Here is a 125,939-nt window from a genome sequence, read left to right on the forward strand (position 1 = left end):
TCCACAATTTTGGCCACTACTGTATATTGTTAGGTCCCAGGAGATGTGCTTTCTCTGCTGCCTGAGGTGCCTACTCTATGGAACCTTCTTCCTCCTGGAATTAGATTAAGCCATCCCTTTGGTTTTTCTGAAAGGGCCTCAAGATCTGGTTATGCTACCAGGCCTGGGGCTCCCAGGAAGCCAAAGATTTATCTCGCTATCTCCATTGCTAAGGAGGTCATTTTTATCTTCCCTTCTCCTACAATTAGTATTTTATGGTATGCATTACTGTGGCTGTTTAGATTTTTATCTGTTTTATCTGTTGGCTGTTTTATCTATTGTTGTGCACCACTCACCTTTGATGAGATGGGGAGCTAGATACATTGGATTAAAAGTAAATAAAAACGGAAATAAAAAAGTTGAAAACCATCTTATGAAAGCACACATCTTTTGTTGGACAACTTCATAAATCTTTGTATGTCGACATTTGTTCTTAGATCAGATTCAACATCTTCTAATGGATGTTGCAATAGAGCAAAATTATGAGAGTTTCCCAGAGATTTTGCTAGGCTGCTCCCTTAATAAAGAATATATCTGTCTGATTTGAGCCAACCCAAGCATCTGCTAACAAGAAGAAAAAAAAATTAATTCTGTATATTAGGTAGTATATAGTGAGCAACTCAACAAAATATGCACAATTGTCTGACCTTCAACCTCCCTGCATAAACTTTGGCATTTTTCAAGGGTAGCGTCTCAAATCTCACTATACTCTTAGAATGTGGAACAGAGAGAAAGTTGTAATAATATTTGGGGATGGTAGAAGAGACATTACAAAGGTCACTATAGTGGTGATATTTTTAAAAAAATAGAATTGGTATTTTGTAATTTGGAATCCAGAATTTTCTGTTTGAAGTCAGTCAAGATAAAATCTGTTAGGCCTTCCAGCTGTAACTGGAGACTTGTCAGCTGTGAACAACCAGATCCACACACGAAGAGCCTCATTAGCTCATGCCCGTTTCCCACGGAAAACAAAACACCGGGCTCTCTCATCTCTCTCTCTCTTTCTTTTTCTTTCTCTCTCTCTCATCTCTCCCTTTCTCTCTCATCTCTCTCTCTCATCTCTCTCTCTCATTCTGATTCTCTGGCATGACTGAGGTGCGCGCAGCACCAATAGGGGCCGGAAGAAACGCCCGTGAGACCCAGCAAGAGATGAAGCTTCACTCCCGCTCTGGAATATGGAGTGAATCTCCATCCCCCACCCTTCCCTTCTCAGGCCAGGCAAGGAGTGACTGGGAGGGCAAGGGGCGGGCCAGCCAGTGGTGGGATCATCCAATAAGAAGCCACAGCAGGGGCACGAAAGAGCCAAGGGTTGCCGTCACCCGTTGCTTTGGCCCGCCTGCGCCAGTACCCTCCTTTGCCGCAACAGCACCATTACTTCGTTCCGGCCGGTGAGGGCTGCACTACTCCTTGCACGTTCACCAGCTGAAAAGCTGCAAAGTTGCAAGTTGCAGGTATCTCCCTCTATGGAGCAGATTTCCAGCCCCACCACGAGCTGCCTGGCTGGGCCCATATTCTAGAGCTCTAGTCACAGGACTGGCCCATTGATCATCCCGGAGCAGCTCCTCCACCTAGGTGTGCTGTGGACCACCAACATTTTCTCGTGGACCCACCAGCAGTCTGCAAACCACCGGTTAGTGACCTCTGCTCTAGGGCAGAGTGCTCATCACCATTTCTTGACTAAGGGAGCCAGCATTGTCCAAAAACCCTTCTGTGGTCAGCATGGCTATATGCCAAAGGCATACAAAACACCGCTACCTTCCCAGCGAAGTGGTACCTATTAATGTACTTGCATTTGCATGCTTCATGGAACCTGGGTCTCGAACCCGGGCTGTCAGCTCTCCAGCTGACAAGCTCAGCGTCTTTAACCACTGAAATCTAAAGAACCCATTCTACAGTTGCTACTCTCTGGCCGATAAATACAGACTTTAACTTTGTCTTTATAGGAATTCCCTAACATTATTTGGCACTGCACAGGTTAAAGAAAAATGGTCTGAGAAAAATAAATAGCAGACAAGAAAAGCCCATAGTGTTTCTCTTGCTTTAAACTCATCAGCCCCACACTTCTTAAAACAGTAAACTTTGGATGGACCTAAAATTATTTATTTTGAAGGTGAGACATTTAATCACAACACTGAACTAGACACCTGGCAAATGTATAACAACTAGGAGGCCAAACTGTGAGATTTTGCAGAGATAAGGACCTGTGAACTGAAAAAAATCCAGGAACAAGTTAAATATTTAAAACTAAAAATCTCCATTGTTTAACTAAGGCATTGTGTCCATAAACAGAAAACATCTGTTTAATTTTAAGTCATTACATAGTGATAGGGATTCATTTGCTATTATGAATTATGAATTTAAGAATATCCTCCCCCACATTCAAGACATAACTTTTTTTAAAACACAGGCAAAAATTCTATGCAATGACCATTTTCTAACTTTTCAGTCTAAAATTGCCAATCCTAGCTAAACCCAGCCAAATTCACATGGAACAGCCTTGGAAATTTCTTTCTCCTAATAAAAATATACCTGTGTATCTATTGGAATTAAAACAACAGTTTTAACTGTCTGTAAAATATTGTACCCATTTTAAAGAAATTAATTAAATTCCCGTGCCTCACTCTGTACTACACGAGCCACTCTTGCAACAATTGAGAAGTATTTTTATATAGGCATTTCTTCTAGCAGATGTCAAAGTGAAGTCAAAGTCCTCACTTCTTAAAGTTGTTATGTTGACAAACACTGGTTTAAGAGACATTGGTGGCAGGGTAGAGAGGAATGGCTCAATGCCATTTTTTTTAAAAAAAATTGAACCTATCCCATACCCTCTTGTGTTGACTTGCAGGCACATCAGCAAGACAGCAAGAGTTGCACATTTAGTCAAATCAATATAGTTGTGTTATTGACAGTTGTGTTAGTCCAGGTTGGCATAAAATCGGAAGAAGGACTCTGTAGCAGCTTTTTTTAACCAACCCATTTTATTAAAAGGCTGAAGTTTTCTTGAGCCACAGCAAGAGAAGTTAAGCTCTGCCCTCTGCTGGTATGATGTTTCTATTACATACAGAACAAAATGTATATCTAAATAATATTATTAGTACTGTGTTTAAAATATATTGACCCAGACAATACACTGTTCACCAAGCATTTATGGATATTAAAGAAAAAACCATTAAAAAAAACTATTAAAAAATCTCAATAAAACATGAATCCCCTGATTCCTTCTTAATTTGTAAGAATATGTGTTATTTTTTTTTATTTCTGAACTACATCAAAAGGACAAAGAAGAAAAATAATTTTTCAGACCAAAACAAAAGAAACTTTATTTTTATGCATTCATTTGCTATTTGTTTTTTTAAAAACCATTTATGCCATCCACTCCTATTTCTGGCTGTTAGTTGCTTGCTAATTTTCATGCAACGAATATTTTAAACCTGTTTAAAATTAATTTATACCCAACCCACTTAAGCATCTTGAACTGGACCAAGAAAATAACTGGTAACCAGTACAGCTGATTCAGAACCACGGTATGTAATGTGACACTTCCTTCAAAGACAGTTACTCGGTTGGGACCATCTTCAAGGCCCACCCCTCCAACAGCACATTGCAGTAATCCACTTTGGTGGTGTGATCCAGTGGTGGGATTCTACCAGTTCTACCCGGTTCGGGCAAACCGGTAGCGGTGGCAGCAGGAGGCTCCACCCAGCCACCCAGACATCATTACAGACGCTCTCCGCATGTGCAGAGGTGATGCACACTCACAGTTCCAAACCAGTAGCGAAGGTAAGTGAATACCACTACTGGTGTGATCCCCCTATATTGAAAAGCCCATTTCCTGAGCATGCATGTAGAGATTATTGTCAAAGAGAAAAGCTTTAACAAAATAGGGGATCCATGGATTCCATCTGGAGTATCACGTATTGATATCCCAGCTGATATTGTAGAAGAGGACAATGCAAGAAAGAGAGAGTCGCCTTGACAAGAGTTCTTAGCTGTATAGAATGCCCCTGATTACATGAGAAGTTCTCCTATATAACCCATTCATTTTTAATTTATTAGATAATTTATGCCCTAGATAATAGCAGTTTTCTTCCGCTCACTAATTGTATTTCCTGGGCAGCTTATCAAGTTACCGTTGTCTCTACAGGCAGAAGACTCTGGAGAGAGAAGATAGAGTTAGCTCCTATTGCCTGCACACAGAGATATTGTGAAAAGGACCTGAAGAGCTGGTGTGAGAGAAAGAAGGAATGTCCTTGAAGAACAGAAGGAAAAACCACCATTAGGACAACCGTCAGATAAATTGGCCTGAGCTAAGGCCAAGACAGTAATGTGTGTAAATTTGACAAGCTCTTACTTACTTCATATGGAGATAAAGGAATGAAGAGGAAACATTCAATTTTGGAAAATTATGTTATAATAGCTCTACAGTAAAACTACTACTGTCCTACATGGTTTCCTAGCCTAATCTATCTTGAAAGGCTAACCATGTTTTGCAGTGTTTTGGTGAAATTGAAATGGGTTCTAATTTTTCTTTTTTCATTGAGGCTTCCCATTTTTTTTTCTTTCAAAACTTTGGAGAATTTTCTGGATTCAATATAATGCAGGAGGTGATACCCAGAAGAAAGGAACATCTGGAGTTAAAAATCCTCTCTCTTCATCAATAGAGTTTTGGAGCCAATTCTCTGAAAAGCAAAATAAAATGCCCTTTTCCTTTTTTTGGCAGACTTGCATATATTTCAGACTCAAGTAGGCGTGCACCATCCAGATCGTTTCTAAAATTGTAGAGTACTGGGGGTTTTGTTTTTTGTTTTTTGTTTTTGTTTTGTTTTTGTTTTTTGCTTCACAAACAATATTTAACAATAAGGTAAAAGGTAAAGGTTCCCCTCGCACATATGTGCTAGTTGTTCCCGACTCTAGGGGGCAGTGCTCATCTCCATTTCAAAGCCGAAGAGCCAGCGCTGTCCTAAGATGTCTCTGTGGTCATGTGGCCAGCATGACTAAATGCCAAAGGTGCACAGAACACTGTTACCTTCTCACCAAAGGTTGTCCCTAGTTTTCTACCTGTATTTTTTACTTGCTTTCAAACTGCTAGGTTGGCAAAAGCTGGGACAAGTAACAGGAGCTTACCCCATTATGCAGCACTAGGGATTCGAACCGCTGAACTGCCGATCTTTCGACTGACAAGCTCTGAACGAACGACAAGCCGAGACTCAGCATCTTAGCCACAGAGCCACTGTGTCCCTGGCAGGGAACTACTATATCAATGATAAACTCCATTCTTGAGATCATTGGAAGAGAACTGAAAACAGAACTATTCAGAAACTATTGTCCTTATGCAAATCTGTGGAGAGGCAACATTAGGGAATGTCTCCTTCTGTTCACTGCACATGAAGAGACAAATCATCGATCTGGAAAATGTGCAAAAAGGGAACAACAAAAAGAATATAGGGTTTTTCTATGAATACATTTACAATGAAGAGGGGAAAGGGACACACAATAGAGCAGGATAAAACTAGACATGGCATAGATATAGTGACATACATAATAGTATTTTGCTTCCCACGTTGAAACTCAAAGATCTCTGGAAGCCAAATGTAAGGAAACTCCAGTCCAACTGGAGTATCGTTGGAGCTGCAGTGGCGCAGTAGTTAATTGCAGTACTGGAGGCTACTTCTGCTGACTGCCGGCTGACTGCAATTTGGTAGATCGAATCTCACCAGGCTCAAGATTGACTCAGCCTTTCATCCTTCCAAGGTGGGTAAAATGAGGATCCAGATTGTTGGGGGCAATAGGCTGACTCTATAAACCACTTAGAGAGGGCTGTAAAAGCACTGTGAAGTAGTATATAAGTCTAAGTGCTATTGCTATTGTATTCCCAATATGCATTTGGTCCCCATTCTGGTTGGGGACTTCTAGGAGTGGAAGTCCATCTTACAGTTGCCACATCTGAAAAACAATTGCTTAAATACCAGTTGCTGAGAAGCAGCAATAGGTGGACATTATTGTTCTCCAAAACAGGCTTGGGAGCTTCCCAAATGCATCCAGATTGTTTTCTCGAAAAGCTGGACTGGATCTCTGGCTTGATCCAGCGGGTTTCTTCTGATACATTCTACGACGCTTCATTTAGCAATCTTAGCTGTGTCACCTCGGATATTCCTTCTGGTTCTTCCTGATGGCTCTTTCTGGATAATTACTCTTGAGTAAGAGTAATTATTTTTGAATTGCAGCATTGCCTACATTGAAACATATTGCTGGACAGTTTTTCTTATTGGTAATTTTGAGGTGGTCCTGGCATCCTTGGCTGAAAAGTACCACCAGGTGGAATTCCAGAATGTCCATTCATGCCTTTGCCTCGAGGTTCTGGTGCTCGTGTCACTGCTATGTGGGGAGGAGGTGTGGGGCCACCCTCTCTTCCTTTGCAGGGAGGAGAAAGGTTTCCATTGGCCACACCAGATCTTTCTTGCTGCTCTTGAGGTGGCTTCTTCTTAGACTCCTTCTCTCCTTTGTTTTTATCTGAAATGGTTTTGGGAAGAGAATTGTTGCTTTTTAAAACCCAGTATACAAATGTGAATTCCTACCCGAAGCCCTTCCTAAATTCTCTTGTGGTTCCTTGTGGCATAAATTCATGAGAATCCACCATCAGCCTAAACCACAAGTGCAGAATCTGTTTTGCCCTTTTAGTGTCATGTCTGTGATAAATAATAGACACTGTAAGATCAGAATGAAAAGTAAACATAATTAAAATGAAATTAATTAAATATATTAAACACAATTGCCCATCTCATGTGTACTATATAATAAATTTGTGCACTGTATAAAAATATATGTGCTACCTGTAGTCGGAGAGATGGGAGGCATTTAAATAAAGAATGGAATGGAATGGAATGGAATGGAATGGAATGGAATGGAATGGAATAGAATAGAATAGAATAGAATAGAATAGAATAGAATAGAATAGAATAGAATAGAATAGAATAGAATAGAATAGTGTTTTAAAGATGGAGAATTGAAATGTAAAGTTGAATAAAACTGAAATGTTAGTAAATGATGTAAGTAAGAATGAAATGAAATATAAGTAAGAAGTAAAATAGAAGAAATATATAGTTAAAAGTAAAATAGATTAAGGATTGGAAGGCTAACTTAACAAAGGTTTTAAGGTAAAAATGGAATAAGCTGAAATACATTGTTAATAATGAAAAAGATGAGGGGAATTTTGAGAAATATATTTAATAAATGGAGGAAAAGTCGGGGTTGCCTGGACACCATAGTGGAAAATAGTAAATTGAAAATGAATACAGCAATAGAGAGAGACGAAAGAAGGAGAGAGAGGAATGGAAGAAACGGAAGAGGGCAGGGAGGGAGGGGAAATAAGAATAGGAGAGAAGATTAGATAGGGAGAAAGAGAGAAGGAGGGGGGAAAGGAAGGGGAAGGAGAGAAGGAGAAGGAGAGGAGGAAAGAAGATAAGTAGGAAGGATAAAAAAAGGGAGGGAGACGGAAGAGAATGAGAAGAAAGATTGCTGTACAATAAAAAAGATGAAATGGAAGAAAGGCAACCCCGAACATGTGTAAATGTATTAGGATGAAGAATGAATTATTAAAAAATAAAAGAGAATAAATATGAGTAAAAATAGAGAATTTAGAACTTGAGGGCGAATGAAGATGTTGTTTATATAAGTAACCATAGAAATATTAAGATATGTTCAAAAAACATGGAAAAAGAAGATTTTGGCAGAAATTGTAACTAAGTAAAATGTATTTGGATATGATAAGTTGTATAAGATATGATATGGCCAATACTCTGTTCATAAAATATGTGGGGGAATGTGGGGGAGAAAAAAATCAATAAAACTTGATTCAAAAAAATAAAATAGAATAGATCAATTGGTTGTGAGATTTGGCAGGGCTCCAGAAGCCAAGATTTGGGGAGAGGTAGAGTTTGGGTATCCATGCTCTAAATGAATCAGGAAAAAAAATGCAATCAAGAAAATAATTAACTCTCCTATTTACTTTTGTATTTTGTATCTTATTTTGTCTTATAACTCAATAAAAACGTTAAACCAAGAAGAAAATAATTAACTCTTCCCCCAAATCTGAGGCAGATTAAAAGAAATTGGACCTCAATATCCAAATGTCAAGGACAAAGTAGGAACCCATGATGCATCGATCACATGCAGCCACCAATAGCATTCATTTACATACAAGATAACAAAGGATTACTGTGTTTGAACAGTTCAAAAGATCTACTGTGGTTCCAAATTCCACAGATGCAAAGAAGGCAGGCATTCAACAGGATCTTTCCTCATCAGGTGTTGAACTGTAGATGCAGAAAGGTCAGGGCTGGCCCTGCAACTAGATAAAGTGATCCCATCACTTTATGAGAGATGAGATCACTTTATGATGAGAAGAGGATAGGCAGCAGTAAAATGTAGGAGTGGAAGTTACATGCTACACGGGTTGCTCTGGATTTCCTAAGCCAGTCTGAGGTATAGTAGAGGATGTGGTCATATTTTCAATGTCCAAAGATTCAGCTGCCAATTCACTCAGTTTTTCTCTAAGGAATTGAAAGGTGGCACCATCTTGACAAAGTTTTTGTCTAGAACAGGGGTGTCAAACTCAAGGCCTGCGGGCCAGAACCAGCCTGCGGGTTGCTTAGATCTGGCCCGCGGAGCTGCCGTACAAACAGCAAAGGACCGGCCCACAGTGTCTCTGCCAGCGGCCCTCTCAAGCTCCATTTTCACTGGCAGAGGGCTAGCAAAACAAACTAAAAGCAAAACGAAAGAAAAGGAGAAATGTTTCCCCTTTTGCATTTGAGCATGCAAGAAGGGACAGGAAAGGAGAAAGGGAAAGAGGAAAGACAAAGAAAAATAAAGAAAGAGGGGAAGAGAGAAGGAAGGAAAAATAAAGAGGGGAAGGAAGAAGAAGAAAGGAGAATGAAGAGGAAAGGGAAAAGAGAAGGAAAGAAGGAAGTAAGGAAGGAGGAAGGAAGGAAGAAAGAAAGGAAGGAAGGAAGGAAGGAAGGAAGGAAGGAAGGAAGGAAGGAAGGAGGGAGGGAGGGAGGGGGGGAGGGAGGGAAGGAGATTATAATGAGAGGGAGGGAGGGTCTGAGGGAAGTCCTGCCTTAGCACTTGGCCACCACAGGTGCCCCAGACACAAGTGATGTCGAGCTGGCATGCCCACCCTGGCCATGCCCACCCCAGCCCCCACAAGGTCAAACACAACTCTGATGCAGCCCTCAATGAAAGAGTTTGACCCTTCTGGTCTAGAATGATGATGCTACCCTTACATGCTTCTGGATGATGCTTCTGGAGTTTCTGCTTTAGGACGAGATGGACCAATGGGAAATAACGTTAAGGAAGGAATCATTCTACAGAAAAGTACTCAGAATAAGGGCAGGGGCTCTGGAATAAAACAGATTTCAAAGTGTTCCTCACCTTGGGCTCCCTTGGGATTGTTCTGAGTCTCAACAGAGACTTCTTCGTTGTCCTGTGGTTGCTGAGCTTTTTGCTTGTTCCTCCTTTTGTTTTCTTCAGCTAGCTGGGAGAGAAGAATAAAAAGAAAAATCTCATAGTTAAATCATAGATAGAATCGCTGTCTAATGAGCAAAAAGAAAACCAGCCTTGTGTTTTCAGCGTTCTTACATTTTGCAATTTCTTCTTGAGCTCCAAATTCATAGCCTGATATCCTTTGGATGTAGCATTGAGATAGTAGATGCTCAGCCTAAAGTGGGGAAAGCATATATTTTATTGATCTGTCCCCGTCCCCACACACACACACACACAGCCAGCCGAGGGTTAAGGAAACACTTTGGAACGCACCCAGTTCTTATCTCCGACTTGGCAGCGATAGACACACCGTCTGCCAAGGGTCTTTATTTGCACAAACAGACAGATAAAATACGAACGTTCAATAAAGTCCAAACAGAAATAATATTCCTCCCAGCAGTTCCGGACGAGGCTTTAGTGACTCCAAGGTTTTGCTTTGTTCGTCACAAAAGATCCTTGACCACCACTCTCTATTATATAGTCTCTGGGGTGTGGTCTCTGGGGTGTGGTCCAGTGACTCAGTGCTAATCCCTAGCACGCCTCCTAAACTGCTGCAAACGTTTATCACGCCTTCGGAGGCGTGCGTCCAGGAATGATGTCTCATTATCACTTTGACTGGAATCAGCTGTCTCCTCTCCCTCGACCGGCACTTGAGACAATGCCAGAGGGGAGGGGCCTGGAGAGGGAGGCCTGGCTGACTCCTCTTCCTCATGCTCGGAGCTTTCTTCCTCCGATGGGACAGGCTCAGAGGGCGGGGCCACAACATTTTATGGCAGTCAATGACGATGACAATGACACTGATATAACAACCATCTTCAAAGTTGAAAATATAAAGTTTAATGGCTTATAAAAGTAAGGGAGAGAAAAGCAGGCTGTGTGGAATGGAATGGATTTACAAACTTCAGATTGTTCCCACCGAGATTACAATCCTTTCTGTTTCTCTCTATCTCTAAAATGACCCACTTTACAGGGCTATTGTGCAGATAAATAGGAAAGGAAAGCTCACTGAGCTTTTTGTGGGGAAAGGGGGGACATTCTGACAGGAGAAAAAGAAAGTAGTTGTACATACACCATCAGAAGAATGAAAGGTAGGATCACACCAGGGTTGGAGACCAGACTGAAAACCTTCTGAAACCAGGAAGGGAAATCATGCTCCAGAGTTTCTCCGATGACTTCAAACATTCTGGTTTTACCACTATTAACAGAAATAATACAGAGAGATGTAAAGAAAAACCAGATGAAAACTATTTGACTTCAAATTATTAATCTATATATATATGACTCTGTATGTGTGTGTGTGTGAGAGAGAGAGAGAGTGTTTGTGTTCCAACATAACTCTGGAACACCTCGAGTAATTTCAACCAAACTTAGTACACAGATTACTTACTCTCTGGAAAAAAAAATACTGTGGGGGTAAGACATCCCTAACACCCCTTGGGGTGTGTGTGCCTGTGCCTGTGCCTGTGGGTGTGTGAGATGCCTCGGTCACTAAAATGAAAAGGAAAGGAATGTAGTGTATCTATAGCCCCAGTACTTTTAACAGTGATAGTGTGCATTTTGGATTCAAGTGCTATTAAGATACAGCCTGTTGTGCCTTAAAATGGCTTCTACTGTACAGCACAGTGGAGTTGCCATGGTAACAGCTTTACAGTACTCCACAAGGGAGCTCCCTCTGGTAATACACAGCCTCCCTGTCTAATACAGGGTTGGGATAAATAAATACCTGGGCAACATTGGGTTATCAGCTAGTACCAAATAAAAAGAAATGGCATTTATAATAATATCAGTAATATTATTACATCAGTCTGGATGGTTGTTGGATGCCAGAGTGTGTTAAGGAAGAATCCTGTCATGAAGACTTTCTTCTTATATAGAAATTTGTTGAAAAGGATCATCGTTTTAGCACAAATTTGGCATAAAACAGCATTTTAGCAGTTACTAGTTTGTATGAATCTTAGATTCCAAATTTCAAAGGAATTTGGGGAAACTGTAGTTTTTGTTTGAAAGACTTCCAGTTATGGAAACCCTATAATTTTAGGAAGCAAAGTATTCCATTATTTAATAGTTCTTATGGTCAAAATAATTGCTTCTTATAATATAGATGAAAAGTGCGACAGCACAGTGGTTAGAATGCAAAATTGCAGGCAAATTCTGCCCACAGTCGGAGTTTGATCCTGACAGGGCTCATAGTTGACTCTGTCTCCCAGCCTTCCAAGGTCACTAAAACGAGGACCCACACTATTGGGGGCAATATGCTGACACCAGGGGTGGGTTCTACTTACCTTTACTACCGGTTCGCAACGGGGCCGTGCGCACTCTTCTGCGCATGCGCTGAAGCATTTTTATGATGTCAGGGTCAGTGGGCGGAGCCTCCCACCAGTTTTACTACCGGTTCTATAGAACCGGTGACAATCCACCACTGGCTGACATTGTAAACCACTCAGAGGGTATTGTAAAGCACTATGAAGCAGTATACAAGTCTAAGTGCTACTGCTATTATTTTCAGTTTGGATTTCTCTCTGTAAAGCTCCCATCTGTTGATCACTGTCTCCTAGAGCTAGGAAACAGGCAGTGGCAAATCACTTCTAAAATCTTGCCAAAGAAGGCCCTTTAAGGGTTTATCCAGACAGTTGTCAGGAATCAATACTGACTCAAAGATGTGTGCCCATAAACACACTTTCACACACATGGCTATGAAAAGTGCATGGAACATTTCTGCAGATCACCAGTGATAACAGAGCTCAGAAGAATATTACAAATTCTTACAGCTAGGACCACCTAACCTTCAAATGTTGTCAAAATCCTTAAATAGAGCGAATCTGCCCTTTTGAAGAGGTTCATATTTCTAAAGGCAGGGACCTCTAACTCTCTGACACTGAGCAATGATATCAACAAGATTTCTTTTCTCCTATCAATTCTAAGATAGATACTATAATCTGTTTTCTCAAGCTAAATCTTTTCTATGTCTTCTAAAACTGAGGGGAAAGCTTATGAGTCTGTTTTGTGCAATCACATATCACACTGAAAATTGTACATAAGAAAAAGCCACAATGACCTCTGGGTCAGCTTGACAAATCTTTCCCCTCCTGTAATGATTTTTTTCTATAACTTGTTAAAACTAATTGTACAAAGTATTATTAATAATTTTTTTAAAAGGTTATATTAGCAAGTTAACAAATACTGCAGTCTGAATACAACTGGTATGTAACTGAGACTCTTTTAAATGTGTTTGGAAATCCTTCAATTGCCCTTGTGATCAACAGCCAGTAACCCTCTGCTTTTTTTAGACTAGTTGTAATTTTAAGAATATTATATGCACTCATAAAAACTATGAAATATGGACATAGATACTCACAAACACCCTGAAGGCAAATTTAGCAAAAATCTCATAACTATAATATGCTCTCTACTACATCTGATTTTTGTTTGTTGGCTTGTAGGTGTCCTTTCCAACAAATAAATGGGTTTTATATTGTAAGCATGTTGATAGCCCCTTGAGACTGGTAACCATCAAGAGAAGTTTTGCTGAGCATGTAGGCCCCCATAAATTTCCTGTTGAAAATCAAAGGTAACATGGTAACTTAGACATGTATGTTACAAAGTTCAATGCACTTTACTCCTGGATTCTAATAATGTCACAAGAACTATTCATCTTGAAGGAATCTACCCAATATTATTAGTATTCTATTCATTGGTGCCATATCAGTTAATGAAGAAAAGGATACTCAAAGCAATAGACCTGAATGGACCACAGTCAAATGATGGTGGGATGGATACGATGGTATAGACAACGGGCAGGGTCGACAGGAATAGAATGAACAACAGCATTGCCATGTAGAAGTTGTTGGATCTTGAAGCTTTGAAGACCCTTTCATGGGGAACATTGCAGCACATCACAGCCCAACACTGAAGGTACATCGATGTATGGAGGCGGAGAACATTGATAGCAGGAAGACATGGTGCATAAAAAGAACCCATCCTAGAAACACAAATAAGGGGAACCAAAAGATTACATGCTGGTCACAAGTGAGCTTTTATGACCCTTGAGCCCTTTCTCTGCTTACTGGCTTGGTTACAAAACTTACAAGTGTGATTCTTTTTTTCTGGATCACATGTACTTGATCCACCAAAGCAGGGAGGCAGAGAATGCTACACATTCCCTCTCCTAAGAAAGTACACCTAAGAGGACCAAGAAGAAGGGCCTTCTCTGTGGTGGCTCTCTCCCTATGGAACATCATCTCTGCAGAGAAAAGATTGATATCCCCCCTCCCCCAATTCGGACACTCTATTGCAAGGCCCTGAAGATCTGGTTTTGCCAACAACCCAGAGTGAGGTGGATCAAGTGGCTTATTTGATTGAGTAATTGTTGTTGGGGGAAGGGATTATTGCTTTTTATTGTTTTTTAATATTGGGCATTTTAAAAATATTTATAAGCTGCTCAGAATCACTGAAAATGAGTTGGGGATCCATAGAAATTTTCTTAATAAAAAAAAATCTTTAATATAGTCTACTAATCTACATTATTCTATTTGCCCTGGGATTCTTTGCGCAGATGCTGTTTCCAGTGTTGTGATATAAGGTGGTTGATTAATACACTCTATACACTTATTATCTCACATGTAAGATCATATTTTTATTCTAAGTTCAGTTGACTAAGATGGAACAAGATGACGTCCTTTTATTATTTTCTAAGATATTTTAGATTTTGTGATTGAAATAAATGAAAGGAAGGTTCAAGCAAATAATTAAAAAACTGTGTTGACAAAACTAGCCATACCAGCTTTTTGTTAAACAAAGACATTTTTAAACTGCTTTCACAGATTTCCTGCACATGGAGATTTCCAGGTATCAATAGGGTGGACAAATTAATAGAAGTTGTTCAGTGGTGGAATTCAATTTTTTTTACTACCGGTTCTGTGGGCGTAGCTTGGTGGGCATGGCAGGGGAAGGATACTGCAAAAATCCCCATTCCCTCCCCACTCCTGGGGGAAGGATATTGCAAAATCTCCATTCCCACCCCACTCTGGGGCCGGCCACTGGTGGTATTTGCTGGTTCTCCGAATTACTCAAAATTTCCGCTACCAGTTCTCCAGAACCTGTCAGAACCTGCTGAATAGCACCCCTGAAGTTGTTCATTTTTAGAAGGGGTAAAGCAAAGACCTGAAGCTTCATTTCAAAATATCTTGGAATTGTTTCTCTTGACAACCCACTAAGTCAAAAGAAAGAGAATAGGGGAGGAAAATAAAGGAAAGGAAGATGAAAGGAAGGTGAAGAAGAGGGGAGAGAGGTAAATTTAAAAAAAAAACTGAGCAAAGAAAATAAGAAAAAGAGTTCATGTGCCACAGTCACTTTCAGCTCTGACTGGTTTTCTGCATAGGAGAAGAAAATAAAAATAAAAACTTAGGGTTTCAATCCAATGACTGTGACTGCCATCTGGACCACCAGTAGTAGCCTTTGAGAATAGCCCCTCCTCTCTCATTAAGTACCATTATGTACCACCTGGCTGAAATTAGGAATGAATATGGTCTCTGATGAAAATATAAAGGTGTAACAAGAGCAATACATTCCACTTTGATTTATGGCAGCTGATAACAGAGAACCAGCAATGTTCCTTGAGAAGGCATATATTTCAGTCAATCACTATAGGTAGCACATTGATATTTGTAACATGGTTTGATTAAACTAGCAATAGCACTTAGACTTTTATACTGCTTCATAGTGCTTTACAGCCCTCTCTAAGTGGTTTACAGAGTCAGCATATTGCCCCCAACAATCTGGGTCCTCATTTTACCCACCTCGGAAGGATGGAAGGCTGAATCAACCTTGAGCCGGTGAGATTTGAACTGCCGAGCTACAGCTAGCACTCAGCTGAAGTAGCCTGCAGTACTGCACTCTAACCACTGTGCCACCTAAGCTAAGGGGTGTTTGCTCCTTTTCTTTCCTGTGTGGTAATAAAATTGCGCAAAGCAGACTGAGATCTGACAGAGCTGAAATATCATTCCTCCGCAAAAGAGGTGAGGGTGAGGAAGGACACTATATACTAGATTTTGACATAATTTTTGAGGGGGTCCTTGGTGCTCTTTGAACTTGGTTCTATCTGACCTTGGCCCTGATGATGTTAGTTTGGTAATGAAACATCTGCAAGAAAACAACCAAGCTCAGAGATCACCAAGCACCCCTCATTTCAACCCTGAGCTACAAATATTCTCCTGTATGACTAATTTTTTGCTAGACATTTAGTGAAATTCAAGAAAATAATCACCTTTCAATGTTTAATGCCTAATTTTGGAAAACAGATATAAATTTTCTCATCATGAATAAGTAGCCTCACAAGACACAATAAGCTTGATGTCAGAATATTGAGGTCCTTTATAATGATGATGATGTTTGTCCATTGTGTTCAAAGAGGACCTTGACATCTAACAGGTTGTGGGCTGTCCACAATGTGTCCACAGGTGGCTGGTAAGGCCTATATGGGCACGAAACGTTCTGCCACATGTTGGGCAGACATGTGTGGGCACCATTGTTGCAGTATTTGTAGCAGTGGTGGGTTGCCCCTGGTTCGGACCGGTTCACAAGAACCGGTAGTAAAACCAATGCGAGGCTCCGCCCACTGCCCACTGCCCTGGATGTTGTCATCGGCGATCTACGCATGCAATCCCGTTGCAAACCAGTAGTAAAGGTAAGTAGAACCCACCCCTGATTTGCAACTCTGGCTTTGTGGAGTGCTCGCTTCTCTTGCGCTATGGTTGTTCTTCTGTCCTCAGATCTCTGGCAACCTTGGTGGATCAGCGTGTGCTACAGCTACTAGGAGCCACAGCTGAGGGCTGAGTGACAGGTGGGGACTAAAGGTGGATGAACTGCCCTAAAAGCTGCCCTAAAATGAGCTTCCCTAAAAGGACACAACATGCCCCTACATCAGAGGTGCTACCCCTCCCTGATATAGGGGATATACACCCCTATATCAATATGTTGAGTGCCAAAAGGGGAGACAATAATATACCTCACTATTTTTTTCTAAACGCATTACCTGAACAGCATAGGTAAAGTATCTCAATGGATTCACAACAGCATCGATGTTCATTACAATATAAGAAGGTCTGTGCTGAATTGGTCTAGAAGTGATTGATGGGATTGCTAATTCTGGATGACCTATTACAATATTAGCATATAATTGTTCAGTTGCTCAGGGAATTTAGTAGTTCACCATCCAGCTTCTATGGGGGATATGAACGTTCTGAGTTTAAGTGAGGTTAAAGCAAGCAAAGGCATCCTTAGTCCTAAGGCACGTACTGCCCTTTGTTTAACTTCATAGAGGATGGTTTTGGAAGATGTTTGGATGTGAGCAATTCAGGCCTCTAACATTACTGGCTGCATGAGGAGAAAGGAATGAGGATGTCAGCATGTGAGAAAAAGGGGTGGCCAGAAAAATGGAAGGATCAGGAAAAAAGGTAATTGTATTTATAGGTAGTCCTTGACTTAGAACTATTCATTTAGTAACTATTCAAAGTTACAACCGCATTGTAAAAAGTGACTTAACTGTATGTCAGTTTTTCAAACATATGACCATTACAACATCTCCGTGGTCATGTGATCAAAAGGCAGACACTTGTTTTTATGATGGTTGCAGTATCCTGGGGTCATGTGATCACCTTTTGCGACCTTTTGACAAGCAAAGTCAATGCAGAAGCCAGTTCACTTAACAACCATGTTATTAACAGCTGCAGTGATTCACTTAACAACTGAAGCAAAAAAAATTGTAAAATGGAACAAAACTCACTTAACAACTACCTTGCTTAATGTTGGGCTCAATTGTGGCTGTATGTTGAGGACCACCTATAATCTATTTGCTGCTTGTTTTAGACCTGCTTACCATTAGCATGCCCTCAATAAATCAGCCTGGCAGAAAAAATATTACCCAGAAGGCATGTGGACTAATAGCTGCCATCCAATCAATAGGCCAAAGTATCAGCCCTACCCAGTCCTGTGAAAGCTCTCCTGGGCAAGTCTACCTGCCAGACAGGAGAATAGGGATGAAAATCTAAGCTCATTTTACTTTCTTATGTCTTTTGCCAATCTTTGCACAACTTGGTGAGTGACATCCTTCAGAGAAAATGGTCCACTTTTCTTTGAGGTTATCCCTGAAATTACAGAGTCTATCAGTAGTGGGTTGCCCCCGGTTCGGACCGGTTCTATAGAACGGGTAGTAAAACCGGTGGGAGGCTCCGCCCACCGACCCCGACATCATCAAGACGCTTCTGCGCATGAGCAGTAGCGCGCGGTCCTGTTGCGAACTGGTAGTAAAGGTAAGTAGAACCCACCCCTGGAATCTACTAATATTCTAGTGAAGTCTGTCTTGACAAAAGAGACTTTGTGTTATAGCCAATCCCTTTTCCTGTGTAAAGGAGCAAAGGGAGAGGCGATCTGCCAACAGAAGAGAATATTTGTAGTTCAGAATTGAACTGTAGGTTCCTTGGTGCTCTCTGGGTTTGGTGGTTTACTTGCAGACATTTCATGACCCAAATAGGGCACATAATCAGTGCTAGAAGGGAGTGGTGTTTGCTCTCTTTTTATATACTAGTGGCTTGCCCTGTAAGTGTGTGCAGGGGGGGAGTGATCTGGAGATTCTTGACATATACTCCTTGATAAACAACAGCCTAATCAAAGAACCACCCATAGTGGTTCTACCCATAGCGACAGGACAAGCCACTAGTAAATAATAAAAGAGCAAATCCACTTTCTTCTAGTACTGATGATGTTTGGTTTGGTAATGGAATTCTGGGGGGGAAAACCCAGCCAAGCTCAGAGAGAACCAGGGACCTGACAGAGCAGGCTTGTTCTACTGATTCCCATTTCCAATCTACTGAAACAAAAGGAAAAGAATCGAGGGGTGAAATGACCCTGTAAATTATAAAGCAAAGAATGGGTAGAGTAACCACAACAGGACCCTGACAGTCTGGAAGAGTTTGGGAAACATCAGAGTTCTTGTCATCTGTCAGGCCTCAAAATTGTTGTCATTGGGCTCCTTTCAGGGGTGAAATGCTCCCGGTTCGGACCGGCTCGGGCAAGTAGGTAACGATGGCGGCGGGCAGTTCGGAGAACCGGTAGCAAAAATCCCTGCCCCCGCCCCCCATGCCCAGCTGAGCCACGCGATCATCAGAGGCTTTTTTTTCTTTTAAATGGCTGTGACGATCCAAGCTCTGACGATCCCAGCTGAGTTGCCTGATCAGCAGAGGGTTTTTTAAAAACCCTCTGACAATCAGGCAACTCAGCTGGGATCGTCAGAGCCTTTTGAAAGCATTTTTTTTACATGGTTTTACATGTAAAAAATGGTTTTAAAAGTAAAAAAAAAATTGGCCATGCCCACCCAGTCACATTACCCCCCACCACCAAGCCACACCCACAGAACCGGTAGTAACAAATTTTAGATTTCACCACTGGCTCCTTCCCATAGTGCTTGCTATGGTGGACTTTGAAGTCTGGGAACCATCTTGAGAAATGAAAACAACACATGCAATGATATCACATCATTGTATCTACGGAGTTCTTAAGGTTTCACCCTCAAGGCCAAGCAAATGTCAGCCACAGCACTGATGATAAACAATTAATAATTGCCATGAACATGTTGCTTCTGTTTTTCAAACAGTAGCTTTGCCAGTCACGTTCATAAGGCAATGGAAGCACAGAAAAATAAATCACAGAAGGAAGAAAGTGCATTTCTAGAGAAATGCTGTGACCTCTGTGTGAGATCTTTGGAACAGAATTAATGGTCCAATTTTCTAACTTCAAGTGGTTAATGAATAAAAACAGTGGTATTAAATTACTTGGGAGGGGGGGATGGTTTTTGTTTGAAAGATGCCAACCAATATCTTTCTAACTTCAGAGGCAGAACCAGATCTTGTGCCCAGTTTATACTAGGTTATTTCATCACAGTCAGCAGGGAATTTCACCAAAGTCAGATTGGCATCGTGAAATGGAGACTCCAAAACCAGATTACAACTGTGATTGCGTGCCCAGAACTGGAGATTGAACAAACAATTCACTCTCATGTTACAATTCTGTTCCCATGTTGTATCCTCTACAAAATCTTTTTTTGGGGGGTCTTTTGCATTTCCCAAGTTGCACTGACCAGATCATGCCTTGATTGAAGATCAGACCAAGCACATTTCCACTAATGTCAAATTCTGAATACGAAGGCTAAGAAGAAAGAACAGAAGATTTTTCTTAGATTTGTACAGTAACACCACTTAGGATGGTGTGAAAAGCAAAATTATTCCACTGCAATTGTTTCGCATTAGGGTTTCCTGGTGCCAACAAATATTATTGAAAAATACTTTGTCACCTGAAGGTAGATTTTTTCAAAGCCGAATTTTGCATTGTGTTGATAGAGCTGTTTAAGTATACAGACTGTTTTAAGGTTCTAGTTTTAAAAAACTATAGACACGCTATAAATATATTATTTATGGTTTATACAGAGACTGTCAAACAAGTCAATCAATTATTACAATTCCAAAACAGTCTTGACCAGGATTGCTTGAAGGATTTGAAGTGGGGGGGAAAGGAAAATGGCAGCCACAATAGTACAATGGAGACTGTTTTTGTGGGCATGGTAGTGTTTCAATAATGCTGTTGTGGCCATTATCTTTATGATACATTATGGGCATCTCTATTATTAAATGATAGGTGGGGACATTCTCCCCACATCTACCAAGTAACAATGTACAAAATTGAAGGCCGATGCATCTCTCCTCAGTGCATTGTTTTTCCTGAATTTCTCTAAAAACTAGTAATGACTTCCCCTTTAACCTGTTTTAAGATCAATCCATAAGAAGGACTTATTATGTTCTATGAAATGAGGACAGAACCCATCTAGCATTTCAGGTTTTATTAAAAAATGGGTTTTGGCAGATAAGAAAAATGTGTAAATAATCCTGACTAGTTATCATTTTTTATCTTTCACAGATGCATGATGAAGAAAAAATAAATAGAAAGAAATAATGGTTAAGGGACCATGTTAGAAACTGGGAGATGGTGACATCTAATCCCACCTTAGACATGAAAGTTGCTGGGTAACTTTGTAACAGTCACCTGTCTTACCTCAACTCACCTCACAGCTTTGTTGTTGTGGGGAAAGTAGGAGGAAGAAGGGATATTAGACATGTTTGCCACCCAAGTTATTTATAAAAATAATAAAGGCAGGATATAAAAAAAAAATTTTTTTAAATCCACAAATGGAGATTTTTGTCAGCCTACAATTGAAGTGTTGGAGATTTTTAAAAAATCTTTCCACCTGCTATATCTGCTTGTCACCCAGCTTTTAAAAACACAGAATGCAAACAAAAATATATCATTGTTTCTCAACCTCGGCAAGTTTAAAATGTATGGACTTTAAACTTCCAGAATTCTGCATTCTGGTTGGGGAATTTTGGGAGCTGACATCCTTGTATCTTAAATTTACCAAGGTTGACAAACATCTGCCTATATTAAACATAAAATTTTTGCCTAAACTGAAATGTTTTATGTTGGTAGATCAGAAAAGTGCATGCTAATCCCTTAAATGCTCTGCCAAAAACTGAGCAAAATGTACTGATGTTACATCTCAAGTAAGGAATTAAGCTGATTATCCTTGATTCATTTGGCATCATGAAAGAGGAAAAGCGGCAATAGTTTTATGCAATATGTATTTCAAAGAAGAGTGAAACGAACAGAGCGCCTAACATCTGAAATACAGATTTCAATTTCCGGAAATGGAAGATCACTGCTGTTTGCTAATAACTCAGTGATCTAGGAGCCCTTAGGAGTATCCTAGGCAGAACCTAAAATTATGATAAAATCCTGTATTTTCCCCTCACATTAGTTTGCAAGCTTGTAATTAAATATACATTCCACCACATAAATGTCAACCATTTTCCCCTCTCTTCTTCCTCTTTCTTTTATTCACATTTTAACTATCTTGCAGGATAAAGCGTTCTGCATTGGGGTGTTTGAAAACGAACGCATAAAGAGAAGAGTTACCTCACTATGCTACTCTGAAAGTTTCCAAAGAGATCCTACAGGTAAGCTCTATGTCCAGTTACTATTCCTACAGGTATATCATCTATTTTTTCTTTATTTACTTAATTGCTCACATGGAAGGTCATTTTTTCCAGAAATACTGTCCAGAGCCAGTTTGGTCTAGTGGTTAAGGCACTAAGCTAGAAACCAGGAGATTGTGAGTTCTAGTCCTTCCTTAGGCATGAAAGCCAATTGGGTTACCTTGGGCCGGTCACTCTCTCTCAGCACAATCCAACCTCACAGGGTTGTTGTTGTAAGGAAAATAGGAGTAGGAAGGTATGTTTGATATGTTCGCCATCTTGAGTTATTTGTAAAATAATAAAGGTGGGCTATAAATAAATAAATAAAAATATTGACATGAGTTTTATATTTCCATATGCAATCTGAGCTTAAATCCTTTTCTAGTAAAAATGTAAGATGGGGGGGAGGGGAGCTTCAACTGATATTAATACAAATGTTTTGCTTTCTCACATCCTTTCCACCAAAGGAAGGCAATTTAGTTGGACTTGTTGAGCGTAGGAATGAAACTGGCACTTTTAAGTCAATGGTACAATATAAAACTCTTATCTCAGCCTGTAAGGCAGAGGTCTGCAAACTTGACAGCTTTAAGACTTGTGGACTTCAGCTCCCAGAATTCTCCAACCAGTTATGCTATGCTAGCTATGCTGGCTGGAGAATTCTGGGAGTTGAAGTCCACAAGTCTTAAAGCTGCCAAGTTTGAAGATCTCTGCTGTAAGGTATAATAACATTTTTCCTAATGTTCTCATAATAACACTTTCAGAAGGATTCGTCCTTTTCAGTCCCAGCAAAATTTGTTTTCAGCCACCCAGTCACTTGCTTGCAAGATGAACAGCTATGCAAATTAAATAAATAAAATAAAGCCAAGGTGTCAGTACTTACAAAGCCATATTCCAAGTCCCAACACCAGCAGTGATTGAATACCCTGACAAAAACGGCTTTTAGGAAATCCCCAATTAAAATTGTAATGTAGGTTGTCACAGTGTCAGAGACTGTTAATCGCACAAATTCCTGCAAGGAAAAAAAAATTATCTTTAAATTTTTAAATTATCTTTGTCTTTATTTAGGAAAAGAAGTGTGCATTACTTTTTTTACTGTACTGATTTGCTTCTGTCCCCACCCCCCATTTTCTATTTAAGACAGGGCAACTTTAAGATTTGTGGATTTCAACTCCCAAAATTCACCAGCCAAGCATGTTGCCAAGGTTGGACATCCTTGATTTAAGTAAAGTGGTTAGCTTGAATCTTACACATGTGGGTTTGGTTGTTGGTGCCTACAATTTATTTCTTATTTATCAAATTTATTGTCAACTCACAAAGCATCCCTGGTGTGCTCTCGAGTTGCCATAGGCAAGGGGGATGGGAAAATGAACTTTGCAGCCGCAGCGAGGCAGCACGTCAGTCAAAACAAAAGCACATTCCAGCCATATCTCTGTCAAGGCTGTCTCCGCAGTTACCCACAGTAGCTGGAGGGGAGTGATCTCTACAACCCACAAAATTGCTTCATTGGAGAATGTGACTGATGACACACCTTGGAGGGAGGGGGGAAACAGGGTCAGAGCCAGAACGTAAATTAAGTGGGATCAGAGTTGGCTTCACTTGGAATGTGCCAACATGAAGCTCCTAATAAATAACTGGATTTCTTTTGAAGCTTGGCTTGAGGCTCATGATTTAATTAGGGAATCGATTGGAACCCTGACATTTATTTCCTGAGTTTCCTCTGAAATTTATATACAGTCATGCAGCACTGCAAAATCAAATTGAATTAATTAAATACAAAATAAATAAATAATGCTAAAATTATTCTATGGCTTGGACTAAGCAGACTCATTTGGAAAAGTTCAGGGATACAGTGTCCTTATGACTCCCAAAAAATGGATTCATTTAGATTGATTTTCCTAGGTACATTAATACGTTGATATGCTCCCCAATTGTATTTTCCTTCTCTTGCTATTCAGCACCCCCTAAAGTGATTCCACCAGGGATATTATGAAGAGTTGTGATAAGAATTTACAACAGCAGAAGCAACTAATGGTAAGCAAACAAACATGATTTCAGTATAAGACCTGCTTTACCTGACCAACCATGGTTTCCCAACAAGGACCTCTGGGAACATCTGCAGGGTTGACCTGAACAGGGGGAGTTGTGATGTTTTCTGGCAGGGTTCCATTGTACAAACTAGCTAGCCAGATTGTCATGTTCTGTTTTACAATCTTCTCTTCATCCAGCTAAAAAAAGAAGACTCATTTTTCCCCTGGATCACAAATCATATTAATGAATATTATTCAGAGGCAGTGTGAAAAAAAACTGACTATAACTTAAAAAGGAGAGGCAGTTTGGTGTGATGCATCAGGCTAGAAACCAGAAGACTGTGGGTTTTAATCTCGCCTTGGACATGAAGCCAGCTGAGTGACCTTGGAATGGTCACTTTCTCACAGCCTTAGGAAGGAAGCAATGGCAAACCATTTCTGAAAAACCTTGCCAAGGAAACTGTGGGGACTATACCAGGTAGTCTCCCAGAATCAGACAGGACTGAACAAAAGAAAAACGTAAAAGATTCATTTTCAGATTATTTCAGTAAAAAAACTCAATAGAGGCCCACCTCTCAGTTTGTTATTTATCACTTGGTAATAATAATAGCAAACTGAGAGTCAGGTTGTTTATATTGGTTAAGGAACCAAATTCTCCAAGGACCTGCACCAACTGAGAATGGACCTGAGTGATTTTATTCACTAGCTGAGCTGAAAATTCTTCAGGGAAGGCCTGAAGGTAAACCTCTGAACCCCTCTTACCCAGGAGGGTCCAGGTAACTCTAAACAGGGCCACTGGAAGATTCTCTGCAGATGCAATAAGAGCAGAGAAACGTTGATGTTTCACTGCTGTAAATGCCACAAGATAGGCCTTAATAGTGGCTCTAATTCTTGATTCATCCCTTGTCTTCCTCCAGTAGCATTCTAGATCTCTCTTGACTGTTTTCAGCTCACTCAACTGCTTCATAGACTACAAGGAATGCAGAGAGCGATGGGCCAAGAGAAGTCATACAGGCATGAGAAGTCATACAGGCATGATTCCAGAGGTGGGCTGCTGGGGGTTCACAGGGGTTCGGGAGAACCTCTAGCTAAGATTCTGTGCAGTTCAGAGAACCCCCAAATCCCACTCCTGGCTGGCCCCACCCACCCCGCCACACCCAACCCATGAGTCCCCACACAGCCCGTTTTGGATGCAGGTAAGTGCAGGGCGCACATGGAGGCTTGGGGAAGATGCAAAATGGGCCTACTGGAAGTTCGGGAAGGCCGGAAACAGGTTCAGAAAAGGGCCTGTGGAGCCTGGGGAGGCTCTTTTTGCCCTCCCGGAGGCTTGAAGAAAGCCTCCGGAACCCAGGGAGGGCAAAAACACACACCCCGTGCCATGGTGCAGGAGGCCGACTAGGCCACGCCCACCATGGCCATGCCCACCAGCAACTGGGCAGAGAACCCCTTGCTAAAATTTTTGAAGCCCACCCCTGCATGATTCTATCCAACGCCTCAGCAGGACTGTGCAGCAGAACTTCAGATAAAATTTCCAGTTTCCTTTGGAATCCTATGAGTCCATCAGTCACCAGTCAAATTGGTCCTACCTCCCTGGAGATAACGTGAGAGAATCTCAAGTCACCAGGATGTGATTTGAACATGACAGAAAACCAAAATAGTTCCCCTCCTGAGATGATATTGTGATTGCTCTGACAAGAAAACTAAGTCTGGTGTTTGACCAGTGTTTTGAGTTAAGCGAGATATAGATATATTGTTTGGTGGAAATATGGGAACTATAAGCAGTGAAATTTAGGGAAAATGAAATGCAAAATTACATTTCACCTACATTCAGGAAATCCTGCATATATTACACTGTAGCTGAGAATAACATTTCACAAACACAGTTCGGTTCCAGAAAGCACAGGATAAGGCATCAGAAGACTGCTATTTTTGCTATGATTAAGATCAGCAGTCTAGAAATATAATGTAGGTTTAAACTACTTCTACAAATATTTGAATTTAAAAGCAGATATATGCCAATCCGACAATAAGAATTATTTCCTCTTTAGCAACTCAAAATCCAAGATGTGATATTTGTATTCCAGCTCAATTTGGCCTGAATGAGTTGCAATTAAAGCAAATAAGCCTTAACTAACATTCCATTAGTCTCGATGTGACATTAATAAATACAGTATTTTTCTATATTCTGAAAATCAAAACATCAGACTGGAACCTCTTTCTAGAAAGCTGAAAATATAGAAAGCAAAATACTTGCCTTGAGATTGATTTCATCCATGAGAGCAATAATGAAGGTGTACAAGTTGCCCAGAAAAAGAGCGAAGATGCGTCCCAGCTGCCACCGTAAAGCGATTCGGGGATGATAATTTTCAAGGTTGCTGATGACATCAAATAAAGTTGGACAGAACATTCCTAGAAGTGACATGACCATATTCACCTGAGGAAGGGAGAGTAAAAGTTAAAACATTTAATATAATATTCACATCCTACTTGTGCAGCAATAAATATTAACTTTTTAAAGAATAAGATGTAACAAAAATAGTGACTGTATTTATCAGTATTGTTGTTTACCTTATTGTTATTTACCCTATTGTCTTCTACCTTCTCTTTTCTTCACATTGAAAGGTGAAGTTTGACAGAGAATAATAAGATTCTATTGTAGTTTGTAATCAAAGTAAAGCATTAAGAGGTCTACCAGTACAGATGCTAAAAAAAGGTGTTTTTTTTTACTATAGAAAGGACGGTAAGACAGTGATGGATCCTTAACTCTTCAGATGAAATAACTTTGGAAAAAAGTACATATCTGATCTCATCGGATAATCAACTGAATCACTCAGTCAAATATCTTATAGCGATCAGAAAACATCAGGCAGGTAATGGACTATCTACTCATAAACTATAACTGTGAGGCCATTACCTTCCAAAAAATAGTATTAAGAAACAGGAGAATAAGTCACCAAATTCTCCTACCTTTGAGTCTATTTGTTTGGATATTCATATTATGAAAAACACACATATATGAGAAATTCACAATGTTCCCACCTGGTTTCTTTTAATTTACAGGTTTTATACACTGGGGAAGTCATTTCCACACCTGTAATTTATGACACCTTCATAGCATTACCCACCTGTCTTTAAAGCCTGTCTGTAGCATTGCATAATTGTTTATGAAAGCTTGTCTTAAAGCATGGATTGCATTTTGTCATGTTTTGATCAAGTATGAATTTGTTTATTTAATTGAATTATTTATTTGGGGGGAAATATATATATTTTTTATCAACTATTTTTCTTAGAAAAAGAAAAGCCCAGTGCAATAAACTATCCTTTTAAAAATAGGTAAAAGTAACATTAAAAATTTTAGCTATGAAGTTTAAGACAGATCACCAATATTGAATTGTTTTCTTTTGGGGATTATTCCAAAATAAATATCTACATTTTTATTTTTAGAAATACACTAGTAAACACATCCCAGTAATCAATGGATCTAAGTATTACTGGCAGTAAGATAACAATTGTAAGTAGATTTTCTGTTCTTTACAGCTGATAGTATTTTGTCCTGCTGAAGAAGTCAAACAAACTGGAATAGGTTCAGAAAAGGTTGATGATCAGGCATCTAGAAATTAAGTTTGATGAAGAGAGATCAAAGGACTATTAGAAGAGATCAAAGCATTCTTTAAATACTTAAAAAGATGGCAATTCAAGGCTGGTTGTTTATCATTCTAAATTAATTGTCATGACTAACATGAAGGAAGATCTTAATAGAAAAAAACTTCCTAACAGAAAGATCAGAAACAATTTCCAGAAAGGGTGGACTTCCTTCCCTTGAAGTTTGACAATTCCAGTTGGGGATTTTTAATTTGGATTCCCATAGTTAGTAAAGGATTAATTTAATGGCCTACATGGCCCTTTCCAATGCTTTGATTTTATAAATTTAATCCTTCTTCAAACCTAAAGCTTGAACAATGCAGGTAATCCTTGACTTACAACTACAACTAGGACCAGATTTCCTCTTGCTAAGCAAAGCAGTTGTAAGTGAGTCGTGCCCAATTTTATGACCTTTCATGTCATGGTTATTAAGAGAACCACTGCAGTTGTTAAGTGAATCACAGGGTTGCTAAGCAAATTCCATTTTCCCTCTTGACTTTGCTTGTTGGAAGCCAGCTGGGAAGGTTGTTAATAGCAATAGCATTAGCACTTAGACTTATATACTGCTTCACAGTGCTTTACAGCCCACTTTAAGCAGTTTACAAAGTCAGTCTATTGCCCCCAACAATCTGGGTCCTCATTTTACCCACCTCAGAAGGATGGAAGGCTGAGTCAACCTTGAGCCTGGTGAGATTTGATCTGCCAAATTGCAGTCAGCCGGCAGTTAGCCTAATTTCTACTCTTAGAGTACTGCACTCTAACCACTGCGCCACTGTGGCTCCTTAGCTCATATGAATGGCAATCATATGATGCTTCAACCGATGTAAATAGATGCCAATTGCCAAATACTCAAATTTTGATCATGTGACTATGAGGATGCTACGACCATTGTAAGTGTGAAGACCATTTGTATGTTTTCAGTGCTGTAGTAATTTCAGTGGCTAAATAAATAGATGCAAGTTGAGTGATCCTGAGATTCTGCACTTCTAAGTATCATTATGAATTTATATGCAAGGCTGAGATTACAGCTGCATTCTAGCATTCTCCAATATTCCAGTTCCATAAAAACATTTAATTTTGTGTGGTTGCCATTATAATGTACCTTAATTAAGAATTAACAGCTGTATATTATAAATCATGCATTCAAACTCATACTGTGTGCAGTAATAAAAATCTTCTCAGATATCCCAGCTGCAACAGAGACTAATAAAAAAATCCCTACCTTTTTGAGTAAACATATTTTGTTTCTGCATAATTAGTGTAATAATTTAGAGTTATGTGTTTATTGTAGTTATACAGTTGCAGGAAAATTTAATATAAGGAATGGCAGGATAATTCAAGTTTTCCACTCACACATTTGCTAGTCTATTACTCCTTTCTATGCCACTAATTCAATTTGGTTTCTATGTTTTTCCCTTTAAAAAATCCAGCCTAAATATGACAATTTATATCTGATGGATATAAAAAGTTTTTTAAAAATCTAACAATGACAAACAGGGAATGAAATTGAAAATAAAAGAGAAAACAAGATGATACCTGAAACTTGTCTATTTAAAAATTTGCCTCGGACAACCTAAGCAGTTCAATACCAATTGGAAATATCCAGTCAAAAACAATTCTTTGTTTTAGGCGAGAATACAACACTTAACTGGCATACTTATTTCTCAGTTGTCATGAATCAAGGCAATCTGATGAGCATTTAATCCTGGTCAAGATGAAAAGATTTATCTTGGTGAACCAGAAAGCATTATTTTGTTATTTTTCTTTTTTACACACTGTTTTTCCGTTACATTCTATTTAAAACCCTTTCTTGCTTTCAGGTATAGGGAGTGCTAAATAAGCAAGACCATTTTAAAATATCCTACAAAAACTTGATTTTTAACTTCTAACCATTCTTTTAAATTCCTGATGTGCCGCATTCTCTTCAATAAGGATCACTTTACATATAACATTTTGGAGGTATACACAAAACACATATATCTTACAAAAGCAATTTCTGTCTGCTTATAACTTACAAGTAATGTGCCTCAGTTACAGCCTTAAGAGGGATATGTGGATTAGTGATCTGTATAATGTGCATTAGTATTAGTTCATTCTTACGTTAACAATGTTATATAAAATGTAATGTAAGTTTTATATAATGTTATATAAAACTTTTCTTAGCACATTCTTTTAGCAAACGTTTCCCTAATATCCTTTTTTCCAGAGCACCTTTGCCAAATTTTTGTACTCAAATTTCCCCATATTTTAATTTTGGAGTCAATTTTTTGTCTACATTATTTTTATAGTCCTGTATAATTCTAATCATTGAATCCCCACATCAACATTTCATTTTTTCCCCTGTCTATAGAAACATCTTATGGAACTTTGCTTTTATGAATGATAGCAGCGGTGAGACTTTAATACTTCAGATTCAATTTTTGAGCTAATAAATATCTTGAGAAACAGATGCTAGTAGAATTCATTATTTATGTGTTTCTACATGGGATGACAAATGATATTCTGCTGGCTAAACCACTTCACTTGAAAGTAATCCCTAATGCTATGCAAATGTTCAGTATTTGTATTAAAACCCATTTTGCCAAGATTTTGAAATCAAGTGACTGTACACTGAACAAGTCTAATGAAGCAGGATTATAAACCATGTTTGCAGACAGATTTGGAAGGGCCACTAAAATCAAGTAGTTTTACAATATGAAATATGTTTAATTCAGATAGGAAGCACGGACTCAAGTGTCACATGTAAAAGGAAAGAAACATGTAAATTGTCTTTATTTGTGATCCTCCAAACCATGTTTAGAGAATCATTTGAATGAAACCAGGGTATAAAGTTATGATGAGTGATACAGGTCTTTATTTTTATTTTTATTTTTTTAATTTGATTTATATGCCGCCCTTCTCCGGAGACTCAGGGCGGCTTACAATGCGTTAAGCAATAGCATTCATACTTTTGTATATTTATACAAAGTCAGCTTATTGCCCCCACAATCCGGGTCCTCATTTTACCTACCTTAGAAAGGATGGAAGGCTGAGTCAACCTTGAGCCTGGTGAGATTCGATCTTACTTTAATTGCAGACAGCTGGTGTTAAATTACAGAGCTCTGTCTGTTGAGCTATTCAGGCTCCTGAAGGCTCCCTTTATAGTCTTATCCATGAGTTTGCATATCATAGAACATAGAATCATACAACTGGAAGAGACCATAGAGGACATCCATCCCAAGCTTTGCAGCTTGGCGGCCTGGCTGGGGAGAAAAGGGGAATGGGGCTGTACAAGCAGTGGGCTGGCATGTATGTGCACACGCAGCCCTTGCAAAAGCAGCAGGCCAGCACGAATGATGTGTCGGTGCGCATGTACACAACTTGACTTGTATGAGTGGTGGTCTGGCACACATGGGCTGGCACACATGTGGCTGCTTGTGCAAATTGAGCTGCATGCATGCTCCGGCCAACCACTCACATGGCCCAGTTCTGAATAGACCATGGCCCAGTAGTGGGCCATGGCCCGGAGGTTGAGGACCCCTGTTCTAGTCCTATTCCCCTGCTCAGGGCAGGAGACCTTATATCGTCCTGGTCAAAGGGTTGTCCAGTCCATTCTTGAAAATCTCCAGTGATAGAGCATCCACATCTGTGAGAGGCCAACTGTTCCATTGATTAATTGTTCTCACAGTCAGAAAATTTCTCCTTACTATAGATTGGATGTCTCTTTAACAAGCTTCCACCCATTACTTTTTTTCCTGCCCTCTGGTGCTTTGGAGAAAAAGTCAATCCTCTCTTCTCTGTCACAGCCCCTCAAGTACTGAAAGAGAGTTATCATGTTCCCCCACTCCTTCTTCATGCTTTATACTTCATTTCCAGAGGTGGTATTCAGCAGGTTCTGACCAGTTCTGGAGAACCGGTAGTGGAAATTTTGAGTAGTTCGGAGAACCAGTAAATACCACCTCTGACTGGCCCTGCCCCCATCTATTCTCTGCCTCCCGAGTCCCAGCTGATCAGGAGGAAATGGGGATTTTTCAGTAACCTTCCCCTGGAGTGGAGAGGGATGGAGATTTTACAGTATCCTTCCCCTGCCATGCCCACCAAGCCATGCCCACAGAACCGGTAGTAAAAAAATTTGAATCCCACCACTGTAAATCATATCCATACTTCATGTCTAAGTTCACCAACTATGGTAAACTTATGGATTTTCATAGTCAGGGCTTGAATTTGTTCTGACCTTATGCTGATTTTACTCACTCATAAAAGTACCAATCAAACTACCTCATTTTCTCAGCAGTCTCTTCCTGATTTTCCTCTCAGCCAGCCCAGCTCAACAACGGATCTTCACAGTACTTCTTTCCCTCCTTCCAATCAGCCCATATACTGTATTCCTGCAATATACCACTGTTCATTGCAGAGAATTCTTGGCCATTTTCTGGGACTCTGAAACCAGCTTGCTCAATTCCCACAGATTCAAGATCTTATTATCAATGATTTCACAATTCTGCAGTTGTAAGCTAGAACGGAACTCTTTCCCAAATAAGATGAGCCAACTCTAGTTTTGCATTGAAGCAAGACCATCTATTTTACATATTCTGGATTCAGAATCTAGATTAGCAGTGGACAATCTAGTAAAGGAGAATCTTTGTAGCTCAGGATTGAAATGATGGTTCCTTGGTGCTCTCTGATCTTGGCTGTTTTCTTGCAGATGTTTCATTTCATTACCCAAACTAGCTAACATCATCAGTGGCGGCACTAGTTCGGACTAGCACTGATGATGTTACCTGGTTTGGATAATGAAAGAAAGGTTGCACGTTGTTTTCTGCAAGAAAACAACCAAGATCAAAGAGCACCAAGGAACCCTCAGACAATCTATTATTATAACATTGAGTTACTCTGAATATTAGAGTTTTATTGTGCAACTCTTCCTAGATTCTGAAAAGCATTTCATAGTCCTAATAATATCATAGTATATATAGATTGTGAAAATCTGGTGCTGTAATCATCAAATATTGCATTCCAAATCTGACAAGAACATGTGCTCATCACCTGTAGCAGCAGATCTGTAATACGGCTGGATTTCACATTTGACTGAAATGTTGTCTGAAAGCCCAACAAATTTTGCAATTGCATTACTTCAGCACAACTGATGTGACAGCGTTACATAGAACAGTGAGTATTTAAATGCAATTTTCACCAAGCTATTCACCAAGATGATAGAGTCCATCCATCCTAATTTAAGTCATACATAATTCTCACTGAAATTTATGGGATCTTCATAGTCCTGAATTATTTTGTTCATTTCTGTGAAAATTAAATGTGAGAGTACCGTAGATGCAATCCAAAATATTTTATGAAAAAAATGATTTCAATAACATTACAATTCTTTTATGTCCATTCTGAAAATGAAAAACTTCAGTGACAATTTCTGGCCTTCGGAGGGCCTCTGGAGCCCAGGGGAGGCCGTTTTCACCCTCCCAGAAGCTTGAGGAAAGCCTCTGGAGCCTGGGGAGAGTGAAAATTCCCCCCCATGGTGCAGGAGGCCGAGGAGGCCACGCCCACCATGGCCACGCCCACCCAGCAACCAGGCAGAGAACTAGTTGCTAAAATTTTTGAATCCCACCCCTGGTCGTAAATCACTTCCTTCAGTGCCATTATTACTTTGAACAGTCACTAAATGAACTGTTCTAAGTCAAGGACTGCCTGCGTTTATTTTTTCCTGCATAATTCTAGCTCTTCTAATCACATTTGTTTTACAAAACAAAGCGTGCTGGAACGCACTTCGTTCCTCTCCCACCATCCATAGTTTTCAATGCCTGCTAGAGCAAACTTCTGGGATCGTCTCACGACGAAGTAAATAAGATAGCCGCTCCCAGCCAGGGTGCACAAAGCAAAGAAATTCGCGAGAACCCTTAGGAATCGAGTCAGGTGGATGTTCTCTTCTTTCCGGCTCTCTTGTTCCTCCACAATGGCTTCCTGTGCTTATTTGACACATTAAAACAAAAATAGTACAAGTAAGCAAACTGAGAAGAATCAGGATACCAGCCAAAAAAATCTATAACCAGAATATCCTTTTTGCTCTTCATTACAGCCTCTGTACATTAATCTTTATTAAGGCCCTGCATCAGGGGTGAAATTCAGCAGGTTCTGACAGGTTCTGGAGAACCAGTAGCAGACATTTTGAGCACTTCGGAGAACCGGCAAATACCATCTCTGGCTCGTCCCAGAGTGGGGTGGGAATGGAGATTTTGCAGTATCCTTCCCCCAGGAGTGGGGTGGGAATGGAGATTTTGCAGTATCCTTCCCCTGCCACGCCCACCAAGCCACTCCCACAGAATCGGCAGCAAAAAAATTGAATTCCACCACTGCCCTGCATGTTGCACAATTATTAAAAGATGCTACCAAGTACAAATTAAAAAGCAAGGACATTTTCAAACATCCATGAAAGTAAATATTCACTATAATACCATGAATGAAGATAATAATATACAAGGGAATCCAAATATTAACATTAATTGACAGGACTATATAACTACTTTGTGAATGAATAACCAGAAGGCTTATGCACTAATTACTAATCTGCTGACCATGTATTTATGTAAATATAAACTACAACTACAACTCTACACCTTATCATTTTATCTGAGGGGTTTGGCTGTCTGAAATTTAGGTCAGAGATCCTTCAAGTTGGGCCAAAGGTGTAAAACTCATTTCCACAGTAACATTAAGCAAGTAATATTACAAACAAGGAATGCTAGATGTGTCTACTAGAAATAGTCAAAATTACCACTTCCTTTGTCTGTGAAATCCAGAAAAATCCAAGCCAGCTCCCTTGTTGCCATTGCATGCTATTATGGATTGAATTTGGGTCAGTTTGGATTTAGGACAATATTGAATGGCAATAAAGTTAGTTGTTTGGTTTTTTTCTGAATTTCATAGACAAGAAAGTGGGGAATCTGAATGTTTCTGGTAGATCCATGTAGCATTCTTTGTTTGTAAAATTACATGCTTAATGTTACTGTGGAAATGAATTTTACATTTCAGATAAAGTAATAAAATGATAAGGTGCAAAGGTTTACATTTGCATATATGTGTTTCCATATATGCTCAGCAGTTAGTAATTACTGCATAAGCCTTCTAGTTATTCATTCACGAAGTAGTTATATGGTTCTGAGGAGGGGAAGTAACAATAAACAGGATGATCTCTATATTGTGCCTACTGAATTCTACATGTTGTCAGTAACACAATTACCTGCATTATAAGATGGCCTTGCTACTGACTGATTCAGGTATTGATTTCACAGTAATATATATAGTAATATATACAATAATAGGACAATATCACTCTTGTGAGTAAAATTCCATTATTCTCACTTGATTACTCTGAACAAACTGTGAGCAAAGATTACCTTAAAGCTAGTAGTTATTGATGCAAATTTATTATCTGCTGTTTCAGGATTGCCAATCAAATAATCCCAGCTGGTGAACATTTTCCAGCTAAAGTTAAAACTTGTATCATCTCCCCCACCATCATTATGTGCATTCTTTGCCATTCTGAAAAGATCAAAAATAGAAGTGTGGCTTAAATGATTTTTTTTTTTCAAGAAAAAAATGGTCTAAACATCTCTTTCCAACCCTGTGATTCCATGATAAATTATTTCCACTGTAGAGAGATTTAGGTAGGTGTCACCTCAGCTCCGCTCGTGACTATCCTTTGTTTTCTGATCTGCTCGTGCAAAAATAGAAAAATAAGCAAACACGAAACACACAAATCTTTTCATTGTTTTACTGTCTTTCATGAATTTATCAACAAGCTGAAGAATGTAAGGCGATTTACTCTCAAGTTTCTGTAAATATAGATCAAGATTACCTTGTGGTCAGATGGAAAGTTAGCATGTACAGACTACATGTCAGGGGTATTTCTTATTGTTATTGTTAGAGATTGTGCTGTAAGGTTTTCTTTCTTAATAAAAATTACTAAGTAGCAGCTACCTAGCAATCCTTTCCTGTGAGGAATTTATAGGAGGGAAAAAACTTTTCAGGCACACAAAGAAATGTGGTTAATGTTTATAACAGGTTTTTTTTTTTTAAGTATGATTTGTATGTGAAATTGCTTTTTATATTTTAATCAAGTAAGCAATGGATATGGAATAGAATGAGGTACAAAACCCTAAAACTTGGCACTGGGAGATTCAATTTTTCTCTGAATCCTAAGGCTCTAGGCTGAAATACTTTATGATCCTATACAAAAAAAATCAGCAGGCAGGGCACTAGTGATGGGTTGCTACCGGTTTGCCCTGGTTTGGGCAAACCGGTAGTAGCAGTGGTGGGAGGCTCCACCCACCCGCCCGGACGTCATCAAATATGCTCTGCGCATGTGCACATGAGCAAACTGGTAGCAAAGGTAAGTGAAACCCACCACTGGTTTGAATTCAAGGTTTAGAGTGCCCTGCAGTGGTGGGTTTCACTTACTTTTGCTACCGGTTGGCTCGCTCGCGCACCTGCGTTCGCTTCACTCACATGCGCAGATGTGATGATGTCCAGGCAGATGGGCGGAGCCTCCTGCCACTGCTACTACCAGTTTGCCCGAACCGGGGCAAACCAGTAGCAACCCACCACTGATTCAAACATTCAGTCTTAAGTCAATATTCAGCAAACCAGTGATCATTACAAACAGATTTTCACAGATTACCTTAACAGGGACTAGAGGTCCCTGTTAAGGGACTAGAGGGGAAAGAAATTTAGATAACATTGAGTTGGAACAAAACCATAGAAAGACACTGCAAGTTAGATAAGGAATACTTTTGATGACTTATCTGACTTTATGACTTTGAAAATAGCCATGTCTCCATCTACCTAGCTTCCGAGAATTGTTATGAAGCCACAACAGAATGAGATAAAAAAAGTGTTTGCTGCCTGGGAGCCAAAAACAGGATATAAATGTAACATATAATAATCTGGTTAATCATTAATTACCTCTTTTTAATCCTTTTGAAATACTAGAAACTTACGTGCGAATGACCACCATGAAACTATAAGCGATGGTCCCAACGCCAACCAAAAAATATGAAAGAGGCATTCGGAATTTCAGCCACCCAATTGTTCTCTGGTTATTGTAATAGCCGTAGAAAAGCACAGAATATTGTGCAAAGCCCTGAAAAATTAATAGCAAGAGTTCAGAAAAGTATATTTCATCAGACATGGGACAGACTTTAGCCTAGCATGATTTAATTTGTTTTAAATCACCACATTTCAATCTGGCACCATCCAGAAGTATCAGGACTACAATTTCCAAGGCTTCGAAGTTTTGGAATACTTTGGGAGATGCAGTTCTAAAAGAACCTGAAGGCAGGACAAGAAGCAATGGATGGAAACTAATCAAGGAGAGAACCAACCTAGAAATGAGGAGACATTTCCTGACAGTGAACAATTAATTAGTGAAACAACTTGCCTTCAGAAGTTGTAGGTGCTCCATCACTGGAAGGTTTTTAAGAAGAGACTGGACAACCATTTTTTTTAAAAAAAAATTTTTGATTTATATGCCGCCCTTCTCCGGAGACTTAACTTAATGCGTTAAGCAATAGCCTTTATACTTTTGTATATTTATACAAAGTCAGCTTATTGCCCCCACAAACTGGGTCCTCAATTTACCTACCTTAGAAAGGATGGAAGGCTGAGTCAACCTTGAGCCTGGTGAGATTCAGTCTTACTTTAATTGCAGACAGCTGGTGTTAAATTACAGAGCTCTGTCTGTTAAGCTATCCAGGCTCCTTGATATTTGTCTGGAATGGTGTAGGACAGGGGTGTCAAACTGGCGACCCAGAGGCCAGATGCATCACACGCAGGCCACACCCACCCCAGTTCTGCAAAGGAGAAAAACATCACAATACGTCACATGATAGCAACGTAATGCTGCGAGTTTGACACCCATGGTGTAGGGTTTCCTGCTTGAACAGGGATGGGACTAGATGACCTCAAAGGTCCCTTTCAACTCTGTTACTCTGTTTCAATACACAGTCTGAGCCATGTGCAAAGTAATAGCTGTAGAGCTGGATCCAAATATTTATTGCATGTCATGATTCACCTTCTGGAGTTAGTTCTGGTGGTAATGTAGAATGTGAACCTTTAAAAAACCTTTGTAGCCATCCTGGTCCATTAACTCTCTTCTGCCTACAGATGACTTCTTTTCTAAATGAACATTATGCTATATATAAGAAACTGAAAAATATCCTCTTGGGCCCATTATATCATACAGTCACACAATAGACTCCCTTCAGCTGAGAGTACTTTTGATTGGGTTTAAATGTTATGAGAAAGGAGAAAGGAAGCAGCAAAGTATTTTGAGACCAGGGATTCTATAAATCAAACCCGGCATTTTGGAAGGCACTAGGAAAGCAATTAAAACTTAGATATATTAAAGCAAAGTCATCATGGAAATAAGGAAATAACTCTGCAGTGAGACTGAAGATGTTTTGTAAAATAAAAGGGTAAGTGTCCAATCAAGGGTTACAATCCTTTACATATTAGACCAGGGTTGGGGATTTTCTGCCAAATGTTTTCATTACATCTTATATTGGTGGCAGTGTGTGATCATTCTTGGATAAAAGTCAAACTGCCACAGAGCTTGGATGTAGCCCTAATAAATAGAACAGAAGCTGCTTCTGTCTAGGATAGGGATGTCCAACCTCGGCAACTTTAAGACCTCTGGACTTCAACTCCCAGAATTCCCCAGCCATGCTAAGAATTAAAGTTGCCAAGGTTGGATACCCCAGTCTAGGACTTCACTGGGATGTAGTAATAAAGAGAGGATCAATGACTTTGCAAGCGCTCTCCATCAATGCTCTTTTCTTGTCCTTTATTATTTCTTCTCCTATTACTTCTTTTAAAAAAATAGTAGGTTAACCTGTCAAAATCCTTCACTTTCATTTAGTTAACTATGCATTTGAAAAATTGAAGCTGCTGGGCTACTTAAGGCGAGTCATGTCCTGAACCTGTTAAGCCTCATTTGCAATAATTTCCATGATAAAAATGAAATATTAATACACATCATGTACATATTGATTTTTAGTGGGGTTTATCAACCTCTTTTACCAAATGCAGAGACAGAAGCATTGCTTTCATTGGTGAATTACAGCACCAAAAGATGACCATTATCACTTTTGGTAGTCAAAAGTTGGCAGTATGAGAATTCCCATGTGATCAAATATGCCATACATATTTTGCACAGGTTCTCTCGGTTATTACTTTCTAGATGTTCTGTTTTCAAAAAGAAAACCAAGTGGTGCTTATTAGTTTCTGTCCTTAAATTCTCATGACTAAGATGCAGGAAGTGAATAAAACAAAATAAAAATGAAGCTAAAAGTGTGTTTCCGTGAAGCATGCAGAATGTTTAAAAATGCAAATACCAGCAACTATTCAAATAGTGGATAACTGGCAGAAAGGAAGAATTAACCTTCTTCTATTGCTTGGCATTGAGGAAGATCATCAGTGTTCAGTATCTTATGACACAATTAATCAACTGGGTTTTTTTTAACAGTTATATTTTTTAACCCAGGGCCAATCAAGTGAGGCCATCAAGGTTCTGTCCCAATGCCAGGAGATGGGGTGGGATGGGAAAGAACCATCTCCAACTCAATTCTACCAAGACCAAGTGGATGTAGGCTTTTGATTGTGTTGATGCTTAGAGGCTTGTAGGAGATCTGAGGATACTTTGTCTTTGACCTTGGATGGGGTTGCACTTCGTCTTTCAAGGTTGTCTTCCTGTGCCTGTTCCTAGATCAGGGGGTTCTTTAGACAATCGCTCATGCCCTGCTTATCTTGCAGCTTGAATAGTATAACCCATTCTACATGGGATAGCTTTTGAAGACCACCTGGAAGCTTCAACTGGTCCAGGACACAGTGGTATAGGGAGTGATAGGCATACCTCAGCATGTCCATGTAACACTTCTGATTGTCAGTTTCTTTCCAGGTGCAGTTCAGTTCAATTTAAAGGCCATTAAAACTACATGACATGGAGAACTTCCAGCCAATTCAATCTTGGAGGTTTAACTTGTTCCAGGTTCCTTTAATTAAGGATGAGCCCAGATGGCACAGTGGTCAGAATGCAGTATTCTGACCACTGCCAACAGTTTGATTCTGACCGGCTCAAGGTTGACTCAACCTTCCATCCTTCTGAGGACCCAAATTGCTGGGGGCAATGTGTTGACTCTGTAAACCTCTTAGAGAGGGCTGTAAAGCACTGTGAAGTGGTATATAAGTTAAATGCTATTGTTATTTCTAATTAAACAATGTCATTTATCAGGACTCTGAAAGCATGCCTTCTCTATAGCATGTATATCCTCTGGAATGAAGTTCCCCTGGAGATCAGGATGGGCCCAATCATTATTTGAAAGAGCTGTTCCACCAGGCATTGATAAGGTCAAGTGAGATCCCTTTTTTTTTTTTTTTTGTTTCCATACAAGTTTGATAAATGAATGAATGAAATATGTCATCGGATCTTTGTGTCTCTTACTTTTTGAAGGTGTCTAAAGAACATTGAACTGTGTTTCTGGCAACAGCATCTTCTGTTCCTTATTGAAAGGCATTTAAATGACTTCCACGTACTGTTTTCATATCTACATAGTTTCCTACTTCCATATATTTTTCCAGTGTGAAACAATCCTGATTGCACCATTTGACAGAGTGTTTTTAATTCCTACTGATATTGAGAAGCAATACATGGCAATAACCATGTATGTGGCAGCAATTGCTGATGCAACAATATAGATAAAAGAACATATGCAAAGAGCTTCTCGTTCTGCTTCTGCAGATCAGAGCTTCTATTTTAAGCCATGATTCCATGACAATAACACTGCTGGTGTTTGCCTCTAATTAATCTCTGCTCATTATGAAATTAGGAGCTAATTTTGATGCAAATCTTTTCCTCCTCAGGGAAAAGATGTGGCAGAGCTGCAATGGACTGTGGGTTTTACATGAAAAAATATATAAACAAATTACAATATTGCTGACAGCTCCTCTCTGCAATATTCCAGTGCTCTTTTTTGGCTGCATAGATAAAACCGAGCTTTCGGGAGAAGACTGGGACTGATGGGAAAAAAGAGGTCAACCAACCAGAAGGTGGAGGAACTTGGCTGCATTGTTGATGGATGCACCATTGCAAGAAAGGTCAGGCTGGGGACAGATAATCATGGGGAAAAAAATACCCATATTGTTGTTAAGAGCCAACACCAACATGAAGACATCATCAATTAATCAGTGACAGACTTGCCTGAAGAACATGGTATCTTCTTGAGTATTACATGGGCTCTGCATTTTTATGCATTAAGAAATGTTTCTGTTCCGCTACTTCACTCTGCTCTGCTGCCCTCTTCTTCTAGTTCCCAGATGAACTAAAAATGTTGCATTGTCATTCCAGAGTTTCTCTATTTTGCCTCTCCTTTTCGTTCATCTCTATGTTATTGAAGCACATCTAGTGCACACCAATAAAATGCATCTGAGATTATAAACAATAATACAATACCATCAGTCTCCTTTTCCTGGAGAAAGGGAGACTGATGCTATTGCAAAAACTGCTTTTTCCCCAGTTTGAACAAATTTGTTAGTAAATTTGAAGATGGGAAGTCCTGACAAATAAGAATGATCAAAAAGCATTGTTAATCTGTGCATGTACTGTGTTTTAAAATATTAAACATAAACAAAATACATTAGTTCCATTAGGCTGCAGTAAAATATAAATGTAATGCGACTATAAATCTTTCTTGTGTGTTTATTTTACTGTATGTCACTCAGAGTTGTTGCACAGTTGGGCAGCCTAATGAACTAACTAATTAACATTGATAAACTATGGCTCGATTGTTCTAAAACTATCATGTAGACGTATGGTTTGGCTTAGAATAATGTGTAAACCCCAGCCGCCATTGTTTATAGGCAACGATTCTGACTCAACAATGGAGATGAATACAATTTCCTTGTGGATTTTTCAACAGGCAGCACAATTTTGTTCTGCTGTCTCTCTGATTCCCTACGTGATTTTTTTTTTCCAAACTGTTTGAGGGACAGGAGAAAAGCAGAAATATATGACACTGGGTGGCAGCAACCACCAACATTTCCTCTCTTCCGTCTGTGTCTGGCTGACGAGCCTCACAATATTTTAGCAGGTAGGTTACGATTAGTAGATGTTGTTGCAAAACATCAGACAAACTCTAAGAGCTCTCTAGCAGCCAGAGATGTTTTTGTAGTCCAGATATGGTACCCCTAACCTATTCCCTTAAAAAGTCAAATCATTGTGAGCTCATCTAAGTACTCGTTCTGTCTTGGCCAGGAACATAAAATAGAGCATTCAAGGGTACACAAATTACCTACAGCCATGGTTCGCTCAATGTGATGTTTACATAGCATGCTGTACATGAGTTATAAATCAGATTATCAGAATGCGATGGACTCCTCACACAGCATGATGAAACAGTGGCAGATTTGTCCTAGTAACCTGAACCACTAAATAATCTGATTGCAGTCTGATGTAGCATATTGTATAAATGCAACAATAGTATCATGCAGTGATGGATTTCAAAAAATTTTACTACCAGTTCTATGGGTGTGGCTTGGTGGGTGTGGCTTGGTGGGCATGGCTTGGTGGGCATGGCAGGGGAAGGATACTATAAAATCTCCATTCCCTCCCCAATCCAGGGGAAGGTTACTGCAAAATCCCCATTTCCTCCTGATCAGCTGGGACTTGGGAGACAGAGAATAGATGGGGGCAGGGCCAGTCAGAATTTTTACTACAGGTTCTCCAAACTACTCAAAATTTCCGCTACCGGTTCTCCAGAACTGGTCAGAACCCGCTGAAACCCACCTCTGGTGTCATGGATATATTTTACAGTAAGGATCAAATCTCTGCACCTTCCCCATCATATGTGGCCTACAAAACCCCAAATGACAAGGTGGCAGCAAAGAGAGAGAAAACTCTGTCGTTACTATATTTATTGTTCATCCGAATTGTTTCAGCCCAGACATAATAGCCTTACCGCTTTTTTCTGATATATACTTTATTATTTTTATTAGTTTTTTATCCCAAAATGTTAACATATTTTCGTCAACTCAATGTGGTAAATATGTGCGATATCCCTTCCTCCTCTTATTTTTCCCTCACAACAACAACCTGGGTGAGGCTGAGAGGGAGAATAATTGGCTCAAAATCAGCCGGCTTTTATGCCTGAGGCAGGATTAGAACTCACAGTCTCCTGGTTTCTAGGCCAGCACTTTTACCACTACACTAACTGGCTCTCACAACTTCACAACTTCCTTGCAATACTACATACATTTAATGTAAAGTTCCTATGGCTATTTCATTCTTGTGAGAAGCTCTTTCTGATTATACTTTTTTTTCACTCCATCAATTTTCTAATAACTTTATTAAATTCCAACATCAAACATTAAAATATAAACTAATATAAAAGGAAAAGGAAATCAAAAAAACAAATTAAAAGTGACAAAAAATTATACACCAAACAAATTTATAATATCTTTCCAGTGCCTTTCTACTCGATTCATGAATCAGCATTTTTAAAAAGATGCTTTTTTTTTTTTTGGTGAAAACTTTGTATGGTTGTTGGATGAGTATTTCCCTCTGAAGGTTAACACCGGGATTTCTGAATTTCGCCTGGAGGAATCCCTCGAGCTCTACATTGTAATATGCAACTTTCAAACTTATTGAAACCGGTATCTCAGTTTTGCAGAAATCAATGTATTAGTAATGGTGTGAATAGTATGTGAGACTGATTCTCCTGGGATTGTGCTGTTATTTAGTGTATTTAGTGGCCACTAAAGCATTTGGAGAAGACCTGCCACGAGAAAGACCAGTCCTGATTCATTTTGGTCACAGAAAAGACAGAAATACCATCTCTCTATATATATCACAGTAGGGAGATAATAATTGCTCAGGGTGAGGAGTTTTATACCTCCTGGCTTGCAGATATGACTTGTGGATCCTCCTATGCAGGTCTACAAACTCCTTCTTCAGTCTCTGAGGTGACAGAAAACCTTGCCAATCTATTTTGCACAAGGTTGTGTCATGAATATAAGAAATTATGAAAGGGAGGGAGGGAGGGAGGGAGGGAGGGAAGGAAGGAAGGAAGGAAGGAAGGAAGGAAGGAAGGAAGGAAGGAAGGAAGGAAGGAAGGAAGGAAGGAAACCCTATGAGAAAATAGAAACTGCCTAAATTTGAGAATCTCTATAAATTATAATCCAGACTTTCCTATCAGCTGGACCTTTTATCTTCTCCTGTAGCCTGGATGCTTATTAGGGAGCATAAAGGAAGGTCCTGCTCTTGATAACATGTGGGTGAAAAAATAATGTTGGAATCGAATGTGGAAAGCTGCTGTTTCCTAAATTGGGAGAGGGGGAAAGGGGAGGGCAGGCAACTTAATTCTCTGGGCCTAACTACATCTGTTTTCACTCCTACAACTGATAGGGAAGCAGTGGCACGCATGGACCGATCACCCTTGTTGCATCCAATTGCTTACCCTCGTGCCCTTGATCGTGCATCCTAGCAGTGTCAGAAAGAATCATAGTTAACTGAGGAAGATGAAGCCCAGAAACACAAGTAACATAAGCAAAGCAAAGCTCGGAAGACCCCGATGCCTAATCATCCAAACAATCCCTCAGAAAGACGAATGTGGAGCATCCCATCTGAGTTGGTGGGGTCACTTCCAAGCCTTCATTGTTTGGAAGGTGCTGCAATTTTTAATTCTGATGGCAAAATACAGAGTCAGAGGCTACTGAGCACATGCTGGTTTTTCAAAAAGGACAGGCTGTAGCAAATATTTGCTACAGAATGTACAAGAATTGTACATCTCCCGCACGCAATTGCTTCCTCCAGCCCTGTTGCATCACAGTAATTTGGACACTCTAATAAGTAGCTTACTGTTAATCCCAAGGAGTTACTTGCTAAAAGTGAAAAGACAGGAGTGCAATACGTGATTAGAAGCTGAGCCTTTTTTTCCCCCTCTCCTCGCTTTCTTTCCTTGTGACTGTCACTCTGCAGACTTACAGGCAGAAAGGGCCAAATGAATCTAACAGAGTCATTCTGTTCCTGAAGCAAATCTCCCTAAAGAATTTTTGAACATCATGGATTTGTCCTGGAGCAATTCATGAAGAAATCCCCAGAATCTGTTTTACAGCACATCAACTTAATAAATAAATGACATTTATTAATTATAAAATGAAGTGAGAGATCTTCCATCTTCATTATTCACATAAGAAAACTGTGACAAATCAGTCCTGGGTTTGTTTGTTTGTTTCTTTTCTTTTCTTTTGGATTATGGAAAAGTTCCACTGAATCCCATTGGTCACCATTTTTATTCTTGTTCCCAAAATGATTTTGAATGTTTTTGCTAAATTCAATGAAACATCATATATGGAATTAACAACCCTTAGAAATTTGCCAGTGTTTCAGTTTTACATTTTCCATAAGGCAATAAAACTGCCTAGTCTTTCCCAGTCAAATATTCTCCCAAAGTTGCAACACAATTCCCAAATTACTAGTCAGCTTGCCAATAGGCCGGAAGAGCATACTGAGTGTCGTCCCACATAATGAGAACCCTAATTTGGACATGATTGCCGTAATGTAGCACATGATTGTAAAATTGTCTACTTACACTGAAATCCCACAACGTGGCAAAGTTCATAGCACTTGCTTCCTCTGCTCTTGGCACAGTTTTTCTAGGCAAAGACCCATATGCCTTTCCCATCAATGCCTGCATGTAAAAACAGGGAGAATGGTTTCCAGTGTATTCACATCAATAATCCAAGAGCAATTGAGGTTAATTTTTTATTGTTCCAATATGTTGGAAATTGAACATTACATGTTGGAAATCAGTGATGGATTTCAAAAAATTTTACTACCAGTTCTGTGGGTGTGGCTTGGTGGGCGTGGCTTGGTGGGCATGGCTTGGTGGGCGTGGCAGGGGAAGGATACTATAAAATCTCCATTCCCTCCCCAATCCAGGGGAAGGTTACTGCAAAATCCCCATTTCCTCCCGATCAGCTGGGACTTGGGAGGCAGAGAATAGATGAGGGCGGGGCCAGTCAGAATATTTACTACTGGTTCTCTGAACTACTCAAAATTTCTGCTACCGGTTCGCCAGAACTGGTCAGAACTTGCTGAAACCCACCTCTGTTGGAAATGTAATATGAAATTCAACATGCAAAATCATTCACCTATAGTAGTGATGGCGAACCTTTTCGGCTCTAAGTGTCCAAACCGGAACACGTGCACACGTGCGCCAGAGCACCGGAAACCCAAAGACCAGCTGGCCGGTGCGCATTCATGCTGGAAACCAGAAAAGCAGTTGGCGACAGCAAGTGTGCCCAGAGAGAGGGCTCTGCGTGCCACCTCTGGCACACGTGCCATAGGTTCGCCATCACAGACTTATAACATCAATATGATCTCAAATATTCAAGAACCTTAGAACTGTTGGTTTTGTATTGGGGAAGGAAAAGATTGCTATCATCACCTTTTCTTTTTTTTTAGCCAAGGAGTTTTAGGAGACAGGAGATCTGAGCCTTAAAGGAACACAGGTCTACCAAGAACTCAAGTCTTGATCATCTCACTGTTGGATTATTGGAATACACTCTACATGGGACTACCCTTTACAAGTATTAGGAAGATGCAGTTGGTGCAGGCACAGGATAGTTCTTGGGGCCACTAGGGTGGCCCATAATACACCACTGTTAAGCAAACTGCACTAGTTGCCAGTTTGCTTCCAGGTCCAGTTTAAGGTGTTGATTCTTATCTTGAAAGCCCTTCATGGCATAAGTCCAGGTTTCTGAGAAACCATCTCACCCCAATCGGATTGGCCCATTCCCCTCCCCCCCAATATGCTGCAGACCCTGTCAATCAAGGAATTCTGGTTGGTGGGATCCAGGAGAAGAGCCTTTTCTACCATGGCTCCTGCCCTCTGGAATCATGTCCCCTTATCCCAGGCTAGATCTGCACCTACCCTTTTTGGCCTTCCAAAAGGGCTTGAAGTTTCTGCCAACTGCCCTGGGCCCCCAAGGGGGGGGGCGGGTGTCATCCTGGAGGTGGTTAATTGGCTAAAATAAGATCTCACCTCTTCCCTGTGTGCAACTTGCTCCCTTCCTCCATATCTTTGTCAATTTTAAACCAAACTCAGTGTTACTATTTATTGTTTTAATGTTTCACCTTGGTGTTTTATTAACAGTAAACTGCCTAGAGGTGGGTGGCATATAGGTTCAATAAATACATAAATAATACATAAATAAATTGAAGTTGTTAAAGCATGGCCTACAAAAAAAACACATGGAGAAATCTATAAAGTTTATTCATAGGAGATGCATATCAGAAAACCTTACCCTCTTTCCCTGAAAATAAGACCTCCCTGGATAATAAGCCCAATCGGGCTTTTGAGCACATGGACTAAAATAAGCCCTCCCTGAAAATAAGCCCTCCCCAAAAATGTTTAAACGCATGCACAGCTGGTCCCCGCCATTTCCTCTGGTTAGGGAGACAGAGCTGGAAATCAGGTAAAATGTCAAGAGGAGCCCCATCTTGCTCCACGCACCCAAAATAATAAGACCTCCCCGAAAATAAGGCCAAGCGCTTATTTCGGGGTTCAAAAAAATATAAGACAGGGTGTTATATTTCGGAAAAACACAGGTAGTTAACTAGGAATTGTTTTAGCACTGTTATATGTGCAAAAAGAAAAAAAAGGAGAGAACTTTTCATTTTATACCTGGTGTGCTCTCTAAATGTGACATCAGTCTCAGTCAATTTAGCCAAAGACCAGGGATTTATAGAAATTGTAGGTCAAAGTTTTCTAGATGACTATAAGGTCCACATGTTGATTTTTCTTGGCATTTTGTCTGGCTTAATTGCAAGATCCACTTGCACTGTATTTACCCAATTCTCACAGTGAGGCATTATCCATACATGACGTGATGAGAGGCTTTGTTTTCCAGCCAGTTTATTGTATAACAGATGCTGATTTGGGCTAAGAGGGAATGACTGGGCCCAAGGTCACCAAGAAAGGTCCATGCCTAAGGGAGAATAAGAGTTTGGGTTTTCCCCTCCTGGTCCAGCTCTTTATCTACTGCGCCTCACTGGTTCATAGGCGCCTCACTGTTAAAACTGCAGTAAAAATCCTTACTGTGCTAAAATTAAACAAAAACAGCAGAGAGTCTTTAACATAACTTAAATCAGAAAACCAGGTGCACATGGAAATGAAATTGTGCTCTCACCTCAGGCACCATGACAAGACCAAAGGTCAGCCCAAACAGAACTATATTTATTCCATACATCCATCGCAAAAATATGAAGTAAGATGCAACTGAGGAGCCAAAATGACCTGTGAAATATTCAGATAAAGACAGATAAAATGACAAACTTCCCTTGTCATTTAAAAGAGAAAAACCTGATAAAATGTTTAAATAGATTTAACAAATTAGTATATCAGCAAATAACATTTTTCCACGAACATAACTATTTGATATGTCAAAACCCACAGAAGGGTACAAAGATAGGCTTATATGATAAAAATTGGGCTGAATTTGGAAAAAAATAGTTTTCAGCATCCTGTATAGGAAGGCATATTTTTAAATCAAACTGTGGAATTTTAAACAACAGAATGTAAACTTTAGAACTAAAACTAACAGGTTAGGCAACTAAGATTAACAAGGTAAGAATAAAATTATGAATCTACAAGCGCACAAAACAATTCATCTATAGCTATAGTAATGAAATGACAAATTTACTGACCCTGTATTTATGTTTAATGGAGTTTTCACATACACCTCATCCTTTTCTTTAAACTTTTAAGCCTTGTTCCTTTCCTTAATTCTATAAAATCCCAGAGTCTAGCTCTTTGAGAAGGAACCTGCACAAAATTATTTCAAAAGGATAATTTCTGTACAAGAATAAGGCCAAAATGTCATAGCTTGCATTAGCTTTGGTGCAATTTGTTCTTCTTGAGGGGTTGATTTGATATATTTGATATATTTGGTATATGGTTAAGGCACCAATCTAGAAACCAGGAGACTGTGAGTTCTAGTCCCATTTTAGAGACAAAGCCAGCTGGGTGGCCTTGGACCAGCCACTCTCTCTCAGTCCTAGAAAGCAGGCAATAGCAAACCACTTTTGAAATCCTGTCAAGAAAACTGCCGGGACTTATCCATATTTTTATGAGTACAGACAATTAGCCCAAGCAATAGTTGATTTTTACAGGACATCTCCTTAAATATTGATGGAAGAGAATATACTTTCAGGAAAACTTAATTTTTATTTCATGATGCCCAGCAATATGCCACTTATTTGTACCAAATGGGTGAGGAGAGGAAGGGCATCAATCACTTACTTTCAATTTCTTTTATTTTCATTTCCCATGGTATGCAGGCGGTTTTAAAATTATCAAAATCACGCTGAAATTTCATCCATTTCTGAAAGAAAGATCACATAGTACTGTAGCCCATTTGGATAACAATGGAAAGCAAAAGAAATGAGAGGAGCAATGATAATGCTCGAGCTGCACTGGCTCCCGGTGGTCTTCTGGGTGCGCTTCAAGGTTCTGGTTACCACCTTTAAAGTGCTCCATGGCTTAGGACCCGGGTACTTGCGGGACCGCCTACTACCACCAATAGCCTCCCACCGGCTGGTATGCTCCCATAGAGAGGGGCTCCTCCGGGTGCCGTCAGCCAAACAATGCTGACTGGCGGCCCCCAGGGGGAGAGCCTTCTCTGTGGGGGCACCTACTATCTGGAACGAGCTCCCCCCAGAGATACGGAGGATCCCAGATCTGCGCACCTTCTGCCGCGCCTTAAAGACCTTACTATTTCACCAGGCCGGCCTGGCCTAATTTTCCCCCTCTTTTATAAAAGATTTTTAAAATTTTAAATATCTTTTAGTATTTTATATATTCAATTTTAAATTGGTTTTAAAAGTTTGGGGTTTTAAATTTGTCGGGGCCAAAATTATTTAATTTGATTTTATTCTATTTTTTAAATTTTGTATTGTATGTGTTTTTAATGTTTGGCTGTGCACCGCCCTGAGTCCTTCGGGAGTAGGGCGGTATAGAAATCTAATAAAATGAAAATGAAATGAAATGAATAAGTATACGCCTCTCTTCCTATCTCTATAAAGCATACACAATCCATTTGTCGGAATAGCTTTGGCAACGATGTCTCTAATATTTCTGCACATTTCTGTTTCTTTCAGAATGAAACCTGGATGCCTCACCAAAGCAAGCTGCCATATTAATTAGAAATATTATATAAATAGTTTTGACCTCTCTGTGTACAGAAAGTCCTCAACTTATGACCACAATTGAGCCCATAATTTCTATTGTTAAGCGAGACATTTGTTAAGTGAGTTTTGCCCCATTTTACGAACTTTCTTGCCACAGTTGTGAAGTGAATCACTGCAGCTGATAAATTAATAACCCAATTGTTAAGTGAATCTGGCTTCCCCATTGACTTTGGGTGTGAGAAGGTCACAAAAGTTGATCACATGACCTAGGGACACAGCAATAGTCACAAACCAGCTGCCAAGCATCTGAATTTTGATCACATGATCATGGGAATGCTGCAAAGGTCGTGCCTGTGAAAAACGGTTATAAGTCACATTTTTCAGTACCGTTGTAACTTTGAACAGTCACTAAATGAACAATTGTAAATTGAGGACTACTCACTATCTAAAAGTTCTATTTCTCAACTATTATGAAAGACATCTAAAGCAGAAAGTTTCTGGGCCCTTTCAGTACCAATACCAATACAGCTTTGCTCTCTATTCCAGGGATCTCCAACCTTGGCAACTTTAAGCCTGGAGGACTTCAAGTCCCAGAATTCCCCAGCCAAGCAAAGCTGGCTGGGGAATTCTGGGAGTTGAAGTCCTCCAGGCTTAAAGTTGCCAAGGTTGGAGACCCCTGCCCTATGCCATTCGTCTGGTAAACTTGCAAGATTTGTTTCTCTCGCCATGCACGTGTATACATCCGAACTAGACTGTGTTGTTTTCTCTGTGTCATATAATATATGTAGGTATATGCATAATTTTGTATTTATTTATTTTGTCATGTTTATGTTTATATTAGACGTGGAGTCTCTTTGAGAGCTGTATGCAACATAATTTCATTTTAATGTATGCCGATTAGTGTACATTCAAAGTGACAATAAAGTATCCTAATAATAATACCTTTCATCACCTGAAGCCAGGTAGAGTTGTGCCTCTATCAAAACATTTGAACTGGCCTATGAAGCTTAATCCACTTTATTCTGTAAAGATTTCTTTTCTTATTCCTAGCTAATTTACTCTGGATGAATGTACTTAAAACTGCAGTTCTAAATACATATTGAAGTACCTAATGTTAGTGATCTTCATAAATACTTTGCACACTTCTTCATTGGACTGTTTGCAGTGTGATTTTACTCAAACAGCATCAGAATTTAATATGCTAATATTTAAGCCCTACCATCTGCAAGACGCACTTGCTGATCTATTTTATTTTATTTTACTTTATTTTATTTACTTTATTAAAAATATCTTCTTATTTTTATTTTACTTTATTCCTTCTTTTTCATCAATATTATAGATTGAGAACACCTATGTCTTCAAAGTTGAATGGTGGATGGTGTTTTGCAGTATTTGCTCTTTTAAAACAAAAAACAAAAAAAGAAGGCTAAATGCAATCTACGTGAAAATGGAGCTATTTAGTCTAGAAGAGGCATCTAGGGAGATGGGAGTAATAAGCTATTTCCATTGAGCTACTTCACAGAATTTGAATAAGGAGAAATTAGGCTTACTTTCATCATCATCACTTTATATGCGTAAAACTTCTTTCCTTTGCCTTTCCCGAGAGCCCCTTCAAATTTTTCCACAAAACGCTGGGCATCTCTAAACAAGTTTTAAAAGAAACAGATACATTGATATATCAGAAATAAAAACATGGTTCTATTTGTTAAAACGCTGAAACCAGTAGAAATCAAGGCAAGCTACTGTATATAAAGAAGGAGCAAACCCCACACTCACTCGCATTGATGAAGTTACCTGGTTGGGTAATGAGATGTCTGCAAGCAAATAAGCAAGCTCAGAGAGCACCAAGGATTCCACAGTTAAACCTGCCTTACACAGAGTTCCTGACAGGCATGTTATGACTTACAGCTGTAGCCATATAAAGCTCCCTGAGTACCTTGTAACATTTGAAATTGAAGTTCTGTGAACAACCCATCGAACCAAAATGTTAAATAATGCCAAGTATCACTTCAGCCACTTGCAAAAGCATTTAAGAAAAGGGGAAAAAAAGAACCAGGCAACCTTAGACAGAAATGAGGTAGTGTCAAAAACACAGGAAATATGGACGTGGGTTTTCCATAAACAAGCATTCAGGGTAAATTCTATATAACCCATGATGGAGTAAAATGTACACTCTGAGTTAGCTTATGAAAGCTTTATTAAATTAAAGGAACTTTAATCTAATTACTAACACACACTACATCAAAGTTTCATTAGCCCATGCATAATTGTCCTTAAATGGCTTGGCTTAATAATTAATTGCAAGTGTAGGGTTACAACTCATCAAGCATGTGGTGTCCGGTACTGAGGCTGTTTCAATGTTGCCACAGTGAGACTGAATTACTGAACTTAAGAGGTCACTGCTGAAGATTTGAATAGGTGGGCCAACTTTTCATGAACAGGTCAAGAGGAAGGGCCTGGTGGCTCAGCAGACTAAAAGCATTGTGATTAACACCAGCTGTCTGCAATTACCGTAAGTTCAAATCTCACCAGGCTCAAGGTTGACTCAGCCTTCCATCCTTTCTAAGGTAGGTAAAATGAGGACCCAGTTTGTGGGGGCAATAAACTGACTTTGTATAAATATACAAAAGTATGAAGGCTATTGCTTAACGCATTGTAAGCCGCCCTGAGTCTCCGGAGAAGGGCGGCATATAAATCAAATTAAAAAAAAAAAAAGAGGGATTCAGGCATCAGCTGAAATCCCACAAGTGAGAAGTGTCCTATTGATATTGATCAATTGTAACTTTTCAGGTCATCTTTTTACAAATATTGGATTTTCACAATGCCAATCCTCAGTTGTAGCACCCTGAAGAGTATGATTGGAACATAATTTAAGGTAGATATAAGTTCACCTTTTCAGCAGCCTGGTTGGGTCTTAGCAAATGGTAGCAATTCCCTCTATGTGTTTAGATTTGGATACTAAGCAGAGTCAGGCCTGGTTAATGTTGGGTTGGGAGGCCTCCAAGGAATAGCAGAGCTGTCTAGACTGTTGTCAAGAAAAACCGCATGCCCATGGAGTCACAAGGAGCCTTGGTTCAAAAGAGTGTCTACATCTTATATTTTACCATTTCTATCGCCCCAGTGTGTAATGAATTTTTAAAAAACCAACACGGATCTATGGGAGGAAGAATTTAAAAGCAATTGGAATTCACAGCTCAGACTCTAGGTTAATTATTACATAACTCAAGACCTTACTTCAAGATTTTCAGTTTCTTTTTCATATTCCAAGACTTGTTTCGCAAAGTGGAAATCAGCTTCTTCTTTTCTTCCACAGCTTCTTTCAACTTGTCCAGTTCCTCCTCTGTCATTTCCTCTTCAGAAGTAGAATCTGAGCTTTGGGGGACAGGGAAAGAGAGTCACCAACCATAAGGGTATAAAAAGGATGAGATCTTTCCTGAACATTTATGAGGTCTAGAAGTAGCTATATATTGCTTAACATTACTAGCTTTCTATGTTACGTGGTAAATGAACTCCCATTGGCCAAATGGGTAAATTCTGAGTCAGCAGATGTCCAAGTTTTGAATATTGATAACGAACAATGATAATGAAACTAACCTCAAGGTTGGGGAGAATAAAATGTATTAATTTATCACATATTGCTTTTCTTAAAAATACATTGCACTTGCAATATTTGCAACTTCCCTTGCAACAAAACAGAAACCGAGCAATCTTGAAGAAATTGAAGCAACATCCTGAAAAATTAATGAGAAAGCCAATTTTCCAATACCTGCTAAAATTCAATTTGGCTGAATTTTAATAGATGTGCCTCTGTCAGTTCTTATCTACGAGCAATGTTGCTTATCTGAGGGATACCAGGAAAAAGGGGACTTCATGACAGCAAATGCATCATTTTCTTTCTCCTATTTTATGCTAAACTTGGACAGCCTTCATGGCTGGAAATTTGAGAAACTGAAGTCTCAGACATATAGAGGGATTTTGATTGGGAAAAGCAGCCTTAACATTTCAAAGTCACATTAAGGGAAAAAGATGTTCTACTAAAATGTATTTCCAACATACACAAATGTAAAAAGACAGATGAGCTACTAAAATTAAGAACAAATAGAGACACTACTAATAAGAACTGCATCCAATATCAATACTGTCATGAAAAGTCTATGTCTTTCCTCATATAGTTGAACTGTAGCTCCCAGCACCCCTTACCACTAAAATGCTAGTTGCAAGCTCTGGAAGTTGCAGTTCATCCACATCTGGATGGCACATATTCCCTACCTTCCATGAATGCATCAATAGTCTATGAGTCTACCTGATTGCAACTAGGGCCTAAAAAACTGAAGCTGGAATGCAGACGTCCAAGACATATAGACAGGGGTGAAATCCAGCAGGTTCTAGAGAACTGATAGCGGAAATTTTGAGCAGTTTGGAGAACTGGTATTGGAAATTTTGAATAGTTTGGAGAACTGGCAAATACCACCTCTGGCTGGCCCCAGAGTGGTGTGGGAATGGAGATTTTGCAGTATCCTTCCCCTGGAATGGGATGGGAATGGAGATTTTGCAGTATCCTTCCCCTGGAGTGGGGTGGGAATGGAGATTTTGCAATATCCTTCCCCTGCCACGCCCACCAAGCCACACCACGCCCGCCAAACCATGCCCACAGAACCGGTAGTAACAAAATTTGGATTTCACCACTGCATACAGAGAAAAATTGTATCCTTCTTCTCACAAAGAGAAACAGAGTAAAATCTTGATAATGAACAACTTTATGCAATTACCATTCTTCCTTACCACTTTAAGCCTGTTAAGCGACACCAAACAAGCAGGAACCAGGAACCACAAACCAATAAACAAGTAAAGGTTAGTACAATAAGCTACCATATACTGTATAAACTGCCAGCAAATTTAAGTGTACCATCTATTCATGATGTTCTTAGCTTGGTAATAAAACATCTGCAGAACATCAACAATTCAGTATTGATCTACACATATTCTCCATGGATATTAGGATCCATGTGATCCTAAATGGCAATAGGAGAGGACAAAACTTTATATGAGAAAGGAGAACCCAGAAAAAACCAGAAGCAGAAACAAGCGTAGAAGTGAGACTGCTAGTACGGGCAAAATACTATACAGTAAGAGTTATGTATTTGTCACCCTCAGTAAACAAAGTGATTGCTTAACTACAAGTCTCAGATTATTTTATAAAGAACAAATACCGGTTAATCTGTTGACTCAGATAATAATAATGCCACCAAGCACTATGAATAAGAAAACAGTACCTTGATTCTTTTTTCTTCTTATCTTGGTTTTTCTTTTTCTTTTTCTCCTTCTTCTTCTCCTTGCTTCTTTTGTCCTCATTCTCTTCATCGTCACCATCATCCCTGGACTCATCCCTAATCTTCTGATTTTCTCTGTTCTTCCTGGTCTTGTGGGCTTCCCCCTCGGATTCACTGCCTTCATTTCCATCTTTCCTCCGACGTCTCCTATATCTTCTCCTGCGTTCTGCAGCCGTCTCTTCTTCTTCATCATCCTCTTCCTCGGTTTCATTTTTCTTTCTTTTTGATGCTCTTTCCTTTTTCTCAGACTGTTCTTCTTCATAGAAAGAGAGAAACACTCAGCTTAGTCAGCACAAAAGGAACCTGGTCTCCCTTCTGTCCTTCATCCCAGATATAATTATTATTTTCACAGTACAATCTCATTCCGTGAATGCATTGTTTGGTAGACATTCGTAATACAATGGTTGAAATTTCAAGGGTGATCATTTTCTGACAACTCAGCTTTATTGTCACATATTTTAAACTACAGCATTTCAGTCTGAAATTAGATACTATTGCCAAAATAGCAAATTCTTCATAATTGTATTAGACCGACTAAACTAATATTTTTCTCTAGAAGGATTTATTCAGTGCTCAACTGCATCAAACAGTGCAAAACACTGGTGACATAAGGAATATCTAAAGTATGACTCTGATGACTTTGTTCCCAAACTAAGCAATACATTCTGTATTTACTCAAAACATGGTCAGTACTATAAATGCTGAAAGCGCCTATAATGTTTAGAAATGATTCTCTTCGTTCTCTGCCTTCTTCCCGCAATACAGTGACTCACAAGCTACCCAACTGCATTTTAGCTAGGGAGCTGTGAGAACCCAACCCATGTTTATGCTCAATACATCTTGCAAATCCAAAAAATTAAAGTAAAATTAAGTAGCAGATACAGCAGCAGAAATCACAGTGTAAACCAGTTTTAGCTATCTTCCAACATGCTTATAAACTTAAATACTATTTCAGCCTTGTCCAACCAAGAAGCTATCCAAATATGTTGCACTACAAATCCTAATATTCCCCAGCCAGGACTACTGGAATTGATGACACCTTTAGCATCAATACATATTGGAGGTTCAAAGAAGGTTGTGTCTAGAGCTGAAGTTGTTCTCCACGACATAAGTTTTAGAGTAGTTACCTTCTTCACTTTCAGTAGCATTGTCTTCTTCATTGTGCCCTTCAATATCCACTGTGGAGAAAAAACAGAAATCATACACTGAGAAAACTGGGTGATCGGTGACATCTTTTTGAAAGAAGAGGATAAATTTCACACATATTAATTGTTATGTACACCTATGAGTTTAGAAGTGGTTTAACTGTGAGCAGAAGATGGAATCAGTAAAATAGGACATGTTCACTTTTACTGGGAATGCCCCATCCATTCCATGGAACAGAGATCAATAAAAGTGGTGAAGAACTGAAACAAGACACTTCAACTGAAGTCCCACTGAGGAAGTCACATAGCCTGGTGATGAAATGTTCAGAAGCTAAACAGCAAGCTCAGAGAACAAACCACCAACAACAGATACAGTACAAGTTTCCCAATCAATCATAAAAGGCTCTCCTCTCTTTTTTGATCAAAAAGTCATAGCCAACCCATAGGTCAGGGACTACAGCTATTCCATGGGGCTGGGTCAGAGCTAGAGTAAAGTAGGAAAGATACCCTGTTTCACTGGGTGACCTGAATTCTTCCCCATAATGATTGTGGTTTAGCCTAGAGCAGAAGTATCCAAACTTGGCAACTTTAAGACTCGTGGACTTCAACTCCCAGAATCCCCCAGCCTACATAGCAGGCTGGCAAATTCTGGCTGCTGAAGTCCATAGGTCTTAGAGTTGTCAAGGTTGATCACACTGGTCTAGAGGGAAGGACTGCCCAGTGAAGTGGGCTCCTCTCTTATTACCCTCATCACTTTGCTAAGTAGTGATGACAGAAGTGGGGAGAAAAGGCTCTTTGCCCATTAGGTCTCTGATTCATGAATCAGCTGGGGGTTGGAAAGTAATTGATGCAGTGAAAAGCCCAATGTAAAGAATTGAACCTTCCGGAGTCAAGAGCAAAATAATACTGGGAAACAGTACCCAGGAACCAGTGGGGAGGCCCCCTACCTCCAGCAATCTAAAGCAGCCAATAGGAGCTGGGGCCCTGATGATGTCGTGAGCACATTACTGTCAAAGCGTTGTAGATCAGGTGTACCACAAAGCTTTTGCCAGAAGAAGAGGGAAAGCATTCTTTGTGACTAAAGCTTTGCGGTCTACCTGATTGAGTTAAAGTTGTGTTTTCCCTCTCTTTTAAGGAAGAGCGTGGAATAGCATGGAAGATCAATGCTGGAGGGGTGAGGTCAAAAGTGTTAAGAATTGAACTTTAGGTTGGTTTGTATGGATTTTTAGAAATTTTGTTTTTGAGCTGATTTTTTAAATTTTCCTTCCTGTCATAAAAAAGAAGTGGGAATGGTTCACACCAAGGATGTTACATGCTGTATTTTGTGTAATTGATCTGGAGAACTAATGTCAAGGTGTATTCAGTGGGGAGACTGAGCAAATAACAACTTCTATGAAAAAGCTTAACAAAGAGAGTATAGACCAAAAGCCCTACTGAGGTCCAAAGGAATTTGCAAGCCCTGAAGGTGTGGCTTTTTTTTGCAAAGAAGTTTACTAATAAGCTAATAATCAAGGCAGAATTGGATCAGGTCTTTTCCACAACCAATGAGGAAAAAGTGAACTCCAAGACGGATAGAATGTTTCCTGCTAATAGATAGATAATAAAGGAATATTTGGTTGAGGAGAGGGAATGATCCTCATGCCAATTCCAAGGCTAACAAAAAAACTTCCCACAGGAGATACAGAAGGAAGCAGCTTGAGCAGGTCTCCGATAGGTTCAAAATGTCCAAGAAATGCTGAAGTCACACCAAGAAGAAACAGAATTTCCTGCACCAATGACTCAGGAAGAAAGAAGGTTCAATACAAAAAGCCCATGGGTCCAAGGTCAATGGAGAAAGAGAGGAAGGATTGCAGGAAGACGTTTGAGGAATCAGTGAAAACTGTAAGGCTCAGAGAATGAAAGGGGAAAAAGCAGAAGGATTCCCAGGTGCCAGTTCTGCCCTTAGGGAAACTCCTGACCACAATAAGATTCCCCTGTTGCAAAGGAGAAAGAGATTGAATCTTTCTTTGTGATTTTGAGTGGGTGGCGATGGTATACCCAGCTACTGAGTAGCCCATTGGACTCTCAGTCTGAATGGAAAAGCCATAAGAGATTAAATTTAAATTGGATCAAAAAAAAAAAAAAAACAAGTGCCGAGGGAAAGGGGTACATCTTCTCTTCCTCAAAGGTGCAATCCATACCCAATTCCAGCAGCAACCCATGGCTGCAGTTAAAAATAACAGTGGAGCCCAACCATTCCATGTGGCATTGACTTTGGCACTCAGATTGTTTTAGTTGCACATGTGCAGATTCATCTTTTTCTAATAAAATTTAAGGTGTCTACATTCTTCCAATCATACTATGTTCCATTGCTTTCCCTTTTCTCATCATCTGAAAGAAACCTAGCCCACCTGAAAAATGCAACAGCACGCGTTTTCGTTAGTTAAAACAAAGATTTGATTTAACAGCATCCTTCCTGCTTTGTTAAACCAAGAGTGGAAGGAATGATACAAATCATGCCGCTGTAAAAAACAGAGCCACATTTTTTAAATTTGACAGTTGAATAAGAGAGGGGGAGGGAGGGAGGGAGGGAGAGATGCATACATATATTGTGTGCATACAAAGCAGAACTTTTTTCTAGAAAGTCAGTAATATATTGGCCGTTTGGGAGGGAGGATGCGTGGAATTTGGCTATATGCTTTCTGTTGGAAGCAGTCATTCGTCTCCCTTTTAGACAATTAAAATCTTTGCAGTGTTTCGCAACCTTGGCAACTTTATGATGTGTGGACTTCAACTCCCAGGTTTCCCCAGGCAGCATGCTGCTTTAGAGGGATGAGGACAAACACCTTTCAAAAAAAAATTTTTTTCTGCTGGAATAGGGCATTATCTGTTATTAACAATAATGCCTTCGCTGGTTGTTCCAGGAGAATTCTCTTGGAAGTACTGTATTCTAAAACTAATGGAATGGCTGCACAATGGATTTGAATGAATTCAAGCTTGAGGTTTATGATATGTATTGCAACATACACTAAAGCAGTGGGTTCACCTACATATACCTCTCCGTGCGGAGTCCTTGATGCTCTGAGCTTGGTTGTTTGCTTGCAGACATTGCATTACCCATCTAGTTAATATCATCAATGCAAATTTGTTCTCTATTTATATATAGTAGCTTGCCTTGCCAGTTTTGGTGGGAGGTGGATTTTTTTCCTTGACAGTTCTTTGATTAGAATATCATTCATCATTTATCATTCCTACCATTTAAAAAAAGATACTTCCAAACCTCTCCTTCCTCTATCATATAAAAAACTAATCAAAGAGCAACTGACAGAGAGACTTATTTTTTTAATGGTTCAAGAAAACAGTTGTAGGCTAAAATGATCTCATAAACCACCACTGCAGTTGTGATGGACAGTTATGAGTAGAAATTACTGACATTTCTCTCCTCCCAAAGGTGAAGGGGAGAAGGAAAGAAAAGGACTTGTGAACTTCAACTCCCAGAATTCCCCAGCCACCATGGGTGTCTCAGCATGGCTGGCTGAGGAATTCTGGGAGCTAAACTTCACAAGTCTTAAAATTGCCAAGTTTGGAGACGCCCTGCTCTAGCCCATTCTTGTCAAATGTACTAATTAAGGATGCTCAAAGTTCTGAAGAAGAAACTGGATCAGTAGATGTTCCCAAATCTTGTACAAAACAAACTGGTATGAATGTTTGCAAGGGAAAGTTAATATCTATCAATGGACTGAGGGGAGTGGTTTTGGTTAGGAGACACAATATCAGTATCTTTGGGGAAAGGCTAATTGCCACTGCTATTTGTATTACTTCTGCTATTAAATTTATTAAAGGTTTTAGATATAGGGCAGAGCACTTTGGGGACAATTTGCCAAGATCCAGCTGAAACATGGAGCTAATTCTGAGCCAGCTGTCAAGGAAACAAGGCAAAAGCTAAGGCAGATGAAGTTCTGTTGCAAGGACAAGATTACGGTCTATCTTCTTCTTTGAACTTGGTAAGTAAGACATATAGGAAATTCCGTTGAACCCAGTAAATATGCAGTCATTATAAGCATGCTTGGTGTTACAGTCAGTTAGTCTCAGATATTTCACAGTTGCAATAAACATTCTCAATTTCAGTTAATGAAGACAAGCCCAGTGTGTTGTTTACCAAAAAAATGAAAGTGAAAAATTAGAGAGAAGAAGAGAAATTCATCTGAGGAATGTGAATGTTATTCTAGACTTTTTAATTAAATTGAGTTTTGGCACAAGTTTTAAAGTTTTTCTGATCCTAAAAATCACTGACATTTGTATAAAATGAGCCCATGCTTCAGAAAGAAGAGAATCTAGTACTGAAACAAGAAAATTCAGAACCACACTTCCCCACAATTTATTTTTTGAATTAGCTACATAACATTTACATGACAAAGTATATGTTTTCCTTCAAAGAAATAATTATTATCTAATGTAGTATGAACCAATGTTAATTTGAATTATCTTTTTTGTTATTTTATTGCTTTGTATTTTTGAAAAAAATATAAGAGGTGGATAACACACTTGAAAGAATCAAGTACAAGTGATGAAATATGACTGGATAAACAACAAATCTAAAAATGCAAAAAAAAAAGTAAAACATTTCATATCCATTTTCTGTTGAATGTTGAGCTAAAAATGCTTGGTTAAATGCTTGATTTCAATGCTTGAAATCCTTAAAAGAAACTATAGGTTTTACAGAATACATTAAATCAGTTCAATAAATTCTACACAATTCTGCACAATTCTCTATATAAAATTATAATCCAAGAATGGTTCCCAATGAGAATTAAATTCTATGATGTGTCTATTTATTTTTTAAATACAGTTATTCTAAACATTGAAGAAAGTCCCATAATTTAGTTATCTAGACTACCAAAGGGGAAATCAAAAAACTTTTCCAATAAAAGATATATAAAACCTTACAGCCATTAACATATACAGTTTAATTTGGTGTATTTTGAAGGGATATACAGTTTAGTGAAATTTAGTCAAGATATCTTAGGTTGCAAAAATTTTCCAAATTTGCTCCATTCTACATTAAATTATTTTCCAATACTACTTAATGTTACAGCAGATGCGATTTATATTAACCATACACAGAGTGGGAAACGATGTGATTAAAATGTACGGTCCAGTTTCTCGTGTATTTTTTTTTCCAGGAAGGGTACATCTTCTTTTCCATAGTAGGCAAAATCCTGATCCCAATTTAGCATAATTAATTTACATGAACAATTTCCTAGAAAACCAACTTGTAATATTATAAAACCAGATGACTTTCAGAGGAAAAATACCCTGCTGATGTTAGCATGCTGGAAAAACTAACATTTCTCCCCATCTCACGACTGCCAAATTGCGTTGTTGTAATACAATATATACAAAGTCATGCCTGTACTGAGACTTCAAGCTGAGCCCAAACTGTGTTTTTTTTTCTCCTCTCTTAGATGGAACATCTGCAGATGCAAAACAAGGAACATGTAGAGTTTTCATAAGCAAAGAGTGAGACCACCAGAATGAAAAGAGAAAGCCAAAAGCCATAGGACCAAAGTAAGCTTCAGAGGCAAAGCAAGTTCTCTCAAAGAGACTTGGTGTCAAAAATGAGTTTTCCCTATAACTTGCCTCACACCAGGATTATGCACCTAAAGACTGCAGGAATAAGATGTATAATTAAAATTGTCATTACCATTACTTGGGGAGGCCGTTGGCTTCTCACGTCTAGGCATGGTGACTGTATTTCACAAGAATGGTTGAGCTGCTGCCTGCATTGGCAATGATCAGGATAAGTAGCTCAAGATAAAGTGTCTCGCATATCAACATAGTTTTGTCTGCCAGTGAAAGGGTCCTACTGCAATTTCATTCTCTGAAATTGAAGAAGGGACTAATTTCCCTGGTCATTCATTTTTCATGAAAGTTTAGTTTATCATTTAAGGGCAGCATAAAAGGGTCAAGAGAGTTGAAGAGTTTCTCTCACCTTGTTTCTTTCCCACTCCCCTTGAACAGAATGAGAATACTACCGTGTTTCCCCCAAAATAAGCCCCTGTTTTATATTTTTTTTGAACCCTGAAATAAGAGTTTGGCCCTACTTTTGGGGAGGTCTTATTATTTTGGGGCGTGTGGAGCAAGATGGGGCTCCTCTTGCCGTCTTACCTGATTTCCAGCTCTGTCTCCCTAACCCTAACCAGAGGAAATGGCGGGGACTGGCTGTGCATGCGGTTAAATATTTTCAGGGCGGGCTTAATTTCAGGGGAGGGTTTATTTTGGGGGAGGTCTTATTTTTGGGAGAGGTCTTGTTTTCAGGGAAACACAGTACTTCTGCTATGGTAGGAACGTTTTTAGAAGTTGGCATGGAAAGGCGTAGCAGATGATACTGCTAAGAATTTGCCCAAAGGAAGAATCAGAGGAACTCTGAAGGCATTTCCTCACTAACAACTTATAGTGTCTTCCGGTCACTATGTTCTGCCAAAATAAGAGTCCAGTAATTAGACAGGCTTCATATCACTTAAACAATAGCTGGATGATGCTATAAAGACATTGTAAGTCACTAGTGGTACAAGAATGACACAGAATAAGTTAGAAAGTGTTTCTCAACCTGTGGTCTGCAGACTCCTCGGGGGGGACATGATGTCATCACAAGGGACCCGTGGAAGCTTGAAGAAATATTATGATTTAAATCTTGAGTTAAGTCTTGGTGGTCTGTGGCCATGGTCCGTGGCCACAAAAGGTATTTAAAGGGGGTCCCTGGTGATGAAAAGGTTGAGAACCACTGAGCTAGAAGATCATTCATTATGATGATCTTTTTTTAGTGGATTATATCTAGTCCACCATAATGTCATAAATGCAGTAGTTCTGCAGGTGTATAAAGATCAAAAAAGGATTCCAGGTTAGTGAAAGAGCAGATATTCTACATACATACATAATGAGTTAAAAAGAGCCATCGATGGAATTGTTTTCCTAAGATCCAGTGATGTTATCTTAATTTGGTGCTCTCCAAATGTACTGACATTGCAATCCAGAATTCCCAGCTGGTAGCACATCTGTCAGGTTCTGAAAGGCTGCTTTGGGAATGCCACCAGACAAGGTAGGCAATATGGCAAAGATGCACAAATGTGTGGCTATACTACAACTCTCAGATCCCTCAGCCATACTGGCAAAGCTGTTTAGAGTCATCTGCTGCCAACATCTAGGGGATTACATATTCCCAATCCAGCAGTACTCAGAGACAACAGCCTGACTCAATATAAAACAGTTGACTGAGTTTCATTCCCCACAGACCAGACTGGCAGTTTTGTATTCTTCCAGAGAGATTCAGAGCAAAGCCAGTGTATTCATGAAGCTGATCATGATTTAACTAGGACAACACATTTAAGGTTCCTAAGTAACCTACACAAGCATATTGAAACAGCAAAAAAGCCAAGTAAAATTGGAATTTTATTTGATTCATTTTGATTTTGCCAAAATAAACCTTTTTTTCCCACAGGAAGGGAAAAAAATCCTTAAAAAATAGCAAACAGTAATAAAGGCAGGATATAAAAAAATGAATAAATAAATAAAAAATAGCAAAACTAAAAGATCAATCTATTAAGGAAAAATATATTTTGAATGCTAAAGTCTTAAAAAAATAAACTAGTATATATTAGCAAAAAAATTAGCCAAAAAAAATCCAATTTCACTAGAATTTGATACAGTGTCAAACATCTTTATTTCATGCTGATGCATATTTTTGATAGCTGACTTATAACTAAAATCTAAGTCCTATAAAAAAGTACAGCATATTACTATAATGATCCAGTGACAGTCACTTGTGAAGTACAAATAGTTCTAAGATTATACTTCCTCACACCTTTATTTCACCTCAAAATAACAAAGGCCACTTCTGGATTAGGCAAAAGAACATTAACTCAACTCTAGAAACTAGTTAGCAACAATTCTCTAAATTACAGAGTAGGTTCTGCAACCAGTTATCCTATATCATAAATGTTCAATTTCTTTAGAGGATTAGGTTCTACCTTCCTGTGAGAATGTTTCTAGGTGGAATATAATAGTAAAAAACTAAAATGACAATTGACAGTCTGATAAAATATAGAATATAGAAAAGCATCTTTCTTTTCAACTTCAAAAGTGTGAGACAGTTTAAAGCAGATTACACAGTCTTAACATGTAAGAGTCAATAGCAGCTGAGGAGAAGAAAAAAATTGCAGTTCAGTGGTCTGGACAACAGGCCACACTTTAATCCAACATTCAAAGGAAAGCAAAGATGATGCTAGATAAGTCCATGGGAGAGAATTTCACACATATGGTGATGTTTACAAAATATTTCCTGCTGGAGTAGCATCAGCCTATCTTTGGCAAGTGGGATTTCTTCAGGAATAGCCTTCAGTGAAGACCACAAGTGGAGAGGGTCATATGGATAGAGGCAGTCTAGTATAGATAGTCCTTAACTTACAACAGTTCATTTAGTGACTGTTCGAAGCTACAAAGGCACTGAAAAGAGTGACTTATTTATTTGTTTGTTTGTTTGTTTATTGAATTTATATTGCCACCTATTTGCACATGGTGACTCAAGGCAGTTTACAGAATATAAAATATCATTTAAAACAATAAAATTAATAAAAAAGAATCAAATAAATTAATATAATATAATAAAATCACCCCCCACCCCAGCGACAGCAGATACACGAGCCATTTAATGGGCTCCATCCTGCTCTGGGTTTCCCAGGCCCACTGCCAGAACCAGGTCTTCAGTGCCTTCTGGAAAAGTGTTAGAGTGTGGGCCATTCTAATCTCTGGGGGAATGGTGTTTCAGAAAGAGGAAGCCACCACAGAGAAGGCCCTTCTTCTAGGTCCCACCAGGTGTATCTCCCTAGGGGACCCGCAACATTCCCTGCCTCCCTGCTCTGATGGTTGGGTAGATGTGACCGGCAAGAGACGGTCCCTCAGATAACCTGGTCCCAAGCTTATGACCATTTTTCACACTTACAGCATTTTTCACACTTACAAGGGATGCTGTTACAGACTGTTACAGCATCCCCATGGTCAAGTGATCAAAAGTCAGATGCTTGGCAACTGACTCATATTTACGATAGTTGCTTTGTCCCAGGTTCATGCAATCAACTGACAAGTGAAGTCAATTGGGAAGCCAGATTCACTTAACAATCGTGTTACTAACTTAACAAGTGTGGTGATTCACTTAACAACTGTGGCAAGAAAAGTCATAAAACGGGACAAAAATAATTTGACAAATGTTTCTCTTAGCAACAGAAATTTGGGGCTCAATTGAGGTTGTAAGTCAACGACTGTAATAGGAATCAAAGAAGGTCTAGCTCTGATTTCCTCCTTCTGAGTTGGGAGAAGAGGAACTTGAGAAAAAGAGAGAAGAGCAAGCAAAAAATATTTTTTTTAATTAAATGTCATTTACTGAACACATGTCCAGCAGGTGTTACAGTTATAACCAAGGCCAACAGGATAAAAAGATAAAGAAAACAGAACACACTGTCCTTTGACTATTAGTAATCATTAAGATAATAAGCAGACTCAGGAATTACCTTGACTTACCAAGGTTGAGCTCCAGCGTCGGTACAATGGAACTTGTGCCTGAAATATGTTAATTAAAATTAAAGGAGTAATAATTAAAAAGAGAGGAGTAAGTGATCTGGAGATGCAGACAGATTTTTTTTAACATTTCCCACGCATACTCAGTGTTAAAGAGCAGATGGTATGGCAAGATATTTTTATTTGTGGCTAAAAAATGTTAACACAAATAAAAACAAAAGGTACAGTATACATATGTAAAAGCCATTAAAACTAACAAGGAAAAAGACTAAATCAAGTACATACTCCCAGACACAATAATAATTACATCTAGACAGAAATTGCTACAGCTCATTTTTTAAATAATAAACTGAATCCTGACAACATGGAACCACATTGTCCAGTCTCTCCTTCAAAGTGATAAAGAGTCAACCCGAGCAGGGTTACATTTCATCAAACCAGGCTTGGATATATGATCCACAATTGTCTCTTTCAGAACACATAATGAACTTTTTGGCAACAGTCCAGGCTTGCTGGACTGGTTCTTCATAAATACCTAAATTCCAAATTTGTGGAATATAATTCAACAACTCACGGACATATTTAAATCATAATTTCATTCTAAGATCCAGTTTCAAGATAGTAAGACTATCCAATCAATAAGGATCTACCAGGAGAACCAATCAGGTATAGTGGTCAAAGTCCCACTTTAAGTACAACGCCAGCTGGGTGACTTTGGGTCACTTCCTTTCCCTCAGCCCTAGAAAATAGGCAATGGCCAGCCACTTCTAAAACCAAAATACTGAAGGGACTAATCCAGGCAGTTACCAGGAGTCAACACTGAGTTGAAGGCACCAAACAACAACAACAACAACAAAAAGAATCTGCCAAAAGACAAAACTAAAGTCTGTGCTTTCAAATTTATTCTATTTTCAAAATAAGATCAACAACCAACATTTTTAGACATCATTGAGGAGCCCACAAATTTTTAAAAAGTATTTTCTTAAAATGAATTAATCTGTCATTAAAACAGAATTGTTGGTTTAGTTCCTTTTTTTAAAAAAAAAAAATCTGTCTTTAATATGTTCAAAATCAAAGTGGTTTCCTAGGCAACCAGCTTGTCTGGTCCAAACAGAGAGCAGAACCAATGTTTTAATTAATGGATCTGGTGTCATTCTACTTTTTCTAATCTTTCAAAAATTGTAATAGTAGCTTTAAGAGTCAGCTGACTAAATAGAATTATTTCCTTCAGTTCATACTTTCCAAGCCAAAACAAAAAATTACCCATCATTTAAAATGTATAGATTATTTTTAAAAAGGTCAGTTTTTCATAAGAACAGGATTCAGCGTTTAAATTCCTACCCAATTCTTGCCCAAATTTTAAATTCTTATTGCAAAACAATAACTTTCCAATTGGGCCTTCCATGGTGATCATCAATATAATTTTAGTTCCAAAACAATGCAGAAGTTAGCAGATAGGCTCAACTAATAACTAAAAATCAGGAAAAGTAAAACATGTGTCTTATATGAAAAGCCCTGGAGTTTTACCATTTTAAAGGAAAAGTCTTGGAGATTTACCATTCCATAAAAATTAATATCAGTAATTTACCAATTTGTTAGAAGTATCTAATATAGATGTCCCTTTTGGAATACTCTTGGATTTTATGACATATTTTGTGGCAGTCATGAAGCAAACGTGGTAGTTGTAAAGCAAACACCACAGTTGTTAAGTGAATCCATTGCCTTCTTTGCCAGAAACCAGAAGTAAATGCCAGTTTCCAGCAAAATTGTTACAAATTGCAGTTACGTGATTACAGGAAACTGCAAATGGTCACCAATGCTGGCCAGTTGCCAAGTATTCAAATCGAGGACTATTTGCATAAAATCCTTGTTGAGTTCTAGACATCTTTAATCCCTGTTTATATAGGTAGAATAATCTCATTAATCTCAAGAAGAACTAGAATAATAAAATTTAATCTAAAAATATACTTTGATAGAAATCTGTTTTGCTTCTGGTGCTTATTACAGAAATCTAATTAGTACTATTTCAAAGGTTTACTCTATTTCTTTCTTTATTGTTTATATATCATATTTAGAAACTCCCCATCTCCCTCATAGAGCAATTATATATATATATATATATATATATATATATATATATATATATATATATATATATATATATATTTTTTTTTCTTGGAAAATATTGCTTTCTATTGCTGTAGTATTCTAAAGCTCCTTCTCCCTTACTAATTTAGAAATAACCACTTCATGTAACAATAGTTATTTTATGAACTGTGCCATTCTTTTATTATAAAGAACTTCTGGAATAGAATCATCCTTTCTCCAACCATTCTATGACAAGCCTCTCTTGTACTCTAATTTGGCCCTCTGTAAGGAATCATGGAAATGTAGAAATCCTTTTCTGTTAACACTGAGTATGTTTGTAGTATCGCTTTCCCACACTTTGCTGATTCACTTCTTCTCTGCCTTAATTTAATTTCTAACCTCACACAGATATTGATTGCGTGAACTTGGAAAGAAATTTGGCAGCAACCCGAAAACCAGGAGGTGGCACTAATTGCTGCTGTGGCCGTGAAATAATCTTGCAATTCGATTCTCCATGTGGTGACTCGGGAAGACGGGAGCTGTATCTCAACATTCTGGAAAGTGATGGGTCACGCACCGGTCTGTATCTATTCGGGACACAGTCAGGGCTTCTATTTTGAACTCCAAGGCTCTTTCAGTTCCATTTGAAGTTGTCAACTGCAGAGAGCCAGGGAGATGACCTTTGAGAAGGAATCCAGAAACTGTTAGGGAAACATCAGGTGCAGAAGAAACATGTGCTAACTCCAGAGAGATGGGGAAAAGTTGTTATTCCACTACCCATCCTCCTTCTCCAAGAGAGGGAGAGAAGGGAAGACACGGGACAGACATGCAAGAATCTGTTATTTATTTATTTATTTATTTATTTATTTATTTATTTATTTATTTATTTATTTATTAAATTTATATACCGCCCTATTCCTAAGGGACTCAGGGCGGTGAACAGCGAACGATAAAAATACATGTAATACAAATGTTAATAAAAAACCAATTAAAATATACTAAACACTCTGGTCCTAGATAATTCAAGACATCCCAGTTTAAAATAAAATCAAAAAGCAATATAAAGGGAAAGTTAGGCCAGGCCGGCCTGCTGAAACAGGAATGTTTTGAGGGCACGGCGGAAAGTGCGCAGATCCGGAATCTTCTGTATCTCTGGGGGGAGCTCGTTCCAGATGGTGGGTGCCCCCACAGAAAAGGCTCTCCCCCTGGGGGCCGCCAGTCGATACTGTTTGGCTGACGGCACCCTGAGAAGCCCCTCTCTATGGGAGCGTACTGGGCGGTGAGAGGCTATTGGTGGCAGAAGGCGGTCTCGTAAGTACCCCGGTCCTAAGCCATGGAGCACTCTAAAGGTGGTAACTAAGACCTTGAAGCGCACCCGGAAGACCACAGGGAGCCAGTGCAGCTCGCACAGGAGGGGAGCCACATGGGAGCGCCATGCTGCTCCCATAACTACCCGCGCGGCCGCATTCTGGACCAGCTGGAGCCTCCAGGTGCTCCTCAAGGGGAGCCCCATGTAGAGAGCATTACAGTAGTCCAGGCGTGAAGTGACGAGGGCATGAGTGACCGTATGTAACGAGTCCTGATCCAGAAAGAGACGCAACTGGCGAATCAGGCGAACCTGATAAAAAGACCTCCCGGCCACAGCCGTCAAGTGTTCTTCTAAAGACAGCCGTGAGTCCAAGAGGACGCCTAAGTTGCGAACCCTCTCCGTGGGGGGCAATGACTCATCCCCAATAGTCAGTGATGGCACCAATTGACTATATTGGGACGTCGGAAACCACAGCCACTCGGTCTTGGATGGGTTGAGCCTGAGTCTGTTCCTCCCCATCCAGATCCGTACAGCCTCCAGGCACTGGGACATCACTTTAAGGGCATCATTGGGGTGGTCCGGGGTGGAGATGTATAGCTGAGTATCATCAGCATACTGATGATATTTCACCCCAAAACCACGGATGATCTCACCCAGCGGCTTCACATAAATGTTGAACAGAAGGGGTGAGAGAACCGACCCCTGTGGCACCCCACATACAAGGGGCCTCGGGGTCGACCTCTGCCCCCCTGTCAACACAGACTGCGACTGATCAAAGAGAAAGGAGGAGAACCACTGCAACACGGTGCCCCCCACCCCTAACTCTTCCAACCGGTGCAGCATGATACCATGGTCGATGGTATCAAAAGCTGCTGAGAGGTCTAATAGGACCAGGACAGAGGAACAACCCCTGTCCCGGGCCCTCCAGAGATCATCTACCAATGCGACCAATGCCGTTTCCGTGCTGTATCCAGGCCTGAAGCCCGACTGGAACGGATCTAGATAAGCCGATTCATCCAAGTACTGAGGAAGCTGTCGCGCTACCACACTCTCAACAACCTTCGCAACGAAGCGAAGGTTGGAGACTGAATGGTAATTAGCCAACACTGCTGGGTCCAGGGAAGGCTTCTTGAGGAGAGGCCTCACCACCGCCTCCTTCAAGGCGGCAGGGAAGACACCCTCTCTCAAGGAAGCATTTATAATCCCCTGGAGCCAACCTCGTGTAACCTCCCGAGAGGCCAGCACCAGCCAGGAGGGACACGGGTCCAATAAACATGTGGCCGCGCTCAGTCTGCCCAGTATCTTGTCCACGTTTTCCGGAGTCACAGAATCAAACTCTTTCCAGGTAATATTCTCAAGACTTGCCTCCATCCTCCCTCCCAAATCTACCCAGTCAGAGTCCAAATTTTCCCGAATCTGAGCGATTTTGTCATACAGATATTGTACAAAGTCCTCGGCTCTACCCTCCAAGGGGTCCTCCCGCGCTTCCTGGTGGAGCAGGGAGCGGGTCACCCTAAACAGGGCAGCCGGGCGATTATCTGATGACGCAATAAGAGCGGAAAAATAGTTACACTTTGCCGCTTTTATTGCCACCAGGTAGGTCTTAATATGAGACCTTACCAGTGTTCGGTCAGATTCAGAATGGCTGGCCCTCCAACTGCTCCCCAGGCGTCTTTTCCGGCGTTTCATCTCCCTCAGCTCCTCGGTGAACCATAAAATTATAATAGCCTTTAACCATAAAATACAGGTAGTCCTTGATTTACAACCCTTTGTTTAGTGACCATTTGAAGTTATGACACTTTTTCACACTTACGACCATGGCAGCATCCCCATGGTCACGTTGATCAAAATTTTGGATGCTTGACAACTTGTTCATATTTCTGACAATTGCAGTGACCCGGAATCATGTGATGTGATCACCTTTTGCAACCCTGTGGCAAGCAAAGTCAATGGGGAAGCCAAAATCATTTAACAACCATATTACTAACTGACCAACTTGACAACTGCAGTGATTCACTTACATCCGTGGCAAGAAAAGTCGTAAAATGGGGCAAAACTCATTTAACAACTGTCTCGCTTAGAAACAAAAATTTGGGACTTAGTTGTGTTCATAAGTCATAGACTACCTGTATTTCCTGTGGAGCTGTTTCCTGAACCTGGTCTACCTTGAAGGATTGAGATTAACAGTATGTACATGGTAGAGGTTTTTCATTATTACTATTTTGTCCTGCTCTGATCATTTAGTTAAAATTGTTAAATAAGCATGGTGGAGAAGGATGATTCATTAGACACTGAACTGTCCAACTTGAAAAAAAGAATACTGTTCCCAGAGATGAAATGGACATATGTTCTTGCTACACAATTCAGAGAGATCCCTGAACTTTAATCACTTCAAAACAAGGTTCTAGTGAAAAACATCACCAATATCTCTCTGTGTCAAGGCAACTTTGGAACTGTCTCCTCTGTTCACTGGATTTTAGAGAAAGTGACCTTGTTTATATTTAATATGTCAGAGATCAGATTTCAGCCAGTACTTCTCGAATGTGCTTCTGGCATCTTACCTTAAAAACAAAACAAATAAAATGCATACTTATGCTGGGTTATGACAAACAGATATTTGCAGCTGATCTAAAACTCCAGTGTTGCTCCACAGTGTTTATTTAATGTTCCTAACTATTAAAAAGAATTTTAAAAAACAACCCTCGAGGAGAATCCATCTGGGCCATAAGGTAGTTAAGTTGGAGATTATGATCAGCATTCTTAAAGCGAGAGTCTCTTCTGTCACTCTCTGGACAGCTTTCAATAAGTAAGAAGGCCAACATCTCCAGTTACTTCTTTCTGATGTATGGAAAGAATGGATGACACTGAAAGGTGTCTGAAAGACATAAGAGCCAATCATTACATTAAGCTGAGACAAGTGGAATAAAACCTGTCACCACAAAGCCACCACAAATAGAATCAAATAATAGAATAATTTGTGGCAACATGCAGTTGACCTGTCTGAATTCAAAAGCTACGTAGGTCAGGCGTCATTAGTACTTTGATGAGAAAGCTTCAGAGAATTCCAAAGTCACAGATCAGATTGAGAATTGCCATTTTCTCATTCTGAGAATTTCAAAGTTTTAGGCAGGTGTGTCTGACTCATGGCCCACTGGCTGCATGCAGCCATGGACACCTAGTAATACAGCCCCACAAGGTCGTAAACTTTTAACATTATTATATGATGTATGTATGTATGTATGTATGTATGTATGTATGTATGCATGTATGTACACCCATGATTTAGAGTACATTGATAATAAATGAAAGCCAATATTTTTCTTTGGGGTGGGAGGAAATGACTGTAATTTTGCCCAATGAAAAACAATGTTCCATTTATGGTGTACTAAGTCTAACTCAGCAAACTGGAAATTAATCAGGAGCTAAGCCCACCTTCTTGATGATCCATGATGGGATGAGAAGGCACAGACTAGATTTTACTATTCTCCCTTCGTATAAATGAGATAGGCAGGGAGGATTTTGGAGGAAACAGAAGTGGACCTCTCAGCATATTTTAGGAATCCTATCAGGAGTATCAATGGAGGGAAGGTCAAAGAAATTAAGATGATAGACAAAACCATGCAATCAAAGCCGCAATCCTTGTACATGGGTGCAAGATTTTTTTTTATTTTTTTTATTTAAGAAAATTTAAATGGCTGCCTAACTTACTCTCAATGACTCCTGGTGGCTTACAAGGATTAAAACCCATTGTAAAAACAATAAAAAAGCAACAACTCCTCACCCCCTGGTGACAACAATCAAATGAGCCATTTGATGGGCTCCATTCTATTCTGAGGTCTCCAGGTCCATTGGCAAAACTATATTTTCAGGGCCTTATGAAAGAGTGTATTAATCTTATCTCTGCGGGGATGATGTTCTGTAACAGGGGTGTCAAACTGGCAGCCCATGGGCCGGATGCGTCATGCGCAGACCACGGCCACCCCAGCTCCACAAATAGGAAAAACATCGTGAAACATCGCATGACGGCAATATGACGCAGCGAGTTTGACACCCATGTTCTATAGGAAGGGAGCCACCATGAAGAAGGCCCTTCTTCTTGGTTCTGCCAAATGAACTTCCGTAGGACAGGGGACCTGTAACATTTCCTGTCTCCCGGCTTTATTGGGAATTAGTATTATTAATGTACATAAAAAGGAGAAGAGCTTCAATCACATGGCCGTAACTGCCATCCTGACTTTTTTATAGCCCACTCCTGCGGATCCCCCTGGCAACTGTAGTGCCATACCAAAATTAGGGTTTGCCACAGTTTACCTTTAACCCTTACCTTAAGGAATACTAACGTACTTGCTTTTAAGGTACCTTCTATCTAGAAACTGGCTAGAAACTGTCTGTATATTATGACACTTAATCTAACTTTCTTGGCTTAGTTTTTGGCATGAGTGAGAGGGTGGAAACCATGGGCCATGAGTCAGAACGTCTTTTTAATTGAAAGGAATTGTCAAAAGTTGTCAGGTATACTTTAGCGCAGGGGTAAGCAACTATGGTCCCTTTACAACCTGTGAACTTTTAACTCCCAGAATTCCTGAGCCAACATGTCAGGTCATAATTGCCCACCCCTGTTTTAATGAGTCCCCTTATTAAAGTCAATTGTCGTTGTCTCTGCAGGCCAGTCCCCATCACGTTACCAGGTCAGTTTCCAAGTAGCCAAGAGTGGCCTTCCCACATTCCTAATTAAAAATCAATTTGTTATGAATACTCTATTAAAACTGACCCATTCTGGTTGCCCCTCCAGAGAAGTCTGACGCTGAAGCATGGAGAAACTGAAAGGGCATTGAGTGAAACCACACTGTGCTTTTCTCTGATTTGTGCGGGGGAGTTGGGCCTTTTTTGCATAAGAAATGTTGACATTTTACAAGGGGGGAAAAAAATCAACCCTTTTTCCTGTGAATTGGAATGTAATTGTGCATCCATATTGTTTTAGTATCTCCTCAGATAATTTGTTTCTATGTCCTAGGGATGAAACTAGGAGAAACATCTCATCTGATCGGTATACTCTGTTTAGGCCTTCTAGCCTTTGTGAGAAAAGAAGACAAATTCCACTTTTTGCGCTGCCTTCTCCATGGCATTCCTTTGGCATCATATTCTTCTTCACTCCTAAATCAGAACAACTTTGCCTCAGAATTCCATTTTCCCCATTCTCTTATTTGCATCAGAGAGTTCAGCCAGGGGGAAAAAAAAGATAGAGAAATGTTAGGGAACGAAACATGTGGGCGGTATTGGTGTACACCCTTTTCATAGCTGAATTAAAAAGATCTAGATCTTCCATTGCTAGCTAAATGAGGTTTTCCTGAAAGACATCTTTCAGGAAAGACTGCTTATCTATTTAAGAGCAGCTTGTCTGCTTATTCTTATTTATATTGTTTCTAATGCTCCATCATTCTGGGCAGCTTACAATTAAGGATTTTTAAAAATCACAAAACTCAAAGAAGGAAACACAAAAGGCGCCCCACAAAAGATACAACCAAAAAGAAACCCCTATTCAATCCATAGATCCTGCTTATCTTTAATAATCATAATAATCTTTAATAGTTTCTCAGTCATCATTACAGGTAGTCCTTGTATATACGGACTTGCGATTTATACAAGGTATAAAATGGTTTGTCGTGTATGCGGCTGCTTGAGGGCTCCTGGATTGGAGCTGAAAGGCGAAAGGGAAGCAGTATGCTCTCTCCCATATTGGAGTAGACCAGGTGCTTCAATAGAAGAAAGAAAAAAAAACCACACACACACATATAAGATTTTGTTTATTTTTAATCCTAAATATTAAATAAATGGCAGATAATCCATTTATCATGCAGATTAAAAGGGTGAGACACTGTTAATTGCACACACACAGAGATAGATAGATAGATAGATAGATAGATAGATAGATAGATAGATAGATAGATAGACAGATAGCGATATATATGTGTGTGTGTATACACACATACACACTCTGCTTTGACGTTTTTTGCAATTTAAAAGTATTTCGCCCTTTTAATCTGCATGTTAAATGGATTATCTGCTGCCATCTATTTAATATTTAACATTAAAAATAAACAAAATCTCAGTTGTAAAGTTTCTAAAACTTCAAAATCACTTGCTTCCCACTTGCAGGAAACGTTAGAGAGAAGAGGTGCCATTAATAGAATTTTACTGTGTAATCCTTCTGCAGGGTTTATGAGAGGTGAAGGGGTGGTTCCTATGAGCACTATGAAAAAATGGTGGGAACTCTATTCATGCAACATGACACCCATCCAAGGAGAAGGCAACTCTAAAGTGTTTACACACACTGACTCACAACTGTCTCTCCAGTTTTGCGATAAATATAGCCCAGAGCTGAGGTGCACATGATTCACTGCGTGGCAGCAAATCCAGGAACAAGCTCTCCTTTTCTAAAAAGCCATGAATCAAAGGGGATTGCCTAATGAAGGTAGCAATTAGGAACAGCCAGGTTTGCAGCAGAGAGAGAGGAGGAGTAAAGGAAGCAACTGGATAGTGGTTGATACTCCTATTTCTCAACCGCCTTGGCCAACTATTTCCAAATGCACCTGCCCCTGGGGCTTCCTAAAACACCTCCTCTCTGATTTAAAAAAAGCAAGAGGAACGACCTTAGCTGACCTGCTGGGACTACTTTTTTTTTTTAACTGATTGTTTTTCTGATGTGTCAAGACTGTAACTCACAATATTCTCTCCATAATTAGAACCTCACCTTTCCTCCACTCAACACTAGGGACTATGCAAAAACCATAACATTTGTACATTGTAGACAAACGCCATCAGATCTTCCCAGGGAAAGATGAAGCAAGAGAGGGGGTCCTTGGTGCTCTCTGAGCTGGGTGGTTTTCTTGGAGACGTTTCATTACCCAAACTAGGTAACATCATCAGTGCTAGTAGGGAATGGGGTTTGCTCTCAATTTACATATCCCAGTCAGGGGTGGGCTGCTGGGGGTTCGCAGGGGTTCGGGAGAATTCTGTGCAGTTCAGAGAACCCCCAAATCCCACTCCTGGATGGCCCCGCCCCGGCCCTCCCAGGAGTCCCCACATGACCTGTTTTGGATGCAGGTAAGTGCAGGGTGCGGCAGAAGCTCGAGGAGGGTGAAAAACAGGCCTACCAGAAGTTCAGGAAGGCCAGAAATGGGCCCATTTCCAGCCTCTAGAGGGCCTCTGGAGCCTCGGGAGGCCGTTTTCACCCTCCCGGAGGCTCAAGGAAAGCGTCTAGAGCCTGGAGAGGGCAAAAACACCCCCCCACACACCATGGTGCAGGAGGCCGACTAGGCCACAACTCCCATGGCCACAACCAGCCAGCAACCGAGCAGAGAACCCCTTGCTAAAATTTTTGAAGCCCACCCTGATCCCACTGGCTTGCACTCAAGGTGAAATGGTCTTTCAAATACAGTTGCTTAAAGTTTGCTTCCCAGAAAGACCTGATGTTATGCATCCTTCTTTTTTTTTTATTAAAGAGTTTTACACACACACACAAAAATTTACAAATATTTTCCCATCTCCCCCTCCCTTCCTTACCCCCCCCCTACCCACCCTCGAACTTCCCAGAACAAAATACAGGGTATAACAATTGACAATCATATACTAAACTAAGCTAACTATCTATGGATTCCTATCCCCTCTTTCACACTTTAACCCCCCTTTTACTCAGCTAAATATGAATACTCATAATTTTTCTATTCATTCATAAGTTATTTGATACTTTTTAGTCCGATATTTGTTTTGAATATAATCAATCCATCTTCTCCATTCCGATATATATCTTTCTTGTGAATAATCTTTCAAATAAGCTGAAATTTTCGCCATTTCTGCTAAGTTCGCTACTTTTAATGTCGATTCTTCAATAGTAGGCAAATCTTCCTTCCAATATTGCGCCATGTTATGCATCCTTCTTTGAGCCAAGGAACAATCCAATTCAGTATGCCTACTGGTGATCAGAAATAAGTTTAGAATATTCAAATAAGTGTCGGTTTCACAGAGAAGAGTCTTTGGCTCCTATTGGTTTCACAGTCGCTTGTTCTTTTACATCATCAGTTCACATAGTCACACCCCTTTCTGGAAGGACCTCATAAAGCCAAATGTTGATAAGTCATTTTCATGACTCACCTAAATTTCTGTCTCAATCTGAGACACACCTTTCATAATGCAGTTGTCAATGGAACTACCTGAAACAAAAAATTCCTTTTTACCTGCAACAGGAATCGCTAAAAACAAGGCCCAAAAGTCTATAATGCTTACAACAATGGGGCTTAAAATTTGCATTTCTTTTCACAAAACAAATCTATCTGGGAGATGGGACATATCTGTATGTTAGATGCAAGCTTCAAGGCCATTTGCCCCAGAAGCTAATACAACTTTAACATGACAGAGTTGAAGCAGGACAGATATTAAGTTAACAGGCAAATTCCTGCTCAGTGAAGAGTGGGAAAATACAGGAAGTCCTCGGCTTACAACAGCTTGTTTAGTGACTGTTCAAAGTTACAACGGCACTGAAAAAAAGGAACTTATTAACGTTTTTCACACTTATGACAATTGCAACATCTCCATGGTCACTTGATCAAAATTCAGATGCTTGGCAACTGACTCATATTTATGACAGTTGCAATGTCCTGGGGTCCTGTGATCACCTTTTGCGACCTTCTGATGAGCAAAGTCAATTGGGACACCAGATTAATTTAACAACCATATTAGTAATTTTACAACTGCAGTGATTCACTTAACAACTGTGGCAAGAAAGGTCATAAAATGGGACAAAATTCACTTAACAAATGTCTCACTTCACAACAACATTTTGGGCTCAATTGTGGTCATAAGTCAAGGACTACCTGTAGCTTGTAATTTGTTCAAAAGTTTTCCCAAATCATTGGAAAAATTGACACCACTATATGCAGCTGTTGGCCCTTGGTTTATTAAACTAGACAGCTTTATTCTACTTTTAAACAACAGGGAGCCCAGAAAGCAATTATTAAGCTGTAATAATATTAGTAATTATAACAATTATAACTTGCAATAAAATATTTTGCCTAAAATATATATTGGCATAGCATAGTCCATAAAAACTTCACTTTCTCTATTGAAACTGTCCAGATCAGGAAACAGGCTGACTGGAAAACTAGAACTAAGCTTTATTGAGATAGATTATGTTAACAGAACTTTGCAAGTCTGTTTTTCTTCCCTTCCTTTTATACCTCGGTGAATCAGGAGGAGCCAGTTTGACTCTCTTCCTAAAATCGCCTCCTTCCCCAGGCTTAAGGAATGCTTCTGCCATTCTGTTTTTGTAACAGCTTCTGAATATCCTCCCGAAGGCCATCTTCAAGACCCTCTGTACCAACTTTGACCCAAGCTTTCCTCCTGTAGGCAAAGAAAAACCTAGGTCAGAGTCATAATCTACAGAGTCATTCCTTCCCTCCCCAGTTAGCTACTCCACGAGTTCACTAAACAAGTCCTGCATTGCAGAGACAAAAGACACAGCCACATGTTCCATAACTCCTCTTTCCCTGGCAAGTCCTGCATTCCAGAAGTAAATGGAGTTGTGGATCCTTCCTTCTACCCAGGCTGTACCTTTGGCTGCTCATGGGAACCCATCATGCTGGGAAACATAGACTCATCTTCTGTAAAGAGTAAGGAAGATGACATCGATGGAGATAAGACAGCTCCATTGCCAAGGCAATAAGTGAGTAAACATTTCTGAATCCAGAATGTCCAGATGATGTTTGGAAGTAGCTCAGACAGACACCTCCCTAATTCAATGTATTATAAGAAGCAAAGAGGAAGTATAACATAATCAGACCTGTAAGATTCTGTTATTACAACCAGTCTTTAAAAAGGTAGTTTCAGCCTTACTACGGAGAAGATTTATTGGTCTCCCCTACCTAGTGGAGCTGACATCTTCATCTTGGAACCACAGTCAACTTGTAGCAGATCACATACATGGAATTTCCCTCAAAATTGTAGAATTGTTGTACAAGAGATGGAGTGTGGAAATCTGTTACATTTTCCCATGATTTCTCTGGTGCTATATGGCCTTTTCCAATGACTCAGATACTCCAGTAATTTGTCCTTGAGACTAGAATCCAGAACAGTTTCCAGTCTATATTCTTCTTCTCCAACCAGCAGAGGGCAAGGTGGCACTGTCCTAAAGCCTATGTTGTCCTCCACACAAGTAATGATTGATGGAAAACAGGATGAAACTTCATTGGTGCAGGCAACTGCAGATGAAAGACCACTGGGTTTATTTGCTCAGCCACTGGAATGGTGCTTCCTGCAATGAACTTTGAGTCCAGCTTTTTAGAGGATTAGTGAGAAGTCCAAAACTTTGTTGAAAGTCTATGGAGATTCTTTGTTGAACGTCACACTAAATTTCTGCAATATTGGCCACACTCTTGTGGTCACTTATATACACCTTTTTGCCAAAACTTTTAGAGGTGCTGACTAGTCTGCCCCTCCTGCAGGAAGTCTCAGGCATAAGAAACTGCAGATGCAGGAGTTCTAGACAGCAAAATGTAGGAGGAGAAACCATGTTGCCTAAAAAGAGACATGCTGATGAGTTGTGGTAGGGAAATTTCACATGAGGCAACAGTTCAGTCCAATGTCTTGTTAATAATTAACAGAACACCATAGATGTCATCATAGAATCTGCCTTACATGTTCCTTCTGACATTGGGAGCCAGATATTGAGACTATGACTTTGGTGTTTAATAACTGGAAGAGAGCCTTCCAAACCTGGGAAATAAATTGACAGCAGCTGATGGATCACAGAGATGGTTCCTTAGGTTTGTGTATCTAAAAATATGATCTAACAAAAGTTATGCTGTTTCCTGAACTGACAGGAGGCCCTTGCAAGGAAGGAAACAAGCAATCTTTGTAAACTAATCCACAGTTACTAGAATGCTAATACGGGGAGGAGATTAGTAATAAGATCCACTCATACACAGTCCCAGGGATGGGGAATTCAGAAGCTACAGCAAGCCAGCTGGCTTTCTGGGCATAGCCTCTGCTTGGCAACAAAATGACAGGATGAAATTTAGTCCCTGACATCTGCCCTCAGCTTTGGTCACCAGGGCTGTCTAACAACCCAATACAGGGTTTTAAACACTCTTTCTAAGGCAGAGTTATGACACTTCTTCCCATAAAGGAGGTGGGGCAGCCGACCCTCCTCCAAAGTGAAAGGTGAATAATCAGTCTATGGAGGACCTGGAGGTCCTCCATAATGCCCTAGCATAATCATCTTGTTACTGCTCGAACCCAATCTCATCTACGAAATCCAGTCTGGCTCCAATTTTTCTGGAGGTTCTGACCTTGGGAGAGAAAAGCAAAGCTGCAGAGTTGTAATAATGTGATGAAGGATGTGAGTAGGGAAGATCATATTCAGGTTTATGCAGTATAGCATCTGGAACTTGCTTTGTGAGCCAGATAAACACAAGAAATTACAAAACAGGAGAGAAAATATGCCCATCTGATCTGTCAAGAAATGAGAGATTGTGTTAGAATGACTGTAGGAATTGGGTATGTCTAGTTTAATGAAAAGAAGAACTAGGGGTGACATGATAGCAGTCCAATATCTAAGGGGCTGCCACAAAGAAGAGGGGGGGTCAACCTATTCTCCAAAGCACCTGAAGGCAGAACAAGAAACAATGGATGGAAATTAATCAAGGAGAGAACCAACCTAGAATTTAGGACAAACTTCCTGACTGTTACAGTAGAACAATTCATCAGTTGAACGAGTTGCCTCCAGAAGCTGTGGATGTTCCATCACTGAAGGTTTTTAAGAAGAGCTTGGACAGCCATTTGTCTGAAATGATACAAGGTCTCCAGCCAGGGAGTTGGACTCGAAGACTTCCAAGGTCTGTTATTCTGCTGTTATCTACAGTACTTCTTGTGGTAAATTCTTGTGGTCTGGGTGTATCTCTTTCAGGGTGTAGCTTCTTCTTTCACAAAGTGCCTCCATTGCTGGAATGCCAACTTTACTACAAGCAAGTCCGTATAAAAGATATCATAGTTCCATTCAATTGGTAGGGGGAGGGGGAATGAGGTAAAACATATATGGCAGGAGATCTGCTTCCATCACATTCACTTTCTCTGTCTGGAGAATTGTTCCAACTGACATGCCTGATATCAGTGTGTTTTATAAATTGGTGGGTGGGAAATAGGTATTTGAGGAGCAGCTGTGAAACGAAAAAACTTTTTCGATTGCTGAAATGCTGTGTCTTGACAAGACCATATGAACATATGACTTTTTACTTGAGGCAGTAAATTGATGTAGTCTGCTTCTATAGAAACTGGCAAAGCCCAGAAACACTATATATCCTTCACATTTTGAGAACATAGCCACAAAAGCATGGATAGGGTTTATTTGAATGGTTTCAAACAGTTCAAGTTGGCATACATCAAATGTACATTTCTCCAATGTAGTAAAAAGTTTGTGTCTGCAGAATCTCTTCAAGACATTCTGACATGAGCCGCATACAAAGAAGTGTCCTTTGAAAAGATCAGTATGTCACCTAAACACACCACTTATGTTTATCTTAAATATCACAAAATGAGGAGTCCTTGGTTCTCTCTGAACTTGCTTGCTTTCTTGCAAACGTTTCATTAGGGTAATGAAACGTCTTCAAGAAAACAAGCAAGCTCAGAGAGCACCAAGCACCCCTCATTTTAACCCTGAGCTACAAATATTCTCCTTTATTGATATCATAAAATATTTTGTTCATGGATCCAGAGAAGACTGTTCCACCATTAACCAAGCCAAAAAGCATCATTGTGCAATTAAGTATTCATATCTCTGTTTCAACCTGATAAAATAATGTGCCTCTCAGATCCAACTTGTGAAAATGTATGTCTTCTAGTAGGGTTCCAGGAGATTTGAAATAAGAGACCAAGAATAGTAATATCTAATGATCACTTTTCAAAGACTATAATGATAGACAGTCCTAATGTGGGCTCCCAGCTTCAAGCTGATTGTATTGTCACACATTAAAGTGCGAAACTATGCAATTATTCTTCTCAAATACATGTGCAAAGACAGAGTATTTCTCTTGCAAGTCAGAAGAGTCAGTGTGCTGAATGGCCACAGGGAGGAGTAAAAATGCAATTGACATTGTTGTCATTTCAGTGATGGGAAAAAAATTACTCCATGCTTCCAGTGCATATCTGGATCATGTAATTTTAGCCGATTAATCCCTAGCACAATGGAACCTGTAAGGAAGACATCACATAAAGGGACAAGGGTTTCATGTGATCTTGTATTTTCAGTTGCACAGTGCAAGTTACACAAATCCAGTTCATAGTATCTGTCCATCTATTGATTCCACCAGCACTGTTTTTTCTAGGATCTGAGTCAGAGGTGGTATTCAGCAAGTTCTGACCAGTTCTGGAGAACCGGTAGCGGAAATTTTCAGTAGTTCAGAGAACCAGTAAATAACACCTCCGACTTTCCCCGCCCCATCTATTCTCTGCCTCCTGAATCCCAGCTGATTGGGAGGAAATGGGGATTTTGCAGTAACTTTCCCCTGGAGTGCGGAGGGAATGGAGATTTTACAGTATCCTTCCCCTGCCACGCCCACCAAGCCATGCCACACCCACCAAGCCACACCCACAGAACCGGTAGTAAAAAAAATTGAATCCCACCACTGATCTGAGTTGATAAATTAAACCCTTATACTGTAATCTCATCTATAAAAGTAACTGTCACCCTCATTTCTTTAAGGACAGTGAGTTATATTTAATCTAACTAAAAATAGAGTCTAAACAAAGAATAACAGGCTCAATAAAATGAATTTATCGACTCTCAGCTGTCTGAGTTCTTCATAATTTTCTGAGAACCCTTCTTTCAGAGGTCTTGGAAGGGAATTCAACAAAGTTTGTGAAGGCTTTGACCTTGGCATGATTTGAGGTCGTGTCAGAGGCAAAAAAAATCAGAATCATACATTAGGCTACATTTAAGCTGATTTATTGTTCATGACTGTACATAAGAATCTGGTCAACTAACAGTCAGCATTAAATTGGTGTTAGGTAAGAGTCAACAGAATTCAAAAGAGGTTGGACTTAAACCATTTGTGGGAATATAACAATTCCAGGCTGATTACTCTCTTGATTCCACCCACAGGCTCTTTTTTTTTCCCTACAACTTTTTTGCTATGTCATCTGTAGTCCCATGGGTGTAGCATTTCATAGAGGAATCAGAGGCATGAATATTAGCTGTGCAAGATTTGGTTATTCATCTGAGAGTTCTGTAGTAAGAACATAAACCCAGGTCTTACTTCTTCTGTTTCTTTCCTGGAGCAAGAAGACTCAACTGTTCCAATTTGCATGGGTTCCTGAGAACTGGATTCTGAGAAGGCTATCAAGAGAAGGATTATGGGAAAGGAGAAGATGTAAAACCAATTCCTTTGCCATTTCTCTCTTACCTCAATTCTTCCAGTCAGCCATTTGTTACTATGCAATCCTGGAATAGGTCTTTCAAATGATCTGGGATACCTCATCTCACTAAATCATCTCATCAGCAAGTCCTCCTCAAAATTAATAAAACCTAAATCATTCCACTGTACAGTGCATCTCTTGGCAAATAACTTTAAATCTGATGTGTACACATGTATGCACTGCTGGCTGAGGTAAACATCGTCCTAAATGTTGTATGAGTTGCATCATGGCATTTCACACAGTTTATTAATTATTTGTAAATACTGGTGTTGTAATCAAGCTGCAGTACGTTACTCTGCAGACAGTGGGGTGCCTTGAAAGTCCGATGCCATCTCTACAAACAAGGGTAAGGTTTTCTGCCTCTCTTAGGAGAGAGTATAAAACTTGCAAGATTGATGTCACCTCTTCAAGGTTGTCCAGATCAGGAAATTGTCTCCATGAGAAAATGAGACGTTTTATTGAGATAGACTATATTAGCAGGATTTATTTAGTTATTTATTTGAATGTATTAGACACCCAATTCCAATGGTATCTTGAAACTCTGATTGTGTTTTTCCTCTTTCTCTGTTATACATTATATGTTTAGTGAGAGAAGGAAGAAAGAACATGAAACTCTTCCTATTACTATCTACTTTTCCAGAATGCTTAGGCCCTTTTTATTTTTGTAATGGCCTCTGAATAGTTCTTTCAAGGCCATCTCCAGTCTCTCAACTATTGTTTATCCTTTTTTTCTGTTCTCTCTGTATTAGCCACAAATGCTTCAAAAATACACAGTATTTTTTTGGTTCACACTAAGCAATAATATAGTGCTTCAGCATGTCATCTGAGCCCACCCAAATGACTTAGCATAATGTGTGGCCATTGAAATCTATATATATATATAAAAGCAAAAACCACTCGCGTATTAATCACGAAATCTCCAGAACCATAAAGCCTACAAACTTGAAATTTGCCACGTTATGTTCCTCTTGGCTTCTAGGTGCTCTCTAAGAAAGGATTTTTTGAAATGACCATCAGAATATCAGTATTCCTTATATTATTATAACACGTTCTGATGCTACTTAGTTAGATGTTCTACTCCCCCTCCCAACTTGAAAATAACTCTGGAGAGAATGGGATAACATAGGACAGGCTTTTGTGGGGCAAGCCTCTTGGAGAGAAGGGGCTAGAAAGCCTGAGGGAGAGAAGGGGATAGGATGGAGACATTTCTGTGGGGCAAGGCTGAGGGAGAGAAGGGGAGAGGAGGGGCTTCTGTGGGGCCAGCCTGAGGGAGAGAAGGGGAGAGGCTTCTGTGGGGCAAGCCTCATGGAGAGAAGGGGCTAGAAAGCCCGAGGGAGAGAAGGGGATAGGATAGGGGGAGGATTCAAGCTTTAAGTGTCGATTTATCAAGCCCGATCACATAGTTTCGTAGAGAAGCACAGGGATCCAGCTAGTATAGAAGAAAACTAGAATCTTATGTTTTGTTGTTTAATCTTTGGAACCTTTCTCCTGTTTGTTCCATTTAAAAGGCAGAATGTTTTCAAATTTCATCAAATTTAGTATTCTTTTTTACCTAAAATATCTATGTAAAATGCATATGTGTTATATCTGCAACATATAAACTATTTTATGTATAGTTTATGAACTATTTTATGAATATGAATAAAGAAGATTCAGATTGGCACAGTTTGAGCTGTATATTGGGAAGTATGAATGCAATAACAGCCAAATAACTTGCCACTATTATAAATTCAGATGTCTACTGATTTCAGAGGTCAAACAGAATACATTAATTAGTTATACAAATGTAAGCTTTGTTATCTGGGATTTAAGGAAGTTTGAAGGGCCTTTCTAGCTAGAAACTATATTTATTTAGCTTTTTATAGAGCTTGCATTTCTCTTGTACTTATGAATACACACACACACACACACACACACACACACACACACACACACAAATGATTCCAGAGGATAATGTTGGCAAAATGCCTTAGCTTTGGGGAAATGGCCATTTTCCACCCCACTCCAATTATACTGCAATATGATGCAAACAGCATATCAAAATTGCCATTTGGTCCTGTGCATTGTCATAATTCTCTTTTTTTATGGTACTTTCATTCCTTAAATAATATTGCCCCAAAAATATACTCAAGAAATTCTTTGTTCTTCAGTCATGGCATTTCTCAAAACTGTACCACATAATTTAGACTGCTACTAAGGCATCACATGTTCCTCAAATGTCAAAGTTATCCTGGAAAAAAAATTGTTTTGCTTTTTACTTGAAGTTTTAGAAGGTCCATAAATTAACCAAACTCTACTAGATATCTCTCTCTCTCTCTCTCTCTCTCTCTCTCTCTCTCTCTCTCTCTCTCTCTCTCTCTCTCTCTCTCTCTCTCTATCACACACACACATGCTTGTAGTTGCCAACTTTACTTTTTAGCCCCTTCAGATGATTTTGCAACCTACATTTAAATTATACAGCAGTTTAAATCATATTCCCATTGAATAAATGCTCAATCCAGTAAAGTCATTGTCAAAAGTTCTCGTTTCAGTTTCTATAATGTTAGATTCAAGTTGTTTTTGGTAACAGTGTTCTAAATTCAGTTCTGGCTTCTTTAAATGCTTGCTTCTTTATTTCTCCCCTCAATATCAGGGTTACAAACTGAACTTTTGACCTAGTTTGAAGCTTGTTTCCTTTCCTTGATAATTCACAGGATAATCTCTGAATCTTCCAAAATGTGCTTTTAAATGACCATGTTATCTTCCTCAAATCAAGTAAAATGGCTGAAAGTTTCATTCCTTCTCAAACGAATCCATCCTGTTTTTTTGTTTTTGTTTTTAATTTGAGCTGTTTATTTTGGGCAGGGGAAAATCCTGCCCAGCTGATTGCTAGGTAGTGATTCATTGAATCAGGGTTTATTGATAATGCAGACCAGACCAGAGGGTGTAATTTTCAGCGATGATAAATTAAGAAAAAATCTAGAATATGCATTGATGTAGGTAGGAAGATCAGAGTATTTTTACTGTTCATTTTGCAAGGCGGATTTTCACGACAGCTGGAATCACTCAGCCTGGGTGGAGGTGGCAACTCTTGAAACTGTATACAGCGGCAAGGACTCTTGGCTGTTTCGTTTTTGGGTTGTGTGTTTTTCTGGGGCCAGGAAAAAAGTGTTCCCACATGTTTACAGCAGTGCAAGACAGTTGGTTTCTTCTCTACCGTGCTCCTGAAATTGCGCTGTGACCGTGTCATGTTTCTAAACTATAATGTGATTGTTAGGTTTTGACTTAACATATTATGTAGTCCCAGTCATTGTGGTTTGTAAATCTTAGTCTATTGTAGGGATGAACTCCACCCAGTTTTGGCCTCAAAGTTGCTGAAAGTCAGTTGAGTAGTTTCCTGCTGCTTTTATGTTGAGAACATAATAAAACTGTGCTGTAAACCCTAAAAGAGCATGTTAAAAAAAACAGAAGCACAATCCTGTAATCTCCAGCAAACCTTTCTAGCTTATGATTTAACACAATGCCTGAAATCTAGCCATTGAAACTCACTCGGCAAGCTATTGCTAAACCTTGGTGAAGAGCGTACCGTAAAACATATATCTCTCGCACCTGGAATTTCTTCTGTTAACCTCTTGCAATCTCCCAGGGGTGAAATCCAGCAGGTTCTGACAGGTTCTGGAGAACCGGTAGCAGAAATTTTGAGTAGTTCGGAGAACTAGCAAATACCACCTCTGGCTGGCCCCAGAGTGGGGTGGGAATGGAGATTTTGCAGTATCCTTCTCCTGCCATGCCCACCAAGCCACACCATGCCCACTAAGCCACGCCCATAGAACCGGTAGTAAAAAAATCTGGATTTCACCATTGCAATCTCCTCATCCTTTTCCCTAGTCCACAAACTCTATACTCTGTGCAGATGCGGTAGACTTCCTAAAAGGGATGAGTCACCTATTTGAAATTAACACTCCTATCTCAGAAGCAGAGCAGCTCCTTACACGACTATGCACAAGATCCCAGATTCAGCCTCTGGTGTCTTCAGTTAAAGCTCCTAAAGGATTCTAGTTGAAATTCTGCGTTGCCAGTGCAAGCATTATCGTATAGATGAACTAACTCTGACTCATGAATTAGTTTCCTATCTGCCTATTACAGATCAAATGTCACAAGTACTGCAATCATTTCCTGTTAGATAAAACACCTTGCAACCTGAAGTTTTCTAAGTGAAATTGTAGTCACTGAACATTCCTGCTTAATGGATTGGAAAAAGGGAATTTTACCCATCTGTCTTTTCTTGTACCAGCTCCAACCGAGGACCTTCAGGCACATCATGGGAGACAATGCCAGGAGATTGGTCAAAATTACCTCATCCTTTTCTGCTTAAGGACCTTCTATGAATGACTTGAAATCAGGACAGGTAGGGGTTAATTCACCACAAGGTCAACATGTTCTCTCAACATGAATTCTGAATAATTTAACCTCATAAAACCCCCACTTAGGGCTAAATCTAATCCTAAATCTAAATGTCTGCATTTTTGATATCTTACTGTATAATTTATAGCCCATCCTCATTTACAAGAAGTTGAATGAGTCACACAATTACTCCAGGTTTTGTTTTTTGTTTTTTGAAGTTCTCGTGACACGCTTTCATCCCTCACTGACCCAGTTAGTTATGTTGTGGCACAGAATTTATATGACGTGTAAATTGCACAATCATATTTGCAAGTCATTGTTTTGCATTGCGCTCACCAAGCGATTACCAAATGTCATATAATGAATCATTAAGGTGGTCATCCTTTATGCAGTTACATATGAAGAAGATCTACTCAAGGTAATGGGACTTTCTTCTTAGTAGTCATACATGGAAGTATTTTGTTATTGGCAAGCGGCCGTGTAGAATATAGAATTCATTATTTCTTCATCTCTCCTTCAACACATCACTGATGCTTCTTCTATGTTTAAACTTTGGGATATATCTTCATAAAGGCTTTACAAGTGCCCACATTCAGTCTTCTGTCAAATCCAAAATTATATAATGTAATACATGCAGCTCTTTATCAGGGCCATAGAGTAACTCCTGGGGAAAAAATGTTCCCCTTTAATCCAATCCTACATTGCTAAGGTAATACTTTGAAATTTCTGTCACAATGGAAATTATAATTACAGATCAACTCTGGAGGGATTTGCATTTTCAGCCCATGCTACTATGTGAATTCAACCAAAGAAAACAAAAGCACTGATAAACCTGGCTCTTTATGTGCCAAACAATTATGGGATTTGTAACCCAAAAGAACTGAAGGGCAGCAAGTTGGAAATAGAGGCACTGAAGTAACTATATCCCAGTAAGGCTCTCTTATCAAAATGCCTTCAAAGCAGGACCTGCTGTATTCTTTGCCCATTAAGAAAAATACTTTGGCAGATTTACCAAAGACTTGATACAGTATGGTGGCCACTTGGCTTAAGGATCAAAATGGATGAAGATCTCACCAGAAAGAATACTGAGCAAACCAGAAAATAAAAGAGAAGAAACCCAAGTTAATATCAGTTACAAATTGTCAGGGCCCAATTGCTTCCAGCCTTTGATGTTGTGGTAAGAGGCTGATACGATGGAGAAAGACACCAGACAATTTTTGTTGCTATAATTAGCCCTTTCTAATAAGGACATGAGTCATCATTGTAATTTGCCCGGTGTGTTGACTGCTAGGCTTGTTTATGGTTTGTGATATTTCTGAAATAATCCCATGTTTACATGGTTCCAAACTAGTTATTTTATAATTAAAGTTAGCATTAAAATTGATATGGGTTATTTTCAGGAATCTAGGAATAAAGAGTTGAAATATCCTCTCTTAACACATCAGTGGTTAAAAGCCTTGAGGAATATTCATGCTTGTTATGGGTATAAAAAGGGATTAAGTCAACAAAAGCTTTTGGTTTTGTTTTAATGTTTATTGGATGCTTTGGAAAACATGCATTTCGACTGTCAACTTTGTTATATAGTAGTCCTCACTTTACTATCCTAATTGGAACCAGAATTTCCATTACAAAATGATCGTTGGGTGAAACATCATATAAGGCATGTTCAATGGCAATCTTGGTAGTCCCAGTTGGAGTCAGCAGGCAAGGATCATACCATCATTAGGTGAGGATCTCACACTTCTACTGCCCTTCCACACTTGCCTCTGCTTCAATTCCCCAACACAGAGCTCTCTCCCCCTATCTCTGCCCTTCAGGCCATCCTGCATGCCACTGCCTACCCCTGCCACTTCCCCACCAGCCCCAGCTGACTTCCTCAGCTTTCTGAGAATTGAATTGAACCTGACAAATTCTTCATCTTCTCTATTCTAAGATAGCCTGGAAGAACAATTCTGTCTGGTCATGAATGAATGAATGAATGAATGAATGAATGAATGAGGGCTCAGCTTGTTATCTCCTACAGCTAAGTTCACCTAATCTCCTGACCCAAACAGCTGGTTTCTTGCAAAAGGCTACTACCACTGAGTTTATCATATGGATCTCCAGAGTGATGCTATTCCCTATCCACAAGGCAGGTGCTGTTGCAACAGGGAAGGCACCCTTTCTGGGTCCACAAGATGACACTGTTTGATGGAGGTGACCTGGAGCATGTCCTCTTTGCTAGATCTTGTAGGCTGAGCAGAAACAATGGGAAAGAAGTGATCCTACAAGTAGAAAGGGCCTATACCATATAAAACTTTATGGACAACAACCAGCATCTTGAATTGCACCCAGAAGCCTACTAGGATCCACTGCAGCCCACAGAGTAGCCGTGCTATATGAATGCAATGAGAAATTGTCCATGCTGCTGCATTGTGGACCAGCTGCCGCCTCAGAATGCTTTTTAAGGGCAGGCCTTTGTAGAACATTACACTAATCCAGATGAAAGCTGACTAAAGCATGAATCACCATGAGCATGGCCTCTCAGTCCAGGAATTAGCAATATTGGTGCACAAGCTGTGCAAAGGCTCCCTTAGTCATGGGTGCCACCTGTCCAAGCAGCGGCTGTCAGACCAGTGGGATCTTCAATTTGTGCACCAACTCCAACTGGGAAATGACCCTATATTGATGATACTGCACCCTGTGCCAGCAGATTACCTTGCCAGCTGTCTCAGCAGAAGTTAAATAGCAGGAGGGAGAAGGTAGGTCCCTGAAGCACCCCCACAAAGCAGGGACTTTAGGTTCCCTAAAAGTGTTCTCTAAACCACTTCCTTCCACAACCAATCTCTTGAAGTGGCCGAAAAGGATACCAGAGATCAAGGAGAGTTAGGCTGGATATACTAGCCCCATCCTGAACCTCTCAGATGTCATCAGCAAGTGTGATCAATGCTGTCTCAGTTCTATAACCAGGCCTGAATCATGAATGAGTGGTCCAGTTACTTCCAGGGCCTTCTGGAAGAAGCTGTAAACCAACCACCTACTTAACACACTTTCCTAAAAAGGAAAGGTTGGACAATGGACAATATTATTCAGCTCCATTGAATTCAGTAGATCTTGGGGCAAACAACAACCTCCTTCAAATAGAATCATCCCGTCCTTCAATGAAGTCATAACTGCATGAACCCAACCATTTGTCACTTCCTAGGAGACATTCATTAACCCTTGCTTTTAAATTCTAATACCTGAGTTATTTCTCCTGAAATTATGATCCAGACTCCATCTGTATAGTTTCCAAGAACAGGTAGAACAAAAATTATGAGGAAACCCATATAATCATAGGCCTAGAGAGATCTTAGAGGTCTTCTAGTCCAATCCCCTATTCAAGCCAGAGCCCACAACATTAACATAGACAACAACAACAACAACAACAACAACAACAACAACAACAACAATAATAATAATAATAATAATAATAATAATAATAATAATAATTTTATTTCTATACCGCCCTACCACCGACTCAGGACTGTGTACAGCCTATTTAAAAACACAAGACAAAACAACAATTAAAATTTAAAATGATTAAATAAATTTGGCTCAATTAAAACCCCAGAAATTTAAAATACCCCAATTTAAAACTATTATGTTGATAGCCCGGCCTGGCGGAACAACAGGGTCTTCAGTGCGCAGCGAAACACCCGGAGGTCGGAGATCTTACGTATTTCCGGGGGCAGTTCATTCCACAGGGCTGGGGCTCCCACAGAGAAGGCCCTCCCCCTGGGTGTCGCCAGCCGACATAACTTGGCCGATGGCACCCTGAGGAGACCCTCTCTGTGGGAGCGGACTGGTCAGTGGGAGGCTATTGGTGGCAGAAGATGGTCTCGAAGGTACCCGGGTCCTATGCCATGAAGCGCTTTAAAGGTGGTAACCAACACCTTGAATCGCACCCGGAAGACCACTGGGAGCCAGTGCAGCTCGCGCAGGAGGGGTGTCACATGGGCACAACGACTTGCGCCCATAACCCACCCGCGCGACCGCATTCTGGACCAGCTGGAGCCTCCGAGTGCTCTTCAAGAGGAAGAGCGAAAAATGGCAGCTTCCTTTTCAGTCCCATCTATCCTTTTGTTGGGAATTCTTGGTTCAATAAAATAAGCATGATAGGTAGTTAAGACAGCCACGCTAGTTATGGCTTTCAGAGATGTTGTCTTAATAGAGAACAAAAAGGCAAAAGAGGTTTGAGAAGAAGAAAGAAGCTTAGCAATCACTGAATTTGTAACAGATGAATTGCTTCTGGAAGAAAATCTCTCTCCCATTAAATTGCACATCAGATTAAATTGCATTTCAATTAATAATGAATTAATGTCAGAAACATTTGTTGTGGTCATTCTGACATATTAAGATAGGCAACACCATTACCAGTGCTGATGAATCACTTATTTTAGCAAACAAATTGGTAACTTCTCATAGGCTGTTCTTCCTTTCCGCCTATTCCACGCCCCCACATGTAATCAGAATTAATGTTGGTTTGTGGCATCATGTATGATCCTGCTCAATTTATGGATCACAATTATTGACTTGATTTGAAATGGAAGCAGTTAAATAAAATAATCAGAGCTCACAGCTGTGATAAGTAGGGCAAAGCAGCCGTGATAGAAATTCATCCACAGCTGTAGAATGACAAAGCTTTGACTATAATATGGATCATCGGCATATCATATTTGGGTTATGCAAATCCAAACAACTCCTAGACGGCAGCAAAATACTAAAAATTAATTTTGCAGGGCTAACAAATGGTTATCTAGATTTGTGCAGTCCACATATGGTATCCCTAACAGAGAAGAGGAAGGAGGAACAAAAATCTGAGGGACAGTATAATGTAAATTACACTAATTTGCCTGAAAAATATTTAGCAATGGGTGTACTGATGCATAATCACTAGTAATTTAGAAAGCACAAATTTTGGAAAGTGGAATTGAGACAGTATTTGTTCAGCATCCAAATCCCTTGGCAGTCAATTTTGGATGGCCACTTGCTGAAGAGAATGCTTTTGTATTCCTTCTTTTAATGTACTGGGCATGAAACTCAAACTCCATTAGTATTTGTTTCTGTGTTGTTTTTTTATTGGATCATTCTGAACTCTTATCCAGTCAGATTTGATAGGTTTAGTTTGGGTGTGTTCCATTAGACCACTGACAAAGACGTTCCTGTCCAAAAACATTTGTCTGATGTTGAAAAATTTAAGTCCGGAATTATTAGAATACTTATTACTGAGATGTCATCCATAATCACTAGCCAATACAATAAAAAAGACTGTATAATTCTTTTGGATTGCACACAGGATATTTTCTGTCTTTCTACATATAATTTTTGATATACATATATCATCAAATACTAATGTAATTGCTTATAAGAACTATAGGTGTACCCAAACGGGAAAGTGACTAGATGTAGGTTCTTTGAAGGACTTCTCACATGACTGTGAAAATCTGAGTGATAATCATTTGGTTATTGTTTAAAATACAGAATCAGATTGATTTGACTCAGTAAGGAGTGCTCTTTGGGTGAAGTAGAACTTACACCACAACCTGAGAAGAAAGACACAATGAGAGAAAGGAAACAAGACAAGTTAGAATGGCCAATTTATATATTTATTTGATTTATATGGCCACCCATTTGACTGAGGAGAGGAGTAGGAAAATGAATAGCTGTGAGAGTGTGGTGTTTAAGGCTGTTGTGGAAGACAAACCTTTCAGATACAACTTACTCTGGAACCTATGTCAAGGGCTTTCTAAGAATGGGATTGAACAGTCTACATCAGAGGTGTCCAATCTTGGCAACTTTAAGACTTGTGGACTTCAATTCCCAGAATTTAAGTCCACGGATCTTAAAGCTGCTAAGGTTGGACAGCCCTAGTCTACATAATCACCAAGTCATTTTTACTGTTGAGTTTATGTTTTACCCCACCTATCCTTGAACTTGCAGAAAAGGGTAGTGGGTGTGAGATCTTTTGCCCTATTACCAATCCTACTTCCTGTATTACTTCTGTTTCAAGTCACTGTCATCATCTGATAGCTGTCCAAGACAGTGATAAAATGTATTTTATATACTTTGAGGCAACCCTTGGATGCTTTTAGCATAAATACTACTTTAAGAATAATTCAGCTAAGGATGACTTAAATCTGCCTCAGCCTTGGTCTGGGAAAAGATGAAGTCAGCCTCATGGAAACATGGAACAAAAAATGCTGTAACATGCAAAGAAAGGTTCTTGATGTTAGTATGGTGTTAATTCAAGGGCAACAAGGACTGCATGATATCCTCAAGCATAAAAATCTTTGAGGTTCAGAAGGTCGTCAGAGGTACTACCAAAAAAATTAAGAATACTCTATATTATAGTGCAAATCACTTCTGTTTCAAACTAAAACTGCCCACTTGATTGAGCTGGGAACAGTGGTGGGTTGCCCCCGGTTCGGACCAGTTCGCAAGAACCGGTAGTAAAACTGGTGTGAGGCTCTGCCCACTGATCCGGACATCATCAGAAGTGATCTGCGCATGCGCAGAATAGTGTGCGGGCATGCATGAGCAAAGCAAGCACGCACGTGCGCACATAATGCAAACCGATACTAAAGGTAAGTAGAACCCATCCCTGGCTGGGAACCTATAGAAATTGAACGAATAAACTAACTAACTGCGAGGGGAAGTAATTTAAAACTTCACTAACAGACTCTTTTTCCCAAAGATACCCCTATAAAAGATAATTCCAACAAGCTGCCAGCAGTCAGGTTGAATTTTGTCGTATCATATTCAATCCAGCTAGGAAGTTGTCCCATGATTTCTCTATTCAACTTTTGTATTGCTACAAAAATAGCAATAGCAATAGACTTATATATACCACTTGATTGTGCTTTACAGATCTCTCAAACCTGTTTACAGAGGCAGCATATTACCCCAAACAATCTAGTTCCTCATTTTGCCGACCTCGGGAGGATGGAAGGCTGAGTCAATTTTGAGCCGGTCAGAATCGAACTGTTGTCAGTCAGCAGAATTAGCCTGCAATACCTGCGTTCTAACCACTGCGCCACCAAGGCAAAAAGGTGTTTGGGGATCTTCCTATCCAAACACTTCAAATTCAGACATTAACAAACCTTGTTCCAATTTTGAAATACAAGAAACAGATTTTTTTCATGTTTTGCCTCAGAGTATTTTTTTTTTTTTAATTTGATTTATATGCCGCCCTTCTCCGGAGACTCAGGGCGGCTTACAATGCGTTAAGCAATAGCCTTCATACTTTTGTATATTTATACAAAGTCAGCTTATTGCCCCCACAAACTGGGTCCTCATTTCACCTACCTTAGAAAGGATGGAAGGCTGAGTCAACCTTGAGCCTTGGAGAGATTCGAACCAGCAGTAAATTGCAGGCAGCTGTGTTAATAACAGGGTGCGTAGACCACTGTACTATCAAGGCTCTATTAATCCACAGTTTTATAGAACGAGGGATATAAGTGAAAGTCACTGAAAATCAAGGCACCATTGTTCGAGTCTAGCCGCCAAATCAGAAATTGTTTAACAGCAAAACCCCACTTTCTTAGTGACCCTTGCTAAAATTATGAAGGAGAGTTTATTTCTATCACCTGTTCTATATTTGTGTAAATGAAATTTCATGGGAGGCTCTTTCAGAGATAGAAAACCTGAATTCTATTTATATGATATTTGGCATGGAGTCAGGCTTGGTGCAAACTTATGGTGCCAGAGCAGGTTTTCATTATTACATCATAGAATATGATGCATAAGATCACAAAGCCTCATGAAGTGAATAGTAGAATAAGATTAATGCTGAAGATATATACTCTAAAGTAATCTGGAGGCCTCTACATGTTTTTTCTTAAACTTTATAAAATTCTGTGTTGCTGACACGTTGCCTGAGTTCATATATTCCACTAATTCATAATATGGTTTGGTTCTGGCTTAGTTGTTACAGTATATGAATTCAACTTGTTATCATGGGGTAAGGTTAAACAGACAAATCCAACAAATTCTCATTTATTCAATAAACTACGGTTAAACAGTGACAGAGAATTATAATTCAGCCATTCATTTGCATCAGGCTAAAAGGACTGGCTCCTTTTGTAAGATTTTTTAGTGTTGTATTATGTTTGAGTACATAGTCCTACAGTCCAGATTTTTTAAAAGTATTGTAGTTTAGCACTAGTTACAATTCTTCCTCTGAAACAAGTCCAATTTGGTAAGCGTCAGGCAGCAACTAAGCCTAACCATTGGGCAGATTTATTCTTTGCATACAAAAGCTCGAAATCTCTCCAGACTTCAGCTGCCTGCAAAGATCTCACTTGAGAGGGAGGTTTTGCTAAGTTAAAGAGTGTTCCTTCTACAGCTGCTGTTTCTGCCTCCCTTCAACTTTACAAGTGTGACATAGCAACACTTTAATAACAAACAGGTGGGAGTCATGCAAATTATGCTAATTAAAGTCTACCAGGCAGTTGAGCAACTGGTCTTCCCCGGTTCTTTTGTTGTGTATTCTTCTTTCAGGATCTTGCATAGTGACACGAAGTAGCTGGCAAGTTCTTTTTTCCTTATTTCTTTGCAATGCAGTCTTTGCCACTCAGCTGTAGGCATTCATCGAAATGGCAATGTCCCAGGAAAGATGCATATCCCAGGGGAGAGTCTCAAAGAATCTCAACTATTGACTGAATTAAAAGTGGAGAAACTGCCCAGCCTAGTAGTTTAGGCATGAGACTGAATGCCAATGATCCAAACACAGCCGTTCCTACTTCACAGAAAACATAGTTTTCTTTGTTTGGGAGTGAAAATGCTTCCCTTTGCTGGTTGCAGAACTCCTGGCAATCAATTTGACTAGATCATCCTAAATTCTAATGTTTATTTATGGGAATTATATTTTATTTATATATTTTATTTTGAGATCATATTTCAGCTTCATAAAAATCATCCCATATAATTCACCATTGAGTAATTCTTTCTTGCATTCTTTACCCAAATGTTTTAATTAAATGAAAAACTTCTGAAATGTTGTTTTTTAAAAGAAATATTATAGAAACCTAATTGTTTTGCTTGTCCTTTTCTGCCTCTTTCCTATTTTTATTTATTCCAACTCCTCCTCCACTACAGGCATAGGACACTAGTCATTTTTATTTTCAACCAATTTTTGAATAATCCACAGTAAATCTATGGTGTATTTAAGATGAGGTAAAATAAGATAACCTTTATTGTCATTTTAACTGTGAGCATACTGGCTCACATTAAAAACGAAATTCTGTTGCCTGCTCTCAAAAGAAAGTATATAATACACACCAGAGGTGGTATTCATCAGGTTTAGACCAGTTCTGGAGAATCAGTAGCGGAAATTTTGAGTAGTTCAGAGAACCGGTAAATATCATCTCTGGCTGGCCCCGCCCCCATCTATTCTCTGCGTCCCAAATCCCAGCTGATCAGGAGGAAATGGGGATTTTGCAATAACCTTCCCCTGGAGTGGGGAGGAAATGGAGATTTTACAGTATCCTTCCCCTGCCATGCCCACCAAGCCACGCCCATCAAGCCAAGCCACGCCCACCAAGCCAAGCCCACAGAACCGGTAGTAAAAAAATTTGAATCCCATCACTGATACACACACACACACACATATGTACATATTAATTACTGCCCATTGTCATTTCCCAGAAAATTGACAATTACACTGAGCTAGGTTCATCATCTCCCAAATGTGTTATTAATTCAGATGTCCTTCATCTTACAGTTGCTTATCTCTCATTTTGAAGCCCTTTTCAAAGAGCTTTTGGGCCTCTTCAAATGCTTCTTGGGTTTTTACAGTTCTGATTGAATGTCACTTATAAACTTGCTTTACTCGTTTACCATTCCAGCTACAGATCGTTCGACAATGCAGACAGTTCTCACTTACTGATGTTAATCAGGACTGGGAACTCCATTACTAAGCCAATACAGTCATAACGTGCATCATCATGTGACCACACCAGTCAATGACTGCAGTTCTGGCTGAATCCCATTCCGTTGCAGCATCACCATTTGTGACCTCCTGCCAGCTTCCACTTTGACTTCGCTTGTTGGAAGCTGACAGTGAAGGATGCAACTAGTGATCATGTGACCACAGAATAATCCTACAATATAAATGAGAGCTGGTTGCCAAGTGCCAAAACTACAATCATGTGACCACAGGGACACTGTATTGGTCTCAGCTATGATAACCTGTTGTAGCCCCACTCATTTAGCACTAGCCTATCTTTGAAGTGGACATTAAGCAAGGAGTTACCTGTATATTAAATAGCATCTATCTTCCCCAATTAGAGCCATGTTTTCTGGTGCTGCTAACTGTATCTAACATATCAAGGCCACAGCGATCAATAACTTCAACTCAAAACAGTGTTTATTCACTCAGAAGGGAGATTAGGTTTCCCCCCCCCAACAAATTTGCCTTAAAAATTAGAGGGTCATCTTAAATTAGCTGAAAATGAAATAATGGAATATAGTGTAATCTTTCTTTTTCAGAGGTAAGGAGGTCATCTTAAATTCGGGATCATCACTCTTTGAGGATTTGTATAAACATTATTCTTTCCAATGTTTTAAAAATGATTAAATAGTAAGTGGTTAAACAAATACATCAAATTCCCTGGATTTATACTGTGTGGAAGGGATGTGATGGCTAAAGTTGCTGAGCTTGTCAGCTGGAAAGAGGACATCCCAGGTCTGAGATCTGAGCACTGCTCAACAGGGTGAGCTCCTATTACAGTGATGGCATACCTTTTTTGCACCAATTGCTGAAAAAGTCACATGGAAACATTGCGCATGCGCTTGTCGGGGCCGCGCTCCGGAAAAGCCTAACTTCCAGGTTCTAGCCCGCATGCGCGCCCAACAATCAGCTGGCCGGCGCACATGTACAGGGCGGTTTTTGGCACTGCCACACACGCAGAGGGATCATGCTCCAGAAAAGCCAAACTTCTGGGTTCTAGTACACATGCGCCCCTGACAATCAGCTGGCCAGTGTACATGCGCACACCATTTTTCGGCACTGCTGCGCATGCAAAGGACAGCTGATCATCGCATGCGCATGCTTGCCGGAAGACAAACAGGCAAGGCTGTGCATGCCATAGATTCGCCATCATGGCCCTATTACTTACCCCAGTTCCTGCCACTTAGGAGTTCAAAAACATGCAAATGCGAGTAGATGAATAGGTACCACTTCATTCGGAAGGTAACAACTTCTGTGTGCCTCGGCATATAGTCATGCTAGCCGCATGACCACAGAAATGTCTTCAGACAACCCTGGGTCCCTCGACTAAGAAATGGAGATGAGTATCACCCCCTAGAATCAGACATGACCAGATAGGAGAAACCTTTACCTTTTATACTATGTGTGCTACAAAGATTATAGCAACTTCTTCAATTTGCTGCTCTCAATATTGTTCAGATATAACTTTCATCATTCCTAGACAGCATAATAAAAGATCATTCAGCACTGGTCCTATTGGCTGGAGATGATAACAACTGTCATCCTTTACAACTGATAAGCAATAGATAAGTCAAAACTGCTTTGTACAGTTTATCAGGCCACACCTGTTTGATATGATGTCTCCTGAATGTGATTTGTTCCTGGTCATTTGAGAGAACTATGCATTGAGAAGTGAGATCAAAGAGAAATATTTTTAATTTAAGTTCTTAATTGAGATTTATTTTTATTTCAAAAAAAAGTGAAGTTTTTAGTATCCTCGTCATCTAATAAACCTGCTCTCATTAAGTTGACCTGCTGAAGTATCTAGGAAAGATTATAGGTGAACCTTCTGTTCCCAATCATGGTTGATAATGAGATTTTAATGTGTTTGGAAGGAGGAAGAAGAGAAAGAACATGGTTATTTAAGTAGCTTTTGGCTACTAACAGCATCCAGGGCCTTGCTATGCATCAGCACAAGAGGCACCAATTTATTCACACATCCAGCACATAGGCTCTCTCTGTATTTCAGGATGACTAAACACACACAAAGCCAGAAGACGTTATTTTTCAAAGGGATAATATGAAATAGTTCTCTGAACAAAATGTTCCAAACCTGGGAATCTTAACTGCTTTCATTTGCATGTCACTCTAAGTCCAATAAATATGAGCAAATTTGCTTGGATGACAAATGGTACAAATATCTCCAAGGCTAATAGCCAGAAGATAAATGAAATGAAATTGATGTACCTACCCTCAATTATATTCCTGATCATGTAAGACAGAAAAACATACATGAACAAGTTTTCTTATCTGTAGCCAATGAATGCAGGGCACTTTTAACACTCATTTCAAGGAGCGCAGAGCTACTGCAGGACTGGAACCAATAAGAATCGTAATATTGCCCTTGCACAAGCACACATCCAGACTCTGTACAATTAAATAATTGCATTAAGCACTAATATAATAACCTGGCTGATCACAAACAAATCTGCATGTGTAATACAAGTCACACATACACACTCCCACACAGCAATGCTCCCGTGATACCATCTGTGTCCTGGTGGCAGTGTGATGCAAGCAGTGAAATAATCAGTCTGCTCAGAAATCCCCGAGAAGGAGATTTATCTTTTCCCCAGCTGCTGCAAAAGAATTAAGATGCAAAAGAAAAGCATTCCTCCAGAACCATTACTCATACAGTTAGAAATCAAAATTTATGACAGCAATATGTTTCAGAAGGGGGGAAAACTGATTTAGGTGTATAACATGTTGCCCAACAAGATGGTCAATGAATTCAGGTGCAGATAATAGTGGGAGAGAGATGGAGGAAAGGCAATTCTGGTGATACTCCAAGCTCTCTCAGATTCATTGACCATAGTAACTCATTGATGCACTTATGAGAACTAGGCCAGCTCGGATAGTTTTGTCCTTAACCCTTCTGTGCCAGTGGAAAGATTTCCATTCGGATTTCCAAACTGTCCTCCGGGATCCTGCGAGATCCCATTGTTTCTCCCATCTTATTTAACATCTCTGAGAGGCAACTGGGAAGGATTATGCATGAGTTCATGGTAGGGGTGAAATGTAAAATTTGTTACTACCAGTTCTGCGGGCATGGCTTGGTGGGGGGGTAATGTGACTGGGTGGGCGTGGCCAACTTTTTTTTTTTTAACTTTTCAAAGCATTTTTTCTGCAAATGCAAAAAAATGCTTTGAAAAGCCTCTGCCGATCAGGAACACAGCTGGGATCGTCAGAGCTGTTTCTTAGCATTTTTTTAACCACCTCTTCCGCTGAAGGGGTTGCAGAAAAAAATGCTTTAAAAGTCTCTCTGATGATCCCAGCTGAGTTGCCTGATCGTTTTAAAAAATGCTTTGAAAAGTCTCTCTGATAATCAGGCAATTCAGCTGGGATCATTTAAAAAAGCCTTTGAAAAGCCTCTGAGATCCCAGCTGAGCCTCACAATAATCAGAGGCTTTTTTTTTACTTTTAAAAGCATTTTTTCAGCGGAAGAAGTTGTAGAAAAAATGCTTTTACAAGTAAAAAAAAAAAGCTTCTGATGATCCTGTAGCTCAGCTGGGCATGGTGGGGGGGGGGGCAGGGATTTTGCTACCGGTTCTCTGAACTACCCGCCGCCATTGCTACCGGATTGGGCGATCCGGTCCGAACCGGGAGCATTTCACTGCTGGTTCATGGCTCCCTGATGTCAATCATCTCCATCTTCTCAGGCTGTTGAGTGGACTTCAGTGGCTTCCTGGAGTATCTCAGAGTTCTTATGTTGTTGGCTTTTAATAATTTGTTACTTGGGATTTATTGGATCTTTATAAGCCACTTAAAACTCTTTTAAAAAACTGATCTACACACATACATTAAAACAGCATCACTCAGGGATAATTATGACTCATTAGTTAAACATGTTTTATGCTGAGAACATAGTGTTATCTAATACCGTAGTTAAAATAGTGGTCTAGGACTAGGGAGAGCTAGGTCCAAGTCTAACCATAGTCACGGAAGCTCACTGGATGGGTTTGGGCCAGCCATTACCTTCTAATTTATCCTACATTACAAGATCATTGGTGAAGAAGGCAGTACTATGTACATCACATGGAGCTCTGAGAAGAATAGTGGAATATAATTATAAGAAATTATGTAACAAACAAATCCTAATATGTTTGAAAATGAAAACAGATCACTCGGGGGGGGGGGGATTGACTGCCTGAAATTATGGAGAATTGCAATGAGAATAGAGAACAGTAGGTTGGGTGAACAGATAATTTGTATTGATATATTGCAAGACAATTCAACTCTTCCTGATCCTATTATTTCAAAATTACTGTTATGATTTTGAAGTGTTCAACACATATAGGCAGTAACAGAGAATTCATTCTGAGATGTAGATAGACACACACATATATAACCATATATTTAGAAAAGTATGTTACCAATACTCGTTGCAGTCAAATAGAAAGTAGAAAGTTTGCAAAACCTATCTATCCCTCTAGTTATCAGGCAGAGCTGAGCTGCTGTTTAAAGTCCTTTCTGTAAATTGCTCTCTGAAAACAGCTCAGCAGCCTTGCAAAACAAAGCTGAGACTCTGCCTTGGTGAGATGTGTGTACTGACATGATGCAATGGGACCTTGTAACTCCAATTTCTTGGGAAATACAAAAAAAAAATGTTCAGAGTGGCATTTGTGTCTGAATGCACATGGGATTGAATAACTTCTGAGAGAGAGTGACAGAGACAGAGACTTCAAAAGGAGTTAAGAAAACACACCGCTCTACGTTTCTGGTTTTCCTCCATTACGGTCCAACTGCATGGTCACATGGTGACATGAGGTTTTATCCCAGGAAGATTTTCTGAGCACAGAAAAGGAAGCACTAAAATGAGCAGGAATGTTGCTCCTTGGATATTGAATTAGGATGATACAGATAACCACCAAAAACACTGTTTGCTTCATATCTCTGTTTACATGTTGGTTCCGGAGAACAAGATGACATACAATGTTCTTTATCAAATCTAAATACACTCAGCTCTTGTCAGTAAGCAAATAGAAGTCTGCCTAGAAGATTCATATACTGTAGGTAGTAATGAAGTTCTCTGAAGCAGAGTTAAATAGCATCAAACTAATATAGGCGTTGACTTTATCAGTAGAAAGATGTAATGAACCGAATGCTCTATTATCTGCCCATATCATGATTCACACATGATTTACTCTTTCTCTACTTTTTTATTTATTTTGTTTTGAAACTAAAACATAACCTGCCCCAATTGAGTAACTTTTTGGCAAATACTGATGTGGTCATGCACTGGGCAGGTCCTTACCGCCTTTAAACTACACACTAACAGAAAAATAGTTTGTGAATCAGACCCGATTTCAGACATAAACTCTTAGATTAAACTACGTGAATCATCAACTCAAAAATACATTTCCAAAAGCCAAACAAGTCACTAACTCAAGGCAGACTCAACTCCTAAATACATATTGCCTAATAGTCGTTATTTTTTTTAGAATGCCTGTGATGTATTGCTGATGCATTAAATTATTGTTTTGAAAGGGAAAAAAATAGAAATAAGTATTTCAGCAGAAATGCTCGACATTTAAATGTAGCACCACAACATTTTTATGGAAGAAATCTTTCAATTCATGTAGATTCATGTAGAGAATCACGCTGAATGAGTCTTTGATAACGAGAGCTACGATCACTACTAATGGCACTAATGCAGCGACCTCATCATTGCCAATACTTGTCGAGATCTACAGTGCCTGATGATCACAATGTAGAGCTGGCACACATGCACTTTCTCCTAAAACCTCTGACATATGTAGGACATCAGGCACTGTTTGAGGACTTTGTTCTCTTGTTTCCCTACAGAAAGATCAAAAGAAGTGAAGAAAGGCCTTGACAAAATGACTCTTTTTGAACAACCACTTTGCAACAAAAGTCATATCCCATCCCTTTTCCAAAATTAAAAAAAAAGTCAATGACAAATCATGATGGGTTTTTGGTTAGGTTTTTCTGCTTAACAACAATGGTGGGTCCCTATTCAAAGATCGGGACATTGTGTTGACACATAAAGAAGTCACAGGTACCTGAAGCTTTCTCTTTTGTCCTTTTGTTCTGCCCTATATGTGTGTTTTTTTGTTATGTCTGCATTCCCCTGTAGAATATCGAGGCATCGTTATTTCAGCGGGAAAAAATGATATAAAAATGATATAGAAGAAAGAATTCTGAACCAGGTTCAAACTCTGGAAACAATTATTAAAAGAAAAAAAAATTGACTGTTAGTATTGTCATTGATTATATGGCCTAGTACTTGACTTTTTTTTTTTCCATACTGTTTGAATAAGTTGCTTTGTGGAATCCTGAACAATCTACCACAAAACATTTGAGGAACTTTCAGTTACTGTGAAAAGTTTGGCTTTTTGTTCCCACACTGCTGTGGACATATACATGTTGGATTTCACTCTTTATGGATTCAATTAATATTTAAATAATTTAATATTTAAATAAGCATGGATGTTTTTTGTTTCGCAAATAATTGAGGGCATTATCAAGACCATTTTGCTTGCAAATATATTCTACTAACAGTTCAGCTGCTTCTCCAAAATATGTCTTGCTAATTTTAGTGGCATTTACTATGCAGTTAGGGTGTTCAAAATTGCAATTAACAGAGAAACAGCACCATGTGGAAATGATTTCACCTTATACAACACAAGATAAATTATTCAGCAAACTTTGGTCTGATTTGCAAGGTTAGTTCTGTGGAAAAGTAATTTTGAAGAGTCTTTGGGTAATTTTCAACTCAATCTTCTTTTTAAAAGCATTACAGATACTTTCAGATTAAAAACATAATTGCTCACCTTCTCTAAATGCCCAAGTATATAATTCCCATTTACAATTAATAATTGTAAGCTGGTGTTATCACTGATTCCTTAATTTTAAAGTTTTCTGTACCACTCACAGGCACATAGAAAACACAGAAGAAAACAAAATTGTGGTTTTACTGTGATAAATCAAAAAAGATTATTATGTGATTTTTCTGGGACTATTTCATTGTCCTGCTATATGCAAAATTTCTGCCTTTTTCCACAGACTTGAAAAAAAGCCAATGCAGCTCTCAAAGATATAGCATATCAGAAAAGACTATTTGAGTTTTCTAATAAACTTTTGAAGGGGTTTTCCCTAAAAATGGTCTTTAAAAGTTTAAATAAAACACATTTGTAATTGATAGGGATATGAGGGAGTCATTTGGTAGTGCTAAGCCAATTATAGTATTAGATAACTATTTCAGGATTTCTTTAAAACCAAAAAGATAGACCTGATTTAGATTTAGAAATGTACATGCCATGTTCTGTGAACATATGCCCACAGCTGGCAGCAGTGACAATTTTTAATCTTTTATTTTTATCTCTAAAATTATAATGCCTCAATGAAAAATTATAGGCCAAATTAGGAAGCTGGAGAAAAACAAGAATTAGATATGGCCTTATGGCCTAACTAGCTTTCAAAAATACATTCCAATGATGGATGGATGGATGGACAGACAGACAGATACATATTGTCTGCCTAGCATCTGTGCAATCTGAAATCACACACAATTTATTTCTGATTTTCTTAGAATTTTATTCTGTCGTTTCCTAGTTTCATTTTAATTTTTTAAATACATGTTTATTCCAAACCTAAGCAGATATTTAGTGGTTTGGATCCAACATTCTGCTGACAGAAGGCCCTTTCAGGGGGAGGCTAGACAGCCATCTGCTGGAGTCCTTTCATTTGCATTTCTCCAATGAACCATTGCAAGTTAGACTCAATTCTATTTTTCTGACTCGGTGGCTCCAATAGAAGGATTTTACTATACAAAGGTATCCCACTAATGGATTTGCCATTCCTCCTGAGATTTCTTGAGAATTAAAGATTGGAGGTCCTTCCAGAAAAGTAGCAGGTATGGGAAAGAGGAAGTGGAGAAGCAGAATGCCTACATTGGAAATTCCGACCCAAAATGTATTTTTATAACTTTAGTTTTGTAGAGTATTTAGGGTTTTTTAAGTTACGCTAAAGCAGAAACATACAGTAATCTGAATCACCACAGAAATAATGGTCCACATCTATGATTTACTATTGATCACCAACAGTGGTAGTTGTTGTATAGTAATAGTACAATTCGGTACTATAAAAACTGTTCTGTAACCCAGCTCAGCAAATATCTTTATAATATTTATACATTTGCAACTGACAAAAAATTATATTTTAAACCTTTATGAAGGTTCTGAATTTTGTGATTGAATAAGAATTAAAGACCTTGATCCAAGACGCCCACATTTTCCAATGACGATGATGACTTACATTTTAATTCCTTCTTTCCATTTAAGTAGCGCTCATCTCAGTTCATATTGTTCTGCCTATTAAGCTGAAATAAATTAGAAAAGAAAAAACAGGTCCATACAGCTGTTGTGAGGTGCTCACACAAGAAATATAAGTTTTCACACATTTTCTTTTCAGAGATCAGCTGTGATTTCTTTTTACAGAGCTGTCATCTGGCATTCTTACATGTCACAGGTTAATAACGCTACTGATCGCTCTTTGGCACATGTGAAATAACTGCTGACAGCATCCAAGCTTTAAAATGTCACCAATTGGGCTGGCACTTCTTTCCTTGTTTTGATAGCAAGGCTTGATGGATGGAATATGACTCAGAGAAATTAAAGACAATGTAGGTTTATTATCTCATCCATTTCATCTTTCAGCCAGATCAAAAACATTCCTTCCAGATTATTCCCTAATGCTTGTCTAGACCATTTTTAAAGACCTTGGAGAGGAGAAACCATCATTTTCTTGGCAGTCTTTTCTACAGCTTTAATGGATATTACTATTATACAGCTCTTCCTTACCGCAGTGGCAATATGGTCCTTCAGAACTCCTAAGTAGTGCTGTCACACACAGTACTGATCTTCATGTCTTGGCTGCGGAAAGTATTATGACTGATCTCATTGTGGTGACATAGTCAAAATGCTGTAGGTCCATATTCAAAAAGGTTCAGAAAAAAGCACATCCGTTTAGCAATAAATATTGTGCTCACTAGGCCTGACACAGAACATTAAATGCAAAAGTTAAAAAGAATGCTTACTATGGTGCTGCTTTTTTGCAAATGAAATATACATCTGTATCTATGTTAAGCAGGTGCGAATATGAAAGATGTTCGAAGTGCTTTGTTTTTAATTGTAGCTCATTCTACTTTTATTGTTTGGAGTAAACTGAGGTGAACTCTGCTCTGATTCAAGATGATCTAATTAAAAATGTCTTTAAAATATGAGTGTTGTTTAAGACATAGGTACATGACAAAGTATTGTGAAGCTATGAATGCTAATATATTTTAACATTCTTAGCATAATACTTTGGCTTTGTCATATACTTATGCCTTGAATATCAAACACATTTTTAAGACAACTCTCCAGAAGAGTTTGTCAATTAAAATCCTTATGAAAGATGGCACTATTCTCAACACAAGACAGCTTCCCTATAAAGATGAAAAAAAACAACCCACAATAATTCACATAATAAAAATTGCAAATGGAGTCCTGACCATAGTAAAAGTCAAAGATAGCAGCAGGTTATCAAATGCAAAAAGTGGGGGAAAGAAGGAGGGCCTTCCTTTATTTAGATGGTAAGAGCCACAATGGTTTTGGAATAATTCAACTTCCCTGTCAGTTGCAGAATCTGAGTAACTTTAAGCTAATTGTTTTCTCTCTGACCAACCTATCTCACAGGGTTCCTGTTGGGGAGAAAGAGGAGGAACAAGCACAGTGTTTATTGCCTTGAATTTCTGCACAGAGATAAGGATATATATTCAGTAAAAAATATTATGGGTCCTACCACCAAGAAGATGTGTCTTCAGGCTCCCACCCTCATAACCTCATAAATGAGAAATACATGAAGCAGCTCCTCTTGGGATGAAAACCTCATGAGAGCTGGTTTTGGATAAGAAAGGAGATCCTGCAAGTCATATAGTTTTTGCAGGTTAAAAACCACCACCTTGAACCAGCCTGGAAATCGACTAGTAACTAAGGTAGCAAGGTCAACACAGATTTAACTCTGCTGAACCGACTTCCTTTGGCAGCTGGGATGCTGTGCTTTGAATCAATTGCAGTTTCCAAATTGCCTTCAAATATGGCTTCAAGTAAAGAGGGCTGCACTAGTCTAACATAAAATAATAACCTATATAATAACCATACTTACCTTTGCACAAAGAAACATAATGCAGACTAATGTCAAAATTACTAGCCATAAATGTCTCGAGGTGTTGCATTCATTCCATCCTTAGCTTTTGACTGTCCCAATAATTCACCCACACGCAGCAGACTGCCTTAAATGTGATTGCATCTCATCCCACTTGTGCATGACACTAAACAGTAGTGTGTCATGCTGGTTTTTCCGAAAATAGATAAAAAAATGAATAATGGGCTTCGGAACCATAAGTCACTTTTAAGTTACCCCAACCATAGACCCACACAACTGCTCATATATGGAGTAGATAAAATAGTTAACATGTATTTTCTTTTTATATGATTATATGTAAAGAAAGAACTTAACAAAAGATAAATATGCCATTTGGCATAGGAAAATAAAATGTAAATTCCAAGGATGTCTATACTGTAGTTACTTTCAGAGAAATCAAACATCACAGTGCTCATAATAATCAGTGTACCAGGTGAAATCAAGAACCCAGTGGTCAATTGTATAAAACTCTCTCCCCAAAATGAACAGAGTTGAATAAATATCTTTGGGGGAATCAGGGATAAATTGGTAATATATGAAATATATGATAAATGTAATATATGAAAGAAGCAACTAACCAAAATTAATTGTGCTGATTATGCTGTCGATGGATGATACCACAATGAATTTAAAATTTAAAAGTTCTTTTTTTCCCCCAAACGAACCAACCTGATCCTAACTTTTTTCAAGGTTTGGAAGAGCATCCCTCCTAATGAGATGGAAAGACATAAAGACCTTTAGTATGTTCTTCTGGATGAGTGTTTTTCCTGGCACTTATGCGCTTGTACTTTGCTGTTTTGGATTGTAGGGGATTTTTTGTATATAATGTCTAATGTGAACAACCAGGGCCAGGTGCGGAGAGTTCCAGATAGCTACTTTATTATGTTCTGCCTCTAATACAGGAATTTCCCAGTCTGACGTATTCCTGGGAACAATTAGAGGAACCAAGGAATTTAGAGGGAGGGGTTGGCCCTAGCTCTTTTGAGGTTGCACAGTGACTCCAGGCTAGCTCTGTATTTGATCCTTCCTCCCTACCAGGCTGGGTGCTTCTCAGCAATATTTTGTTTTATTCTTTGAATGTTTTTATTTGTATTGTTGCTATTGCTAATGTATGCCACACTGGATGGGAAGGCTATATAAAGAAAACAAATAAATAAATTCATCAAATAAGCAGATTGTGCTGAAATATAAGCAAAGCAGCCTGCTTCCAAAATTGGAACACATAAGATAGAATATAGTAATTTATTGTATTACTGTGTTGCAATTCACATTATAAATGTTAATGTAAAGTCCGATATTATCTATGGTTGGCAGAAAGTAGGCATTGTAAATTGTAACTTAATCCATAGAATCATTGATTCAAAAATCACCCTTATTAAGGCATTTTGAATTACGCTTTTTGCACCATCTAAAATACTGATTAGCAGATAAATTTATTTTTTCTCCATGCACTCCAGTGGTGGGTTGCTCCCAGTTCTGTCTGATTCTTGAAAACCAGTAGTAAAAGTGGCGGGAGGCTCTGCCCACCCACCCGGATATCATAAGGTATGATCTGCGCATACGCAGAAGCTTCTGCACATGCGAAGCACGCACACGTGCTCCCATTGTGAACCAGTAGTAAAGGTAAGTAGAACCCACCCCAATGTACTCCCAACATTTTCACATTGGTTGGCATTGTATTCAAGGAAAATATTAAAAGTGCCTGGATATCTAATCCTAAATAGGCAATCTAACTAAAGCTAGGCTTTGAGTTATCACCATCTGATTCCATCAAATGATTCCATCATTGCTTCCATATCCAAACAATATTTGAGGTGTACTACCAGTAAAATTAGAGAACTAGTTACAGTATAACAATTCATCTTTGTAAGCCCAAATATATGGGCATGACAGGCCATTTATTGTTTCCACGTATTTTGATCAAGACTCCTGTCATGGTTACTGATGACGTGCGTATAAAAAAAATATTTGGACTGGAGTGGGTACACCCCTATCGTAACTAGAAGAGTTTAGGGTGGTGTAAAACTGATTTGTAATGCGGAAGTCATGGAAAGCCCTTATGGACTTTTTGCATAACAATAAAAAAATGAACTTGTGATTTATGGTTTGGATGATATATATAGGATAGCTCATAGAAAGAAGAATAATGATGTAACTTTGGAGACAGAGGCTAAAATATAACTACTTACAAAGCTACCATATTTTTTGGAGTATAAGATGCACCGGAGTATAAGACGCATCTACCTTTTTTGGTGAGGAAAAGAAGAAAAAGAAATCTCCCTCTGCCTCTACCTCTGCGCAGTTTTGCCTCATTGCAGCAAACAGCAAACAGCCTGCTTTACTTTCATTTTCGTTTTCAGGATAGGCTTGATTAGCACAAGGAAAAAAAAAATCTGCTCCAGCAATTTACCTCCTTGCAGCAAGCAGCAGAGCCCTGTGCAAAACAGCTGAGAGCAAATCAGCTGAGAGTTGGGAGGCCAATCCAATCAATTTGTGCTAATTAGACTGTGCTGAAGCTGAAAGGAACTGTTTTTTCTTGCTGTTTGCTTGCAAGGAGGTAACTGCTGCGAGGCAGAGGCCAAAGGCTGGGGGCCAGTGAGTGGGGTATGAATCTTATACATTTGGTGTATAAGACGCACCTAAATTTTCACCCCCTTTTAGGGGGGAAAAAGGTGTGTCTTATACTCCGAAAAATACGGTACTTCTTTATTTTATTTATTTATTTATTTATTTATTTAATTAATTTTTATTCCGCCCTTCTCTCGAAGGACTCAGGGCAGTGAACAGTCAGAATAACATATATATAATGTGAAATAAAAATAATTTAAAATAATTAAACCAATTTGGCTCATCAATTAAGATCCTCAGCATAGAATTTAGATAAACTGAAAATTTATGCCAGTCCGGCTTGGTGAAATAGAAAGGTCTTCAAGGCATGACGGAAAGTACGGAGATCTGGGATCATTCGTATCCCTGGGGGTATCCTGTTCCGTAGGGCAGGTGCCCCCACAGAGAAGGCTCTCCTCCTGGGAACCACCAGCCGACATAGCTTTACTGATGGCACCCTGAGGTGCCATACCTTTATACCTTTATAGTCTATTTTTTTTATATCTTGTTCTTTTTTCTACTTTTTTAATTCTCTTTTCTTGCTGCACTTTTAGCTTTTTCTGTTATTTTTTATTTTTTTATTCTCTCTGATCTATTTTTTTTCTTGTTCTTAAACTTTTTAATGCAACTTATATAAAAATCGAATGCAGGGGTCATTGCTGACTTCTTTTAATTATTGAAAAAAATATTATTATTATGCCATTGTAAATAGTATTATATGCACACAGGTTTGGGTTAGGCAAAGCAAAATCCCATCATATGCGATAAGAGTCAGTGGGACATATACATAAGTATAATTTAATATGACTGAACCTGATTGTGAACTCAAAGCTTCAAATGCTTGCAGTTAAAAGTTATATGGTATTGTTTTGTGCTGCATATTCTTATAGTAATATTACTGTGTATTATTATATATTACTAAGATTATACACACACGTGTGTGTATATATGTATGTATGTATATATATGTATAATATTGTTTATTTTGAAATTCGAAGTGTCTTTTTAATATAACATGGATTACTTCTATGCTTGTTACGCTGTATAAACTTTAGGATACAATAATATTCTGATGGAACTGTCAAACTAAATAAACTTCCAACAGCCTGCATGAATGCTACCTTTCTGCTGTCAGTGAAAGAAAATTATAACAGTTTGGCTTTGGGGACGGAATCCTGCATGTCATTTCACTGGAACTTAAGAGAAAGAACTATGCTTTTGGAATTAGCATCACCACCTCCCCTTCTTTCTGTGTTTTGCTGTTTCAAATAACATTATTAAAAACACAGCATTTGGGAAATGTTTGTGTTTTAATCCAAAGGTAATTGTCCTGAGGCATGTAAAAAAAAAGCCTAAATAGTGAACCAGAAAACTCTACCAAACTCAGAAGTATGAAATAACCAACTATGTAATATAAACTTGGTATAAGATATAACAAGGTGAGAAGGTGTGATAATATACAATATGGGAGAAATATGAAAGGAAGTAATCCATGTGACATGCAGAACTGTTTTTCTTACAGTGAATTGGCTCTCATTTCCTAGTATCTCACAATAAATAATTATAATGGCAGGGAAACTACCTGGTGGCACAGTTGGATAAGCAAATAATTGCCACCTCACTCACAGTGCTGAACAATTATGAGCCACACCAGTGGTGATATGAAACATACCTGGATTTACATGATTAGATATTATTTATTAAATTGCATGCACTGGGCGGAGCAGATGACATATATTTAGAAATAAAGTTGCACCACTCTAGGATGGACAATCTTTGTATTTAATGGTAATTGTTTTACTGAAAGATATATGAAATAATTTGATTGAATACATAACTTGAATCCAAATGAAACGATAATCTTCCAATCATAATGCCAAATACGATGATCCAATACTTAATACTGGGTTTTAAAAAAAGTATCAAAAACATATATTCAGAGATAGAGATGCAATCAGAGAATTCTTCATAAAAAAGAACACCACAATCTTTTTAGTATTATTCTAATGGGAAACTAAACATGGCTGCAAAGAAGTCCTGAATGACAACAAAATTAAGTTTCAGTGTTTGAAGCTGTTTTTTTTAAAAAAAACAACAACAAAGATTGTCTATATTAAAGGCAGGATATGAATGAATGAATGGGAAGGAGAGAGCTGGGAAATTGCTTACCTCTGTATTTCCTTCATCCTTCCTCCACTACTGAATTAAAATCCTGTCTACCAATCCTTGAAACAGCAAAAAAAAAAAAACCACCCAAAAAACCCTGTAGTAGTATCCTGTTCTGCTCTTTATCTCTATCACAACTGTTCTTACTATCAAAAAAGGCTATTTGGATTTGTAAGAAAGCTTGTAGTTGTGGCTTTCTCTTACGGCTTTTCTGCTATTTCCCTTCTGCGCTCCGCTAGCTAGTAAGGAAAACACCAATCAATGGAGCATAAATAGAATGGCTCTGACTTCAGCACTCTGTCAAGGCACTTTATCCTTCCATTCACACTTCTTCCAGATTTAAGAGTATGAAATTAACAAATGGGAAGTTAACACAATGAGCAAGCTATTATGAGCCACGGTGGCGCATGGTTAGAGTGCAGTACTGCAGGCTACTTCTGCCAACTGCAATTTGGCAGTTCAAATCTCACCAGGCTCAAGGTGGACTCAGCCTTCCATCCTTCCGAGGTGGGTAAAATGAGGACCCAAATTGTTGGGGGCAATATGCTGACTCTGTAAACCGTTTAGAGAGGACTGTAAAGCACTGTAAAGTGGTATATAAATCGAAGTGCTATTGTTATTACAGAGGTCCTCTAGGGCAAAGAAAATATCTGTAGCTCAGGGTTCAAGTGTGAAGTCTTTGGTGTTTTCTGAGCTTGGTTGTTTGCTTGCAGAGGTTTCATTACCCAACTAGGTAACCTCATCAGTATTAGAAGGGGATGGGGTGCGCAGGGAGGAGGAGGAGGAGAATGATGGCTGTGGGGTCCTTGGTGCTCTCTGAATTTGGTTGCAGACGTTTCATTATCCAAGAAGGTAACATTATCAATGTGATCAGATTATCAGATTGCACTGACAATGTTACCTTGTTACCTTGTTGGGCAAAGAACCAAGCTCAGAGAACATCAAGGACTCCACAAATCTTATGATGTCCAGTTCAATATCTCATATTATTTTCTAGCTACTGGAAAAAAGAAAAGCACTAAAAGACAATAATACATTTTAGAATACTATGGTATTAATGCAGAACAGTGCAAAAACATACTTTTCTCCCCAAATAGAATAGTGGATCTAATCAATTCAAAATACTGTTAAAGAATATTGCCGATCCCACATCTCTTCTTCCCAAAATAGTGGAACTGTATTTTCATTTTTCCCTTTTTCAAAGTATGGGGAGAAACTGTAGTCAAAAATAGGGAGACGGAAGATAACAGTGCAAGGAAATCAAGAAATAAAGTTTGGGAATGACCGGAAAAGGAGACAGGCTAGTGATTGTGAACACTTCTGAAACATACCTCTGATGGTAATCACAACAGATTGGTTGTTTTCAGCTATATACCAATAGGTGACAAAGCATCGTATTAAAGGCAGATAGTAAGTTAAGAGGAAAAAATACTACTTTTATTCCAGGTGGTAACAATTTTAATTCCATTAATAGGCGAGTGTGAGTTCAAAGCAATTGTATAGGCCAGTGATAGCTAACCTTTTCTGGACCGAGTGCCCAAAGCGCGAACACAGTGCACCCCAGCACATGCACACACAGCCCCCGCACACGCCCCATCCCTCATGCATGCACCGCGAAGAGACAAAGACTAGCTGGCCAGTGGGAGGCATACGTGCATGTGCAGCAGAGCTGAACTGGGGCGACGGTTCATGTGCCCACAGAGAGGGCGCTGTGTGCCACCTCTGTCATGCATGCCAGAGATTCACCATCACAGGTATAGACTAATAGGGAAAATTGATGTTGTCAAGGCATGATTATGTTGTTAATATGCAAGTGATGGTAGGACCTAAGTCTCCTTTTGGGTCTTTCTTTTATTTTTTAATTAGTACAGCAACTTCAAAGATACTTCCTACATTATGTGAAAAATTCCATAAACCTTAAGTGTCAGACTGTCAGAGGTTTGTCTGGCCTACAGTATACCGGAGCCTCTGATTGTACATGCATTGACTTCAACATGAGCTTAAGGGGAGAATATTGCATGTAAAATATTGCAGAGATATTTCAGAGGAATGTTTGCTTCCAGAAGATACAATATCTCTTTTGACAATCGTGGAAATGAAAACTTGACAGGTACAGGTGCAGCAAAAAATTATACAAATGTGGAACAGTGCTTTTGAAAACTACTGAAGTCAAATTAGGGGCCAGTCTTTGGTTCTGGATAGTAATTCAGACCAGTTTTTATAGGTTATATTGAAACTTATGGGGAAAAAAGTATAAACCTAATATAGGAAGCCACCCCTCATAATTTCTGGCATATTTAAGTTTATGGAGTTTTAAAACAGTTCTAAACAGTTCTAAATTACAAAATGTTACCAGAATAATCCTCCATGTTTGAGTAAACAAGTTAGTATATTAGTAATTTATTTATTGCCTAATCTTCCCTTTCCTTCCTTATTTCATAGGCAATGGTTTTCTTTTTACCTATCAGAGTCACCTTTATGAAATACCAATTCTTGGTTTATAACCAAGAATATTTCTGCAATAACCAATGCAATTTCTTCTTTCTTCCCCTTTTCTAATATTGGTAAATTTAAAGGGAAATTGGTAATTTCCTTCTTCTTCTGATTAGATCTAAACACATTTAACAATTTTCTCCTTGTAGAGTTTACAAACTCTGTTCAAAATGTCTAATGTCAAGATTAAATCAATAGCATACGTAATACTATGAAGCATCAGAGAGCATCATTAGCTAAATCAAACATAATGGCAGCTTTCCAAACATTAACACATTTTGTGCCTGTTTCCTAGACTCCATGGAAAGCACTTTCACATCAAGATGGAACAATATGTTTTTACAGTAAAGTCAAGGCCATAAATAAACATGGTGCTGTTGGAAATCTTTCCCATCCCCTCATTGAGGTTTTCCAGTTTTCCTGACAGCTCCTTTGTCAGCTTGGTTGCATGAATTGGGTATGTCTACTTTAATGAAGAGGTGACATCATAGCAGTGTTCCAATATCTAAGGGGCTGCCACAAAGAAGGGAGGGGGGAGAATGCCAATCTATTCTCCAAAGCACCTGAACACAGAACAACAAGATACGGGGATGAAAACTAATCAAGGACAGAATGAACCTACAACTAAGGAGAAATTTCCTGACATTGAGAACAATTAATCAATGGAATGACTTGCCTCCAGAAGTTGTGGGTACCCCAACACTGGAGGTTTTTAAGAAGAGATTGGACAATTTGTCTGAAATGTTGTAGGGTTTCCTGCTTGAACAGGGAGTTGGACTAGAAGCCCTCCAAGATCCCTTGCAACTCTGTTATTCTGTCATTCTGCTGTGCAAATCACATTTTCAGGCCACTCCTACTGTTAGCTTGAGATACAGAAATTGTACAGTTTAGTTTAGTTTACTTTATTGTCATTGCACCTCGTACAACGAAATTAAATGCCATCTTCAGTGTATATTATAACTAGAAAAATAAAACACAAACACACATCCTTCACATTCTCTAGAATTGGACTGAAACCCCCTGATATTGCATTCATATTGCACTATGCAGTAGAATTCAGTACGGTTACTGCCCTGGGATAGAAGCTGTTTTTCAGTCTATTTGTCCTCGTTTTTATTATCCTGTACTGTCTGCCAGATGGTAATAGTTCAAAAAAAGGGTGCCCAGGATGAGATGGATCTTTAAGAATGTTCTGAACTTTCTTAAGGCAGTGGGAGTTATAAAGCTCTTCCAAAAAGGGGAGAAGACAACCAATGATCCTCTGGGCAATGACGTTAACCCTCTGGAGTGCTGTCCTATCTGCCACTGTGCAATTGGCAAACCATACACAGGTGCAGTAAGTTAAAATACTCTTACGGTGCAGCGGTCACCAGCAGTTTTTCATTCAGTTGTTGTTTCCTGAGAAGTCTCAGGTAGTATAATCTCTGCTGGGCCCTTTTGACAAGTGCTGCAATGTGCGTGCCCCAAATCAGGTCGTCTTTTATGCTAACATGCTAACACCCAGAAACTTAAAACTGGCCACTTGCTCCATTTGGTCTCCATTGATAAACAAGGTATGGATGTCTGATCTGTTCTGTCTATAGCCCTCTATAAGCTCCTTGGTCTGATTGGTGTTAAGGACCAAATTATTGTCTCCGCACCACGAAAGCAACTGGTCCACCTCACCTAGATAGATAGACTCATCCCACCCCCCCACCCCCAGAGATGAGTCCCACCACTGGTACAGAGGACAATAACATTATTACCGCTGGCAGGATGGGAGGTTCCATTCAACATTTGAATACTATAAGGTCAAAAATAATATTTCCTTGAGGAAAAGATGTAAGGCTTATAACGCTGCTCTAAAAGAATAGAAATCAGTAAGTAGGTGATAAAATGGGGCAAAACTCACTTAATAACTCCTTGTTTAGCAATGAAAATGTTGGACTCCATTGTGGTCGTAAGTCAAGGACTACCTGTATATGAATAATTGTATCACAGAGAAGGATTTAAGCATTACATCACATGAACTGCAGTTCATTTATAATAGAAGAGACTGGTATATATCAAACTGCGTTCCATGGCGAAGAAACCAATGAAGTAGTTTTATAATGACAATCATTTTATCAGCAGATTTTATAAGTATAAATCCACATAACTATTCAAAATAAAATCTAACAGAAATCATTGGTATGTAAAACCATTCCCCAACTCACATGACTTTCATAAGTTACTTCATCAGAAAGTTAATGAAAAATATGATAGATGCATTCTGCTCCTTCCTGAAGTGCAACTGTTTACAACAAATGTCTAAACATATCAACGTATCCATTTTAATGTTAGCTGTGAAAAGATAAAGCCAACATTTCAAATTTTAACTTCTCAAAAGTACATATTGCTAAGCTATCATAACATTCGCAAGGCTGCCTGTTTCCAACACTTCTGCTATAATTTACTGTTTCTGATTAGACCATGCAAACATATTGCTATTTGCTAGATGAAACAAAATATTGTTTGGGGTATGCAACTTCCACCTTAAAAAAAATACAAAAGAAATTTAGGCGGTCAGTAACTAATTTGCCAAATTTCTCCTTTATCATCATCTTAAAAGACATGAGGAGAGAAATAACATCACTGGAAACAGAACCATTTAGCAATATCTCTTTAACAGTACAAGCTGTTCATTCACATCTCAAGTGCCAGGAAATTTAGTTTCAGATACTGTTCTGTGACTTTGAGTTAATTGCTGCTGAATTTGGCATGCACTATTTTAGTTCTGTTAGAGCAACATATTTACTATCATTCAGTTATGCCCAATGTATTTTAGTGTATAGTCAAATCTATGCAAAGTACGTTGCTAATCATTCTGTGAATTAAATATAAGAAGCAGAGAATTTCCCCTACAATATTGGATTTATCCACAGATGCAGTTCCTTCGCTCCTCCAAGTCTGGATTATCTTTTCTGCAATAACAGAATTTAATTTACGGCATAAAATAAAGACAAGGAACAAGGCCCTTCGATATGGCCGACAGTGCGGGATGCTGGAAGTTGTAGTTCAGCAACACCTGCAGGATTGTAGGTTCATCATTCCTTTATAAAAAAAACATGTGTTGTAACATTATAGTTTATGTTTTACTCTACCTTCAAAAGCCCAAACACAAAAGACTGGTACTCTGCAAACATGCTTAAAAACACTGGATATACAGTTAAGTCCTCAACTTACAACCCAGTGGTGAGTTGCTCCCAGTTCTGTCCGGTTCTATAGAACTGATAGTAAAACCAGCGGCAGGCTCCACCCACCTGCCATGACATCATCATGGGTGATCTATGCATGCGCAGAAGCACGCGTGCGCTCCCGCTGCGAACCAGTAGTAAAGGTAAGTAGAACCCACCCCTATTACAACCACAATTGAACCCAAAATTTCTGTTAAGTGAGACATTTGTTAAGTGAATTTTAACCCATTTGACCCTTTCTTGCCATAGTGGTTAAATGAATCACTGCAATTGTTATCTTAGTAACACAGTTGTTAAGCTTGCGTGTCAGAAAACCACAAAACTTGATCACATGATCTTGAGACATAGCAATGGTCATAAGTATGAACCAGTTGCCAAGCATCTGAATTTTGATCATGTTATAATGGAGATGCTGCAAAGGTTGTAACTGTGAAAAATGGTCATAAATCATATTTTCCAGTCCGTTGTAACCTTGAATGGTCACTAAATGAACTGTTGTAAGTCGATGACTGCCTGTACTGTGTTTTAGGAATGGTTGAATTCATTCAATCAGCAGCTTTTAAATTTACGGTCTAGGGAATTCTGGCTAAGATTAAATTCTTTGCTTTCTACTACCTGACTCTTGAATGCATCTGAATCATATTCAGTGAGACAGCACAGCCTTAGCAAACTACTTAATTAATTACGAAAAGAGATTGCATATGCTGAAAGTTCAAGAGAGAAATAAGAAGCTGAGCAGGGTACAAGGAATTAAATGGTCTCTTTTCTCATCTCATTTATATTTTTATTCAGGATACAAGATAGAATCCATACTCCGATATTAAAAGACAGATTACAGGTATTGCCAGACTGATGTTAACTCAGAATACTTCCTGTCTTTCAACAGATTCATAGAAAGGCAGAAAGCAAGAGCTAGGATTACAGTTTCTCTGCCTGATTTTTCATGATTGATAAAAAATAGCATATCACTCTTACCTCTGATAATTTAAGCTTTGGCATTAAAAATAGTATGCCTTGTGAATGAAGAATTTTGTTTCAAACTGTGACATTCACATACAGATAGTCCTCGACAGACAACAACAACTGAGCCCAAATTTTTCTTTGTTAAGCAAGAGAGTTAAGAGAGTTTTGCCTCATTTTACAACCATTCTTGCCACAATTAAGTGAATCACTGTAGTTGTTAAGTGAATCATTTGGTCATTAAGCAAATCTGGCTTTTCCCCATTGACTTTGCTTGTCGGAGGCCTGCTGAAAAGGTTACAAATGGTGATTACGTGACCCCAGGACAGTGCAACTGTCATAAATACATGCCAGTTGCCAAGTGTCTGAATTGTGATCATGTGACCATGGGGAATGCTGCAATGATTGTAAGTGTGAAAAATGGTCGTAAGTCACTTTTCAGTGCCATCTTGCTCTGAATGGTCACTAAATGAATGGTTGTAAGTCGAGGACTATCTACATATTAAAATCACAATTTTGTCCTTTCAATCAGTGGGTGTTCAAATTTCTCTATTTTTCTATTTATTTTCTATGATATAGATGCTATTTTACTGTACACTCCTAGGCAGAAGCAAAACATTTGGCTAGTAGCCAGTATTACAAGTATTTTTTTTCCTGATAAAGGAAGTTAATTTTCTCCTCAACAGATTGAATAGAACTTCACAAAAAAATTTCCTATGAAACTTATAGCATTCACATTAGGCTGCACAATCATGTCAACCTTATTTTACCAGTTCAATTACAAATAGATTGTCAAGCCTATCATATAAAATTCCCTTTCATTATGTTATCACAGCCTGAAAGCTGTAATTTCACATCTACATCCCTGTCACTTTCAAAAGAATTCTGGGGCAACATTCATAGGATACCTTACACTAATCACATTTAATTTTGAGCAGCTGCTATTACCTATTTATTGGTACTTTCATGCTACCAGAGGATTTATGACTATTCAAAAGCTTCAGTAATATAGTTATACGAATCTATTTCATATTTGATCCAAGACCCTAAAGGAGGAAGAGAGAGAGAAGAATAGAGACATACTCTGGCACCAATTAAAGACAAATAGCAATTCTTATCACGACCAGCAGAAATATTTTTTTTTTCAAGAAGAGGAATTTGTTGATTTCTCAACTAAGCTGAACAATCTTCCTTCCATCCACCTGTCCCATTGCTACAGTCTATTTAAGCAGCCTTTGGATGGTGGTAATTGCAAGAAGTTTGATGGAAGTAGTCGCTCAATGGTCACTTAAGCCAAAATATTGATATTTAATTTGAAAGGAATGAAAATATTAGATTGCATGTTAAGAAAGAAATCAGAATGTATACAGGATTTGTATTGCTGCTCACTGTTGCATTCCAGTATTCTTTTGTTTCTGGATATAGGAAGGTAGAAGCTCATTCTGTTCCTTCTCACTCTTTCAGTTTCCTTCAGTGTAATCTAGAGAAAGGAAAGCAGGCTTTACCAGAAGTTCTAGAATTTTCCAGCTGCCCTATTTTGCCTAAGGTTTTAGTTCTCCTGGAAAGATGAATAGAAAAGAAACCCTGTTTACAGGCTTACAGGGTTTACAGATTGGCAGCCTGTCAAGCTCATCGCTGAAATCAGTATTTCTCAACCTTGGCAACTTTAAGAAATGAACAGTTCAACTCCCAGAATTCCCCAGCCAACATTTTTAATAATTAACAAAATTGTAATATATTTTCTGAATTGTAAACTGCCCAAAGTCATTGAGATGGGGGGCCATAGAAATTGAACAAATAAATTCCCACCTAACATCTTTTCTTCACTGTTTATTGACAAAGCTAGCCTGGAATAGAAAAGAAACTGTGCATGTTTAGTGCATTTTTAGGAATAGTAAATACAGTATTGACTTTCAGAGATATTCTGACTTTCCATCTTGGATTATAGAGTAGTTAACTTACCCAATGGAACCATAAGATGCCAGATGAGTAATATTAACTTCATTCAAAAGCATATTATGAAAGGCAAATTTGTACATTGGATCTCTCACTTAAGAAAACCAAAGTATTACATGTACAAAGAACACATCTGTTTAGTATGTTCCAGTGTGTTTCATTTTTTAGATTAAATAAAACTGCAAACCCTGAAAACTTTCTCCAAGTTCCACAGACGTACAAGCTCAAATTATGGCCACTGCACCAGTTAGCCTACACATCTTTGGAATTTGGATCAAGTAATCTGCACCTGTGAAAGTAATCTGGCCCATCAACCACAAAAACAAAGTGTGAATTTATTCTCACTGAAGATTGGAGTTGCTCAAATCTTTAAAAGGGATGTTTTGTAATATAGGGGAGTGTGTGAAGCACTAGTCCTTGAATCATTACAGCACCTGTGTCTTTCCTGGCTGATGCAGCTGTTCTCTAAACTGCTATTAATGTTCAGTTACTTTCTTTGCTAGAAAAAGAAACATAGTGCAAGACATCTGGAGGACATCAGGCAAAAGGAACTCTCAATCAGTTCATTCAAGTTATTTTGATCAAAGATCACAAACACCCCCCTTCCCAAAGTAAAATAACTTGCAAATACCAACCATATAAAATCTGCCAAAAGAGCCCATATGAACGTATTCTCAATACAGTCTAAGGTCATTCATTTGCTGATACTGACAGCAGCTGTGCTCAACTCTGCAACACTACGCATAACAAAAGTGTCCTTGTGTGATAAAAAAATAGGTTAACATAAAATTTCTGTTTGACCTGGGTCACACAAAGAACAGAGTCTTCTTTGGCTATCATTATAAAAGGAACAATATAGCAACATGTGAAGGATGAATTCAGCTATGCCAAAAGTGCAGAGATAGCTTTGGCATGCTACAGGGACTTCACTGAATTTCCCATATGAAAGTGCTGAGGGTGAACTGTCTAAAAGACTTTCTCTGATTACCGTAAATTGTACAAAATGTAGAAAATCTACAGAGAGGCCTTGTGGAGAAACCTTTCCCCCAAAACGCTCAAGACCATGAGGACTGAAATTGGTCAGACAAAGAAAATGCTACTGTAAGAAATCAAAGTATACCCTCGCTTGGTTAAAGATGTGTATCAAAATGGGCTAGAAGGCAGTTCTTCCTCTGCTTCTGCCCTCTTCCTCCCTCCCATCAATTAAAAAAAATCACTATTTATTCCATTTTTTCCTCCTGAGATTGTAAATTGAATTCTTTCTTTTAAATCAATATTCTTTAGCAGCCTAATCTTGGCTCTCTGGGTCAAGCTGGGCAACTCTGTGGGTACACTTGACATTACACTGTGATAATGAACATGAAGCACTCAAAATACTTAAATATGCCTACTAAATGCAGATTATCAGTATTAATTTCAGCTATCTCTGTGATCCCTGGAACTGTTTATGTATCTATTTAATACACGAAAGAGGCACAAGCGTCTAATTGGCTACCTCAGTGTTTGTCAACTTTGTCCACTTTGAGATGGGTGGATTTCAACTCCCAGAATTCCCCAGTCAGCCTTGCTGGCTAGGGAATTCTGGGAGTTGAAATCCACCCATCTTAAAGTGGCCAAGGTTGAGAAACACAGAACCACATAATATTTCCCTCCTATCAACCTTTCTCCATCATTTTAGATCAGAAACAGTTTTGCATCAACAAATAAAAGAATACAGTACAGACAATTTAGGAGGAACTATACCATTGTATAGGTTATCATCAATATGTGAAATTAGCCATTTTATAGAATGCCTAGGAAATCTATAGAATGCCAAAAATGGGACAATGCAGCATGAAAAGCTTAATATTTCACACATTTCCTAGGCAATCGATGCAATGCCAAAAGGCAAACTGGCAAAATAGCACTCTAGTCTTCCTTGTTGCAACAAGTAGGTCAATACTGGTCCTTTTTCTTGTTTTTTTGTTTCAAAATAGGTATAGGATAAAGTCCTATACTTTATCTTGCATTTCTTCATTCATTTTCAATATGTCTAACCCTAACTGTAACTCTAACCCTTTTCATGACTCTCTTTTAATACTTTGCCTAAATAGTTCTTGTCATTCCACATAATGCCTAGGTATTATATACAAAGCCTAGGGAAGGTATATAGCAGTGATGGCGAACCTATGGCACGCGTGCCAAAAGTGGCACACAGAGCCATCTCTCCGGGCACGCCAGCCATCGCCCATTGCTCTTCCGGGTTCGGTTCCGGTGTGCGTTGGCCAGGTGGTCTTTGTGCACGCAGGAAACCGGAAGAACAGCTCCCTGGTGTGCATGTGCACACCAGAAAGCTAAGCTTCTGGTTTCTGGTGCTCCCACACATGCGTGCAGAGGGAGCTGCTCTTCCGGTGTCTGGTGCTCCCCTGCACGCACTCCCATTTCAGCACTCAGTGCCGAAAAGGTTTGCCAACACTGGGATATAGCATATTAAAATAACATAGACATTTCATACTTTGCCTAAAAATGTCACACATTCTATAGATTTCCTGAACAATGGCAGATTTTCATATACATATAACATATAAACAATTGCATTAAACAACCCTGAATATGTTTTCAGCTGAGATTATGCAATATGAGCTACATTGAGATACTGAAAAACTAAAAAAAAATAGATGAGTAATCATCAAAATTAGGTTGGGTATTAATTTTATTTAATTAATGTTTATGGTTGCCCATCACAAAACAATGGTTCTGGGTGGTGTAAAACAGCAGTGCCCAATCTTTCCAGCTCTGCAGCCTGGTGGCACCAGCCGTGGTGGCAGGGGATGATGGGATCATTTCCCGCACAAGCACACTCACCTGCTTGTGCAAATACAGCTTTGTGTATCCATGTGCTTACCCGCCACTTCTGCAAATGTGTCTCTGTGTGTGCATACCACACTCACCTGCCTTTTCCGCACCCTGGTTCCCAACAGGTTGCATCCCGGCACTGGGCCAAAGCCTAGGAGTTGGGGACCCTTGGTGTAAAAGATTAAAACAACCACCCATGATGCCCAAGGTAAATAAGCGGTTTCAATCAGAAAGATCACATCTACAATGGACCTTACCACCTAACCTCCTGGACCATTATCTGTGGAAATAAAAGGCTAACAAGATTAGGACCATCCAGATCTTGGGGGTGGGAACTGTTTCATAGGGCAGGCACTGCCATAAAGAAGGTGCAATTCCCGAGTTTAAAAAAAATTGACCGAGTTTAAGAGGGAGCCCAAGGCATGCCTGCTCTTGTAGATTTGATAGGCCAAACAGAAATAATAGATTGAATATACACAGGCTAGAAAAGTAGCCTATCTCTAAGCCAGGGGTGGGCAATTAATTTTCCCAAGGGGCCACATGGAAAATTGGGAATACTATGGAGGGTCAAACCAATAGGGCTGTGAGGGTGCGTAGGCAGGTACTCGTGAACATTGTAAATTGGGAAAAATAATATTCACCTTCAAAATAAAAGAAATCCATGTGTGCTAGACAGGGACAGGCAAAGGACCAGGTGTGGCCGGGGGGGGCATAGAGCCCACATCTGCTCTAAGGCATATAGGATTTATAAGTAAAAAGCAGCATTCTTGAACCACACCTAGAAAGCTACTAGAATGGAGGGCGGCTCATGGTACAGTGTTATATGAATGTAACAAGAAATATTAACACCTGTCCAAATCACTACATTCTAGATCAGGTGCAGTTTCCAAAAGCTGTAATAAAGAAAGAGACCTTGGCGAATTCCCTGATCTCAGCCAGGGGCTCCATGTGATATTAAACAGGAGTGGCAAAAGAGTAGAGTCTTGAAGCACTCCATAACGCAGAATACCATCTTTCCCCCGACCACCAAAGCTACCCCCAACGAAAGGAGCAACACTAACATGGTGCTTCCACCTTGAATTCCCTAAGCCAGAGGTGTCAAAACTCGATTTCATTGTTCAAGTTGTGTTTGACCTCAGGAAGTGTGGGGGGCGTGGACAGTTTGACATCACTTGTGTCGGGGCCACCTTTGATGGCCAAGTGCTAAGGCAGGACTTCCCTCTGACCTTCCCTCTCATTAGTTCCTTCCTTCCTTCCCTTCCTTTTTTCCCTTTCCTCTTCATTCTTTCTTCCTTCCCCCTTTCCTTATTTTTCCTTCCTTGCTCTCTTCCCTTCTTCTATTTCTGTATCTTTCCTCTTTCCCTTTCTCCTTTCCTTTCCCTTCTTGCATGTTCAAATGCAAAAGGGGAAACATTTCTCCTTTTGTTTTGTTTTTAGTTTGTTTTGCTAGCCCTCTGCCAGCGAAAACTGAGCCCTGGAGGGCCTTGTGCAGCCCTCAGGCCCCATTTTCAATCACGACAGTCTCCTGCAGCCCTCTGGGCCCGCCCACCCAGCTCCATTTTCGCTGGCAGAGGGCTGCAGGAGGCTGTCGTGGCTGAAAACGGGGCCCGGGAGCATGCATACAGCCCTCCCAAGCTCCATTTTTGCTGGTAGAGACACTGCGGGCCAGTCC

At 39.2% G+C, this 125,939-nt stretch overlaps 1 protein-coding gene across 1 annotated transcript; it reads right to left on the minus strand.

The window, feature by feature from the left end:
- Positions 1 to 3,036: 3,036 nt before the first annotated feature.
- Positions 3,037 to 86,666, minus strand: TMC1 (transmembrane channel like 1). The gene is made up of 20 exons (XM_087885125.1): positions 86,441 to 86,666; positions 56,011 to 56,061; positions 54,827 to 55,139; positions 52,788 to 52,925; positions 51,104 to 51,194; positions 48,667 to 48,748; positions 47,555 to 47,661; positions 44,953 to 45,051; positions 36,310 to 36,452; positions 34,708 to 34,852; positions 33,080 to 33,274; positions 25,935 to 26,114; positions 23,726 to 23,878; positions 22,534 to 22,662; positions 19,709 to 19,776; positions 13,319 to 13,558; positions 10,649 to 10,774; positions 9,676 to 9,754; positions 9,469 to 9,571; positions 3,037 to 6,549 (listed from the first exon to the last, which is right to left on the minus strand). The coding sequence occupies exons 1-20, from the start codon at positions 86,664 to 86,666 to the stop codon at positions 6,302 to 6,304; spliced, it is 2,916 nt and encodes a 971-aa protein (XP_087741251.1). The 3' UTR covers positions 3,037 to 6,301.
- Positions 86,667 to 125,939: the final 39,273 nt, after the last annotated feature.

The sequence above is a fragment of the Pantherophis guttatus genome, chromosome 2 (genome assembly GCF_059756535.1).
Source record: "Pantherophis guttatus breed Tessera chromosome 2, ASM5975653v1, whole genome shotgun sequence".
Classification (NCBI taxonomy): domain Eukaryota; kingdom Metazoa; phylum Chordata; class Lepidosauria; order Squamata; family Colubridae; genus Pantherophis; species Pantherophis guttatus.

Bases quoted from the DNA above. Each gene is read 5' to 3' on its own strand.
- TMC1 (XM_087885125.1), bottom strand. From the start codon at position 86,666: ATGACACGGTCACAGCGCAATTTCAGGAGCACGGTAGAGAAGAAACCA. The intron at 51,195-52,787 runs GTAAGGTCTTGA...AAACTTGTTTAG, and splicing joins AAGAAACTGAAAATCTTGAA to AGATGCCCAGCGTTTTGTGG. The intron at 23,879-25,934 runs GCAAGTATTTTG...TTCTTTTTTTAG, and splicing joins TGGATGAAATCAATCTCAAG to CTGGATGAAGAGAAGATTGT.